The sequence below is a fragment of the Phoca vitulina genome, unplaced genomic scaffold, assembly GCF_004348235.1.
Source record: "Phoca vitulina isolate PV1807 unplaced genomic scaffold, GSC_HSeal_1.0 scaffold4, whole genome shotgun sequence".
In the NCBI taxonomy this organism is placed as follows: domain Eukaryota; kingdom Metazoa; phylum Chordata; class Mammalia; order Carnivora; family Phocidae; genus Phoca; species Phoca vitulina.
In genome coordinates, this window is record NW_022589707.1 from 41,387,701 (window position 1) to 41,528,147 (window position 140,447).

Here is a 140,447-nt window from a genome sequence, read left to right on the forward strand (position 1 = left end):
TCTAAACAATGAGGTGGTTAGCAACCGTGGCCGCTGAGGCTGTCTTATTCCCTGGGGCAGACATCCGGGAGGTCTCTGGTTTTCTACTAGGTGCAGTGTCTAGGTCTGTCCAGCAGCCTGGGGAAAACCTTTGTTCTGAAAAAGGCCAATTCCAAAAAGTCGCATATGATTTTTGAGGCTTCCAGAGAAGCGGTATTTGCTTATTTGGGATGCACTGCTATAAACCTAGCTGGGGTTTTGCAGTGATTTCTTAGATGTAAATATGAGATATTTTGCAAATATGTGAAAACTGTATTGGTATATACCTATACATTTTCAAAAGCTAGCATGGAGGATAAACTCTGATCACAGTCTCTCCATCAGGGTTGTCACAAAACAAGTTTTAAATACTCATTTCACTTAACGTTTCAGAGGCTAGATTCAAATTTCCTCTTTTCTTATGTTTAAGTTTTTATTCCAATATGTTTTCATTAGTTTCTTGAAATCACTATTTTCACAAATATATAGTGCATGGGTGAATGGGGGGAGGGAATCTCAGAGAAAATATGAGTTCCGTGTGTGTGTGTGTGTGTGTGTGTGTGTGTGTAAATCTTGCCTATCAAAAGTCACTAGTCTTTGTTGAGTGTGGGCTCCCAAACTCTGCCAAAATAAGGCAACCCCAGGAACCACACCGAGTGGGCACCCGCACCACGCTTTCTGCAGCCTGAGCCTTCCCTAAAATCCCAGAGCCACCTCTGGTTTCAAAGTCAGAGACAGTTTATTATGGACAAAATTAAGCATATTGTAATTTGGGGAATGTGTGAAAAGGCCCTAACACTCCCCCATGAGGAGAGAAGGGCCAGTTTAGTGGTTGGATTTAGAGAAAAATTTAAAGCGGGTTGTTTAGGGATAGATTGCACCTGATTAATTCAAAACAGACACAACAAATTTCCCTGGAAATGTTGACATTCTTAAAGATGAACGAGAAAGAACGTCATGGCTTACAAAAAAATTTTCTAACCATACAGTAAATGTGAGAATCAGAGAAGTCCAGAATTTTTGTTAAAGTGGATATGTGAAAGGAGCGTTTATTTTCCTTCTGTGGGGTCGCAGCCCAACTCCACAATCGGTCGGATAATTCTGAGCCTGGAAAACACTGAGAACGACTTCCAGATACAAACTGTTTACTGGCTATCCCCATCTCTGTACCTAGTATTTTTAAAAGGAAGTGGGGGTTTTGGGTAGTAACAGTTTGTTATTTCTCATCGTTTGCAAGGGCCTACTCAGAAGGAGGAATCCGCTATCGGGTGAAATGCACCGTGATCCTCGCCAAAGGGTTTATTCCACTTGCCTGGCCTTTACTTGGGCTCCACAGCCACGGGGAGGGTGAGCATTATTACCCAGGTAGAAATGGATGATATTTACTCCGAAATAAAACGTGGGCCTTGGGGGCTGCACATAACCTCTACACAGGCCTGGTTGAAGGAAGCATGCACCCAGAGCTTTAGGTCAAAGGCATCCTGAGGGGGACAGAGAAATTCAGCTGCTGGGAGGGAGGGCGAAAGGGAGAGAGGGAAAGACCGCAAAGGGGCTAGAGGGAAGACAATATCCAGGAGCCGACCCATGCTGCAACTGAATCGCTTTTCTTAATCTCTGGGGATGGGGGACCTTGAGAAGGCCCTGGCGATCGATAAACCGAATATTCTATTGAGGAAGTTAACACCTCGGTGTTATAGTCTGGGGAGTGCGGAGCCTTGGGGGGGGGGCGCGGTCCGGGTTGCTGGGAGCTCCAAGACCAGTTGAAAGGGCAGCAGCATCTAACTTGAGCTTCTGCTGCGTGGATATCTTCTTGTGCGAACCAGCGGCAGCAGGCCGGTCTGCGTCCCAGGCCCTGGGGCAGGCTGTCGGTTCGCTCGCAGCTCGGCCAGCCCCGGTGGGGGTGGGGTGGCAGTCTGGGACCAGAGAGGGACTCTTACCCGGGCTTACACACTCTTCATCATCGTCATCTTTTTTTTTTTTTAAAGCAAGAAACAGCACAAACTCAACATCCCATTTGGTTTATTGCAAGGGGGAGAAAAGAGGTTGGAGAAAAACATTCAGCTTTCCCAAAGGTCAGTGAAGACCCAAGTGCCAATGCCATGGTCTGCAAGGCTGCAGCGGGCTTTCCGCCTCCTCTAAGTCCGCCGCCAAGGGGGCCTTCTTAAAGCAGATGCAGTACCAAGCTGGCTTTTGTCACCTTGGTTGGCACCTGTGTGTTCTTGGATCCCATCCCGCCTAGAAGCCCATTTGGTCACCCTACAGGGCGCTGACCAGGCTGAGCCTGAGATGCCTACAGCCAGGCACCCGGCTTGTCTTACCAGTCAAACTGGCAGGGTTGCTGAATTCCTGAGAGTTCTGGAACATTCTGGAGGGCCCAAGGAGAAGGCTGTAAGGGGTCTGTGAACTCCTTGAAAATGATGGGTCAAATTGTGGGAATGCCCAGATGTGCATTTTTCACAGGATAAGAATCAGAGCTTGGCCTTAGCTTTTCCAAGGGGGCCTTAACTTTCAAAAAGAAAGATAGGCTTAGATCATTGACTTTCATTTTATTTTCTTAGCTTCTGCCATCTCAAGCATTCTCTCCTATAGCCACTGGCTCTTCCTTTCCCAGCCTACAGCCTTGGGAAAGCTGCTTTCTGCTTTTAGTGTGGAGAGGAACCAAATCCTGGCCCAAACGGCCTGCAGGGACTCATTCTCCTCAAGGACTCCTCTCCTGTTCTTGGGCCTTACTTCACACTCTACAGAGCTTTCTTGATTGGCATGCACAGTGCTTTGGGGCAAAGCCCCCTTCTCAGGCAGTCCTCAGTTCTGTGGCGTTTCCCAGTAGCACGCTGAGTGCAACAGTCCAAAAGCGTTCCACCCTCCTGGAGAGCTGGATAAGGACCAAGCCCATCCAGACAGGGGTCCTAGGTTGTCCTGCTCTGAAGCTTTTCCCTATTCAAGTTTGTTGGCCTCTGGGCCTAGCCAGGTTAGAATTTGTCTTGGCCTTGTTCGCGGGAAGGAGGTGGGGAGTGAAGGACAGTTCCTGATCTCTCCACACAGACTTGATTCGGCCGCTGCTGCTACTTAGGCCTCAGGATCTCGTTGGATTGGAGAGAATTGGTTCTCAGACTCTCTCCCCTTCTCCCCCCCGCCCCTTTCCTTTCTCTCCCTCAGCCCTTCTCTCCTTCTTGTCTCGCTCCATCTCCCTCCTCTGTACCCCAGACGCTCGGTCCGCGGAGCCAGTCACCGTGAGGCACAGGCCGGCCGGGTGGAAGTGGCTGGAGCGCAGCGCGAGCCGTGGTACGCAAGCTCTGCAGAGTGGGAAGCGGGGGTGCGGCGGCCCGCGGAGCAGCCACAACAGGCGCAGACCGCGACCGCTTGCATCTCAGAAGCCCGCGTCAGGGCTCTTCCGCCAGCCCTCCCGGGTACTCTCTCTGGGTCTTCTCGGGCTCGGCTTCCTTCTCCGACTAGGTGCACGATGGGAGGAACAAGGCCAAGTACCTGGCACATCACCCGGGATGCAAGGGTCTTTCCCCGCTGTACGCAGAGGCCTGAGCGCTCTGCTTCCTGGGATCCCGGCGTTCGGCAGCGCCAGTCAAGGCCTCTGCAGGGGCTGGAGCTGGTGCGGCGGGCAGGCCTGGGGCATCCTGGAGAGCTGTGGCCCACAGACCTGGGGCAAGGCAGCGAGCTCCCGGGCTCCACTGGATCCGGCCGGAAAAGGTATCATTTCCTGAGATACGTATGAGGCCCACACCGGGGCTAGCGCCCTGGGCCAGCAGTTTCCAGTTGACTAAGAAGCGCGTCCCTACGGCCAGGGACGAAGGAGGCCCTGGAGTCTACTGAGCAAAGGGCCTGGCCTCCGAACGCTGCTATAAATGGGCCACGAGCCCAGCCCGGCCTTGCCGGGAACGGATTTCCTCACTGCGGGTCTTGTTAAAATGCGCACACCGCAGGAGTGAGGGCTGCCCCAGCCGCGGGTTTAGAGGGGAGGGGGGAAGAGGGGAGGGGACGGAGAGGCAGGAGTGTGGTGACACTGGTTCCTGTCATAACCTCCGAGAGCGTGCGAATGCCAAGGCTAAAGGGAGAGCTTGAGGCGGAGGCGTCCATCGGCCGCCCCCTCCTCCAAGTTTCCCCCTCCAGGTCTGGTCTCCGGTCAAACCGAAGACCCTGAAGAGCAATGTTTCTTTCACTTCCCAGAAGCGGCATATGAGCTTGGAAGCTACCCGGGTGATGGGGCTGTGGGGTGCCTGGATCTGGCTGGGACCTCCAAATAGGGGTAGGGCAGTCTTTCAGCCAAGGTTACCAGTTGCTTTTACCACCCCTCCTCCCCCCAGCTTGTTTCAGCTCAGCAGGGTCCACCGACAGGAGCTGCAGAGAAAGCAAGCCAGGTGAGCACGCCAGAAGCAAAGATCCTAACTGGATCAACGACTGGCCGAGAGGAGTGTAGAGAGATGAGAAGCCATTTTGGGGAAAATCCTGTGTGGGGTGCAAGAAAGAAGTGGCAATAGCCAGCTGCCAGTGAGCGCTGGATCTCGGACACTCTAAGGGTCTTCTTGGTGGCTTTAGGGCCAGGTCTGCCACTTTGGGGAGACAGCTCCAGGTCCCGAGCTTAAAAGGAAGAGCCTGAGGCCCCGACAGGTCCCCTTAGTGGTTAGAGTGCCTGGAGGGCTAGTGGCTGATTCCGAAACAAGAATGGGGAGCACCCAAGGCGGGCCGGGGTGCGCACCATAAACACCCCACTTGTTAACTGCGCGGGGGGCCCAAGGGCCCTTCAAACAGACCCGACAGGAGGGCTCACGTCCGAGCGTGGGCGGGGCTAGCACAGGGGCCAGGCCCCCCACTAGCCACGTTGGGGCAGCCCCCACAGCTCCTGGCCTTTGGGCTGAGGTATCGGGTGTGCGTCTCCCGGCCCATCAATACAGATTACATATTTATATCAATCATGGGCTCAGAGGGCGCCCTCGGAGAGCGGCCCCGCGCCTACGAAACCAAACTGGGAGTGGTCGCGCGGAAACTCTGGCTCAGGATTGGCTGCGGGCACCCGCCGCGATGCGGGGGGATTGCTAATCGTATTCAGCATGTTTTGCACAAGAAATGTCAGCCAGAAAGGGCTATCTGCTCCCTTCGCCAAATTATCCCACAACAATGTCATGCTCGGAGAGCCCCGCCGCGAACTCTTTTTTGGTCGACTCGCTCATCAGCTCGGGCAGAGGCGAGGCTGGCGGTGGTGGCAGCGGCGCGGGGGGCGGCGGCGGCGGCGGCGGCTACTACGCCCACGGCGGGGTCTACCTGCCGCCGGCCGCCGACCTGCCCTACGGGCTGCAGAGCTGCGGGCTCTTCCCGGCTCTGGGAGGCAAGCGCAATGAGGCGGCGTCGCCGGGCGGCGGCGGCAGCAGCGGGGGCCTGGGTCCCGGGGCGCACGGCTACGCGCCCGCGCCTATAGACCTGTGGCTGGACGCGCCCCGGTCGTGTCGGATGGAGCAGCCCGAGGGGCCGCCGCCGCCGCCGCCCCAGCAGCAGCCACCGCCCCCGCAGCAACCACCCCAACCCCCGCCGCAGGCCACCTCGTGCTCTTTCGCGCAGAACATCAAAGAGGAGAGCTCCTACTGCCTGTACGACTCGGCGGACAAATGCCCCAAAGGCTCCACCGCCACAGCCGAGCTGGCCCCCTTCCCGCGGGGCCCGCCGCCCGACGGCTGCGCCCTGAGCACCTCCAGCGGGGTGCCAGTGCCCGGCTACTTCCGCCTCTCCCAGGCCTATGGCACGGCCAAGGGTTACGGCAGCAGCGGCGGCGCGCAACAGCTCGGCGCCGGCCCGTTCCCCGCTCAGCCCCCCGGGCGCGGCTTCGATCCGCCACCCGCGCTCGCCTCCGGCTCAGCGGATGCAGCCCGGAAAGAGCGAGCCCTCGATTCACCGCCGCCCCCTACGCTGACTTGCGGTGGCGGCGGCGGGGGCTCACAGGGCGATGAGGAGGCGCACGCGTCGTCCTCGGCCGCAGAGGAGCTCTCCCCAGCCCCTTCCGAGAGCAGCAAAGCCTCGCCCGAGAAGGACTCCCTGGGTAAGCCGGGCGCGCCGAAGGGCCGCAGTCAGGCGAGCAGACAGGCCGACCCAGAGAAGGGAAAGAGCAGAGAGCCAGGAGTGCGCGCAGCAGCCGGCCGGCCTTGGCCCAAGCTGCAGGCAGGCTGACCTTGTGAACTTGCTTTTTAATATTTGGGCGTGGGGACGCAGTAAAAATTCATGTCCGGCTTAGCGCCCCACACCAAGACGTCCGCCGCGCTGGCCTCAGCTCACCCCCCATTGGGGGCGAGGGCATGGACGAGCAGCCCCCCTCTTGTGCATGCCCTTCTCCGTGGCCCGGAGCACCCTAAGCCGTGGTCTGGGCCCAGCCTGCGAGGCGCGGCCCACGCGGGGGGAGGGGGAGGGAGGAAAGTGGCTCGCCCGCAGATAGCGCGGATGTTTGTAAGGCATCCAAAATAAGCAGCCGCCAGCACCAATAAATAAGCCCATTAACCGGCGAAGTTCGAGTTTACGATCCCCCATGCTTTTTTTCAAAGTTGCTGGAGGGGCGGGAATCCTCCTTGCGGGGAGAAGAAAAGGCAAATCCGGCCGGGTCGGCGGGGCCCTGAGCTTAGAGTCAGAAAGGGGCCATTTCGCTTCTCCTGGAACTCGGAATCGCCCAGACTGCCGGTCCCTGGCTCCTGGAAAGACGTGCGGGACGGCCCTTGACCCCGATTCAGTTTTTCGTGCCTTCCCCATGGCCCAACGATGTCCTTGTTCCTCTCCTCATTGGGCCTTAGGCAATCAGGGGACGGGAATGGGACAAAGCCACGCTGCTGGCCTCCCTTCCAAGTGAGCACCCATGCCTCCAGCCTGGGGGCTGCAGGAAATGTTTGTCTGCCTTGGGGCAAGAAGCAAAGAAAGGCGTTAAGTTCAAGATACACAGCCTGCCCTTCCAGGCCGTTCTGTCTGTGAGCGCCGGACAGCTTTGTGCTAAAACAGGTGTTTGGGGAAAAGTGGAGGAAAATGTAAATCGGGAAGGCAGGTGTAGATTGGAGGCCCTCTCCATTTTGCTCATGCCCTTTGGAGAAACTGCTCTTCCTGAGCAAGCTAAAGGGGGTGTGTGTGTGTAAAACTCTCTCTGTGTGACTTAGGGCATCCCTCTGATCGCAGAGAAGTCCCAAATTCACCCCTGCGCACAGCCTAGCGTGGCCCCTATTTAACCTTCCCTTCTTTATTCTCTTAAATGCTAGGCAATTCCAAAGGCGAAAACGCAGCCAACTGGCTCACGGCAAAGAGCGGCAGGAAGAAGCGCTGCCCCTACACCAAGCACCAGACGCTGGAGCTGGAGAAGGAGTTTCTGTTCAACATGTACCTTACTCGAGAGCGGCGCCTAGAGATCAGCCGCAGCGTCCACCTCACGGACAGACAAGTTAAAATCTGGTTTCAGAATCGCAGGATGAAACTGAAGAAAATGAACCGAGAAAACCGAATCCGGGAGCTCACAGCCAATTTTAATTTTTCCTGATGAAGCTCCAGGCAATGCCGTTTTTTCGCTGCCAGAGAGCCGTTCTCCTCCCTCTGTCTTCGGCCTCTGCCCAGGAACTCGCACCTGTGCCGGAGCCCCATTCCTCCCTCCCACACTCGCCATCTCGCTGGCCGTTACATCTGTGCAGGGCTGGTTTGTTCTGACTTTTTGTTTCTTTGTCTGTTTGCTTGGTGCTGGTTTACTTGTTTTCTGGGGGAAAAAGCCATATCGTGCTAAATTTCTATAGAGATAAATATTATCCTCAAGTGTTGAGTGGTGACTGGGCTGGTTTGCTGTCTCGGGGTTCCTCTGCTGGAAATGGCTCCTGTCCTCCCGGTGGAGCTGGTTTCCTGCGGGGGCGGGCAAACCTAGCCGGAAGGCCGAGGTCCCATTGTAGGCGCTGAGGTGTCTGGCCTGAGGTCAATGGTGCAAGGAGCCGCCACCGGGCTCGCCTGCCTGGAGTGCTGGGCTGTGTTTAATCAGGGGACACAGGCCCCTGGGTTTCTTTTTTCTTTCTTTCTTTCTTCCTTGGCAAAGAGAAGGGCTTGCAAGCATGGACATGCAGGCTGGCAAAAGGGCTTGGCTTTGGCTGATTAGAAAATTCAGAGTCAGAAAGATTAATCTTTCCTTCCTCTGTAAGATATCCCAGCTCTAAAAGGAAAAAAAAAAAAAAGAACGACAAGGAGAAGGAAACTTCTCTTCCAGTTTGTGTGAGGTCTTGCATTGTGGGACTAAATTATTTCACTTACCTCTGAATTTCCATATCCTTCTGGCTGTAGATAAATAATCTAATATAGTTTTGTTTATGCGTGCGGATTTAGTGGGGTTTTTTTGGTCATCAAATAATTGTTACCACTGGTAACGCGACAAGCACACCACAATTCTCCCTATCTTGTGGAGAGTTTTCTTTCTCATTTTCTTTTTTCTTCTTCCTCTTTTATTTTTTCTTTTCTAAAATTCACAGAATCCGAGGAGGGCTGGGCAAGCAGAATAGACTAGAGAAGGGAGACATTGTTTGGGTTTCCTTTATACTGTGAAGTTACATGCATAAAAGGGTCAAACCTGTAGGTGCAGAAAAAGAAAAATTATAAATACAAATCTGTATAAATGTTTATTATTATGAAAAATTGCCAATCTTGTTTTATGCAAATGCATTCTATCATTATTATAAATGTTAGTTCTAGCTCTATTTACTTCTAATCTTAAATCAGAATAAATTAATATTGTAATGCTGCTGTGCGTGGAAAAAAGACGATGTTTATGTTCTTATAGAAGAATAAAAGCTGTGGAATGAAGCTTTTTAATTTTACCTCTTTTTTTGACTTCTTATCTTCACCTTCCACTTTATCCCGTTCACCACTTTTACAACAGGAGGACTAGCCCGCGCCCCCTGCAATTACTTTAGGCATCTATTTAAATATTACCTAGACGGTCGTAATTTGTCTGGGCCCTATAGCCCTGGTGCCGTAAGGTTTGTCGGCTTTTGTTCAGTTTTATGACTTGCTAGTATATCTGGATTGTAGCTGTCCTGGACCAGTGGTTTCAGTTGAGAGGGGAGCTGCATAGACAGAGGAAGCTAAACAGGATTTCTTTCGGGAGCCCCAGGGAGGCTCGCAGACGCCGGTTGTTTTGTGGGTCCCCTGGTCTTAGATGACCCCCAGCCTAGGAATCCGGGGAGCAGGCTGGGCCCAGAGCGCGTCCCTAGCATCCGCGGCAGCAGCTAGGTAGCCTGCTGCGGGCTGCAAGCCCCCCTCCCCCAGCACGGCCTCCCCCACCTGGTCGCCCTCCGCGGGGCCACGCGTTTCCTGCTCGCGGGAGGTGGGGGGGGGGCGACCGCAGGGGGAGGGGGCGCGGGAGCGCGCGCCCCGGCTGGCTGGCTGGCTGGGAGGGAGAGAGGGGGAGAGCGAGCGCCGGAGGCCGAGACAAGACAGGGAGCTGGGCTCGGTGCCGTCCCCGGCGCTTTCGAGTCGCCCAGGGCTGCCGCCGCTTGGCGCCGGCTCGCTGAGAAGCAAGATTTGGGAAACCAGCACGCACACTGCTCGCTCTCCTTTCTTCTCGCTTTTCCTTCTCCTTCCATTTTCCTCTCTCTCCTTTACCTTCCTCCCCCCTCTCTCCCAGGTTTAGCTTACCGGGGCCGGTGGCTTCTCCCTCGGTGAGGCCTTAGCGGCAGCGCGGGACACACAGTGGCAGCGCGGGCGCAGGTTGGCAAGGGGCCGGGCCGGGCCGGGCGCGATCGCAGGGTTCTCGCTTGGCTGCGGCGGCGGCGGCGGCGGCGGCGGCGGCGGCGGCGGCGGCGGGCGAGGCAGCCCCGCGCGGGCAGCACCAGAACTGGTCGGTGATTTAGGTAGTTTCCTGTTGTTGGGATCCACCTTTCTCTCGACAGCACGACACTGCCTTCATTACTTCAGTTGAAATCGTCTCCAGGTACCTGTGCGCGCGGGGGCCGGGCCAGGCGGGGCATCCGGGCCCTGGTCGTGCCAGGCCTGCGGTGGCAACCTCGGCTTTTCCCACGCAGGAGCCTCGTCCCTGCCTCCTTCCCAGCGCTTTGCCAGGCTGTTGGCCTCAATCCCTATCCCCACCTGGCCCCGAGCAGGTATGGTCAGGTTAGCCGCTCCTTGGCGGACGCCGGGGGCGTGGTAGGAATTCTGGGCCCTGAGCCATTCAAGGTCAGGGGCGCACGCTTCCATCCTGGGCCTCCCCCAACTCCAGGCCATTCTCCCGCAAGGCTGGGACGCTACCAGCCCCAATCCAGGGTAGGAGACCAGGAAAGATCCCTCTGAGAGAGACTCAGGCCAAACTAGGAGGGACAGGGCAGAAAGGGGCTGGGATCCTGGCCTTGTCACTTACCCTTCTCTCTGTAAGCCGCCCTCTGCTCCCAGGAGTCGCCTTTGACTCTTTTCTTCCCTCCTTTCTTCCTCTTTTTTCTTCTTCTTTATCTTTCCCTTTACTTCTTCCTTCTTTCTTTCCTTCCCTTCATTTCTTTCATCTTCGGTCTCTCTGTGCCCAGTTTTCTATCTCCACTTCCTGTCCTCCCATCTCTTCCTCTGGGAGGGACCCAGGGCTAGCTTGGGGAGAGCCTGGGGCGGGGGTCTTATTTTTTGATGCGTGTTCAAGTTGTGGTCGGAATCTGCCAAGGAAGGGCTCGCGTGGGACAGCTGTCGAGGGCTGTGGATCTGGGCCTGGTGTGCCGCTGCACAGACAAGGCCTCGGTTATGATCACGACCGGATGGCGGCGGCCTTGCGTTCTTACTCCGCGGGTCGGCAACCACAGCCTAAGAGATCCGATTAGGCGGCATTCGCGGCGTTTCTGTGTGCCCACACCGAGGGCAAGGAGGCCTTCGCTGGCCTCACTGGGCACCTGAGGCTGGGACCTGGGCTGAGGCCCAGCCAGGCTCTGTGGAGCCTGGCCACGCAGGGAACCGCGCCTGGAAGCTTCCTCTGCTTTCCGGGGCCTGCCGGTCCCAACTCTGGCTTTAACCACCGTAAGGGAGCGCGGCTAGGGCAAAGATTGGTTGCTTGGTTGCCCGTAGCTTCTATCAGGTTCAGAGTCTCTTAGAAATGGCATCCTTGTACGGGAGGGTGCTGGAGAAAGGGACCCTTCCAGCTCCAGTCTGTTTCAAATAATAGGGGAAAGGAATCTTAAATTCCACAACCATTGTATTACAAACTTGAGCCCTTGTTGCAAGTTGTAGTCCACCATTGGAAGCCCTTCGAACGATTCTTGCTACCGAACTGAAAACAACTTTCATCCCCTCCCTGCCCCCAAACACACACACACACACACACACACACACACACACACACACACACACATGCAGGGGCCTTCAGACTCATGCACACCCAGCTGTGTTTCCCTTCCCAGCTCTGGCTGTGGGCCCTGGAACTGTTTCCATTGCTCTGTCTGCGGTCCTGTTATCTGAAAGGCCAGCACACCGCTCTCCTCTCAACTCCTCTATACCATTTTCCGGACCAGAGTATTGGATTTGTTTTGGAGGCCAAGGTTTTAGAACTCTCAGGCGAAAAGAGGCGGTTTGTAATTACATCCATTTATTTATTTATTTTTTAATATACACACGCAGTCCCTTTCATTTCCAAAATAAAAGCTGACTCAAGAGCCTGAATATTTTCTCCCCAAATCTCTGGGCAGAAGAGGGGTCATATTAGGTTTTTCTGATTTTTCTCCCCTTTTAGGCATCAGTAAGGCCTGCTTAACACTCCATGCCTGCTAATTATGTGGTAACTGTCCTATTTTGGGAGCTAAGGCTATTTAAACAGCCTTTTTATTTAAAAAAAAATACTAATAATAATTCAAGGCTTCTCTGGGCAAAAAATTCGAAAAGCAACTAGGCGAGACCAGCCTGTTGGCAGACAATTACAATTAGGAGCGAGGTTTCCTCCAGGGTTAATATTTCTTAATGAAAATCTCAGAGGCACCACGAACTGCCCAATATTTGGGACACACCGGGATGAGGTGGGGGTGGGGATAAGGTAGAGGAATTTACAGGAAAAGGACAATATTACGGGGGAGGAGGCTAAGGCGACCGGGACCAGCCACATCGGAGTTCGCTGTGTCGGCCACTTCCCTCTTCCGGCGAGAGCGGATAACGGGGCACCCGGTTGGTCTCCGCCACGCTTCGCAGCCTCGCTCTGGGGGAGAGCCCGGCATTTGAGGGTCCCCGTCCCGGATAGGGATGTATCAGGGTTTGGGGGAGGATTACTGGAACTGTTGGGGAGGATGGAGGCAGAAAAGGAGATGGAAGCGCCCTCGCCGCCTGCCCTCGCCGCCAGGGAAGTGGGCTAATGAGAAACACACTCTTGCAGGCACAGTGTTCACACGTGAATTTAATTACCCCGTTTTTAGGAGTCGCTGCTTTCCGTTCGGATTTGGGGTGGGTTTTTTCTTCCAACTGACAGAGGCCGCGAGGCCTCTTAATTTAACCCTGAAAGACTCTTAAGGGGTGAGAAATACCCTCCTCAATGTGGCCAAGCCAAGGAATGGGATTAAAGTCAATGCCCCGTGCCCCTCCCCGTTTTAATTTCTAGCCCTGGACTTGAGCTGCGGTCGCCTAGCTTTGGGCCTTGTAACCCTGTTGAGCCGTCCGGCCTGGTGAAAACCGAGGCGGGGCCCGGGGCGGGGGCCAGAAAGAAAGGAAGGAAGGAGCCCTGAAGAACTCATACAGGGCCCCGAGGCCAGCCGCTCCGGTGCGGGCCTCCCAGCTACCGGAGCCGCGCGGTCTCTTTGGCCGAACTGCGTCTCGCAAGCCGATCTCGCCTTCCACTGAGGCTGCCTCGTGTTTTTTTTTCGCAGCTCGGGTTTGGGGAGTGCGACAAAGCTTGCAGAGCTCAGCGTGAGGGCCTTTGAGGTCGGGGCACAGTGTTGGGTCGCCTGCTGCGTTCGCCTGGGTGTCGTGATTCCCGGCTGAGGACCCGTAGGGCGCGGGGGCCGCGTGTGCTCGGGGCCGGGACCGAACCCGCGGCACAACCTGGCCCTCAAACCCTTTGACTCAGGGACAGCCAGCCGCTCCTCGGTCGGACGCTCGCTGTTGGCAAAGCGGCGAAGCTGGGAGCTAGCTGCCCGGGTGCCCTGGGATCCAATGGGGCAGATTTCCGGGCCCCACAATAGGCGGTGCCCTCTCGGAGGCCTGTCCCTGCCCAGCGCGCTCGGGCAGGGGCGGTGGTGGCTCAGTTTGGGATGGATACTGTGTTGAATTTGACTTTTCGCGGCCGGCCCGGGGTAAACTCACATCTCCGGGGACTGCAGGAATTATTTACAGGGAGCTCGCCAACCAAACACAACAGTCTAATTTAACCTTTCCAAGTCCTCGTAAATTTTTACAGCTGGGAGCCATGGCGAAGCAACCGAATCTGCTGGTCGTTCCCAACTTCCCACCAGCCTGTGTGGCTTCTGAAACAATAACTCCTTATGAAATATCATAAATATAGATTTAAATACAGTAGAGCGAGAATGCGATTTGGCTGCTTTTTTATGGCTTCAATTATTGTCTAATTTTATGTGAGGGGCTCCACTGGCCGCACTTGCACGCGGGACCCGCGCCTTGCTGATGGCGTGATTAATTGTGATATAAAATAGTCCGCTTAAGAAGTGTGCGTCTGGTGGTGGCGGTGGGAGGGGAGGGAGTACAGAGGCAAGGCCAGATTTGATCTTTTAATCTTCGTTGGCCACAATTAAAACAAACCCGATCGTGGAGCGCCGCGATCCCTTTGCATAAAAACATATGGCTTTTGCTATAAAAATTATGACTGCAAAACACCGGGCCATTAATAGCGTGCGGAGTGATTTACGCGTTATTGTTCTGCCGGGCGGGCACGTGACGCGCGCGGCCAATGGGGGCGCGGGCGCTGGCAACTTATTAGGTGACTGTACTTCCCCCCCCCTGGTGCCACCAAGTTGTTACATGAAATCTGCAGTTTCATAATTTCCGCGGGTCGGGCCGACCGGCCAGGCACGGGACACAGCGATGGCCACCACCGGGGCCCTGGGCAACTACTACGTGGACTCGTTCCTGCTGGGCGCCGACGCTGCGGACGAGCTGGGCGCGGGCCGCTACGCGCCCGGGGCCCTGGGTCAGCCTCCCCGGCAGGCCACCGCGCTGGCGGAACACCCCGACTTCAGCCCGTGCAGCTTTCAGTCCAAGGCGGCGGTGTTCGGCGCCTCGTGGAACCCGGTGCACGCGGCGGGCGCCAATGCGGTGCCCGCCGCAGTGTATCACCACCATCACCACCACCCTTACGTGCACCCCCAGGCGCCCGTGGCGGCGGCGGCCCCGGACGGCAGGTACATGCGCTCCTGGCTGGAGCCCACGCCCGGCGCGCTCTCCTTCGCGGGCTTGCCCTCCAGCCGGCCTTACGGCATTAAACCTGAACCACTGTCCGCCAGAAGGGGTGACTGTCCCACGCTTGACACTCACACTTTGTCCCTGACTGACTATGCTTGTGGTTCTCCTCCAGTTGATAGAGAAAAACAGCCCAGTGAAGGCGCCTTCTCCGAAAACAATGCTGAGAATGAGAGCGGCGGAGACAAGCCCCCCATCGATCCCAGTAAGTGTCTCCTCCCTTCAGACCGGCCGCCGCCTCCACGCCGGCCACCAGGATCTGCCAGCCCTTCAGCTTTCTCTCGAGCCTGCCTTCGCCTGCGCTGGGAGCCTCTTGAGCAGGGGCCGGGAACCAGAAGTTGCCGTTTAGGATGCCTCAGATGGGGCCCCAATTCCAGAGAACAGTGACAAGCTGGCTGCCGCGTTCGGGGGGAGGGGAGGCGGCTGCTGCCGAGAGAGAGGGGGCGGGGCGGGCGCTGCCGGCCAAGCCAAGACCAGCAGCCCCTCTCCCTGGCTGCCCGGTTCCAGGACAGCACTTTGGGCCGTTCTTCGAAAGCAGCTCGGCAGAGAGAATCTTTTGTGCGGCTAGATTGTCCTGGAGCGGCGGCAGCAACTGTAGCCTAGACCCTGGAGAAGACAGCCGATCCCCTCCACTTCTTGCCTTCAGCCAGTGGCGGCGTAAATCCTGCCCAGGATGAGGCTGTAGGCAACCGGGCCACGGTGGTCCCCATGCCAGATTATTCAAATAAACTGGAGACGTGATCGACGCCCCGCGGTTGCTCAGGGGCGCCTTGCCGGCTGCCTGGCTCCCATGGCCTTCCAGGGAGGTCAAAGACGGAATGGGGAAAGTAGAAGGAAAGGTGGGGAAGGGTGGATAGAGAGAGAGAGAGGGAGAGGGTGTGTGTGTTAGTGAGAGGGAGAGAATATTAACGTTGCAGGAACACAGGGCAGCGTGCTTTCCCCCTGCCTGGCAAGAAGAGGATCTATTTCCAAATTTCACTCCTTGCACAGTGTGCAAAGGGCAGGACGAAGGAGAGGAAAAGGACAGGAGGACAGAGGGGGAGAAAGGAGGGTCTGGGAAGGGAGGGGGAAGCGGAGGTTTTCCTGCGTGCAATTGTAAGTGACTGTTCCTCTGTCTGTCTGCCGGGATGCCTTTGTGTACGGTTCGCAGCGCTTCCCCAACCAGTTCAGCAGCGCCCTGCACTTTGGCGGAAGACCCCAGGAGATTCCCTGGCCCCAGTGGAGGGGGGAGGTAGGTGCTTCTCCTCTTGCTAAATCCCCCGTCTGTCTCCCTCGCAGGCAACCCAGCTGCCAACTGGCTCCACGCACGCTCCACGAGGAAGAAGCGCTGCCCCTACACAAAACACCAAACGCTGGAACTGGAGAAGGAGTTTCTGTTCAACATGTACCTCACCAGGGACCGCAGGTACGAGGTGGCCCGGCTGCTCAACCTCACCGAGAGGCAGGTCAAGATCTGGTTCCAGAACCGCAGGATGAAAATGAAGAAAATCAACAAGGACCGAGCAAAAGACGAGTGATTCAGCTGGAGTTCATTTAGAAAAGAGAGAGCGAGCTAGAGAGAAAGAGAAAGGACTGCCTGATCCCTCTCCCACCCCTATTCCCACCCCAGCCTCCACCACCCCGCACAAAGCGGCTCTAAACTCCGGGCCTCATCTCCCGCCCCCCCCTCCCCGCAAGCCCTGCTCAGGCTGGCTCCCCCCCGGCCTGCCGCTTTGATGGAGGAGGTATTGTAAGCTTTCCATTTTCTATAAGATGAAAAAAAAAAAAAAGTGGGGGACATTTTCGCTGATGGCTGTGTGTGCTAGCTTGTATATATTTTTTAAAAAAAATCTACCTGTTCCTGACTTAAACAAACAAACAAAAAAAACTACCTTTTTATAATGCACAACTGTTGATGGCGGGCTGTATAGTTTTTAGTCTGTGTAGTTAATTTAATTTGCTCTTTGTGCGGCAGAGCGATCTGCCCAGATACTTGAACACTGTGTTTTATTGTGGTAATTATGTTTTGTGACTCAAACTTCTGTGCTGGGTGACGCACCCGTTGTGATTGTGAGAGCTTAGAATTCAATTTCAACTCAGGTTGTTGATGAGGGAGAAAAACGGTTGCATAGAGTATAGCTCTGTAGTAGAATCTGTCTTCTGTATGACTAGGCTGTTCGCCTTTGATTGTAAACTAGCTGTAAGGATTTCCCAGTGAAATAAAATTTTAAAAGAAAGTGTTCTCCTGGATGCATAGATTCATGGTTTTTTCCTCTTTTGAAATGCGGGCATTTTAGTCTCTACATGCTCTATAGACCTGTCTTGTTCATTGTGTATATAATCCACATATTAAAGAAAAAGTAATCAGACGAGCTTGAATATTGTTTTTGCACCGGATGAACATTGAGGAAATTCGGAGCTATACATATGTGCAGAAGGTTACTACCTATGGTTTACATTTAATTTTAATGGGGGGGGGGAATGAATGCTTATTGTAATGGAGTTAATTTTATTGATAATAAATTATACACTATGAAACCGCCATTGGGCTACTGTAGATTTGTATCCTTGATGAATCTGGGGTTTCCATCGGGCTGAACATACACTGTATATTTTGCAATAGTTACCTCAAGACCTACTGACCAAATTGTTGTGTTGAGATGATATTTAACTTTTTGCCAAATAAAATATATTGATTCTTTTCTATTTATTGCGGGTCAGCTCTTTGCACCTTTTTCTCTGGGCTAAGGGAGCGGGGGTAGAGTCTCTGGGTGGGGGCCGGGCCGGGGTGCAGGAGGACAGAATCTCAGTTTCACCTCTGGCCGCGGGCTTTTGGAGCGGGAACCTGCCGCACCCAGCTGCGCTCCCGCCGGCGGCGCAAGCACCGGAGGAAGGCTGCACAACGAGGGCCGGCGAGGCCTAGCTGCCGCCTCTGACCTGCCCCACTTGCGGGGAGGCCCAGAGGCCTCTGAGGAGCAGGGCTGGGGTCTCGGGTCTCGTTGGCCAGTAGCAGTGAAAGGCCATCCTTTCATCTTGGCGCCCCAAGAAATTTCCCTGACACGGGTGCACTGAGACTCCCGAGGCCTTCCCCTGGCACGGGGCGGGGAGTGTGAGGGCAGCACCGCGGGCTGAAGGGCCTGCCTCCTGAGGAGTCTTCAGGGAGGGAAACAGGAGCCCGGCTGCCCCGACGCGGCCTCCAGGACAGACATTTGCGGACTCTCAGGGGACGGAAGTCTTGCGCCCCCCGCCCCCGCCCCCGCACCTCAGCGTCCTGTCCGGCTGGCCCGGGGGATTCGGGGTTCTGTACGGCGCTCCCCTCCCGAGCGCAAGTCCTGGCAGAGGCAGGGCCTAGGCAGCCAGCGAGCTGGACGCGCCATAAAAGCAAATGAGGGCTGTTGCCGTTTATGGGGTGTAAAGGGCTGCGGGGGAACAGCCACAACATCGGAGGCCCAAGCGCCTTAGAGATGTGGCCAGAGGGTTCAGCATAATCTCCCCCCTTTTCTTTTCTCGCTCTCCCCGCCCTCCCCCCACTACCCCGAAACTGCTGGAAAGTTATCTGAGTTCCGACCCCTAAAGGGGGAACCTGGACGCCGGGGGGATGGGTCTTCCCCTCACACCCCCACCCCCACCCCGCCGCCAGGTTGGGACGCCCTCTGTTGTTGCAGACAGAAGGAACTTCAAAGAATGGGCAGTAAGGGTGTGCCATAAAGGCCGGGTCTGCGAACTGTCTGGAATTCGGCCCTTAATGAGTTTACAACTGTCCAGCCCCAATTAAGATTTTCCACCAAAGCCTTTTCATTTGTTCTGTCTGCACCGATAAAGCGGCTGCGGAAACAACTCTTTTATGGGCACTGCGCTCTCGGGAGCATAGATTCCGGGCTCCACGCACACACACCCCCCCCGCCAGGGACTGGGCCCTCGCCCAGCTTTGGGAGCGCGGCGCCCGGCTCGGCCGGGCGCGGCAGACGAAGTTCAGGCCGCGCTGCCGGGGCTGCAGTGCAGGGATTCTGCCAGCAGATGGCAGTATGGCTCCACGCAAGAGGCGTCCACGCCGCCATCTCCCGCCGCCGCAACCCTGGGAAGTTCCTAAGATGTCGACTTGACGCTAGCCTTTCTCGAATGGGAGCCCCAGATTTGAATGAACTGCGGTCGTATATTTTCTTTGCTGCTTACGCCCGCCCGGAAACCTCGCTGGGAAACAAGCAAGCTGTGGGACTCGCCCGACCTGCACCGCTCCCGCCCTCTTTCCTCTCCCCGATTCCGGAGGCCTAGCGCTGCGTGGCTGCAGCCGTCCGGCGGCTGCGGGGAGGCAGCTCCAGGCGCGGGGGTGGCTCTAGGGTCACCGTCCCCAGGCCGGGACAAGCCTTGGGGCAGCGCGACGCTCGGAGAACTCGGTTTGACCCAGCGGACAAACCAGGACTAAGGCCTACAGCCCCGGGACTTGGTGACCCCCCCAGAGGGTATGCAGAGGGCGCATACCTTGGCCAAGGCTCCTGCGGCAGCCGGGGAGGCTCCCTAACGCTGCGCCCCGGTAGGAGGCCCGGTGAGCCAGCACCCGCAGGAGAGCCGGGACCCCAGGACCCGGCCGCCTCGAATAAGTGGCAATAAAATTAGGCGGCTGAAGATCGGGGGAAAAGGCATTCTTGGTGACTTTCTAGTGTGGGTTTGGCGGCTGAATTGCCCGGGATGGGGAATCCCTGGGAGCTCACCAGGGACTGCTTTGATTGTTCTAAAATAAATGCGATGTTTAAAATAATTATAATAACATCCTAGCTCCAGGATAGGAGTTCACGTCGTGAAAGCTGCCCTTGCTTTCTCTCGCCACCGAATTTCCTTGGCAGTGGAGCTGCTCAGGCTGCTTTGGTTTCCCGTGTTCAGGCGAGGAGGAGGGAGGGGACCCCAATTTAGGCCCAGCCTATCCTGGACCCTGGACGGGGAACACGCCCCGGAACCTTCCAGGAGGCGGCCACGAGTGCGGGTGCGAGGATCAACCCCTGGTGCAGAATGGTTTCAGAGGGAAAACGCAAAGCAAACAGAACCCTTCGAAGCACCCCGGAGCCCTGTGAACACGCCACGCGGTGTATTTATTTGGGTTGTAATAGTGTCTGCCAAGCCCACAAAATGTTTACAACCTGCGTCTCCGCGCTGTACACGCTGTAAAACTGGGAACTGGATTTTTGGCTGACAGATCTCCTGAGTGTTTCTCTCTCTTCCTCTCTCTCTCTCTTCCTTCTCCCTCCCTTTCCTTCCCTCTCCTCCCTCTTTCTCCGTTTATATACACACGTTGGTATTGCAGACACACGAAATAACACAATATTTCACAACATCTGATTGTAAGAAGGGTTTTATAGCTTCCCCGAGAATCGCCCGTGGTCATGTATCCAAGCTGCAGATAGAAAGCTCAATTTATGTAACTACAAATAAATGGCGTGGGAGCAGATCGGTGGCGACCGCTTCTCTCCACCGATTACGGAGGCTCCAAGTAGGTGCCGGCCGGTTGGGATCTCAGAGGCTTCCTGGACTGACTGCCACGCCGGGCCTCCCTTGCCCTTGGCCGGCGATGGCTGGGAGACGGCTCTCCTGGCTCGGCTGCCTGGGAAGCGCTTCCCTGTTAGCTGCGCAGACAACCCCCCTACCCCGCGTCAGCCCCAGCTCCTTTACACTCGTCGGGCACGGATGTGTCCCCGCGCCGCGACCGGGGACTGCGGACTGCTCAGTGACTGAAGAACCCTGCGCAGCCCGTGTGAGGGGCGCGGGTGGAAACGTTTAAAGAAGCAAATCGCCAGCCGCCAGACTCGAGGCAGGCTCCCTTCGCTTGCCCAGAGCTGGGCTTATATTCTTAGCTGGGTTTAAATATTGAGCCCTATTTGGTAACAAGAAGCAAGGGAAACACATTCTGGTTGGTAGGTAGGAACCCAGCTCCAGGAGAGCGGTGAGAAAAATGTCTTTATGTAAAGACAGCTCGGCTGATTAGAAACCCGCCTGCACGTGCCTGCTCCAGGCTGATCGTCAACGAGTATTTCTGTGAATATTATCACATATAACCCAGTGCATTTGTGTCTTTTCAGCCAGATAAGTAGGAAACCAATGGCTCAAGAACACGCGATTAAGAAGGCCTTACTGAAAGCCTGGCTCTGTCTGGCCTTTTCGTTTTAAAACCCCGCCACCGAAGGCAGGAGGAAATAGAGAAGCCCAGAAACGAAAGAAAGGATTCGGCACCCGCGGGACTCGGCCCAGTTGGCTGACGTGGGCCCAGAAAGGCTGAGGCCTTGCCGGCAGTATCTGGATTCTCCTTGGCCCAAGCGGAGGGGCAGGGCGCCCTGCCAGGACCATGTGGACCTGCGCTGGACAAAACCCAAGCAGGGATGAGCCTGTGGCGTGGGCTCCCAGCCCTCATGGCTGGGATTGCGTTCCTTCCCGCGCTCCCCTGCTCCCTGAACTCTATCCCTACATGGTCTGGGTCGTCTCACTTCGGGGCAGGTTTTACTTTAAACGCCATCGCTGTTGGCCGCTCCAGCCGCCCGAGTCTAGACAGACGGCGGCGGCGGCGGCGGGGCCGGGTCTTTCTCTTTGCATCTTGCTCTGTGTCACCGGGGAACAATTTATTGGTCTAAAGCTGTCTAATTCCGCCTCTTTGATCTCCTAGCTTTCTTGCTTGCTTCGTCTTCCTTTAACATTTTTAGGTTTTTATTTCGGGCAAGAAAGCAATGCTATTTGGAGTATTTAGTTTTTCTTCCCTTCCCATGTTACAGCCTCCATTCCCCAACTAAGACATACTATCATCCTGATCCTCCATAAAGAGCATCCCCGGATATTGCCCCCCCCCCAGCCCCTGTGTCCCCAGGGGAAACCAGCAGGCGCCCACCTGCCCGGACAGCTCCCCCCTCTCCACCCACGCCCCTGGGCAGTCCACTAGGCAGGAACTGGGGCTCTGTTGCATCCGGGTCTGAACCCTCTTGCTGCCTTTTGTGCTCCTGGGACCCCCTGAGAGGGTGCAGTGAACGGGGGCGGCCTGGACTCTCTGAAAGTGATGGGAAGTGCTTTGTACACAAGGAACCAAACTCTATAATTTAGAGGAGAATTTCCGGGGCAATTCCATTGTGAGGTCGGGTTTATGGTGTGCAATCGAGCTAAGCAGTAAAAGGCATACTGACCTGGCGCCTGGGCTTCCAGCTCGGCCTGAGCAGTTTATGAGGCGTTTAGGGGAAGGGTTCGCCCCACCACACTCCACCAAGCGGTGGGCGGCAGGGGCTTGGGCTGGTCCAACCCTGCGCAGGGGTTGAAGGCTTGGAAAGGTAAGCTCCACGCGTTGGGGGCCTGGATGGGAAGGAGGGAGACTATAATGTGTTCTGCTCTCTGTGAGCCAGTCTTGGAAATGTGAAGCCGCCAGAACTGGGTGGTCTTTCTAGAGGGGTCCCCCTATTTGTTTGGGGGGTCTCCAAAAGAAATGGGGATCCATAGCGGGCTGAAGCCCCCAGGCACCTGGGCCCCTTTCTCTCCTCTCAAACTGGCTCTAAAGTATGTGTTGCTTGCTCCCGGGCACTCAAGTCCATGAGGAGCTGGCAGAGGCCCGTGGGTGGCCCCGGTGAAGGCTTCCAGAAAAGTCCCAGCGCTAGGGGTACCTGGAAAGGTGTGGGGTCTGAGGTTCCTCCAATCTTGGGGGAAAGAGACTTGGTTCCCCTTGAGCGAGGAGGAACCAGAGGCTGCAAGGAGGACAAAAGAGTGTCCAGCTATTTCGTAGGCTGCCAGAGGCCAGCCAGGTGCCCAGGAGTGAATGCACAGAGCCTGCCAGGACAGCGGTGTCCAGGAGGAGGGAGGGGAACCCCACATTAATAAATCTGTTAGCAAATGAGGCTCATTAATAGATAAATATTTCACTGCTTCCTTTAAGGCGGATAAACAGTGTGCCGCCGATTAAGGAAAGGAAGCTGGGAGACGTTGACTTTATTCGAACCACATGGTTCCAGTTTGCGGTGGCGTTCTCGCTGCAGCTGGAAGCGACGCTGCGCCGGCCCCATCTGGATCATAGTCTAAGTGGGCCTATCGCCCAGTGGACCTGGGTGGGGGGCGGGGGGAGAAGCGGGCAAAGAACCGATTTGCCGGGAGCTGAGACTTGCCCATGGGCTGCCGCGGGGCGGGCGGGTGCGCAGAGTGTAGAGACCCTCCCTAGGCTGGGTCAGTAGACAGAACAGGGGTCGGGAGGGCCTGCAGGCTTGGTCCAGAGTTCGGTAATAGGCTAAAGGAGGCTGTGCCCGGCCGACCCCGCGCAGCCTCTGCAGGCCAGGGGTCCACGCTGCGGTGGGCTGAGCCCTCGCGCGGAGCCTCGGGGTCCTTTTCCCGCGGGACGCGCCAGGCTGGCCGGGCGCAGGCAGATTCGTTGGCCACATATTTGAGCCTCTTCCCCTTCCATTCTAGGCTGCCGCGGGCCCCGCGGAGCAAGACCACCTGTGAGGGCTGCTGAGATTGGCGGAGGCGGTCATGTGGGCGGTCACGTGCTGCGGCGAGCTCCGTCCAAAAGAAAATGGGGTTTGGTGTAAATCTGGGGGTGTAATGTTATCATATATCACGCTACCTCGTAAAACCGACACTGAAAGCTGCCGGACAACAAATCACAGGTCAAAATTATGAGTTCTTCGTATTATGTGAATGCGCTTTTTAGCAAATATACGGCGGGGGCTTCTCTGTTCCAAAATGCCGAGCCGACTTCTTGCTCCTTTGCGCCCAACTCGCAGAGAAGCGGCTACGGGGCGGGCGCCGGCGCCTTCGCTTCCACCGTACCGGGCTTGTACAATGTCAACAGCCCCCTCTATCAGAGCCCCTTCGCGTCCGGGTACGGCCTGGGCGCCGACGCCTACGGCAACCTGCCCTGCGCCTCCTACGACCAAAACATCCCCGGGCTCTGCAGTGACCTCTCCAAAGGCGCTTGCGACAAGGCGGACGAAGGCGCGCTGCACGGCCCGGCCGAGGCCAATTTCCGCATCTACCCCTGGATGCGGTCTTCAGGTAGGCGAAGCAGCTAGGCTGGCCGGGTGGACGGGCGGGCGGACAGTCAGCGGGGAGCGCGGGGCTGGGGAGCGCGGAGAGAGGCGACTGTGAGCCGGCGGCCCGGTGACTCCTGGCGGCGCTGCCTTTCTGGTTTTAATTAGAGTCAAGGCGCCATAGCGTGGAGAGCCCGTAGCATTGTATGTAAATGAGGCTCATAAAACTTTTTATGACCCAATTAATGGGTTCGATCCTCGTAAATTTATTTAACTCCATTTGCCTGGGAATTTTAATATTTTGTTCGCTATTCTCTCTTTCTCTCTTCCTTTCTTTTCTCCATCCCTCCTCCTTTTCCTTTCGGCCCGGCTTTTCTTTTTCAAAAGCAGGAAGAGCCAAACCCTTCATCAGGGCCCCTCTTACGCCCCTGTGCCAGGGGCCAGTTAAAGGAGGGGTGGGAAACGAGAGCGGGGACAGGGGGTCGGAGTGCCCACGGAAGGTCCGGGGATGGGGGCGCGGTCTTCTAGGGAGGAAAGGCGCCCCTGGAGTGCGGACCGCCCGAGGGTCACCCACTTGCCTAGCAAGGGGCGGGGGAAGCGGCCCAGCTCGCCTTTGAATGGCAAAAGCGCAGCGTCTCCCACTTGCCCACACTCTATATTTACAATTTCCCTTTGTCAGGGGGAAGCAGGACATTGTGGAAGCCTAGCCGGCTGGAAAGGGCGGTTGTAAAGTTGGGATTCTGCGCCTTTCCTCCTCACAGAGCTGCCTGCCCGTCTGGCACCGCAGTTGGGGTCTTCCGCTAACACTCCCGCTCCTCCCCCAGCTCTGTTCGGGGGGCGCGGGCCTAGGGGGGACGGGCGCCCGGGTCAGCGCTGGGAGAAAGGTGCAGGCTCTGGGACGGCGGCCTGGCTAATGCACTGTCCCGTCTGTGTCTCTGTTGGTTTGTCTGTCCATGTGTCCATGTGTCCATGTGTCCGCGTGTCCGCGTGTCTGCTCCCAGGGCCCGACAGGAAGCGGGGCCGCCAGACCTACACGCGCTACCAGACGCTGGAGCTGGAGAAGGAGTTCCACTTCAACCGCTACCTGACGCGGCGCCGCCGCATCGAGATCGCCCACGCGCTCTGCCTCACCGAGCGCCAGATCAAGATCTGGTTCCAGAACCGCCGCATGAAGTGGAAGAAAGAGCATAAGGACGAGGGTCCGGCCGCAGCCCCCGAGGGCGCCGTGCCCGCCGCCGCCGCCGCCGCCGCCGCCGCTGCCGCCGACAAGGCCGACAAGGCCGATGATGAGGACGAAGACGAAGAAGATGACGACGAAGAGGAGGAGGAATGAGGGGCCAAGTCGGGGCCCTGGCTGCACCAGACAGTCGGGAAAAGCGTCTTTAGAGACTCATTGATTTTATTTACAAAAGTGGAAAAAATAAAAAGAAAACGTTAAAAAAAAAAAACAAAAAACAACCCAGTCCCCAACCTGCACCCACCTGCCCCATTACGCACTCCAGCTCCCATCTTTTCTGGACCGAGCAGCCGCCTAGACTGGGTCCCCTTGGGGATCTCTCTGCCCCCAAGGATCCCCAGCAGACACCCTCCCTAACCCCAGTCCGACCAGCTCTGCGCTGGCACGGCTAAAATACTACCTAGCACAGGCCTCGGCCAGAGGCACCCCAAACTACCTATGGGCCCAGCCCCGGTAGGCCTCCATTCCCAGGAAGCCCAGACGTGTCCCAACACTGGCAGACACCCAGCATCTCCTCCATACCGGCAAGGACCTGATTTTCTCAGTACTACCTACTCGTCCCAAACTACCTATTTTGTGCTCACTGGCTCGCCTGCTACCTAGTGCCGGCCCCTTCCCCCGTCAGGCCCCTCCTGCTTCTGCCTGGCAGCCTTTGGGGTCCCTGAGGCTGCATGGAGAAGGTGCTGGGGTCTGGGGACCAGGGTATTGGCTTCTATTTAAATTGAAAAATAATATATTTATTCCAAAGCATTCTAAGTGCTGCAACCTAGAATCCCTCCTTCTCTGGCCTGGGCACCCCAAGTTCAGGCCCATTACCCCTACTTCTGGAGGGGAGCATTCCCAAGCTAGCTGCAGATCTCTGGGTTAGCTTCTGCTTAGTAGGGCTGCAGAGATGCTCCCAGCCTCCCTGCACCTCCCCTGGCCCCTATGTCCTACTGTCCAGCCATGTTGAATATGTACACCCTGACTTTTCCTACAATAGCAAATATTGTATATTTGAACAAGACTTTTTTTTTTTTTTTGTCATTTATATAGTCTTGGAGCTCATTTGTAAGGCAATGTCTTGATTTGGGAAGGATGTGTTAATGGGGTGACTTTGTAGCATGGTGTGTTGTCTTGAGCTAACTTTATAGCTGGTGGGGAGGGCTGATGCCCTTCCCAATGCCCTTCATCTCTTGTGTTGTCCTGCGTCCCCCTTGTCCCTGTAGGCTCTAGCTTGGGGTTCCAGGAATGGGAAGGCACACTTCCTGTCTTGCCCAGCTAACCGTGTTTTATGTAACAGAAAAATAAAGATGCTTGGTGACAAAAAAATGTGGACTGCTTTATACAGGGGGGCCTGGGAAAGAGAGGGAAACCTGGCTGGGGTTAGCCTAGCCAGGGTTTGCTATGTCTGGATGCCCACAGGGGCTTTGGGGAAGCAAAAGTGGAAGGACAAATAAGGTCCAAGTGTTGAGTGTCCATGTATTGGTGTATGTGTGTGTCAAGTCCCTTTTTGTGTGGATTCTAAGGTGTGGATTTGTATAGGTATGTGTGTACCTCTTTTGTATGTGTATTTTATATATGTCTGTGTGTATTACTACCCAAGTCAGTGATTTTATGTAATTCTGTGTCCAAAATTGAGTGCATGTGTTTCTGGTGTAAATAGTTGCATGTATTTCTGTGTCCATAATTGAGTGTGTGCATTTCTGTGTGTCCATAATTATATATGTGCATTTCTCTGGAGATTTTCATCTTGGTTTTGTGTGTGTGCACAAACATCTTCCAGATCTCTTGAAAATGGAATCTTCAATGGATACATTATATTCTATGAATCTCCCTTAAAAAAAAACAACCCTCCACAAATTCCATGAGCGAATCCAAAATCCACCCTTTCCTGTACGGCTGTGGGGTGGGCTTGGAAAGGGGTATTACCCTGCCAATGATCCCGAATTTTCCATGAGTCCTGAACACGGCCCCATGCTAGGAGGTGGGATTCAGGACCTCTGACGCAGCCCCCCTCCCACCCTGCATTCAGGCAAAGCAAGGGGGCCCAGGCACAGCACTGCAAATGAGGGATATGGGAAGGGGCAGGGGACCCGCAGACCCGGGCTGCCGAGCCTTAGCGGGGGCGTCCGGGTGCGGGGAAGGTGGAGGGTCTGGGTAGGGGTGAGGGGCGATGGGGACAGCGCAGAATAGCCTGAGCTCGGCAGGCGAAGACCTCGACTCCAGTCTCCTGCCTAGGCTGGGCCCGCTTCTTGTTGCTCTTTTAATAAAACCCAGCCCAACTGGGTTTGTTAAACCTGCGGCCCCAAGTCGGGGCGGCCTCGGTGGTAAGATGGCGCCGGTGTAAGAGCTGCCTCCTCTTAGTGATGGGGAAAGGGTCATAAATCCGTTGTTGTTTATGAAAATTTACAACTTTGCAATACAACTTTATGAGTTGTTCGGCCCTTCCATTGGCCGCTGTCGGTCATGTGGATGGGAACCGTGAACATGAACTTTTTTATAATTTCCCTTGCGAGAATAGAGCCGCATTCTTTTGCTCCGCTCCGTCCTGCCTGCTTCGGAGCTCTGCCTTCCAGCCGGGCTTGGCTGCGCTTTGTCCGGCGATGGCGAGCGAGACGAGGCCCTGGCCCGGCCCGACCCGGCCGCTCCCGCTGGAGGTGGGGCGCGTCCAGTTCCCGGCGCCGCGGCGGCCGCTTTGCAACTCGCAACCTGGCTAATTTCCTGCGTCCTCTGGCACCAGGAAGGAGGGCGATTCGTCTCCCCGGCTGCCCAAGCGACAGCTGTCAGAGGGGCAGGAGCTTCTGGGAGCCGCCATCTGAAGGTGAGACATGTGGGGAGACAGGAGCAAAGGTGGTGAGATGGCAGCCGGCGCCAGCGGCGGTGGGAGAGGGCACCCAGGGCGGCTTTGAAGAGGGGCATACTCACCCTCGCCCACACTCACCGTTCACACTTGCCCCCATCCCACGCGCGTGCACACGCGCGCGCGCGCACACACACACACACACACTCCCTTTCTCTCTCCTCTCCCTGGCTCACCATGGCAGTAAATGCCAGCCTTCCTTCCGTGGCACAGCGTCCTGGCATGGGGCAGGAGCACTGTGGTCTTCTCTCTCCTCTTCCCCAGCGACCTTGCCGAGCCCCAAAAGAAGTGGCCCTGCACTCAGCGTTCCCAACCAGCCTCTCCGGTTTGGATTTTTTTTTTTTTTTTTTTTTCCATTCATGACCCAATTGGCTCGACTGAATTCCCCAACACCTGGAGACAGTTCCTGACCTGGGGAGGTGGGAAGAGGTGAGGGCAGAGTGAATTAATTGACATGCGTTTTATTAGTATCAACACAGCACCTTCTGTTCCGAGGGCATCGGTTTCTGGAGAGAAAGGTAGAATGAGGAAAAAACAAACAAAAACTTACTAATTCAGCCAGGTTCCTCTGCTGATTGCCTGCTTCCCTTCACGCGGTTTTCCGATGACAGAGGTGGTCTGAAGCGCGGGGAGGACTAGGTGCGTGGGTGGTACTCTGTGTTGGAGGAGAGGATGGGGTTAATTGACTGGGTGTTGCTTGGCGGGAAGTTTCGGTGCAGAGAATGTAGTGGTGTTATTGAGTGTGTCAGGGGCCGCAGCTAAGGTTGAAGGAAGGACGCAAACCGAGTCTGGGCGATAGGGGGACCCCCCCACCCACCTCGGCGCAGCCGGCTGGCGACCGCACGCCCCACTTTCCGCGAGCGGGGAGAGGACTGTGGAGCCGCCGGGGAGGAGGCACGGAGGGTGCCGGGGGCGTCGGCTTTATGTGGCGCGGTGGCACAGACTGGGTGCGCCTCGGCCAGATTTGCCCCAGGAGCTTCCTGGGACTGCGACCAGAAACGATCCTGAGGTTCTGGGCTCGAGTTCTTTTTGTTTGTTTTGTGGCTTTGGTTGTTGTTTTCCCACCTTAAGATAATACTTTGGAATGCATTCGAAAATTAAGAAGGGGCTGTGGATGTTTGGGACGGCCACGCGCGCTGTGGGTGCGCTCAGGGCGGATAAAGCGGCGCATTTGCGTCGTAGGGCCGCGGGCTGCCTGACTGCGGCTGCCGCGGGCAGATTATTTATTGCGACCGCGCCGGGCGCTCGCTGCTGCCACGCTGTGGCCGTCGCCGGGACCGACGCCAGCCGCAGCCCCGCGTCGTGCAGCCTGGCGCGACCGCTGCGCGGGCCCCTCAGAGATTCCCAAGCAGGCCGAGGAGAGCCGGGCAAGGGAGGACCCGAGGGGCGGCCTCCCAGGGCCTGTCGGGAGCCTCCCCTGCCTTGGCCACCCCTGACAAGAGCTGGACGCCCGACTAGACTCGGGTCCTCCCCCCACCCCCAGCGCCATGGAGACTGGTTGCACAGGCGGCCTGGCACGTCATGGCTGCTTCTGTCCAAACTGCGCGACCCAAGGCGCCCCCGGGGCGCACGCTGGTGCGGGGAAGGCGCCCGCTTCGGGATTTCGAAATCGGAGAGACCACTCCTGGTCCCGAGGCCTGCAGGCCTGGCTGGCCTTGAGGAGGATTGACTATGGCAAGAAAGGCGGGCTTTGGCGTCAGGCGAGGGCCTGTGACAGGCAGAGGCCGCACCTGTATGCTATGGCCTGGGCTACAGATCGAGGCGGCCCGGGTGGCCCTCAAGGTCCCCCCCCCCCCCCCCGGCAGGCCGCCCTTCAGGCTGGCGGAGGTCGAGGTGGCAGCCCAGGGAAAGGGCAGACTGTGGGGCCCTGCACGCCATCCAGTCCCCTTTGAAGAGCGGCTGAAAGGTAAGTGGACTTTCTCTGTGGCTTTGACCTAGAAGAGAGAGTCCTGGTAGCCATTCTCACTATCCCAGGAGAGGCTCCCTCCAGCGTCTGGGGCTCCTATTCTTGCCTGAGTGTGTGTGTGTCTCTCTCTCACTCTGTTTCTCTCTCTCTCTCCATATATATATAGGCACCTAATGCTGGTTGGAGAAATAAATTGGGCCATTGCCAACATAAGATGTACCAGACTTGGCTAACACGTAGAGATTTCAATTTATGTTTTTCTATCTCAGTGCCTGTAGAAGCTAGAAATACAATGTTTTTTGGCTCTTAGCTGAGAAATCAAATTCTGTCATTGTCTGGGGGTAATTATTAGATCAAGAATCCAAGTCAAAACATAACAAATAAAAACAATAGTAGTATAAACTGCCATCAGTCCCAATACTGTGTGAGACCTGGAGGTATGACACAGAAATTATAAATGTAAACATTTATCAACATCTCCCAACAGTTATTTTTGTCTTACACAATAATAATTTGTTTGAAATCACTGTCTTCTGATGGTCTTGTTTAAGAAACAATAACTCAAACATGATTTTCTTTGGACATAGCTTTTAAAAAATAGTTCCCTTTAGAATTTTTAACTTGAGTTTTCATTTTCAGCTATCATGTCCATTCTCTGAGGAAATTCGAGGGAAATGTTACATTCTATCCTCTCCTGCCAGGTCCTTCTTTATATATGCAAGGGAGAAACTTTCCCAGCTTGGATTGGTTGGGGCACAGGCAGAAAGCTTCTGGGTGCAGCCCCCATCGCGTGGGGAGAAGCCACTTTCAAGGGTGCTCGCTAGGTTCTGTGGAGGCTACCCGTAGCCCAGTCCTTTCCCAGTTTTCCCCCTTTGAGGGAAGTGAGGGCAGGGGGAAAAAAAAATCAAAAAGCAAGGAAGAGGTTAAGGAAGTCATTGGCAGATTCCTAGGAGGGCATAGCCACCCCCCCCAAGTCCTGAACCCCATGAGCCTGCATTCACCAGAGTTTTACAGATCTTGCAAACATCCTCTGGAAACTCAACCAAATTGTATAAATAGTCTTTCTTCAGCCTCCGCAGAACTGAGGATTTTAAAGCTAATTCAAGGGTTTTACAAGCCCAACAAATACAGTTGTAAAAATGCCATTGGGAAGATATCACATTTTACAAAATGAGATTGATCCATGTGCTGTAAAAGTCAGCTATCTCGAAGGCACACCTATCAAGCAAGGGAAAGCAACCCAGGACATGCTTTTCACGTCCTGTCTGGGGAAGGCCAGGCCTGGGACCAGGGTGAAAAGCAATGCAGACGTTTCCTAGAGCTGGTGAAGCAGCTATTGCCGGTTTTAGAGCAACTGCAGGTGGCAGGCCCCCAAAGTCCCAGGAAAGGCATGGAAGAGGGTACACCCCAGGAAAGTGCGGGCTGTGGGGTGCCCCGCAAACCAAGCACACCAATGATCTCACAGCCTTGGGACATCCCAGCTGCCCTCTCTCCCTGGCTTGGCAGGGACCTTGGGTCGCTGGGCCTCCGGAATGAGGACAGAGATTCCACATCTGGATCTGTCTCAGCTCTGAGCAGTCCGGGTGTCGGGAGGGCGAGTCCCAAGTGCTGGGCGAGGGGAGCAGGTCCCACGGCCGGCTTCGGAGCTCGGTCTCAAGGCCACTCCTCTGTAGGTCCCTTTCTTGTTGAAACCAGTGGTTTCTGGCCTCTCCGTTCCTGGGTTCAAAGGTGGGACGGGGACGCACAGCTTGTGGGGTGCTTAGAGGCCACGAAGTCGCTGGCCATTGGAGGGGGGAGTCCGTCGGGACTCAAAGGAGACGTGTTGTATGTGGGAGGATGGGGCCGGCGGGGGAAGACGTTTGGCCGCATCCTGGTCAGCTCGAGGTGAGCCTTCCGCGGCAGCGAGGCCCAGGCCCTGGCTGGAGGTGGGGAAGGAGAGCAGGAAGGGATGCACCGATTCCTAAGGTGCAGGAGTGAGGAGCAGGGCATGAAGGCCTGGGTTCTCGGACCCCCTTCTCCAGCTCTGGAACCCGCACCCACCGGTAGGGGAGTGCAGAGGGAGGGGCAAACTCAGGGCAGGCCGACGGGGAGAAAAGCCTTCGTTGTCACCGCCCCTCCGGGCGCGGGGCTGTCAGGTTTCCTGTTTGGAAAGAAAACCCAGCAAAATCCGACCAGGCAAAAAGGGGAGGAGGAAGGAGCGGGCCTGGCGGGCCCTTTGCGGCGGCCCGGACTCTAGTGCCCCTACCCCGGCCTGATTCGCACGCCCCTACCCGGGTCGTGCCCGCCGCTGGCGTTCGGGAGGAGAGCCGGGCCGGCTGGCTGTGCGCGCCCATTAATCTGCCGGGCGGGCGGCGGGCGGGCGGGCTGGGGGCTGTTTGTAACTTTGCTGCCTCGGTCGCCGCGGTCCCCGGGGAGCGGGCTCCGGCGCTCGCTCCCATTGGCCGCCGCCGCGTCAGCTGGTGCGATTTGCGGCTGTCGCTTTTGGCGTTCGGCCATCCAGAAACAAACCAGTTCGATGACTACTAATAGTTATAGCCAGATGTACTAATACACAACAAATCACAGTCCTGCAGAGGGGCGCGCAAATGAGTTCCTATTTTGTGAATCCCACTTTCCCCGGGAGCCTGCCCAGCGGCCAGGACTCCTTCTTGGGTCAGCTGCCCCTCTACCCGGCCGGCTATGACGCGCTGAGGCCCTTCCCGGCCTCGTACGGGGCGTCGAGCCTCCCGGACAAGACGTACACCTCACCTTGTTTCTACCAACAGTCCAACTCGGTCCTGGCCTGCAACCGGGCGTCCTACGAGTACGGGGCCTCGTGTTTCTATTCTGATAAGGACCTCAGTGGCGCCTCGCCCTCGGGCAGTGGCAAGCAGAGGGGCCCCGGGGACTACCTGCACTTTTCTCCCGAGCAGCAGTACAAACCCGACAGCAGCAGCGTGCCGGGCAAAGCCCTCCATGACGAAGGCACCGACCGGAAGTACACGAGCCCTGTTTACCCCTGGATGCAGCGGATGAACTCCTGCGCGGGTAAGGCATTTCCCTGCAGCCCCCCCAAGAGAGTAGGGGGAGAGGGGGAAAGGGGCAGGGAAAGGAGGAAGGAAGGAGGAGACAGAGAAAGTAGAAAGAGGAAATAGAAAGCAAGGAGGAGAGAATGAACAAAGTTTCTTTGGCTTTTTTAAGAGATTAAAAAACAAAAACAAAAACCAGCCCATTCCCAGTGAGGCAATCAAGCTGTGGCAGAGTGAAGGCACTAGTATCCATGTAAGGTGACACCTTAGGGGATCGAGAGGGGTCACTACCACTCTATGTGAGCCTCTGTGACAGGGGCAACCTGAACACACAGCTAGGCTGGATGGGAGGGAGTGCCTCCCCACACTTCCCCCTGGTAACACTCTGCTCAGATCCCCAAGCAGAGATGGCCTTCTGCAACCATCACTGGTAACTCCCCTTTACTCCCCAACCCCTCTCCTTTCTGCCTTTCAGAAACCTATATAGATAGAGGCTCTCATTTGGCCTCTCCTAGTGTCTCCCTAAAGCCTTGGAGGGCCACATCCCCAGCCTCAGGATTTTTTCTTTCTCCTCCCTTCCCTCCTCCCCCTTCCACTCAACTGCTCACTCTTAGCCAACTTCTGCCTCCTTTTGAGGCCCTGCCTGAGTCTCACACACCCAGCTTGGGGGGAGCCCCCCACTCATGGGCTCCTTTGGCACCAGAACAGATAGCCCATCACAGTCCTACATTTCCAGAGACCCCAGATGGCCCATAGCTCCATCCCTTTGCCTCTGGTTTCCAAAAATTCGACAGAGAATCCTTGGAGCAGGGCAGAACCTAATGCAGATTTTTAAACTGATAGTGTTTTGCTTTAAGATCCACTTGTTTTTTCAAGGGAGCTCTGCTTTTCTCAGAAGGACCATACAATTTTGGGGGGGGGAGTTTGCAAAGATTTGAGAGGGCTGACCATTTTTCATCTTTAAAAGAAAAAAGAAAACCATGTTGAGTCCTGTCATGTCTGGCCACAGTAACACCTTCACAGAGATCCGTGTGTGAATTCCGAGTGTCCAGCCTACTCACAGGCTTCCACACCCATCACTTCCAGACACACACCCTACACTCCCACAAAAACACGACTCAGGTACCCCGAATTAAGAATGCTCATTCTATTCTTTTGCTTGTAATGGTTTTCTTACAGAGCAGATTTTTCAAAAACAGTAACTTCTCACTCCAAGTTGTTTTAGGTGGAAAACATCTCGCTTGGTATGAAATAATCTTCTCCCATCCTGCCGGCTTTTGGCCTTAGACATAGCGAAAGAGGCTGGAGTGGAGGCGGGTGGTTTTCCAGTTTAGAGGCCAGGGGAGCCGGGCGCGGGTCTGACTGGTTCGGCTGCCGGGATCCTGGCTCACCGGCGCCCGGCCATTTCTACCCGCAGGTGCTGTGTATGGGAGTCACGGGCGCCGAGGCCGCCAGACCTACACGCGCTACCAGACGCTGGAGCTGGAGAAGGAGTTCCACTTCAACCGCTACCTGACGCGGCGCCGCCGCATCGAGATCGCCAACGCGCTCTGCCTCACCGAGCGCCAGATCAAGATCTGGTTCCAGAACCGCCGCATGAAGTGGAAAAAGGAAAATAAACTCATCAATTCCACACAGCCCAGCGGGGAGGAGGCTGAGGCAAAGGCGGGCGAGTAGACGCCTGGGCAGGGACCAGGCCAGCGCCGCAACCTCCCTCGGCTTTGCCCCCTTGCCTTCGCCTGCTCCCCAACTTTTCTCCCCCGCCTGCTCCCATCCGGGGGGCCTCTGCAGCTTCAGGGGAGCCGGGAGCTTTGCAAACGCCTGAGCATTTATTTCTTACCAAAAAAAAAAAAAAAAAAAAAAATCCTACACACAGCCAATCCCAGCGGTGGAGCGGGGCGCACTGCACATACAGTCCCGCTCTCCAAGGCTGCCCTAGCCGGCTCCGGATCCCAGGGCGCGCCCCGAATTCGTCCCCGGCTCTTGTGCTAGCGCCTTTGCGTGCGCCTGAGCTCGGGACGCGGGGGTGCTGGAGAGGAAAGAACCTGGGTCGAGCCCCTTTTGGTGTCTGGGCGTTTTCGCCCCTTTCCCTCGCCACCAAGTCCCGGACGTCACCACCAAATCGACTCAGGCCACTGGAAAGAGGGGGCCTAAAGGCTGGGGCCCCAGCACTGCGGTGACATCCCAGGCCGCTCCTAGACAGGAAGAAGCGTGAGGAACAAAGGGGGCCCTGAGACAGCCCAGTCTCTCGGCCCCGCACGCAACCGTCCGTGGAAGAGAAGCAGCCTGAGCCGAGCCGACCCAACCTGGGCGCGGGTGGAACTTCATAGCCCCCGGAGAGACTGGGCTCCCGAAGACTCCAGCTCCGGATCCCGGATCCCGGATCCCCGCCTCCGATAATGCCTGCGCTGCTACCAGAGTAGCTTTCAGGACCTAAGGAGGGGGCTCAGGGCCATGGGAACGGCAAGAGTCCTGGTTTCCAAATGTGCCAGGGGTGCCTGGAACGCTCAGCCTCCAGCGGGAAGTACCCCTCATGCCTTTCGGCTTTATTTGTGATTTACTTTCGTCTTTCAGGACCCAGGAAAATAACTACGAAGATACTAGGCACTGCCACGAAATGCTTCCATTAGCACCCTCATTTTGCTCCTGGAGGTCTAAGCAAGACCCTAATAATTCGGCCCAAGGATCCTCAGGCTCCAAGCAGCTTCTGTGGCTGCGGGGAGTCTGGGCCCACTCGCTGGGTTCACGGAGAACCCTTCGACTTGGGGCCCGGCTGCCTCGAGGAAAGGGACCTGGTGGTGAAGATTCTCCAGATTGGATACTTAAAGCAAATCAAATAGCGAACTAATGACACGAAAACCATATTTACACGAAAGAAAAATCGACTCCGGTTATAAAAGTGTATGGAATTTGACCTCGCCTCGGAGAAACACTACACAAAAGCTATCTTTAATAGACGCCTGTCATTTAAGAGCGGCAGGGACACTGTCCCTCATGCACTCACAGAAAAACAGAGCCGTAATTGTAGCTGCTGCTGCGGGCAGGATTTATTTCTCCAATTGGCTAAACGGCCTCCCCCCTTCCCCGAAGGTGATATCTGTATTTTCAAATTTCAGAGCTGCCGGCACGACGGGCAGAACCGACCCCAACCTCGACACAAAAATAAGAGGGGCTGCACAGCGGGGAAATAAAGTTGTTGTAAATAAAATCCAAGTCACCATCTCCCCCCAATCCTCTGCATCCTCGCCGGGCGCGCGATCGGCAGCTGACGGCCTCACAATTGGTACATCCTAATGGAACTGCGAGGGAAATGCAATAATTTTGCCATAATGGGCTGTAACCTCAATTCGACCCCGGCCCTTGCAGCCCTGGGTCGGAAGCGGAGCGATGCGCCCTGCCTCCAGCGGGTGGCGCTCGAGTCCGACTGAACGGCGGCGGCGGGTGGCGGGCACGCGCCTAGGGCGCGCGCGCCACCCCTCTCGCCTCCACCCAACTCCCCCATTAGTGCACGAGTTTACCTCTAGAGGTCATCAGGCAGGATTTACGACTGGACAACAAAAGCACGTGATTCGAAGTCGTACCCCATATTTGGGTGCCTACGTAGGAGGGAACCAAGTACATGTCCCAGTCATTTCCATAATTCATCATAAATTGTGCAAGGGTGCTATAGACGCACAAACGACCGCGAGCCACAAATCAAGCACACATATCAAAAAACAAATGAGCTCTTATTTTGTAAACTCATTTTGCGGTCGCTATCCAAATGGCCCGGACTACCAGTTGCATAATTATGGAGATCATAGTTCCGTGAGCGAGCAATTCAGGGACTCGGCGAGCATGCACTCCGGCAGGTACGGCTACGGCTACAATGGCATGGATCTCAGCGTCGGCCGCTCAGGCTCCGGCCACTTTGGCTCCGGGGAGCGCGCCCGCAGCTACGCGGCCGGCGCCAGCGCGGCGCCTGCCGAGCCCAGGTACAGCCAGCCGGCCACGTCCACGCACTCGCCTCCGCCCGACCCGCTGCCCTGCTCCGCCGTGGCCCCCTCGCCCGGCAGCGACAGCCACCACGGCGGGAAAAACTCCCTGGGCAACTCCAGCGGCGCCTCGGCCAACGCCGGCAGCACCCACATCAGCAGCAGAGAGGGGGTTGGCACGGCGTCCGGAGCCGAGGAGGACGCCCCCGCCAGCAGCGAGCAGGCGAGCGCGCAGAGCGAGCCGAGCTCGGCGCCGCCCGCCCAACCCCAGATCTACCCCTGGATGCGCAAGCTGCACATAAGTCATGGTAAAGCCAGCCTTTCTCTAAATCCACGCGGCTGCGGGGGGCACGGCTCTCGGTCCCCCTTCTCTTCTTTACCGCCCTCTCTCCCCATCTCTCTCCTGGTCTCGCCTCTCCCAGCCCTGTGGAGTCTCTCCCCGCCGTTCTCCTTCCCCTGCCTTCCTCCTTTCACCTTCTCGTGTCTGCAGTGCCCAACGCTCGCAAATGGGAGGAGGGGGGAGGAGAAGGGCCGCTGGCCAGGCAAGTTTAGATGTTGAAACCGGGGGAAAAGGAAAAATCCCATATCGAACCCCAGCGCCTCGGAACGCGCTCCCGGGTCAGGCCAGCCGAGCAGGGCGCAGAGAGGTAGAGGATGGCAGTAGGGGCCGTGAATCGGGCTTGTCAGGGCGGATAATTTATGAGGAGGGCTACGCTGGGGAAACAGCGTTACTAATTAGAGTCCCCGAAAAGGGGCTTGGGGGGGGAATAATCGAGGAGAGAGCCGGCGGGATTCTGAAGTTTGGGAGCAGAAGGGACAGCAGGAAAGGGAAGAAAAAGAAAGCAGGCGCCCCAAGCGTGCAGGCTGGAACAGAAGGCGGCTCGCGGGGCTGGAACTTTAAGGGAGGGTGACCTGGAGGCCACTTGGGCGCTCAGGAAAGGGCCTTGCTTCCGTGGGTTTCTGAGAGGTGGGCTGCCTGGGAGGGCTGTGCCCCGCCTCAGGACGCCAGGGGCAGGGCCAGAGGGCAGGAGAGGGATGAAGGAAAGCCGGGCGATCCTCCGGGACGCGCGGCTCCAGCCTCAGATGGGCCGATTGTTCCCAGAGTCCAAATTGTATTGTTTTCTCTCTAGAAAGGAAGAGGGAAGGAAATTCTGGAGGGGTGGGCGGGCGAGGAGAGAGGACTTGTTGAGCTTTTCTCCCCTGTTCCCTGCTCAGGACCCTAGCTCGACTTGGGTAACCAGGGACTGAGGAGTTGGTGGCTAAATCGCCGACTTTTCTGTTGCAGACAACATAGGCGGCCCGGAAGGCAAAAGGGCCCGGACGGCCTACACGCGCTACCAGACCCTGGAGCTGGAGAAGGAGTTCCACTTCAACCGCTACCTGACCCGCCGAAGAAGGATTGAAATAGCACATGCTCTTTGCCTCTCCGAGAGACAAATTAAAATCTGGTTCCAAAACCGGAGAATGAAGTGGAAAAAAGATAATAAGCTGAAAAGCATGAGCATGGCGGCGGCGGGAGGGGCCTTCCGCCCCTGAGTATTTGAGCGTTTAAAGTACTGAGCAGTATTAGCGGATCCCGCGTAGTGTCAGTACTAAGGTGACTTTCTGAAACTCCCTTGTGTTCCTTCTGTGAAGAAGCCCTGTTCTCGTTGCCCTAATTCATCTTTTAATCATGAGCCTGTTTATTGCCATTATAGCGCCTGTATAAGTAGATCTGCTTTCTGTTCATCTCTTTGTCCTGAATGGCTTTGTCTTGAAAAAAAAAAAAATAGATGTTTTAACTTATTTATATGAAGCAAGCTGTGTTACTTGAAGTAACTATAACAAAAAAGAGAAAAAAACACACAAAAATCTCCCCCTTCAACCTCGTTTAGTGCCAATGTTGTGTGTTGCACTCCAGTTGTTTAACTGTGCATGTGAGTGGAAGTGTTCCTGTCTCAATAGCTCCAAGCTGTTAAAGATATTTTTATTCAAACTACCTATATTCCTTGTGTAATTAATGCTGTTGTAGAGGTGACTTGATGAGACACAACTTAACTTGTTTGACGTGTAGTGACTAGTGGCTCTGTGACGAAAACTGTGACTCCGAGCGGTGTGTCCCTGCGTGCCTTTGTAGGACCCTTTGCACGAACTCTGGAAGTGGCTCTCATAAGCGCAGCTTCAGTGATGTATGTTTTTGTGAACAAAGTTACAAATATTGTCCGAGTCTGGCTGTTTAAGCAAACTGTGATCAGCTTTTTTTTTTTTTTTTTTTTTTTTTTTGTATTTGTTTTTAAGGAAAAAATACTGACTGGAAACAAAAAAATAAACTTTCTATTGTAAGTTCTCTTGGTCTGGTTTGTGCCAAAATAGCAAGCGGCTCTTTCTGCTCTTCTGTCTGTCCAGTGCTGGAAGGCAGTGAGTCTGAGGCTACCTGAGCAGCCTGCCTGTGCAAGGAGACCTCAGACCAACACCCTGACCCACGACCTCCCTAACTCTGACCCATCAGAGTTCAGGGCAGAAGGTGGAAAAGCTGTAGGTGGTTCCAAAGCCTGAGTCCAACCTGCCCATCTCTGAGGAAACCAAGATAACTTGCTGGGTACAAAAAAAAAAAAAGAGGAAGAGAGAGAAAGGAGCAAAAGCACAGGGCTTTGTTAGCAGCCCTCAGGGCCCACACAGATGCTGCCTCTTTCCTAAGGTCATCCTAGGCCTCCACTTGCTGAAGAGGCTGCTGCGCCAGGTTGTGGCTCCCAAACCCTCTTCCCCTAACCCACCCAGGCACCCCTTCCCATTCCTCACCCTGAGCCCAGTTGGCTTCTTTTGCTACAATTAATTTGCTACAAATGGAAGGTACTTACCCCATCCTAGCTCGATTGGGAAACTCCTCAGAGCAGCTAAAGCGCAACTAGAGATTTGCACATTTACCGACTGCTTACACTGATGCCGTCTTTCCTTTTAAAAGTTATAAAACAGTAAACTTTATAAGCCCCAGTTCCGGCTATATGACATTTGGGTGCCAAATGAATAGGGTTTTGTCTATGAATTAGATCGTAAAATCATCCATAGCACAGACAGATCGGCTCACTGGCTATAAAACGTCACGTGGGGCCATTAAAGTAAGTTTTATGGTTTTGGGGAGTTGACATCCAACATTATATACCACATAACATATAATCTCACTGACGCTGGACTCCATTTGACTCTTTTGCAGGCTACGTGTGCCGCCTGGTCATTCAAATTGTCAATTTTAGGTCCAGAAGTGTCCAAACCACAAGTTCTCAAAACTCTCTGAAAAATGGCTCCCTCCGAGTTAAGGTAAGCTCGCCTCCTGAGCGCTTTCAAGTTTATTTGTACTCTGAAAACTTTCTTCCTCCATCTCTCTCTCTCTCTCTCTCTCTCTCTCTCTGGTTCAATAACTCTGAGGTTGCCTCTGAATTCAAAAGGGCAGAGCCAACTTTTCCTCTGCCCACATTAGCAGCGCCAGGAGCCAGCTCTGCGGAGGCACCCCGGTGAAAAGCGCCTGTGGCCGCCGCGTCCCCAGGCCTAACTTTAATTGCTGCACAACCGCGAATGTTAATGACTTCCGCTGCTCTCGCCGGCGTGCAAAAGATGATTTTTGTGTTCGAATGGGCCTGTGTGCGGAGACTTGGCAAGGCCGCCCCCCATTCCGGGGCTGGCGGGGCTGGCTCGGCTGGCTCGTCGAGGGGTAGCGGAGCCCTAGGGTGGGGGCTGGGAGACTGTGGGGCGCCGGCCGCGGGCGCCGAGGGCCGCGCTGCGCTGAGGAGTGCTTGGAGTTTGAAAGAAAGGCCCAGGCAGGGCCGAGGCGGACTCTGGCGGGATTCCTTACGGGGCTGTGGCAATATGTCTTCGCGGGCCGGGGTCATTTGGCAGCACTGAATTGAGACGGCTGCCTTCGGGGCCGAGTTTCAGGCTGGCTCGTGAGAGAGCCGGAGGGTGGCAGAGGCCGGCGAGGCGCGGGCCGCACCTCCAGGCTGGGCCCCTGGGTTGCCAGGCCGAGCCCAGGACTGTGGGGACTGCGGGTCCCCACCTGGGGGGAGGGCTCACCATCCCCTCCCCCCGCACCCGGGACCAGGCCCTGAACCTTGTTTGCCTGCACGTTCTTTTTATTTCGGTGGGACTGTTCTCACCCGCCTGTGAGTCTGAAGCAATAAACTTTATGGCCGGATTTAACTTTAGTCTTTGAATCCCCAGGCTAAATGAAAGGAGTTAAAGCGCTTTCTTTTCTTCCGCCTTCCCTTTCTTCTCCCTCTCTTCTTTCCTTTTCCTCTCCTCCTTTGTAGAATTAAGACCTGCAGGCACAGGACGCTCAAAAGGTAACTTAGGGATCCCCTTAGGTAACACTAAAGATTAGAGACATTTACTCCCCCTCAACATACAGGCAAATTCTGTCTTCCAAACTGTGCCCTAAAGTTTGGGGGGAAGTCGAGGTGTCTTCAATGCCCAACTTAAAAGTCCCCAGAGCCATTAGGTTGTTTTTCCTGACACGTCATAAAGGATAGTTTAGGGAAGAAATTGGTCGTTTGTCAGTAGGAGATTTCCGCCTTTCTTTTGTTAGCTGCTCTTTCTGTTTGATCCCAGGAAATTTACATAATCTATGATTTCCAAAACAGTTCCCAATATTGCACCTACAGTGAAGTAAGGTGAAATAAATTTTTCCTGGGTACAATTCCAACTTGGCCTCAGCCACCACCCCCTCTGGCCCCAAACCCTCACATTCTTCAGTGGCAAAGTGACTGGGGATGCTGTGGCCTGTCCAGGGGTCTTTTTCTGGATGGGTACCCACAAGGGACCTAGCAGATTTCCCACCACTCCCTCTGAAGAATTAGACCAAATTCTCCAGCTCAGAAATGAAATAAAAAAAAATAGGACCTTCTGTCTCCAAATGCTTTTCTCCTTAGGAGCTAGATAGTATTCTGCAAGTGCTCATTGGTAAAGATATTTACTGAGTGCTTAAAGTGAAAAAAAAAAAAATTAAGGTATAGTTTTGGAATTTCAACAAACTTTATTGTGCAGAGGCCACTTAAACTCAGCATAGGTCCAACAGTTGTCCCCAAAGTCAGAGGTCCAAAAAACAAACCTGGGAAGTTTTTTGAAAAATCAAAACCCTCCCACAAGTCCCACTTCTCTGAAATAGTGGCAAGGCAAATCCCTGAAGTCATCCTGCGTGACCTATTAAAGTACTGATATTTCAGCACTCAGGAAGATGTGTCCGCATCTTAGTGGGAACCAGAATATAAACTCTATTTGGGTTCTCTTTTGTCATTTTGTGTGTCTGTGAGAATTCTGGAGTCTGTTTTGCTGCTCTGACTTTTGAGTTCTTTACTGGAAAATATTGGGTTAAGGTTTTATTTTAGTTACTCGTTTGGTGATCTTGCTTTAGTGATTTCTTGGTGACTAAAATTAGTAGCAGGGAAAAAAAGAGCGATAGGGCTTCTGGCAGGTTCACTTGAGTAACTTGCCCGGAGGAAGCGTCCACACCACGTCCGTGGCCACATCCCACCCTGGGTGTGGGAATGGGCAGAAAGGCTGTTGGACCGATATCCAGCATTACCCAATGTAGAGAATCTTTTCCATGAACTAAAAAAAAAAAAAAAAAAATACAGGCTATATATATTATCAGCTTGCTTATTTCTGTCTGTTGTAATCTTCATGAAAGTTCAGAGTTCCTAAGAGAGCAGGTTAACTCACAAGGAGTTAAATGACTTTTTAAAAATACAGCATCCAGTCAGACCTATGTGAGCGTTATTGGAGACATTTTTTTCTTCCTATTTTCATAGGAAGCATAGTAAAGAGGATGGCTGGTTATCTGCTCATTTTGTAGATAAGTTATTTCTTCTTGTGCATTCTTTGGTGGTGTTTTTGCAAAGGAACTTACTTAGAAAAAAATCTCTGTCATTAAGGGCTTTATGAAGACATCCAGCCTCAGCCGGTGGCAGGAGTGTCTGTCTGTGCTCCTCATGTTGTAAAAGGAGAAGGTGTCCAGTATGTGCAGGGCCTCGTTTGTTTCTACAAGCTGAAGAGACAATATTTCCTGAACTATAAATATAATAGGAAGCTTCTAGTCACAATTACTTAGGGGTTTGTTAGGGTTTCCATGGTCTAATTTCACAACATTATGCTGAGATTCCTTTTCTCCTGCTCTTTCCCCTGCTTCATTGTTGGCGGCTCTGGGAGAGCAGGACAGAATTCTCTACCAGAAATAGAGTCATGTTCGTTTGTTGAGATGTGAAGAGTATTATATCCAAGCAATTAGTGAGGGGAGAGCAAATTACATCCTGAAAGATGGGCTATTAAAGAGGAAAACAATCCTTTTAGCTTAAAAGATGCCCTTCGAAGCCTTTCCCCTGCCTTAGCTCGGGAGTCTGTCTGAGGTTTGCCCACCATGGAGAGTGCAGAATGTTGTGGGCTCCATCCCTTTGGCTTCTAAGGCAGAATTTCTTTCTAGTCAATGACAAAACTATAAACGGGGCTTCCAGACGAGGCTGAGGGGGTCAGCCGAGGTTCCCACCCACATAGGAGAGGGGAAGCACAGTCCTGGCCATTGTAAACCCCAGAACTGGAAGGTCTGCCTAGGTCTGTTTTGTTTGGTGGTTTTCACAAAGAAAGCTGTCCTTCTTCCACCAGGTCCCCTCCCCACAAACCGGTCTTTTCAATAATAATATTTGTTATGAAGGTTATTGGGTAATTATTGCGATTTTGTGAAGCAGCCCTTGCTGGAGGTGAAGTCTGTCATCGCCTAACAAATGACGCCCGTGCAGTTCACTGCCGGGTTAAGTAAATGCAGAGAAGATAAATCTGCACACCCTAGGAATCGCCAGCAGAGCACGCTTTAGTACAAGTTCACAGTCAACTCGCCTGCCTGGGCCAGCTCTCCCAACAATTAGGGCTGCATCTTTATTTTTAAATAAAGAAAAAAAAAATGTCTCCAACTCCCACTGCCTGCTTTCTCCCTGTCTTCTTTTTTCTGTCACTTTTTTTTTTTGAGATTCCACCCTTCCTATTCCAGATTTTCCCTGTAAATGTGATGATGAGTGATTTTAAAAATAATCTCCCTCCTATTTAAGTGCTGACAAAAAGAGGTAGGAGGCTGGTTTGACAGGAAATACCGTCACAAACACCCAAGAATATCCAATTCACCCTCTTAATCCAAAAGGCAGTGGCAGAAGCAGGGTGTCCCTGAGATCCTGGGGGGCCCCTTCCCCCTGAAAGAAGAGGCACAGCTTTGTGTATCTTTGTGGCTAGTGCGTTGCAACTGCGGGTCAGAAAGTTGAGGGTCAAAAGTTTATGTTGTACAGCACTCTTAGTCATCTGCCCAGACAGAGTTTGATGTCAATGTTAGAGCTGCGATCTTGACTATCAGCACAAAAGATAAAATGGCTCGGAGTGACGCGTGTATCATGGTATGGACTCCAGGTGAACCCTAGTGGTTGAATGACCTCAATTACGGAGGAAAGGATAGAAAATTCCTCTTTTCAAGAGTAATACATGCTGTATTTCATCTTGAATTATCGCTCCCATTCTGGGGGAATAGCAGCAGGTAAATAGGCATAGATTACTGAAACACCAACACCTTAGATGTTGGAGAACCAGGAGTCTGTGGGTTTGTCACAAAATTAAGAAGCTCAAAACTCATCAGTGGACCTTTAAGAAATAATGTAGCAAGTTTTCAAGGTTTCATCATATCTTCAGAGGCAAGAGAACCGGGCAGGACACTTCCTTTAGTTGAAAATTGTTATTTTGATTGGACAGTTTCTTTTTCTTTTTCACACATATAATGATCCCTCGAGTTTGTGAGAACAAGGGCAGGCACAGGCACTTCTCACAAAATGTATTCTTTGCAATTTTCAAACACAGAATGGTTTTTCTGCAACCTCCACCCACTAAATGCAAAGAGTTCTCAGAGCTGGGAAGGGAAGGAAGGAAGTGGAAATGCTCCCGCAAGGGCAGGATTCTTCCACACTCCACCAGGGACAAAATGCTTATTGGTACCATGAAAATGTTCCTGTTGTTGGAAAATTTTCATTATGTTTGTTGTTAACCCAAAACCGAATGTAAGAGAAATGCTACAATCTGTAAGTGGATAACTAAACTGAAAAGAATATGCCATTTGAACAGGAAAATGGAATCCACATATGCCAGACCATTTCGTTAAGACCACCGTGAGGAACTTCTCTTCTCCAGAAAATACTCTTTAAAAATACATTTGGAATAAAAGCTAAGGAGAGGGGAAGCAAGCTCAGGAGGAAGGGTGGGAGAGTAGACAAGAAAGGGAATAGTGTGTTGAGGAAGTCAACTGGAACCATGCCTCATGTGTGAGTTGCAACTGGAGAACTAAACAATATTTTATTTTTCATGCACCTATGTTAGCTGTAAATGTTGGTGCCATTAGAATCTGTTTTCTGTTTTCTATTGTCCTCTTCTATGTATTGATCTTCAAGTAATCAGAGTAGAAAAACAGAAGAGAAAAATGAATTTTTTTTCCTACGTTTTCCCTTTTAACTTTAGAGATGAGTTAATTCAACTACTCAGAAAGTGGACTCTTGCAGGGATATTTAAGATCATCCCAATATATTCTGGTTGATTGGATTTGCTGGTGCCAGGTACGTTTAGTGGTAAAGTAAATATTTCCTAAGCACCGCCTTCGTGGAAGTAATCAGATTGCTTCTACTGTGCAATGTGTAAAGTTTTCACTCTGGCCAAGAGCTTGAAGCCAAATGGGGGTGTGCCAGATGAAAATAGACGAAAGGAAACAACCGTGGTGATTGCTGTTATGGCAATGAACACTTCACCACATCTGGGCTAGTGAAATGAAGAAAACTGAAACCCCCTCTATTACTCACCAAGACAATTATGTGTCTCTTCAAGAAAACCTTGTTATCGTATTATTGGTTAAAAGCGTGCCACACCTTAGAAGCATATCAACTTCAATAAGCATAGACACCCCTGAGCCAGTTTTAAAGTTAAAAGAAAAAAAAAGTACCTGCAGAAGTTATTGCTTTTAGAGTACCTACTTTTTTATTTGGAGGATTTTTATCTTTAGGCCTCTCACACAATTCAGGTTAAAATTCATGTTTAATCCAGATACACGTTTCAATCCTTATGTGTGGGTTGTGTGCACTATTATAAACTACTACAAGGAAACTGCTCCTTGGCCGAATGGCTGAAACAGTATTGCTTCTCTAAAATCATATGCCTCGTGTAGGTATTGGGGAAGTCCTCAAATGCCACCATCAGGCATTTTGAAATTCAGCTATTCCCGTGTGCGCTCCAGAGACTTGCTTCAGACAGAGAACAGTCTGGAGAACTCTCTCGCTCTAAAGAACAAAGGACAAATACAGTCAATACATTCCATAACGTTTACATTTCCTTTGCTTTGCCCCTTGGTTTTCCCTGAGAAGGAGTGACCTGGGCAAAGCACCCTGCTCTCTAAAAGACACTGTATAGACCTTTTAGAAGTGCAAAGTCCAAGGCCGAGGTGAACTTCAGGTCAGCGCGTCTAACAAATATGAAAATGTCGGCTAGTGAAGGGCGCGCCTTGTGATTTAACAAAGACTGTCAATGTGTAAGATTAATAAGAAACAAAATGCGCACGGTGTCACTGTTCGGTCACTTTGAAACTTGGGACAGGGTTGCATTCAAGAGGGGAGGCTGTTCCAAATATATTCAAAATGATTCAAATCAGATTCAAACGAGGCTGCAAACACTGCCTCTCTCTCGCCCTCCCTCTCCCTTAGACTCCCTTCGCTCTCCTTTTCCATCTGGGATTCGAGGACATGATGAAAAGTTATTTCACTTAATGGGATTTTAAGAAAGCTTTTGTTGGGAATATATGTTATCTCTGCACGTGGAAATGAGCAAATGCGCTCACCAGTTTCCCAAGAAAAGGATAACGCTTTCACCCTGCTAGGGACTGGAGCCAGTTGGTGTGCGAAGATTAGCACGCTCCCTCTCTGCTCGATTTCAGGGCATCCCATCTTTTCTCGGGCGAGATGCTGCTGGTAAACTTAAGCTTATTTATTAATTGAGTTAGTCTCTTCCTGGCTTTACTTTGGTGTGTTGGATCTTATGTAAAGGCAAGAGGTTTTGGGGTTGTTTTTTTTTTAAGCATTTTTCAAAAGATTATTTGATTCAATGGAATGATGCTATGGCTTGCAAAGAGAGATTGTGGAAGGATCAGAAAAGGTACTGAGATTGTTTATTACAGCCATAAATCTTGCAGTAAAATGTCAAAATGTCGGTGTGTGAGATAACACTTGGTGGTCCTGGCTCCGTTTGTGTTTATGATAGGAACCACAAAGACAAGTTACAGGCCTTGGGGGATTCTGTGTAAGCCCATCTTCCTAAAGTAATAGAACCACATGAAACACAGGCACAGTTAACTCGTTTAGGTTAACCATATACAAAACAGTGCCTGTGCCTCGTTAATACTTTAAAATAGAAACTCGGTAGAAGGTTCTGAGGCTAAACAACATGAATTTTGTGTTTTAGTGTCTGTAAATAATATTAAACAGATGTAGTTAAGACCCCAGTACTTAAGGCTGACATGAGGAGGGCAAAATTTCCTTGTCATGTTTTTTTCTCCCCCTGAAGCTTAGAAAGCCACGTTTTGTAAATTACATTATGTATGTATATATTGTTCATATAAAATAGTATATAAAATATGTATATATTATTTTTTCTTGCTGTAGAGAAATACTGGTTTAGGTAGCTGTATCACAGGCTAGATTTCCCCCCAACTCTAGAGAGGATGTCTAAAGATTACACTCAGCGTTGATTTCTGTCTGTGGATCAGATTTCATTAAAAAAAAATTCAGGGTGCCCCGTGTCGATGGACGGCACTCTTCAGAGACACACTTCCAATGTGGAAAGCCTCTTTGTACTACTTCAGGGTGATTCCAGTTGGAAAGCTAACATGATCCCTTTTTTAACCTCTTTTCCTAAATTAGTTTAAAGATTAGTCCCATATAATAGGCTTTATGTGGCTAAGCATTAAATGACTATCCATCAAATGGATATATTCCAGCATTTAGTAACTCATATGAGTAAGCGATATAAATGAAGATAGAATTGACATTCCTTTTGAAGTGTCTCCAGGCTTAGGCTATAACTTTGCTTGTCTGCAGTCCAGACTCAGTTGTGAGAAGGCTGTTTATACTGCTCTTTGAAAATTCAACTAAGGTGCACCAGCTGAAAAATCCTTGCTTTGCATGCCAATATGAAAGTATTTTTAGCATGGTGACTATGCTAGTTTGCTCTGCTTTCATCTAGGCTGAAAAGTATAGAGGATCCAGGTGTGTCTGTTACTCAGAAAATGAAAGGGAAAGTACACACTACTATGAGTAAAGCATCAGTATTTACTTCAAAGATCAACATTAGGTGGAATTAATATGTAATTTATTTGTTAATAATGGCGTAATTAGTTTACCCATCAAATTTCAATTACCAAATGGCAGGCAACAGTCCTCTCTCCCCACTTTCCAGAGCTGCTGATATCGTTAATATGCTAATTTTCAGCAATTCAGAAATTATAGACTATCCTGTAAATATAACTTTAGCCTCAAATACAGCCTGAGAAAGCAGCATCCAAAGGACAAAATATAGAATTGTTAGCGCGAAAAGACCCGTCAGAGATCAGACTGGGCACAGTGCCTATTCCGTCCTTAGCTTGTTTTTGTTTGGGGATTGTTTTGAAATAGGAAGTTGTTGGTTTCAAAGCTCGATTTTGTGGAGGCGTCGCTGCTACCTATTCCCACCCTTGGGCTACCTTTTCTCTCACAGTCGCACCTAGTAAATGCAAGCGTGTTTAACTCTCACATCGACACCTCCATCAAACGAGATGCTATTAGAAAGGTTTTGATTTTTCTTAGGAAATAATCGAATAGATTCTGTCTCTAAAAGGAAGAAAAAATGAAAAGTGCCCATCCGGTTATATTGGAATGGCCTTGCTTTACATCCTCGGGCCGATTTCTCTCAGCTATTCACCCACCCACCCTTTGCGGCTCCTGCCGGGCTTCTCAAAGCAGGGTGTATCTGGCGCACGATGTGGGGAAGAGGGTCAGCTGGTGAAAAAAATGGGTCTGTTGGCCTTATTCGTTTTATTCCGGGGCCAGGATTAAAACTAGGATACCTCCAAGGTCTCGACGCCATTCCCTTCCCCCGCCGGCCTCGAACCCTGGAAAACGCCAGGCCAGGCTAGGCTGGGCCCGAGGTCAGCGCTGGGCCGCTGTCACGCGGCTGCCCCGAGGCCTACGCCAGGAGTATGGCACGAAAAGGGCCCGGCCTGGGCGTCCAAGAGGACCAGAAGCACTGGCGGGCCCCGATTCCCAGCAGGACTCAAAGTTGGGGGGTTGGGGGGACCAAAGCTCCAGCTCCCTCCCTCCGCCGGGGGCCGGACAGCGGCATCCATCACCCACCCGCGCGCTTCCTGATCCGGGTCCGCGCGCGCGGCGCGCCCATTGGCAGGGGCTGGTCACGTGGTGGGTACTGGGCGGGGGCGCGCGCGGGACCGAGACGAGCGCGCGCGCGAGCGGGCGGGTGGGGAGGAGCGGCGCGAACTTTGGTGGCGTTGGCGGCGGCGGGAGGGGGAGGGGTGGGCGCTTGACAGCGGGGGAGGGGAAGGGAGCAGAGGAAAGGGGGGATGGGAAGCGAGGCAGGAGGGGGAGGGGCCTCGGCGAGCCCAGAAAAACGACAACGCGAGAAAAATTAGTATTTTTGCACTTCACAAATTAATGACCATGAGCTCGTTTTTGATAAACTCCAACTACATCGAGCCCAAGTTCCCTCCCTTTGAGGAGTACGCGCAGCACAGCGGCCCGGGCGGCGGAGACGGCGGCCCAGGCGGGGGCCCCAGCTACCAGCAGCCTCCAGCGCCCGCGGCCCAGCACCTGCCGGCGCAGCAGCCCCAGCTCCCCCACGCGGGCAACAGCCGCGAGCCCCCCGCCTCCTACTACGCGCCACGGGCTGCCCGCGAGCCCTCCTACCCTGCGGCCGCGCTCTACCCCGCGCACAGTGCCGCCGACGCCGCCTACCCCTATGGCTACCGCGGTGGCGCCAGCCCGGGGCGGCAGCCACAGCCCGAGCAGCCCCCGGCGCGAGCCAAGGGTCCCGTGCACGGCCTGCACGCGAGCCACGTCCTGCCGCCCGGGCGGCAGCCCCCGCCGCCGCCTCCCCCGCAGCATCGCGCGGCGCCCCCGGCACCCCCGCGGCGTTGCGAGGCGGCTCCAGCCACCCCGGGCGTCCCGGCAGGGGGCAGCGCCCCCGCGTGCCCGCTGCTCCTGGCCGACAAGAGCCCGCCGGGTCTGAAGGGCAAAGAGCCTGTGGTGTACCCCTGGATGAAGAAGATCCATGTCAGCGCCGGTACGTGGCGCCGCTGGGGAGGCGCGGGAGGGTGGGCTGGGGCCGGGCCGGGGTTCGGGGGTCGGGGCGAGGGTCAGAAGAAGAGGCTGAGGGGAAGGGGGCCTCTGGAGGGGAGCCCCCATCTGGCCCGAGCTACAGTGGGATGTGGGTGTGTGCGCGCCAGCCAGCCGCCTGATCCTAACGTGAGAACCCTTTTGTACCCGGGGTCCCTTTATCGAGAGATTTACGAGACGCCAAACTGTTAGGGCAGTAATTATAGCCCCCATAAATTTAATTGCCCTGGCAGAGGCTTCAGGCCATGTGTCTTTGAAGCTTTTCTTCAGCCCCAATGCCCAGCACCATTCTTTATGGCTCTCGGGTGTTTCCCGTTGTCAATAGCCTGTGAAACATTTTCTTTGCCGTTTTATGTATCTTGCGTGAACTTGGTGTCAGGTTATTATATAATGATGATGTCCAATTGCTCTTCCCCACCCCACCTTCTCTCTCCTCCTCCTTTCCCTCTCTTCCACTCCCTCCTCCTTGGCCTTCTCCTTCGGGGTTATGGGCGTTCAGTCAACCCCAGTTATAACGGAGGGGAGCCCAAGCGCTCTCGAACCGCATACACCCGACAGCAGGTCTTGGAGCTGGAGAAGGAGTTCCACTTTAACCGCTACCTGACCCGGCGGCGCCGCATCGAGATCGCCCACACGCTCTGCTTGTCCGAGCGCCAGGTCAAGATCTGGTTTCAGAACCGGAGGATGAAGTGGAAGAAAGATCACAAATTGCCCAACACTAAGATGCGATCCTCCAACTCGGCCTCGGCCTCAGCAGGCCCGCCAGGGAAAGCACAAACTCAGAGCCCGCACCTGCATCCCCACCCCCACCAGGGTGCCTCCACACCCATTCCCTCCTCCATATAATCTTCTAGAGATCTAGACCAGTTTCATTCCCCCACCTGCTTTCCCCCCTTCTTCTGCCCTTTTCCCCATGCTCCTACCTGTCTGGACCATAACAGACCCCAAAACAAAACCCAACTTGGTGAAAAGGATAATAAAAAAGAAGACATTATCCCGGTAAGAGTGTGTGCTGGTTGCCACCAAAGAGAGGACAATAGCCAGGATGCTGGCTGATGGAACAACCCGCTGGCCTGAATAAGGCTGCCAGGTTTGGGTACCTGAGAAGGACCACTTGGCAACAAATACTTTTGAGATGGCTAAAGTCAGCTGGACAGCCCATGCTGACTGGGGACATATACATGTATATTTGTTGCAAGCAGAAGAAAACAGACCCTTTTCCCACCTTCCCTACCTCCCCCTTCCACATTAAGGCAGCTCATACAAGCTTGTATTGAACTGAATAAATGAGTAGACATTGTGGACCTCACAAGATTATTTAATTCTCAAAATGTATAGACCTTGATGGTAGATGTGACACATGTTAGTTTCCTTTCCTTGCATTTATTTAAAATATTGTTGTAGAGTTGTTGTCTTATTCTGAGGCAAAATCTCGGGGGAGAGGGGAGTGCATTTAGACCCATGTGCAACTGTACAAATTGTGGTGTGGCTATATAAAAAAGCCATGTGCTAAGAATAAATTCTGTTTAAAAAACCATTAAAGTTCTAAGACACATTTGTGTGTTTCCTACTTTTAATTTAAAAAAACCCCAAAATTCTCTGGATTGAGATGTTTAACCTTGCATGTAAAAATCCTATAGATGGCTTGAGTTATGTTCACTTGGATTCTCACTGCTCACGTAATTTGTGTGAGTGTGTTCAACTTGAGCTGAACTTTTGTCAAGTTTGACCCACTGTGGGAAAAGTTCCAAAGAGCAGGGAGGCTCTTGAGCTCTGAGAGGGCTCCTCTTCTTCCCAAACTTGGCCAGGCTTTCAGGCTTCAAGTCTCTGTAAGGCATAGAAACGTGTCCTTCCCTGCAATGAAAGGTGAAACCACGCAATGCTGAGGGCCCAGGGGTTTCTGCAGCTGTTCTACACGCTGAACTCTGAGCACACTTGGAAAGAAGTGGTCCCTTTGGTATTTATTGCACCTTCACACTTAATCTGCCTGTTTCCCTGGAGATAAAAAAAATAGTTTGTGCAGAGAGTTGAGATTGCTTTTTGTTTCTTGGCTATTTTTAAGGTTCTCTTCACTAACTACAGCTTGGGGATTTTTGTTTCTCTTTCTCTCTTTCTTTCTTTCTCTCTTTCTTTCTTTCAGAAGCAAGAGCTTTCAAAATAAACTGAATTTTCCCGGTAGACCCTCCAAAGTTTCTCTGAGGAAAGAAAAAGCATAATGACACTCCCAAAATGTACCCCAAGCAAGGTAGACCTGGGAGTATTCAGTGCTGGAAAAAAGCCAAATTCTGAGCTAGGGTCACTTTCCTCAAATGCTCCTGGATCTTTCTGCCCAACCTAAAGAGCTAGATTCAAAGGTTGAAAATCAAAGCCCACATCTCAATCTCTGTAACTCTAGTATTTATTTACTAATTTACAAAACAGTAAAGAGGATTTAGACTTGGTTGTCACTGAAGGGAGGATTCTGCAACACGATGCAGAAAACCAACACACAGCAGCCCCAGAATATAACTGTCACCTGGCCATGAATGGGTGCAGTATTTAATTCATGTTATAATTTTAGCAGAGATGGGAGGGGGCGCTCACCTACCTTTGCTATACCAGAGGAAATTTAAACACATTTTCCCATCAGGGGCAAACCCTTAGCCAGCGGCCAGTGCTGTTCCTCCTTTTGCCGCTGTTGCCCTATGTGTGATACTGGCAAGGGTGATCAGTTCCCTACCTATGAACAAGCCACATCTAGGAGGAGAGTGGTGGACACCAGTCTCTGAGGGGTTTCCACCTCTCCCCAAGAAAATTCAGGGGCAAACAAATACACGCCTTCCCAAGTCAGGCCAAAACTGGCATAAAGTGCATTTTATCCGGTGTGAACGGGTGCCAGGGATTTCTGGAAGCACTGCAACTGTGCTGAAACTTATTAACCCTCCCCCTACAACACGCACTTGTAAAACGAAATTAAATCACGCTGAAAATAGCAATTTTCCCAGGAATCATTAATCACCTCATACAATAAATACTTCTTTGTAATTCAACAGCAATTCTGAAAGGCATTCTCTGGGAAAAGTCTGTGGAGAAGCGAGGGATCTTCTTGCAAATAATATGGTCTCGGGCAAAGATGCAGCATCTTGGCTGTCTGCTCAAAAAATGCCTAGACTCTTGGTGGAAATTGAGTGTCGAGCTGCAAAACCTCAAATGGCAGATTATCATCATGTAAGGTAAATTCTTGTATTTCTCCTCTGTAGGGAAGGAGGGTATAGGGGCATTCATTAGCTTCCTACTGGAGGCAGTTATATGGGGATGAAAGGGATAACTTTCTTTCACTTACTCTTATAGTCTATCCAGGAAAGGAAGAGAAAGGATCGAAAGATTGTTTTTCTAATTTACCAGGAGAAAATGGCATTTTTGTCCAAACTGTCTTGATTATGAAGGTATCGGTAAGTTTTGCAAAGCCAAAATTATCCAAAATGACCCAAACAATTGTATCATTTCTTTACAGTGTTTTGCCTGTTTTAGATTTGCTCTTTAAGGGAGCTTGTTATAACAGCTTAGAAAATCCCACTTTGGGCTTTAAAATCATGCATTGTCTTCCCTTTGCTAGGGCAACCATAAGAGTTCACCCAGAGGACAAATTTTCTATCTCATTAATTGTTTTTTTTTTTTTTTTTAAAGCGAACCCTAGTGGCCCCTCAAACCCTTGACCTTTAAAGACAGTATTTTGTGTAAGCTCTATAATTCTCCTACCAAAATGACCCTTACACATGCTCTCCTCTTCTTTTTCTCTTTCTCCCTCCTTCCCTCTAACACATACTCCCTTGCTTTAGTCACAGAGCCAAGCTGTGCATGACTCTGGAGATAAAAGTTTTTCAACATCTGAAATCAACCTAAATCGGATGGGAGACACTTTAATGGTCACAGTTTGAATTAAGTACTTAACACTCTCCCCCCTGAAGAAAAATGGCACTTTGCAGGCTCTCTTTCCTAGTTTTGCTGAAATCTACGATATACCCGGTGTTTTATTACAGCGGGAATTCAACTGTGACAGGCATAGTAGAGTACTTAATACCCAGGATGGAGCTCATGGGAAGATTACCTAGATATATAGGGAGTGGGCCCTCTGCACAGCATCTCTAACTCTATACTCAGCTATACCCGGGTGCCCACATTCCCCCCATCTCTCAGCTTCCTCCCCATGGGGTGGGGATCACCATCTCCACTCTGTCTCCTTGCTCTCCTAAGCATCCAAACTGTGCTGCTCTTCTCACCACTGCCTTCTCTCCAGCAGTTTCAACATAGAAACTGATCAAGGACTCTTTAGAATGAAAGGAAAGAAAGACCCCAAAGAATCAACGAAGCAAACAGAAACCTGAGGCTTCCCATCTGAATGGATGGGACTTCTGTGCAAGCCGTGGGGCTGTTGGTCTGCATCCCTAGCCTGGGTCGTGTATTGAAGAACATAGGCTCACCCTTCCCAAGGGCTGTTCCTGTTGCTCCTTCTCTATATTGTACACCATGGGCCCAAGAATAACTCTGCTTCCTCTCTCAAAAGGCTATGGGCTGGGAAAAATAGGAGGAAGAAAGGATGTGGGTTCTAACTTCTTGATAGCATCAGGGAGGCTGCTGGGGCTGTTATGAAACATTCTAGCCTGAACCTTCTGTCTTGGAATTCTGGCTCTCTTCTTCTCAAGGCCCCAAACTGATGGAGTAACTCCCCCCACCCACTCAGGCCAGCTCCCCTCTCTCTGGACTTGATTTCTGGGGCTAAAAGAGTTCCCTGTTTGAAAGAATGTCTGAAAGATTTGGAGGCCATTTTGGTTCAGTCTTCTCAGTTTACCCATGAGGAAACTAACTAAGGCAGCTCAAAGTCCCCCCCCCATGTTCATGTTGATGAATGTGTAGGTTGGATAGAGCCTTTGGTCTCACCTTGGAGAGGGGTAAGTGCACAGCCATCTTTCCTCTGCGGAAGCCTATTCTGCCTGGAATGGACGTGGGCATCTGGGCTTACGCTTGACATGGATGGCCACAGGTGTGCCGTGGACAGGGAAGAAGGCTGGGTTCTTGCCTGATGCACCGGCAAAGCGCCCCAGGAGATTATGTAACCAAAGCGCCTTAGCCAAGACGCTGAGACAAGTGGGCTCTCCTCTGGGCTCAGGAGGGAATAGACGCCATGGTGCCTGGGAGAGGGGTGGGCACCCCACTGTCCACAATGCTTACAGTTCCAGAATGACTACTTCTACTCTGCTGGCCCTGGGATTTTCATGGCAGTCGCTGGCCTCGGAGTTGAGCAAGGAGCAAGGGGTCTGCTTCCGGAGGCCTGGGAACTAAAAGAGCCAAACAAGGACGGTGGTTGCTGCGGATAAAGGTGTTAGCGCCAGTTCGAGGGAGATATTGAAATTGTAATCTTTTGAGGTCACGTGACTCATTAAATAATTAATGCGGATCGTCAGGAATGGATCGGAGTCGTCAGGGCCTCACTAGGAATGACTCTCTCAGAAGTGAGACCCCCAACTTCCTATTTGATTTTTAAAAAACACACTCCCTCAGATTTATCTCCAAAGGCTTTTAACTCCTTCAAGGGGGCTGAAGAGAGCCCTTCGGCGGGGAGGACCAGAGCTGGCGGGCCCACGCTGGGTCTTGGGGCTTCTTCTTCAGGGTTTCTGCAAGTCCGGGGAGCGCGCCGTGTCCGGGGAAACGTGAGTTTGGGCTGGGTTTTCTACGGTCACATCCTGGCTTTAGTGATGAAGTGGGACGGATGCGCAGACAGTTGGTAATGTTCTGATTCACACTGGGAAAGGCTGCAGAGATACCACAGGACCGGCGCGCGGCTTTGTTCAATTTTCCCGGTTTTCATAAATCACCCGCGCCGGGCGAGCGAGGGAGCAAGCGAGCGCCAAAAACGCCGAGAGAGAGGCCACGCGGCGGCGGCGGTGGCCATTGCAGAGGGAGAGACCTGGGCAGCATCTCTTTGTGACTCATTAGTCTGAACGATTTATGGGGAACAGCAGCCATGAATATTTGACTTGGGGATAAGGAAATAGCAACAACAATAATAACCATAATAATTACAATACTCCTAAGCGTCGTTGGGGGCGGAGGAGGGGGTGGCGGATGGTGGCATAGCGGATCTTTCTGGAGCGAAGTTGAATAGCACCGAGAAGGGTAGCTAAGCCCCACCTTGCTCAGAGTTACTCCAGGAGCTCCAAGGCCGGGGGCACTCCCTTTGGGGATAAAGAGGGCGAGTTTGAACAAGAGAAAGGGGACTCTGAACATGGACTCTGAGTCCCAAGTGCCTGATGGAGGGGTGGGGGCTGCAGGTCGAGGTGGTGGCAGAGGGCAACTAGTTGCTGGTTTGTGGCCACTTGTTCAATGTGCTGGGGGGCCCTGAAGCCTGAGGGTCAGGGGGCTTGTCAGCTATTTGGTAGCCTCTCAGGCTCTCAGCGGGATTGCATGGGCTGGAGACAGACTTGGAGGGCTGGTTTGGGGCAGGCTGGCGTGTGGGGAGGCTACCCAGGCGTGGGTGAAAGGGTAGTGGGGGATAGGGTTGTGGGAGCAACCCGCCCAACAGAGTCCCAGCCAGCGGAGAACTTCTCCAAGCCCGAGTTCAGCACGGAGGATGATACTTTCCTCCCTTCCCCAACGTCTTCTCTCCATCCCCGGAAAGTTGACTGACCATTTGCTAGAGAGCAAGAGGGGGTTGCAAATATCTTGAGGGATGAGTTGGCAGCGGAAATAGGGCATCGGTTGGCTTGTCGCTGCTGCGTAAGGCCAGGCTGGATAGGGCCCCCAGACCGGGTATTGTCCGATGTCTGCATCCTTGCCATTTCCCCCCTATTTCCAACAGCCATGGTTGGCCTGTTCTGAGGGACCGGGCGCTGCGGTAGTCCCGCCGAACCACTGCGACCGAGAAGTGGCGCACCCAGGGCTTGAATGAACCAGAAGACAAAACCTCTCAAGACTGCCCCCCCCCCCCCCCCGGCCCAAGGACTGAGCCGGGGTCTAATTTCGCGCCACACAGAAATGAACACTATTAGTGAGGTTTCAAGAGAGTCGGTGATTGAATGCTCCCAGACAGGGCTTCCCTTTGTTAGCGAAAGAAAATAAAGCGTGCATTCACATTCCCCAAGTTGAGGTGCGTGAGGAGCTCTCGGAGCAGAGCTGGCCCCAATGGCAAAGCGTCTCCCACCTTCCCATCTTCCTCCGCCTGTCCGTTTTCTCCCCCCGACCCCCTTCCCTCACCGCACCCCCCCGTAAAAAGAAAGAGGAGAATGTGGGTGCAGAGATGGAGTATGTATTTACTTTACAAAAATAAATCACCATGTTCGGGCCATTCTTAGACTGGACCCTTACAAGCAACGAGTGCGCCTCATGGACGAGTGCCCTGGCGACTCCTCCGCGGCCGCGTCACCCCGGGGGCCACCCCGGCGCCCGCGCCGGCCGCACTTCCAACTCCGGCTCTCCAACTCCCTTCCTTCGCAGCCACCGTTTACCCTCTGCTGTTTATTTGTCCGCAGAGCGCCAGGACACCGGAAAAGGCGATTCCCTGAGTGCCAGGGGTCGGAGACAATCACCGGATCAGTCTTCAAGATCTTTCGAGGTAAGCGCGGCGCTGACTCCTCACTCCGCCGGGCTTTGCACGGGCCTTTGGAGGGAGTTTACTCCTCCAGGGAGCTGCAGCCCTCTGAAAGAGGTTCTGGTCAATATTTAACTTCGAAGGCATTTTGGAGCTGGGTTCCCGTCAGCTGCACTCCCCGCGAATGCGGGGCTTCAGGCAGACAAAGAGTCGGCCCCGAAAGCTGCCCGGAAAGCCGCCTGGCGTTGTGCAGGAGGGGCGGTTGCCCAACCAAAGATGTGTGTGCGTGGGGGTGGGGGATGTCAACGGGGTGTGTTTCTTTCTTCGGGTAAGCTCCAAACAGACCACTACACCGAGCAGCGGGGCGGAAGCAAGTAGAGGCCACGGGCGCGGCGGCCGCTGCGTGGGCCGCTCGCCTTGTCGACTGTTTGCAGCGCCTGCGGAGACTTGTGAGTTCGGGAATGGTCGTCAGGCACGGATCTGCGTGGAGGAAACTTGTCTCGCCGCCTTGCAGTTTCTCCTATGCTTCTGCCTTTCCTTGGCAAGAGGGAAGTTACTGCCTTTCAAATGTGTAGACCGTCGCAGGCAACGGGTCTTCCCCGTTCCTTGAGCCGGGCTGATCCTCCGTTCTTCCAACAGGAAAAGCACGGGTCTTCCAGGTCTCTGCGTTTTCTTTTCCTACGGGAAACAAGAGAAAACTCTTTAAAATTCTTTTCAAGTTCTGGCTTAATTTGTTCTCTTAGTTTGGGGATGCAGGGAGGTAATTACTGTGGTTTATTACCTTGTAAAAGATCCATAAATTTCGTGCCTATTTGGGGGAGGGGCTGCTGGAATAGCTTTCGGAAGCTTGGTAGGAAGGAATGGGTTTGCTTTGTTCTTTCAGGAGTTATTTATTTTAAAAAAGTTTTCTGAGGTTTTGTTTTGTATTCCCTAGGCCTCTGTCTTCCCCCAAATTTGCTCCCCAAATAGATATCAGGTTGTTAATTAATTGCAGCATGCTATTCAGCAACATTCTAAGGCTTATATGGTGTTCTGGACACAATTATTATTTTATCAGATGGAAAGTAAACAGGGTAATAGTAAAGCTAGGTTACTTTCTCAGCGACTGTATGACCATTTATATCAAGTATAGGTGGAGTATTTCAGGAATTTGCAACTCAGGGTGTAGGTAGGATTTGCATCTCTGTGCACAACAGAACCATTGCATGTATACATAGTTGCAGGAGTTTTAGACCATGTGTATAAAATGATACACACATCCATATGTATCCAGAGAATTTGGAGCCCATTTGTACTGCAGCTGCACCCACCCGAAATATCTCATGTTAAATAATGATCTATAATCTCCATCAAAAAAAAAAAAAAAAAAAAAGAGGTGGGCTAAGTGGGTCTTACCTGATGCTAAGTAGCAAAACCACTACAGTTAACTAAAGGGAGAAAAATGTTAAGTGTATTTTTGACAGAGAAATCAGATTGCAGTGTTTGAATACAGATATATCTAATCTGCCAACAGCCTTGCAAATATTGACTAAAGCTCTGTATCCTTGCTCACCTGCTTCTTCCAAGACAACTTTCCACCTATTTTGCCTCTGGTGAAGTGGATCCAGGGCATGTGTACCCAGCACTGGTCAGGTTGGGGCCTGGAGGAGTAAGTGGAAAGGGATTGGTTCCCCAGCCTGGGCCTACATACTTGAGCATCTAAATTCTTGTTCTCTGGAAGGGAACTTTAAAAGGCCCATAGCCTTACTCAAGGAAAGTGGATTTCAGAGTGGTGAGGGAGGACTCTCAGCTGCTGGTTCCCTGGTGGCCTGCCCAGACCAAGGTCTCTCTTAGGGAAGCCGTTTTCACCTCAGAAGTTAAATTTCCTTTGACTTCCTCAGATTTTTTCCCTTCACATCCCACCAAATCACCCCACTCCAACCCAAGTCGTTAATGTTAATTGTTAAACAGCGGTTGGAGCATTAACTGAGCTGTTAATAGCGGCATGGAAGCTCCTGGCTAGAGCTGAGATGCTGCCATTGGGCCTTGCTGGCGTTAAGGCATTTCTCTGAAGCAGTACCAAATACTTCTCCCATTGATTTATGGCCTCAGAGTTTCGATTTGCTCCAGACTATTCTGAGAGTTCTGAAGGGGGCCCCTTCTCATCTTTGAGTCGAAGTCTCTGCAGAAACTTTGGTTGGAGGAGAGGGTAGTTTGCCAGCAATTTGGCAATACTTCCAGGTCCTTTTCTGGGCTATCAGGAGAGTTCAGTGTGAAATAGTTGGCACTGGTGGGGTGGGAGGCTGTGTGTAAGGGGAGCAGAGGACAATGTATTAGTGGTCTGAATCCTTGGGGGACTGGAGACTTTTTGGGTACCAGCTTTTGGTCCTATCTCCCACCCCCATACCTAAGAGAAGCAGGTTTTCACTTTGGGTTCTCACTTTCCAGCTTGTGGCTTAGGTCAGAGTTGGGACAGTTCACAGAGAGGTTCTCTCCCAGCTCTACCACAGACAGAACTTTGTTGGAATACTGCCACCAGGATAGGCCAGGGCTCACTTCCAAGGGATTAGGTCTCCTCCTCTTTTATTGCCCTTCTGATTTGGACACCCCCTTGACCAGGCCCCCTTACTGAGGGCCTTACATTCTCACCAGGTCCCTGCAGGGGAGGAGGGGAGGGGCGGAATCATGCTCAGCCTCCTGCAGCTGCTATAAGTGAGTCCTCACACTTAGAGAGGCCTAGCCAGCTAGCTGAAGATCCACTCTAAAGAAAGGAAAGAATAAGGCATGAGGATCTCACCACTTCCAAGAGCACTCCCAAAGTTTGGAAACTAAGACCTGAAAAGAGGAACTTTTTAGGCAGCCAGCCCGTGAGAGGGTGAAGTGTTAAAATCAGTGGACAATGTCACCAAGCAGATCTCAGGAGTAGAACATGGGGCTTATTTGTTTCAGCCAGGTTCATCAAGAGCAGAGTTGGTCCAGTTCATTTTCTGCTGGCGGACAGACTTGTCTTAGGGGTGGGTGGACAGACCCATGTGCAAGGAAGGTCCCAGGTTATCTTGTAGGTTAATTCAAGTGATGCCAGTAAAGGTTGGTTGTATATATATATGTATTTCTTTTTTCTCTTGCAGAGTCAAGTAGATCATTTCACCTTATATTTTCCATTGTTAGAAGCCTGCAATTTCATGTATCACTCCCGCTATGCACTGAGGAAATGCACCAGTGTAGGTTTAGCCAGGGCACTGGGTCCCTCCATATTTTGCAAAACCCTGACCCACCACTCTAGAGCTAAGCATCTCTTTCCTAGAGGGCTCCCATTGGACAAAATCAACTGGACTTGGGGAGGTGCTTTAGCCTTTTGTCAGGTAATTTGGGGCCTTTTAGGTTTCTCCATTGGTGTGGTGTATGGTGTGGGTGTTAGCAAACTCCATACAATGGCAGGCCATGAGGGAGTCCACCAACTAAGCCAGTCATTACTGGGTTTTCTTCTGGAAACAAGGCCTGGGCTTTGCCTTTTGATGCACTGGCTAGTGGGCCAGAGGAGACTAGAGTACTTGGGTGTGCAGGCTTCAGCTTGTCTGTGAGTGGAAGACTATAGAAAGTTACATGAACTGTAAGAATGGGGATAGCATTGCCGTTCCCTTCTGTTTGGATCATTTGTAAAGAAATGTAAGTGGAAATAAGTGGCCTAGTGTGGCACATGTTGAGGGGGGATGCCCCCATTGTCCTACTGCCCTAGATGGAAACTCTTCCCCACTGCTGACCAAGGTTCCCCACTTCCCCTCCCCCAAAGCTGAATGTTCTGCTTGGAAACCTAGTCCCTTCAGTGATTCCCTATTTCAAATAAAAGGATTTAAGTTGACGTATGACCACGTGAGCACATAATACAGCGCATTATTGTGGCATTTGGAGCGGAGACCCGGGCGGGCTTCGCCTGTGATTACGTTTTCTAGATTCTCTACAGAGCGAGAGCTTTTTTCCCCCACCCCCACGCACCCACCTCCTCCTTCTCCTTCCCCTTCTCCGGAGAGCGCTTTCCTACCGGGTTGCAGTTTTCAGCGCTCATGGAGCGGTTCTGGGCGAGCTAGCCGATGGGACTCGAGGCCACACCAGGAGGATGGAATTTATTTTAAGGTATTTCCGCTGATTGTTCATATCTAGAGTGAGTTATGGCTGTGAGAGACAAAGGTCAGGCGAGGAGACCCTGGTTCACCGACAGGACCCTCAGCCCCTCTTCCTTTGTTTCTCTCGTAGAACCGAAACCGTTTGAAAGATCCCCAGTAGCGCCTCAGATGGAGTTGAATTCCCTGGAAAGTGTTGGGGGGTATAAAGGGAAGGGCACTTGGGGGCTACTAGGTAAGCCCGGTGGCCTCCAGCGCTCAGGCGGCTTTGTCCACTGCAGCGGGTTTGAGTCCCAGGAGCTGAGCCCCAGGCGGAGGGAGGGTCCCGAAGTGCTGGCTCAGGCCGAGGTGGCCCGCGCGGCGCTCGCTCGGCAAGACTGCCTGGAGGGGGTGGGGGCTGGCTGGGTGGGAAGGGGAATCGCTCCGGGTTGGTCGCGTTTGCGGGCGGCCGGGGATGGAGAGGTAGGGCTGACCTGGGCAGCCGGAGCAGCTGGGAGAGGGAAATCAATGAATGTGCAGATGCGCTGCCATTTTATTGATGATGCTTCGGGCCACTTTGTTCAGTGCTGGGTTGTAGGACGCGCTTTCCCACACTCGGGACCAAAGGTGCCAGACCCGGAGGACACGCCATTGTTTCCTCAGCACCCTCTCTACCCGGGTAGGGGTGATGAAGGACAGCTCAGACTTAGGAGACGCTTAGGGTGGGGGTAAGCGTGCCGGACGCCCAGAAGCTCTGTTAGTCTAAATTTCAGAGAGAAGGAGGGAGCCAGACCTGGGTTTGGGCTTCATATTGTGCATGGCCTGGACACCCCATTGTAACACACCCAGCGGGCTTGCAGAGTTTTAAGGACTGGCTAGTGCACCCTCGGCTAGAGAGAATTCCAGAGGCAGAGTCCGCAGAAAGCAGAGGCAGACATATCTCAGGCTTCAGACCTCAGAAACAGTGCTGTAGCCAGGATAGAGGCAGATGAGAGTTAAACTGTGCTTCCAGATCACTGGGAAAGCCCGCGGTAATTGCCCTTTGGAGACCCAGCGCTCCTGGGAAGGATGAAAACTCCCTGAAAAGGTGAAGGAAACTTCGCTTTCCTCTGCTCTTGGAGATCTTGGAGTGGAGGAAAGGGGTGCCTACAAGGAGTCAGGAATCAGATTTGCCCGTGACTTTAAAAAAAAAAAAAAACTTATTTCTTTCCGTACTTGGAAAAAAAAAATCAAATCAAGCTTCTCCTACTTGAGTGGGATTTACATCCCCAGAACGGAAGGGCTGCTTCTACCCTCCCCCGCTGCCGGCCTCCGCGCTAACCGTGTTTAACTGAGGCCGTTTCAAGTGCTCTAAAACACCCCTTGGAAATAAAATGTAAGCTTTAATTGCTGTTCAATTACTTGTCAGCATTTCATATGATTTATGACCCAGTTCTGGCGCATTTTTGACCCAGTTAAAGACTCATAAATAATATAGTTTCGTTAGAAAGAATGAGAGAGGGAATAGAGGTTTGTTAAAAGCATCTTTTTATTGTCACTTCAGTGCCAGCAAGCAGAATAAATATCTAGGGATGGACTCTCAAACTGGTTCTGTATAAAAGTGTGCACAGTGAGAAGAAACCAATAGTCCAGTTTATAGAGCGCCAGTTGGTTTTTCCTTCATGGAAAGAGCTGAAGGCGTTCCGTTATAGCTGAACTATAGCTATAGCTATTTAAAAAAGGCCTTTACCCTCAAAATGCCAGCCTCACCCTCACAGGCAAGTGTATGTCCTCATTAATTTTCTTCCCCATTCCCGGATTCCGATGCCTCTTTTTGCCTCACCTTTCTCCCTGGCTGCACAGACAGCCTCAGATCGACCCCAGGCCCTCCCAGGCATGTTCTCAAGGAAGCCCCTGTGGAGGGTAGAGAGGAACAAACACACCTTCGCTCTTCCAGATATTTTCGTAGTGCCGAAAAAATGTTTCCTTCTAGTCCCCATGCGTAAGACATCAGGCAGCACAGGGACTGGAGGGGGCTGGTTTGGAGGAGCCAAGGGGTCCTCTCCACAAAGAAAACCTCAGTGGTTTTGGCCGAGCAGGGTGAATGGCTGCGGGATCTGCCTAGAAAGGGCACCACAGAGGCAGCAGTGGGTAATTTCTGGCAGTGGAAATCGACAGGCGGTATTTTTCTCTTAGAAAACAAGAACAAATAAAAAACCTTCAGCAATCATAAATTACTATTTTTAATCACCTCGCCTGCCATGCTCCAAAAGTCAGTCCTCTGGATTTCAGCAGAGAGGCCCAAACCCCGGAGGTCTACATGCCAGGGCGGCAGACCCTAGACTTGAGGTCAGAGCCCCGTTTCTGCTTGCTGCAGCCAGCCACCCAGAAGCCACCTAATCTGGGACCGGCAGGGACCCTGTCCGGACCTCCGGCCCCAGCTTTCCCTTGGCTCCCGGGGCTCCTCGGGTCCAGTCCCAGCATTTTGCCCGGCACGGTCTTGGCGCCGTTGAAAAGGTATGCGCCCCGGATGCCCCAGCCCTCACCTCGGCGCCCTCGGCCCTCTTGGCCCAGGAGGTCCCCTCCCCTGGCAGGTTCTCACGGAAAGCTGGCCTTCCCTGCAGCTGGCTTAGCTGAGAAGGCGGTGAGAGTCGTGTCAGCAGTTTGGAGGAGAAAGTGCGGGTTGATTATTGACCCACGCCTTCTTTCTTCAAATGCCACATCCGACCCGGCCGGTCTGAAGAGAAAATGCAGCCGAGCGGATTTTTGCGGCGGCTCTCACCTCCTACGCCGCCCGGCTCCCCCTTTCAAGTTGCGCTGCCACGATATGCCATAAGGAGCAAGTGTTTGCTGTTTTGTGCTCTGTTTACAGCTTTGGGGCGCCGAGTCATAAATCTTGCCCAGCCATAAATGACAAAAACCATTGGTATGCATGAGGCCATCCTGGCCAGGAGTGCTTTTTGATTTCTCCCTTTTCCCTTGGCTTTGTTTTTGCTTTAAGGTGACACTTTGGCTCCCTGACAGTTTAAACATACTACTTATATTTTTAACACCTTCCTTTGAGAAGGACTGGCCGTTGACACCTTGGAATTGCACGAAAGCTCCGTTTCTCTCTTTGCCACACACATACCCTTGCAGAATTCACTTCTGAATCTGGAGAGTTGAGGGAGGCATTAGAAGGGAGGAAGACCACCCTCCTTCAAGTTGTGGCAATACTACCGGGCACACTCGGGCCTTTCCTCTGCTTAGCGTCCCTGCATACCACTAATTAGCGGGGAAAACATAGACATCGTTGGCATTGGGGTCAGAGTTTTATCTGTGTTCTCTGTGAGTGAGCTGCCTGTCTGTACTGGGAAGTGGGCACCGGAAAGCTGGAGACCCAGGTTTCTAGGCACTCTAGTGTGTACCTGAGCCCAGAGCATCCCATTTCACTGCCTGGACTTTGTCCATTTCGCCCAGGCTCCTTCCCTCCTGGCTGCCAGGATTTTAAGGGTTTCTGCCTAAAAATATAACCAAAGACAGCCCAGTTGGATCTTGGGGAGGTCTCTTGAGAAAGGAAGCCCTACCTCTGCCCCCCAAAGATTGGCTTTGAGGTTCTCAGATTGGGGGTGACAGATGTGGTAAAGTGCCCAAAGTCTGGGCAACTCTCCTCCTGGTTCTCTTTCCCCTTGCATCCCAACTGGAAGTGTCCAGGGCAGGGGTTACATGGTTTCTCAAATGGATTCCTAAGAAATAGAGCCCGGCTAGAGAGCCCCTTTGTGAGAGCCGTTTGTCCTCATTAACATAATTTTCCTGGACTTTAGTGACGCCGAGAAGCGAGGAGAGGGAGGGCGGTGGGGGTTGGGGGGAGGCTGCCCTCCTCCCGCCGCCGCCGCCGCCGAGTTCCCCCTCTCGCTCCTGTCCCTCCCCTCGCCTCAGCCCCATCCCCCACGCCGCCCCGCGCTTCCCCAGCCGCCTCGGCCTCCCCTCCCGCCCGCCCCCAGCACCCCCCACCGCACCCCCCGACCAGACGCTGCTCCGCGTGTAATATTCATAAGAAACATACCCAAGTCGGTGCCACTAGCCCAGGCAGAGCCCTGCGCCGCGCTAGCGCTTATCTCCGGGCCGCGGCTGCTGCCCTCGGGAAGGGCAGGGGGCGGGGGTGTGGGGGAGGGGTGGGTGGGTGGGGTGGGTGGGAGGGGGGGGTCCAAGCCGCCCCAGTCCGCCCTGGGCGAGCCGTGCCGGAGCAGCGAAGCCACCACGCTCTGTGCCGCGGCGTCCGGGCCTTGGGGTCTCCCTCCCGCCCGCCGTCTCGGCTGATGCTGAGGGTCGGTGCCCATCCCGCGCCTAGGGGAGCCGGCCGGGCGGCCGAGCCGGGCCGGGGGCCGGAGCCCGAGCCCGAGCGCGAGCCTGCGCTCGCGGCGCTCGTCAGAAGTTAAGGTAAGCAGGGCCACAACCGGCCGCTCTCAGCGCTGAATGGCGGAGTTTACGTCTCGGTGATTTATGGCTGCAGACTTAAATCTCGGTTCAAGAAGAGTTCACAAGCCGGAGCTTCCTTCCCGGCAGTGACTGATACCCTTACACTTCGAGTTCAGGCCGCTTTCCCATCCCCGCCCCCACCTCTTCCCTCTACCCCTAGCCCAGCCCCAACTTTTCTGGGTTGGGGAGGGTAGGAGGGGTGGGCAAGGGGACACGGGGGCTCTTACCCGATATTCCCGCTTAAACTCGGGGTGAGGGCAGGCTGAGGAAGGGGCGGGAGTGGGAAGAGGGAGCGGTGTCTGAAGGAAGGAGGTTGAATTTGGGCAGATCTTCCAGAAAGACAATAGGGCTTGTTTTCTGCACTCAATTTAGCCTCCTCAACTCTCTTTCAGCTCTTGCACCTGGGGGTTATTGTCCAGAAACATCTTTTCGGAGGAATCTCCTCCCAACCCCAAGCCCTTGCTTGGCTTGGCGGGGCGAGGGGGGGGGGTGCAAAGCAAGTTTCCAGACTGGCAGATCTCCAACTTCTTTACTAGGTTGCAAACTTTGGGGGCTGGGGTGGGGGCGGGAGGGGGGAAATGTGTGGGCCTCACTGTGGTTGTCTGCTGACCTCAAACAATAGGAAGGACTTTGGTGGGATCTCCGAGGTGAATTCATATTTTAAGTTTATGGGGGCTGTTGTATGCTCTTTGGTTTTTCATGGTATTTTTGTTATTTGCAAGACAATGCACAACTTGATGAAAAGACTTAAGTAGCAGGCCAATATAGCTTGTGATAATGGATTAGCAAGTCGCTTGAAATGTTGCACGTTCAAAATCACCTTAATTTTGTTGTATCTAATACCTTGCTGTTCAAGTGTCTGGAGTAATTTTCTTAACCTGACATTTTACACAAGCCTAGTATCTTAAAAATTTATAATGGCAGACATTAACACTGCCAAATGTAATAGGACCTATTTTCAGTGAAAGAACAGGAAACTGAGACATTCAATTGCTATTCAGTTTTAAATTTTATTTTATTCTTCGTTTATTTTCGATCATGGTATCTGTAGCTTCCTATCTATTTCCAAAATAGAAACAATACTCCAGGGCTCAAGATCACACATAGTAACTTCGGGTAAGGGAAGCTGTAATTTTTAATTGAGGTTCTGGAAAATTAATTGTGCTTGTTTTCCAGATGTTGGTGAGATTGTTGGTTTAATAATGAAATCCAAAGAAGCCCATTATTAAAAAAATTATAATCATCATTGGTGGATGGTGTTTTCTAGTTAACAAAGTGTCTGCTATTCCTAGAGAACTTGAATGACTCCAGGACTCAAATATACATAGTTGGGGCATGAACTAAACCATTTTCTTCATGAATTTGTCATTGTATTTTTTTCTTAAATAGACTGTCATCCTGTGTGTGTGTGTGTATGAACTCACATGGAACTTTTCTCAGCTGAGAACAAGAGATTGACCATGCAAAGGTTGAAAACAAAACTAAAACATAGATTTGACTTCTGCAAACTGCTTTCTAAGTAATAAATTTTAAAAAGGGGTTGAGAAGGCTTTCATTGCTTTTAAGATTTCCAGGGTTGACCTTTACTTGGTGTTTCTGAAGCAGGTAAATAGGCCAAGTAACAAATATCAACAACAACAGCACACAAAGATCAGGGAACTCTGAACTCTGGCAGGATTTTATGGCTTGTGCTTCCATCCCTCGTCCGGAGCCAAATGACCCCCATACATCAAATTACATAGCAGTTTCTAAGACAGAACCTATTATCGTTAAGTTGGAAGGAGAGTTCAAGCCGTGGTCATGGAGATGAACGCTGGTTTTTCAGGTTCCTGGTGGGTTGTTTTTTTTCTCTAATCCATCATGTTTTAACAGGTAGAATTTGATAGTTGCCCTGAATAACAGCACCTCGGAAAGTCCAAGGCAGGAGGGTCTGGGGACCTTTTGTAACAAGGGAAAAGAGGTGGGAGTGGCTTGCTGGGTCATGCCTGAGAAATAAGGAGAGGAAAGGAGTAAAGAACTGTCCAGGATTTGAGTTTGACTTGCTGGAGCGAAGTGTTGTTGGTCCCTTCCCACACAGGATGTTTCTTCTTAAGTTTTTTCTCTCCCCTTCTTGGCCACAAGGGGCTCATTTGGAAGAGGTAGGTCACATCCCAGCACAAGGGTAGATTAACTGCCTAACAAGCTCAGCTTCTCAAATCCATCCGGGGTAGAGTAGGGCAATTGCCTGAAAATTTTTTGTGCATACCTCTGTTGGGTGCTGGAAGATCCAAGACGGGGCTGGATGGGAAGTCACCCCGCGTCAGGGCTCTTTTGCCAAATATCAGTCCTAAAGGGAGGATTGGAGAACAAATTGGCAACCTGCGCTCCCCTTTGCCCCCTTGCCCCTTCCCCAAGATTCTCAGAGGCAGGGAGTCGCGGGTCTCGCTGGACGAGGCCAAAGAACGGAGATGAAGGGACACCCCCAGTTTCTCCTTCCCTGGAAACGAAGGATCCCAGCCCTATTTCTTTCTAGCCCATCAGCCTTTCTTCTTTTGGACTCCAGCTTTGGAGACCCGGCTTCCAGCCCTCGCTTACTCTTCTCCTCTCTCCCCGGAAAAACCCCCAACTCCAGACGCAAGTTAAGCAAATATTTGTAGCTGCCAGTAAATTCCAGCGGCTTTTTATAGCGCGGCTCTCTGCGCCCGGGGCCAAGTCGTGCTGCTAAATATTGCTGACCACTTTTTCTTTTATGGCTTTCATGTCACTTAGCTATTGAGAGTAAGATGGATTTGCGCGGAGCCCTCACCGCGCTGCGATTCTCGCCCCCCAGGTCTGCGCGGGGCGGCCATTGGCGGCGGAGCGTCACGTGACCGCGGGGGCGTGCCAATGTGCGCCCTCACGGGTGTCAAGCCCCTGTCAGAGTGTGCGATCAAGATTGTGAAACAACGCGATGCAAAAAGCGACCTACTACGACAGCTCCGCGATCTACGGTGGCTACCCCTACCAGGCAGCCAACGGGTTCGCTTATAATGCCAGTCAGCAGCCGTACCCGGCCTCCGCCGCACTGGGCGCTGATGGCGAGTACCACCGACCCGCCTGTTCACTCCAGTCGCCTGCCAGCGCCGGGGGCCACCCCAAGGCGCACGAGCTGAGCGAGGCGTGTCTGCGCACCCTAAGCGGCCCGCCCAGCCAACCTCCAGGCCTGGGCGAGCCACCCCTGGCCCCGCCGCCCCAGGCCGCGCCTCCAGCTCCACAGCAGCCTCAACCCCCGCCGCAGCCCCCAGCACCCGCTCCTGCCGCACCCCCTCCCCCCTCTTCAGTTTCCCCACCTCAGAATGCCAGCAGCAACCCCACCCCCGCCAGCGCAGCCAAGAGCCCCCTACTCAACTCACCCACCGTGGCCAAACAAATCTTCCCCTGGATGAAAGAGTCTCGGCAAAACACAAAGCAGAAAACCAGCGGCTCCAGCTCAGGTAAAGCAGTGCCTTCTGGAGGAGGGTCCTCTGGCCTGGCTCCCCCCCACCCCCACCCCCAAGCCATCTCCAGCCACAGCCAGCACGGTCTGGCACACTGGAACATTTTCAAGAATTCACTGAGCCCCCCCTTCAACTAGGGGGGTGACAGGACTCTGTGTGACCAGGAAACCCCAGAGAGAGACCTGATGGGAGTCTCTCTTGACTTCTCCAGGAGCAAGTGGGGCCTAGTGAGTTTGGAATCCCTTCTTATTCCACTCTTGGAGTTAGGACCTTTGGGGACAACAAACCTGAACTCAACTCTTTCTTTTTAGCACAACTCATTTATAATGAAACCATGACATCCACTCCACACTGAAATGTGGCAGAATAAAAGTAGGCCTAGTCACCATCCAAGTGAGAATCAACGCTTTGCTTATAAGCAGAGCCTATTTTTAATTTTTGCTCCAGTAGATGGAGTGGCTGCTTTACCTCTGGGAAGGCCCTACTCAGACTTAGTACAGTGAAGGCAGCCAGAGATCTCCTGGGGGAGGGGATTTGGACTTGTCATGCTAATAGGAACCACATGGGTCTCCAGGAACTAGACTGGAGCACAGGCCCTGGGTCTTGGGCTTCCCAGCATCTTGGTTACCTTTTCTCCTGCCTTCTCCAGTTGCCAGTACTCTGCTCTGAGCCTAAGCATCTGGGATCCTCCAGAGTCAAGATTTGGGAGGGGGGGAGGATAGGAGGGCGCAAGATTAGTGGATGAAAATGGGGAGGCTGCTTGATTAAATGAAGAACCCTAATTAATAGGACCCAGCATCAGGGGCCTGGGTCACCCCACCAGAAATTGGTACTTTCAATGGGATCTCTTCCTTTGGGCACAGAAGGCCTTCCAGATTGGGGCTTCCACTCTACCCTTCTCCACTGGGTAGACTAAATAAGTGGCCAGTTGAGGCAACTGTCCAAACGTTCAGTCAGTGAAAGAGGGAAAGGTTTATTGAGTGTATATTAGGTGCCCCACATTCCAGTTACTGTGAAGGGAATGAAGATGGGCGACCTGCCCACAGGGAGCTTATAGTCTGATAGGCCTGAAGGATCAGTAAATGATTCAGAAAGTGAATAGTTCCAGGACAGAAATACAGACCAGGAAGGCAAACTGGGGGTTCTGCTTTTCTGTCCTTACCTCTCCCCCCTTGGGGAAGCTTATGACTTGCAACTTGACTGAATGGAGGGGCTAGCTACCCAGCTACTGGCACTATTTCCCCACCAGGAGAGAGGGCAGCACCTAGTTCCTCATCCTCTTTTCTGGGCCCTGACAGAGGGATCTTGGGGCCTGGAGCAAGGAGGGGCCTGGCGGGGTCAGGGGTTAGGCGGGGCTTGGGGCAGCCCCTGATGGCTCCCTTCCTCTCTCCTTTGCTCTCTCCTCTGTCCTCGCAGGGGAGAGCTGCGCTGGCGACAAGAGCCCGCCTGGGCAGGCGTCGTCCAAACGGGCGCGCACCGCCTACACGAGCGCGCAGCTGGTGGAGCTGGAGAAGGAGTTCCACTTCAACCGCTACCTGTGCCGGCCGCGCCGGGTGGAGATGGCCAACCTGCTGAACCTCACCGAGCGCCAGATCAAGATCTGGTTCCAGAATCGCCGCATGAAGTACAAGAAGGATCAGAAGGGCAAGGGCATGCTGACGTCATCAGGGGGCCAGTCCCCAAGTCGCAGCCCCGTGCCCCCCGGCGCGGGCGGCTATCTGAACTCTATGCATTCGCTGGTCAACAGCGTCCCATATGAGCCCCAGTCGCCCCCGCCTTTCTCCAAGCCTCCACAGGGCGCCTATGGGCTGCCCCCCGCCTCCTACCCCGCACCCCTGCCAAGCTGCGCGCCCCCACCGCCCCCACCGAAGCGCTACACCGCGGCGGGGGCGGGGGGTACACCCGACTATGACCCGCACGCGCATGGCCTGCAGGGCAACGGCAGCTATGGGACCCCACACTTACAGGGAAGCCCCGTCTTCGTGGGGGGCAGCTATGTGGAGCCCATGAGCAACTCTGGGCCTGCCCTCTTTGGCCTAACTCACCTCCCCCACGCCGCCTCGGCAGCCATGGACTACGGGGGTGCTGGGCCGCTGGGCAGCGGCCACCATCACGGGCCCGGGCCAGGGGAGCCGCACCCCACCTACACGGACCTTACCGCCCACCATCCTTCTCAGGGAAGAATTCAGGAAGCCCCCAAGCTCACCCACCTGTGATGGTGGGCTCGGGGCTGCGCGCCAGGAGAGTCCCCCCGCCCCCACCTTTCTTCTACCGTTTATTTTTTGTTTTGTTTTGTTTTAAGGTTCTTCCTGCCCTCCCTTTTTTCTCCCCCGCCTCCTCTACCTTCCCCCCACTCCGTTTTGTTTTCTTTGGTAACGCGTTTTTATAGTTTATGTGACGTAGCAATCTTGGTTGCTGGAATGGCCGTCAGTATCGGTAGCGATGTTTATCTCCTCCCACCCCTCGCTCGGCCGCTGGCCCTGCATCCTTTACCTTCTCTACTCTTTGATCAGAAACAGGGTATATGAACAAATTTTCTAGCCGAGTTCTTCAATGTGAATTTGTTCGTACATTATGGCTCCCGAGGGGAAGCAATTACTTTTTTTTTATTTTTAGGTTTTTTTTTTTTTTTAAATTGCACTTCTTGTAAAGAGCGAGAAAAAAATCAAAGGCGCTTTGAAACAGGGGCTCCCTGTGCAAGGATGACTAAGTGTACGTCTTTCCGTGTGTGTATGCTGGTGAACAGTCAGATTTATTTATATTTTTTTTGCAAGCATTGAATAATCTAAGTTTTAAATATTATTTATCCCCATCCGTTCGTATTTATATTAAAGAAATTCTGTACCCTGATTGTTCAGAAGGTTTCTTGGGCCTTTTGTTCAATAGTGTATTGGCGTACATAGAAAAATTTTTATTTGAAAGGGAAATATAATTCCTTTATAAAAACGGTAATGATGCAATAATACCAGAGAGGATCCAGCTTTTGAAAACAGTGATTTAGGTTTGTAACATCCGGCGAAACTGAAAAAAAAAAATCTGTAAACGTGAAAAATGCTAGATTTGTTTTGAGAGTTCTACATTCCTTGCTGCTCACATTCTGAGAAACTAAACAAAAAAATAAATAAATAAAGTTTTTATTCTGAATAATATCCGTGTTCAGAAGGGGTTCTTTGGCCGAAGATGGGGGTCTGCGTGGAATTCAGGCAGAGGCGAACTGGCTGAGCAGGCCACGGCAAGCCTTCCAGCTCCGGAGTGGGGCCTGGCCAGGCGGCTCGCCTGGGAGCACGGCGGATTCTTGGGAAGGCTGCAGGAGCTCTTGGAGGCGAGCAGCTCTGGAAACGCCGAGCGCCAGCCCGCTGGGCTGCCTGATTCCCAGCTGCCAAGGAGGGGCCTGCGCGGGCGCAGGGGCTGCGGACTGCTGAGTGCGGGAGAAACAAAAGGCAGCCAGCCCGAAGCGCGGCGGGGACTCACAGGTGCCCGAGAGGCCCCGCTGGGGAGTAAGGCAGGGCTGTCTTCTCCAAGATCTTCCTCCAGGTCAAAGCGGACCAGCCAGTGCTTTAACCTTGGGAATCATCAGCCGCGCGGAGGATGCCGAGCATTTCCGGACTCTCTTGGATGCTCTTCGGTCCCTGATCTCTCCAGGAGGAGAGAAGGACTCCTAAAATCGCCCCTGGGAGCTAGGCAGCTCGAAGGAGACACAGCTTCACCCAGGTCTCCAGCAAAAGAAAGGCTGAACTCCCAGGAGCCTCCCCGCGCCCTTCCCTGGACTGCTAGAGTCCCAGCTTCGTCTTCATCCCGGAATTTAGGATTTGGCATCCCCTGGATTTATTTCCTCTCCTTCATCCCTCCTCACTCTCCTTTTATGGCCCCAGGGGGAGGAGGAGAGAGAAAGGAGATTGGTATCTTTCTAATAAAAATGCAATTTTATAAGTACTTCTTTCATTTGATGCTGCAGGAGCTAAACATTACATTTCTACTCCTGGATTTAAGATAGGGCTGCCTACTGACTGGCTGGCAGATGCAAAAGCAGGCACAGGAAAGGGAAATATTTTTATTTTCAAATTAAAGAATTGCTTGGAGAAGGAACCAAATTCAGAAAGTGAAAACCTCAGAACTGTATCCCCATCAACATCCCCTTTCTAAATTGGAAGTGAGAAACCACCTGCGTCTCGGGATCAGAAGCATCTGATGTGAGAAATAAATCCTTCTTCTCCCTGGGTTGTATCTTTCAGAGACGGAGGTGAAAAATGTCGCCATTTTGTTTGCGATCCCAAATATCCATCATCATGGCCTCTATCTTTCCCCTGAGAAGCTCCCTCAGATGATCTTTAGAAATAGGCACTGGAGCCATTTTGGGGTATCTCCTGGGTTCACAGGAGCTGCTTTTAGGGAACCTTCTCACATTTTAAGAAAAAGAAAAAGGCTTGGAAGATGCAAAGCCAGGCAGCTATAGAGATCTGGGTGTTTATCTCACAGCCAGAGATGCTTCTCCCACATCTGTTCTGGGGCTCTTGATACACACATATATATATTTTTATTTTAAAAGAGTTTGGGCTATGGAAGGAGTAGATTTGCTCCCCACCCCACTCCAACCTCCCTGCCGAAATATGGCGCACTTCAGAAATGCGGAGTCTGGAAAACCAGTCTTTGTGAGGACTGGAGCTTCCGCTCTTTGGTTGTTCAGATCTGAACTGAACAGGCTAAACAACCACAGAAGTGTTCTTATGAGTAATAATTTTACAGAAGTATATAAAATTACCTTGTAAAATAAGGGAGACTGGAGAGAGAGTGCAAGAGAGAGAGCGAGAGCGAGCGAGTGAGCGCTATCCATTCACAGATGAAAATCTTTCAGAGATACCACTATTTGAACCCATTTCTAAAATCTGCTGTTTAGCTGAGAGGGGACTGGTTTGGAGGCATCCTCCTTCCCTCAGGGCACAGATTTTTAAATGAGATTCCAATACGATTCCCCATATCTTGGCAGTCAAACATTCATTTTAGGTTTCAAAGAGAAAATATTGGTCTCACCTCTAGCTTCAAAGATATTAAAAATTAGTCCTTATTAAAATATTCCTGAGTTAAAGTAATAGATTTGGGGAAGATTTCAATGTTGAATGGCCAAAGAAAAGGGTTTGCTTCCAGATGGTATTTGAATTAAGGCCGCTGAGGCGAGCAGAAAGCTCTCACCCACGCAGCCCCTGACAAAGCCTCAGCGATATGGGGGCAGCGCTTCTCCCTCACCATAACTCCCCCTCCCCTTAACCCCTCAGTATTATTTCTGGTAAAAGCAAATGCCAAAAGTCACTATCCCAGAATGTGCAAAAGCACCTTTCCTAAAAGCAGCCTTATAACTCTTCCTGCTGCCAAAACGATATCTTTAAAAAGACTAGTTTTCCTTGTTTACTTGCGTTTCCTGCTCTCCTCTTTGCTCGGCCACATTTGATCTTGGAAAGAGCTCGAAGCTGAAATGTGTTCTTAAGGGCCAGAAGCTGTCAAGGCTTTTGGTGAGCAAGATTGATCGCACCCAGACTTCCTTCAGAGCTTTGTTTGGAATAAAAGCAAGAAAACTGAAAAACCTCACATTTTCCAAAATAGCATCTCTATCTGTAAGGCGATGCTCTGGGCTAGTCAATGATGGAGGCCACTTTATATCTAATTTCCACCCAAGCCCCCTTTGATACCGGCCTCAGAAATGGAGTCCTAGCCTTGTGCCGTGGTCAGCCTTTCTTGTTTTCTACGTAGATTTTTCTCCCCCACCAACCTCTCTCTCCCTGGCCATCAGAATGATTTATTTTCCTGCCACGGATGCCTGCCGGCCTGGGGGAGTCTGATCACTTGGTCCATTTCAAAGGAAGCAAAAGCGAATCATCATCCTCAGGGTTTGAGGGAAAAGAGATACCTTCAGATTTCTCTCTCAGCCTCCTCCCCTCTTTCTGGCTTGGTGGAATTTTTAAAAGTTATTGTTTGGTACCTAAAGGTGTTATCTTTTGAACCCTCCAGCACAGTCCAAGATGCCCTCAGTCTCAAGTCTCCGAATTGGAAAAAAAGAGCGAGAAAAGAGAACCTTTACAATTCCTCCTGAGGTTGCCCTCTCTCACCTGCGGTGCTTGTTTCCCACAGCAGAACCTGAGTGCAAACATCCCTGGTGGCCAAGGAGCAGAAAGGTGCGGGAGACAATTGGGGCTGCCAGGGAGCACGCGTTTCCTCTGAACCCACAAGCCCCCAGTCGGAGCGACAAGGACCAGGAGAAAAAGGAGAGGAAAAGAGACAGAAAAAAAAAAAAAAGAAAGGAACAAGCACCTTCTCCCTCCCTGCTGCTAACTTCCAACAGACTTCCTGGAAATCAGAAATACTCACCGCACCCGAGCCCTAAGGGTATGAAACCCAGAATGCCAGGAGCCGCAGGAGCCTGCTCGGGGTGGCATTGCTTTGGCTGGCCGCCGCCCTGGCTACAGGGATTTGGACACATGGACCTGGGGTTGTTGTCTTGCTTGGCACATGCATCTATCTTTCTCCAGCCACTCTTGAAAAGTTGATGGCACAGGAAGGTTGGGAAGCTTCGAGAGCCGCCTCCCGTCTTCCGCTTCCCTCTGGAGCCAGATGCATAGCTGCCTTGGAAAAGCCGGCTAACAATGGGCCGGGGTCCGGGTCCGAGGGGCGCGCACTCCGAGCTGGGCTTTGGGAGGGGGGCGAGGGCATGCAGGAGGGGTTTGGCGAAGGAGAGGAGGATAGAAGTGAGAGGGAAGGGGAGAGGGGAGAAGAGGGAAAAAGAGGAAAAGAGGGAAAGACAGAGAGGAAGGAAAACAGGGATCACTTCTGAGATCCAGGAACTGGTTTTAGAAAAGGCGGAGGAGGAAAGGGGAAATACAAGAGGGGAGACCCCAAAATGAATCCTTTCTTTTCTGTGTATCCTCTCTCTCCTTCTCCTTCTCTCTCTTTCTCCCTCTCTCTCTCTTTCTCTCTCTCTCTCCCCCTCTCCCTCCCTCCCTCCTTCCCTCTCTCTTTCTTCTCCCTGTCTCACCTCCCCTCTCCCTCTGCTCCTTCCTCCAGCCTTAGCAGAACTTATGTGGCTGGGATGCGGGGCTCTCGGGTGTCAAAACTTTGAAGATTAATGGATTACTTTGTTAATGACTGCAGGCGTCAGACTGAGGTGCTTAAATGATTTGTGAGGTGCGAGGCGTCTTCCCGACAGTCCCAAACAATGCGCGGAGTGTGCGGGGGAGGCAGAGGGCAGCCGCCGGCGGGCCCGGCAGCAGGGCTCACACTCGCACACACTCGCACTCCACACACTCCCGGGCGCACACACAGCAGATCTATGCTGATCAGGAGGCAGGCAGGCACCCTCGCCCCCACGCACTCCCGGGCATCCCCACCCACACCCACATATATGTATTTTTGCCATGAAAAAAGTGTAAATAAAGCCTCGCTGGCCCCCAATGAGGCGTTCCTTCCCGACTTTTTTGGATCAATCAAACAGACAGTGGCTTCTTTTGATTAAAGCCCAAATTGTCATTGGGCAGAAGCAATCATGTGACAGCCAATTCGGTCCAATTTCAACCTTGTCTCCATGAATTCAATAGTTTAATAGTAGCGCGGTCCCCATACGGCTGTAATCAGTGAATTAGAAAAAAAACACCCCAGCAGCGATCTTCTATGATAGATTTTTTTTTCCTCTGCTCTCGCCTTTTTCCTGGGCCTTGCCCCCCCAAAGCCCCTCCAGAAGAGGGAACTTTTTCTCCGAGGGGGCTCCAAGGAGAAGGCCATGAATTACGAATTTGAGCGAGAGATTGGTTTTATCAATAGCCAGCCGTCGCTCGCTGAGTGCCTGACATCTTTTCCCCCTGTCGCTGATACATTTCAAAGTTCATCAATCAAGACCTCGACGCTTTCACACTCGACACTGATTCCTCCTCCTTTTGAGCAGACCATTCCCAGCCTGAACCCGGGCAGTCACCCTCGCCACGGCGCTGGCGGCCGCCCCAAGCCGAGCCCCGCGGGCAGCCGCGGCAGCCCAGTGCCCGCCGGCGCCCTGCAGCCGCCCGAGTACCCCTGGATGAAGGAGAAGAAGGCGGCCAAGAAAACCGCGCTGCCGCCTGCCTCTGCCGCCGCCGCCGCCGCCGCCGCCACCGGCCCTGCCTGCCTCGGCCACAAAGGTCAGTCCAAAGACTTGGCCCCAGGTCCCGGGACCCTTTTCCCCCTTCTGGGCTGCCCGGGGAGCGGCTATGGGGGGAGGGGAGCGTGGGCTGGGAGAGAAGGGGGAGAGAGGGAGAGATGCTTGGCTGCCTTCCCTTCCCCTGTGGGCTCAGGAGTGGGTCTGCTGGAGAGAAAAGGGATCCTGCGCTGCACAATGAGACACATATATATTTTTAAGAAGGGGGGGGAAACTTTCCCTAACTTGTGTAATGTGGGATGATTTATTTGAGTTGGAACTGACCTCCTCTTGTCTAGTTGTCCTAGAGTTTGGCTTTTTGACAGTAATGAAGAGTGATAGATCGCTCTTGCTCAGCTAAGCAGCTGATGCATTAATTATAAATTGTGGTGTGGCTAATATAAAGTTTGCTCCCGGATGAAGAGGTTGGGGGGAGCCACAGGCAGCAATTTGATGGAGGTGGAAGAGATGGGGTCTCCCCGGGCTGGGCTCCCAGGAAAGGCACAATAGCTCTACTGCATCCAGGGGCGGCCATTTTGTTGCAGTTGATCTTTTCTGCTATATTTATTCTCCAGTGGAATAACCCCGCTCGGACCCCTCCACCTCCAACTGTGCGTGTGTCTCTTGTTGGTTTCCCTTTCCGCAGAATCCCTGGAAATCGCCGATGGCAGCGGCGGGGGCTCGCGGCGCCTGAGAACTGCTTACACCAACACGCAGCTTTTAGAGCTGGAAAAAGAATTTCATTTCAACAAGTACCTTTGCAGACCCCGAAGGGTGGAAATTGCAGCGCTGCTGGATTTGACTGAGAGACAAGTGAAAGTGTGGTTTCAGAACCGGAGGATGAAGCACAAGAGGCAAACCCAGTGCAAGGAGAACCAAAACAGCGAAGGGAAATTTAAAAGCCTCGAAGACTCTGAGAAAGTGGAGGAGGACGAGGAAGAGAAGTCGCTCTTCGAGCAAGCCCTCAGCGTCTCCGGGGCCCTTCTGGAGAGGGAAGGTTACACTTTTCAGCAAAATGCCCTCTCTCAGCAGCAGGCTCCCAATGGACACAATGGCGACTCCCAAAGTTTCCCAGTTTCGCCTTTAACCAGCAATGAGAAAAATCTGAAACATTTTCAGCACCAGTCACCCACTGTTTCTAACTGCTTGCCAACAATGGGCCAGAACTGTGGCTCTGGCCTAAACAATGACAGTCCCGAGGCCCTCGAGGTCCCCTCTTTGCAGGACTTTAACGTCTTTTGCACAGATTCCTGCCTGCAGCTTTCAGACGCAGTCTCGCCCAGTTTGCCAGGGTCCCTCGACAGCCCCGTAGATATTTCAGCTGACAGCTTTGACTTTTTTACAGACACACTCACCACAATCGACTTGCAGCATCTGAATTACTAAAAACATTAAAGCAAAACAAAGCATCACAAAACAAAAACCCCTTTGACCAGGTGGTTTGGCCTTCTTTTATTCCGAGAGTTGATTTTTCTTTTCTTTTCTTCTTGACCTACCCTGTCTCTCCTCTAAATGTGGAAGATTTTCTGTTTAGTGGTTCTCCTGATCCAGTTTCAGAGCCATCTTTTCCAGATTATTTTGGAGTTTTAGTTGTTCTGAATCGAATCCAACGACCCTCTATGTGATTTCCTGAAAGCAATATAGGAGGCCTGCAAGAAAGTGATCATATAATTGTATCTTCACTTTCTTTTTATTTTTGTATTACATTAGGATGCATTGTCATGAGTATTTTTGGTAGAATAAATTCTCCTTTGCTATAAGTAGCTTTCTTATTTTTTTTCTCCCCCCTCTTTCTCAAGGCTCATAACGGTTTCTTTTCCCTCTTTTAGTCTAATTTGGTAAATAAAATTCTGGTCACAATTCATCTTCTTTTTCAATTTTAATATATTTATTAAGGGGGCATGTTCAAAGTCTTCAAATAGACAACAACAAAAAAGAAAGCCAGAAAATGGTTAGGACTTCTGAGAAGTGTTCTTTTTTTTTTTTTTTCTTTCTTTCTTTCCTTTTAAAGGGAATGGATTTGGTTTTTCAGTGTAGAGGTTCAAGCCATAGATTTAAATTGGTAATAGAAACAGGATTGGGCAGCCTCAGAGTTGGGCCAAGCCCAAGCTTTTGAAAGTGGAGAAATAAAGTGCCTACAGAAACCCCCAACTCCAGGAAGGAGGAACATGGAGTTTCTTTAACAAGCTACCAGTCTTCGGGTCAATAACTAAGTTATCAACAATTCATTTATTTATACACATTTGTTTCAAACATCTACATTCCAACCCCTCCCCCACAATCCCGGAAACATTTTCAGTGTGGTCGATTAGTCTCCCAGCTGTTGATGGGTCGAGGCAAACAGACCTAAAAGGTAGAGAAAAACAAAAACAAAACAAAACAATGGTTACTAGCTGGAAAATGCACTTCAGAAAGGGTTCTTTCCAATCCTCTGGTTCAGTCATTCTAGGATTCTTTTTTCAGGGTCAGAAAAATCAATATTTCATTCTTAAATCTGTTTACATGGCAAATAATGGATCATTAAAGCTGTGAAGTCAGGTTACCAAGTTGAGACTTAAATTGGAGAGTTTGTGCGCCCTAGGTTATAAATTAACCCAGTTTCTAGAGAGAGAAAGAGAAAAAGCACTTTAAATGCAATACCAATAAAATGTGATCCAGGGCACGTTACTGGGTTGTTCTGGTTTTTTTCCCCCCTTCTTCCATCTCCCCATGCTGATATTTCCCTTACTGAGCTCTGCTACTTACTTACCGTGAGAAAACGCAGCGTGTAAGCAACATGTGTGGGGGGCGGGTTGATTTAGGAACCCGGCTCTTAAAAGCTAAGGCTTGGAAGTTACAATGAAATCGCGATCTTTCTCCATGGGTTTGCACCCTACCTTCCTCCACCCTTTTGCCCCCGAAATCCTGGCAGCGGCGGAGGCGTGTGAGGACCCCGGCGGGTCTCCAGCCCCAGGCGCAGAGCTGAGCAGGGCGGCCCGGCCGCAGCCAGGGCTGAGCCGCTGCTGTTTGCGATTTGTCCTACGCTCATAAATCAAACGCTTTCTATGAATGAGAATGTCATCAAAGAGATCAATTGCAGGAACACATGCACAAATAAAAATCCTCTTACGTATTTGCCGGGGATCCCCGTCCGAAAGCATTAAGTTAGAAGGCGTTTAGTCATAATTCATTTTTATTGCTCTTTTAAAACAACAGCTTGGCTGAGCCGCGGATGCCATGAACAGCTCCGGGCCTCCGCGGCGTTTTGTCTCCTCCTTGCTCCTTCCCTTTCTAGTAGAAGAGCCCTGAAAGAGGCGTTTTGAGCCCAGCAAGTCGCTTGCAGGCCATCATTTAACTAGTGACCAAGCTCTCCTTTCGCCCACTCTCCCAGGGCATTTAAAGAGACTTTAGCTCGAGCCCTGGGGCGCTGGCCTACACGCTCAGAAAACCAGGGTCTTCTACACAACGGAACGAGCCCCAGGATTTCGTGGGGGTGGGGAAAGAACGGAGCTACGGAAGCCTTACGGGCTCGAGGCCAGAGGAGACTGCCTTTGTAAGCAACACCGGGAGAGCAGCGCTCTGGGCGGCCAGCCGGGGCGGAGCAGGCTCGGCTGCGAGCTTCCGGCCTGCCGGGAGCCGGGAGCGGTGCGCGGAGGTGGGTCGGTCGCCGGCCCGAGTGCTTGCGGGCTTAAGTGCAAGTGCATCCATGTGGTCCCAAGAAAAACACCCCCACCCGTGCTGGCTCTGGAATGAGGCCCGGAGGGAGGAAGACAAGTGGAAGGAGTGGAGCGCGGAGGCCGAGAACTAGCGGAGGAAGGAGAGCGGTTGCGGCCCGCGGCGGCTTTGTGGCTCAAGCCCTGCGGCCAAGGGGCTTGCGCAAACCCGGGCTGAAGAAACCAACAAAGGGACAGGAATGAGACCAGGGGAAAGCAGACCGTCCGCAATGCCAGCCCGGACCTTCTCACGTCCTGCCTCCTCCCCGACAGGAGCCCCTTCTCTCCCCATCGTTGGAAGCCTGGAGCTCCTAAGGAAGCCGCCTCCAGGAGGGCCGCCTTTCCTTTTCCCTTCTCGAAGATGAACGTCCCCAGGTGCTGAAATTGGGGCAGGAGTGACTTTTCCTGTCTGTGCTCTCTCTTAACCGCGGTTGGGGATGGGTCAAAGGTCACAGAAAAATACCATTTCAAAAGAAAATGTTTGGGGGAAAATGTTTCTTTGCTACTGAGGGAATCCGTAGTCAACTGTCTGCAAGAGTTGCCCCTCATGGGGGGGGGGGGGGGGGGCGGGTGGGGGGGGGAGGGAAACTTCTATATGTGGAGAACAGAATGCAGAAACCTGAAAGGTTGACTAACACATTTGAAATGTGCCTGCCTCAAGCAAAACTTCCTTCTTCTAACTGGGGAGGGAAAGCTAGGGGGAGTGGGAACCCCATCCTCAGATAAATTTTATCTGTCCGATTCCGGTGTGGTAAACAGGGTCAGGGAAAAATCTATACTGCACTGGCTGCAAAAGCTTCTTAGATGATCTCTGGATTTCTTTTACCTAAGAATGCATCAATTCTCGGTCTCAGTTTGGCATTTTTCTCTCTACAAGCCAAGGGTTGACACGAAACCTAATAGTAAACAGCAATTAACGACCCCGTCAGCATCAGGGTAGGATGAGGGTGATGGAGAACAGGACCCCTGGCCTGGGATGACGCTCAGATTTGCACGTGTCTCTCTAGGGAAAGACTTGAAGGTTCACACAAGGAACTACACAGTCAGTTACAAAGGGGAGGAGGTGTTGTTGGGGAAGAAGAAAATATCCCGTCCACCATCAGCCATCTGTCCACCGCCCCTCCCACCTGCCAGCCCCTACCCACTTCAGACGTGCAGTAGAATGGCGGGGGGGGGGGGGCTAGTAGATAAAGGAAGCCTACCACTCCTAACATCCCCCTCCAGAAAACGAGCACCATTGCGGGGGGAGTCCAGCGTATTTTGCTGGCGCTGTGGTCTCGCCCTTTGAGGCCCCTGCCGGAGCGCGCAGACTCCTGGGTCCCGGGGAGCCGGCAGATGGCCTGCAGCGCACCGCCCGGCCCCCACGCTGGCCACGTCCGCTAGCGTCATCTTTCTCCCCCGCCTCCTACCCTTCAAAATCCAGCGGCCGAGCTGCTCCGGATCCCGTAGGGCTCCCGGAGCAAAGCTGAGTGGGGAGGAGAAAGGGGCGGAGAGCGAGGAGAGAGGGAGGGCGAAGAGCCCGGCCACCCCTGGCCTTTTCCGGCAAGCTTAACTACTACCAATCACCCGCACCCGGGCGTCGAATTACAGAAGCTCCTCATTGCCTTGCTAATAATCAGTTGGGGTGGAGGGAGTAGGGTTCGGAGACCCTCCTTGGAGAAGGGAAGTTTTTTTTTTTCCTTGCTCTTGTCCCCTCCACGCCCACCCGGAGTCCTCCAGGCCAATCCTCTGCGCACTTCCCTCTCCCTTCGGAGCTTGGAGAGCTGGTGGCCTGGCCTCGTCCTACGCCACTATCCCCTGCGCTCCTCACTGCCCCGACCCCACCGCAGGGACTGTGTAGTAAAAGCGCCCGGGGAGCTACCCTTCCTACTCCGCGCACTACGGGCTCGGCCCCTGATCTAGTGGCAGGCCGGGGAGCTCTGGCCCACTGATTCCCGACCCAAGAGAGACGGAGCCCTCTTCCCTTCTCACCTCTTGCCAGTTCATCTTTCTGTGCACGGTGGGGAAGGGGCGGAGACGGGGATGCCTCCCAGCCCCCACCTCCCGGAGGGGGGGAGAGCGGAGTCGGCGCGCGCAGAAGGTGGCTTCTGCTCCCCTTCGGCCCAGCGCTCCGAATCTGCCCTTGCAGCCGCCGCAGCTGCTGCCGCCGCCTGGGCTGCCTGGGGGGGCGACTGCGCGTCACCTAGACTGAGGAGCGCCGGGGATTTAAATGCCACTGAAACGGTGATCCATCACCGCGGGAGCCAGCAAACTTTCGCAGGAGGCTCCGCCATTGGCCGACATAGTCACGTGCCCCTCCCCCGGCGCCCTCCGCCCTCGCGCCCCCCCTCTTGCGCACTGTACATTCATATCATTTTTCTTCTCCGGCCCCATGGAGGAAGTGAGAAAGTTGGCACGGTCACCCAGGGCTTCGCAGGACCCGGTCCCTCAGTGACAGATGGACAATGCAAGAATGAACTCCTTCCTGGAATACCCCATCCTCAGCGGTGGCGACTCAGGGACCTGCTCAGCGCGAGCCTACCCTTCCGACCATGGAATTACAACTTTCCAGTCGTGCGCGGTCAGTGCTAACAGCTGTGGCGGCGACGACCGCTTCCTAGTGGGCAGGGGGGTGCAGATCAGCCCACCCCACCACCACCACCATCACCACCCCCAACCGGCCACGTACCAGACTCCCGGGAACCTGGGGGTGTCCTACTCCCATTCGAGTTGTGGTCCAAGCTATGGCGCGCAGAACTTCGGCGCGCCTTACAGCCCTTACGCGTTAAATCAGGAAGCAGAAGTAAGTGGTGGGTACCCCTCGTGCGCTCCCGCAGTTTACTCTGGAAATCTCTCATCTCCCATGGTCCAGCATCACCACCACCACCAGGGTTATGCTGGGGGCGCGGTGGGCTCGCCTCAGTACATTCACCACTCATATGGACAAGAGCACCAGAGCCTGGCCCTGGCCACGTATAATAACTCCTTGTCCCCTCTCCACGCCAGCCACCAAGAAGCCTGTCGCTCCCCTACATCAGAGACGTCTTCTCCAGCGCAGACCTTTGACTGGATGAAAGTCAAAAGAAACCCTCCCAAAACAGGTCAGTCTTGCCATTCCTTGGATGTTCCTTGATGGTTCTGGAAGGAGCTTGTTTGCTTAGTTGCCAAGGAAAATTAATACTTTTTTTTTTTTTAAAGTTCTTGCTTCCCACCGGTGTTGTTGAGTGTGGAGAGATTGTCCAGGTGTGTCGGGCAAAGGAGCATATGGGACTGTTGTGTTTTCCAAAGGGCTGAGTTTTAGAGGTTCTGGAATAGGAAGTGGGTAGGGTTGTGTGTGTGTGTGTGTGTGTGTGTGTGTGTGTGGTGGGGTGGTTCTGTTAATATCTCCAGGCTCCATTAATCACCGGTCTGACCATTCTAATGGTTGACTTCAGATTAACACTTTACACCTCATCAGTCACCTTTCCCAGCCTAGTTTCTGTTGAGAAATTCTTGATCTCCCCTCCCCTCTACCTGAATGTTGCTCTGAAGCGTGTAGGGGCTCTCATATGGATTGTAAAATTTTTTATCTTTCTCTCTCATCGCTCCCCACCATGCCCCCAGGGAAAGTTGGAGAGTATGGCTACGTGGGTCAACCCAATGCAGTGCGCACCAACTTCACCACGAAGCAGCTCACTGAGCTGGAAAAGGAGTTCCACTTCAATAAGTACCTGACGCGCGCCCGCAGGGTGGAGATTGCCGCATCCCTGCAGCTCAATGAGACCCAGGTGAAGATCTGGTTCCAGAACCGCCGGATGAAGCAGAAGAAACGAGAGAAGGAGGGCCTCTTGCCCATCTCTCCTGCCACCCCGCCAGGAAGTGAGGAGAAGGCCGAGGAATCTTCAGAGAAGTCCAGCTCTTCGCCCTGCATTCCTTCCCCGGGGTCTTCTACCTCAGACACTCTGGCTACCTCCCACTGAGGCCCACCCAGCCCCAAGACTCCGCAGCCCAGGCTACTCTGAGGGCTGGGGACTTCCTACCCAAAGCACATTCTTAGCTTATCTTCCTTTCCATTTACAGTCTCTCTCTTCCTTTCTGATCCTATCTGGGGAGCTCCTGGCCAGGATGAGGTGTTTCCAGAGAATTCTAGATTAGAGGCTTGACTGGTGTGTGTGTGCTAACTCCTTGATGCAGATTAGGTGCCATAACCAATTTTTTGATGGCCACCAACACCCCTCCCTACTTTTAGGAGATTTCCACAGAATCTGTTCCTTTCAGATGTCCTTTGGAATATAGTCTCCTTTGCCAGCAGAAACATGTCAGAGGGAGGCCTATCCTTTACCTATCTGTGTATTTACAGTTCTCCCCTACTTTGCCCTTAAAGTGGGATAGAGAGAAAGGAGAGTCCAGGAGCTCATAAAGAAGAGATGCACTATGAGCGTGTTTACACAATTAAATCATCCCTTAATTTAATTCAATTTCATGTGTGTGTTTGCTGGTTGTAAATACTTTGTCCTGAGAGATTTATCTTTATACAGATTTTCTAGAAATGTTTAGATTAAGTGACTAAAACAGGGTGGGTAACTCAAACTGGTACAATTTTATATGTGATTATGGGTTAAAGAATAAAATTGCTCACTTAAACTCAGTCAGATGCCTCAGAGGGTAGCCTGCATTTGTTCTTTCAATGAGTTAAGAAGGCCTGCAGAACACAAGGTTCAAAACCTTGCTTCCTGTGCTAAGTCTCTCCCCATCCCCACCCGTTTACTGTTTCACTGGCCACACTGTATTTGAAATTTGTGCTGGATTATTCAGAACCTAAAGGTATTATTCAAACCAGCTTCTTCCTTCCACAGTTATCTTAGCTGGATATGATGTATTTTCAGCTCAATTGTTAATGTGATGGATGGCACAATGAATGTATATTTTGTGTGATTCGTGAATAGTCTTTTGCATGTCGCACAATGTTTTGATGTCCCTGAAGTACCACACTGAGTTATATCAGTTATTCTTTGTGAGCCTATGATATTCCCCCTTTCCTGTACAATCATGAACAGCTCTGAGATCCTGGAGTAATGTGATCCAGAGCAGAGTTTACGGGTCTTAAGATGTCTGTAATAAATATATTCAAGTTTCACATAAGCTTAAGCATCCCTGTATTTGGCTTGGCTACAATTTGTTGGCTTATTTCACGTGGGGAGGGGGGAAGGGTGATGTGTACTTTCAGAGGTGGGCCTTTTCTTGGAAAAAGTAAATGCTTTCCATTATGTAGCTGAAACTTCCCCTATGAGTGTCATAGCACTTAGCTGCTGCCTATTTAATAGGTTGATTTTCTTTAAAATAACAATAGCTCCTTTATTATAATCCAAGTTCATAATGGAAAAAAATGAATGGTGAAGAAATTTATGAAGCAGATCTATTTTTGAAACAAACATGGATACTTCCTGGGTCAAGTGCTAACCTTTTCACCTCCAACTGAATGTTGACGTATATATAAACAGAACCCCCTTCAAAAGCCCAAACTCTTCAGTCCGTCTTTCCTCACATCAGTGAACCAAGAGCTAAGAGATTCACATTTAATGAGCTCCAGTATAAAGCTGTTTGAGGACAAGACCTCCACCTCACCCTTCTTCTTTTTTGGCTTGTCAAGCAGTGTTCCAGTATAGTCCACCCTTTAAACTGAGTATGGTCTATTTTCAGTAAACCCGCTGTATCTCTCCTCCCATCCCTCCTGTCAGTGTCCGTCCCTTCCTGCCACTCTCTACACGTTCTCCTGCCCACCCCCTCTGGGTTACACATCTCATTCCCATCAGATTCAGCTTTGATTTCATAGCCAGCATGGCTGTCATGGGTCTGCTCTAATCCATGACCCAGTTCTAATCCCCTAACCCAGAAAAAAAGTTTTTATTTTCTTCTCTGGGCTCAACAGATTCTTCCAGGTGACCTTTTGAAAGCTGCCCTGAAGTCTTTCGATATTCAAGTTGCTTCCAACCGAGGCAAGTGTCTGCTCTCGAACAGAGGAAGCCAGCAAATCAAAGTGTTCAAAATGGCTCTCCCCCCAGACCTCTTACCACTTTTCCTTTACCTTCGCACATTTTCAGAGGCTTTAATTTAGCCCCAAGGGTAGAGGAGAAATACAGCATCACAAATAGAGGCATATGACTTCCTTCCTCTCCAAAGGGTGTTTTACAAAGGATGGGCTGGCAGTGGGAGGAGAAATCCTACAAAAACTTGGAATTTGCAGGCCTCCTAGAGCACCCAGGAGATTTCCTGTACTTCCCTGTCAAAGGGGGCAAGCCTGGACTTTGCAGGCACAGTTGCTGCGGCCATATCAAGGGCACCCGCTGCCCTCCCCTTGGCTCTGGGATCCTGGGCTCCGGGATTGCCTCTAAAAGACTCAAGTGGATGGAGGAGAACTTCAAAGTCGGCCAACTCTTTCTTTCATTTCCCACCCTGACCTTATACAGTATCTTTTGTTTATTAGTGTAAGGCCACACAGCAAAACAGATGGCTGGTTTCCAAATTCTTTAATGTGTTAAAGTGTCATTTGCATACCACTGCCGTAATTTCAATATCTAAAAGCAGGGCCGGACCCGCTGGAATCCTGGAGATTCCAGTCTTCAAGGTGCTGGTTTTAATGTAGCTGAGAGAGAGGAGAACAATTAATTATGGCTAAACATCCAAAGCCTTCTCTAGGTCGTGGAATAAATCAGTTAACAAGCAATGCATTTAGGAAACATTAATATACCTTTCAACAAGGAAAACATTTGTATCTTTTTAGTTGCCCCAATCGATTAAATCAGAGGCACTTACCACATCCTATTTCTAGGTCTCTCTTTTTCCGTTTTGGTCCCTGAGGAGCATGGTTAGCTCCCTGAAAATGACAGCAATGGTGACTGAAACAACAAAAGATGGAAAACAGAAAATAGCATTTTATTGATAAATTTCAAAAGGACAAGAGCCTCAATTAGGGACTTGGGATAATTATAATACAAAATTCCAGTTTTCAAACACTTTCTCCTCACTTCCTTCACACTCATTCAAAGTACTCCTGAAATTCAGGGTGTCCCCAACCTAAGGATGAGTTGAGATCTTGCTCTGAAGTCTGCTCTTGGCTTCACCTTTGAAAGTTTACTTTTGGAGGCTATTCAGATGCCATGGTGTTTTCCTCTGGGGCAATCAGATTCAAACCGATCAATATTTACTCAGTCTGAAAGGGTTGTTGAAAAGGCTGCTAACAACAAACTGCTTAGCTGCTCACCCCTGTTTAATCTCAGGTTCACTGAAAGTTCAAGAAGAGATGAATGCAGTGATGGGTCACTTTAGAATGAGTCCCAGCGGTTTATCTGAGCTCTCTGCTAAAGGCAACAATTATAGTTCCATCCCTCTTTGGGAAAGGGGCAACTTTCCTATTATTCTTTTGCTAAACAGTGTTTACCAGAAACTTAAAACACTTTCCTCTCCCTTCCTGGCTTTTTTTTTTTTTTTTTGGAGGTGGAGAGAGGAGCTTCCAGCTGCCCTTCCCCAGCCTCTCTCCTTCTCTAGCTTTCTGCCAATCCACTAGGTTTCATTTGACTTAAAATAAATTACATTGAATATTTTTAAAATGTTAAATTAGCCTGACAAGAGATCCGATTTATTTCAGATGCCAAGAGCTATGAAATGAGGCTCTTCGGGCTGTTAGAGCTTATCTTCCTTGCGAAAGTACAGGGCAAGATTGAATTGAAATCCATTTGCGTTTGAGTAATACCGACAATCAGAGCCCCAATATCCATCTGAGATGACTTTTTAGACAGGAGGTGAGAGGAGGAAGGGGTAATTCGCTCGTGCAAAAGCAAGTACCTCAGGTAGAAAGTCAACTTTAAAATTTTATACTCTCCTAGTGCATAGACTATTGAGATGAGAAAGGAAGACCCAAGGAAGCCAGTTGGGAATGATGGGAGAAGATGCTGGCCACTGAAGCTAATTGCTACAGCTCTTCAGAGGTCAAAGTTCATGTAATCACTGCATAAATGCATACTAAATAGGGATTTATTAAGCTTTTCTGATGGCTGAGCACGTCTGCGGAAAAAAAAAAAAAAACAACGGTCACTGCTGTTTGTGCTTCTTCCCGAAGAATAATCATTCTAGCAGTAGAAGCTCTTGGAGTCTGGGTCTTTAATTTACTGTTTTGAATGACAGGATACCCTTCTGTTTTTAAAATTTTGAAATCAATGCATGGACAACATCTTAATTTTGGATGGGATTGTAAAATAACTCTCTCACTCTTAGAAATGCTATGATTTTTTTCAATACACATAAGAATACAAGTTAGTTCGTCCTTATCAGAGAAGCTACTCATTAGATGGCTAACTTTGGTGACCTTCTGCTCCAGATAAGCCTACTTTTGCCTGCATTTCTGATAGCACACAAAAGTTCTGTCTTAGGACTTCTTGTGCCTAGATGATCAAAACTGAAAGGGACCCATGTACCCAACCCCTCATTTTATGAATCAGAAAGATAAGGCGCCCAGAGGTAGACTGATTTGACTATTATTACCCTTACTTCCTAAATAAAAATCAGGGTAGTTTATATTCTGAGGCCAGTGTACTTCTTGATTCAAAATTCCTGATTTGATTTTGCCCCTTCCCATTTATTCTATGTGATTTGTTTCAGGCTAGATATAGTTCACAGTTTTCCACTTCTGGTTTACTAGCCATCCACTAAGTCCTTGATTTGGAAGCCATCAAGATTACTTGAATCTTTGAAATAACCTTCCAGTTGAATGTTTCTGCCATCTTGCTTGAAGGTTAAAATATTGGGCTGCTTGCTGTTAAAGACAAACGTTCTTAAAATATAAAAATACAACAGGTAAAATTCAACACACATATTTTATTTGTTGTTGTTGTTTTTGAACCTAGACTAGGGAAGAATAAATGAAAGAGGAGTTGCCTGCGCCCAAGTTCAAGCTCCATTAAATTGTCAGTAGCAGCTAGAAAGGGCTTAGAGAGCAGCTAAAAAGGGCTTAGAGATGCAAGAAACATACCAGGAGGTGTCTTAATCCTAAATCTTTTTCTGTGTTTGTTTCTGTTTGGTTTATGACATAGTATAGCCTCCGGAACTGTTCTGGTCCATATTTCTCAGTTTTCTTCACGACTCACTCCTGTACCAAATACACATACAATATAACAAAATTTCCTTGCAACACAACTTTCCACATTTTCCTTCCTTGGTGGGGTCCTACTGATCTCAGCAGAACCTGCTGCCCAAAGGGACACCTATGGCTGTCAGTGGAATCCCCAGCGTTTTAGAGCCTTCAAATGCAGCTAAACTTCGATTGCAGAACAGCAAAGCAAATATCAATCAAGCAATTCTGGTAGAGCCTAGCCTATGAACCTCCCCCCACCCAATCTCAAACCCCAATTACGCCCTGTAAAATAGTCTGGAAAGACTGCATTTTGGGTTTATTGGAAACAAATGAAAAGACCGGCGTTTCTTTTTCTCAACATTTCCAGACACAACAAAAATATGTGTCTCCATTTTTTTAAACAGCCCATTAAATTTTTTTTCCTATCAAAAAATGTGGTGGAAAACGTCCAGTCACAAGCCTAATCTATAGAAATCATATTGTTTTTGCGTTTTCATTTCAGGCTTGGGCGTTCAGGGGAAAAATACGCGACGGCTTGCCACAGAAAAAAAAGCAAAAATTTATTGATTTTTTTTCTTTTTTTCTTTTTAAACTGGGATACTTTTTAGCCGCCCTGGACATTTAAGCCTGCTTCCTTTTGAAAGAAAAATCGCCGCAGAACCACAGCGAGAATGCAGAAAGCCACGATTTAGACGAGCAGGGACCCTCCTCCCTCCCCGCCAAATATCGGCGATACGGTTCCGGGAATCTGCCCATTCTGAGGAACAAATGACGTCCTCTCCTCAGGACGCGCCGGGGCAGCTGCCGGAGGCTCGGCTCCCGCGATCGCTCGCGGGGCAGCGCTGCGTCGTCCCGGGCGCCCACGGGGCCTCCTGCCGCGGGGAGAGGCCGCCGGCTCCTCGGCGCCCCGCAGCGCTGGAGCGGGGCCCCGCCACCAAGGAGAAGACGGCTTTTGCCTTCCTTAGCTTCCCGCCTCCTGTCTCCGAATTCTTCGGCAAACGCCGCCGCTCCCTTCCCGTCCCGCGCGGGCCCCACGCAGAGCCGGGCGGAAGCAGCATCCGGGCCCTTCGCGGGTGTGCGGGCGGCGCGGCGCGGCCGGCCGGCCTGGGGCCTGCGCGCTTCCCGGCCGCGGCTGGGGGCGGGCTGGCTGTGAACCGAGCGTGGGTCGGGGCACCTCCCGGGAGGCTGCGAAGAGCCCCGCTTTGTCTCAGGGGGCCCCTAGGCCTCCCGTTCCGTCGTTCTTTCCCCGCCAGCATCGCCTTGCTTCCAGGTGCTCCGGGACGCGGCCGGAGCTGAGAGGTGCGGCCTCAGATGCCCCAGGCGGCGGCCTGACTCCTCCTGGTGGGGGGCTCCGGGCTTCCATTCCCAGAGCCCGGGATGAGGGACAGAACATCTCTTCCCCAGGAGGAGAAACCCAGGTCGGAAGCCTGGTCCCCCTAGTTCATCTTTTTAAGATGTGAAACGGGGAGGGAGATTTTACATCCTGCTGGCTTCCTCCTCCCAGCTATTTCCAAAATATATTTGAGTAACATACTCATTCTCCTTCTAGTTCAAGTTAGATGTTTTGAAGGGTCGAGGTGGGGATTGCAGGGGTGATGAGAAGTTTCTAAACACTGGATGTTCCCAGAGCGACTAGTGCTTCTCTAGTCAAGGGAACTCCTTGCTTCTCAAATGTCCTCTCCTCCTTTCAGTTGCAGAGGCAAACGGGCGCCTTGCTGCCTCAAGTCTCACTTCTTTCTAGAAAGTTTCCTGCCCTGCTTCCCACTCTTTGAGCTGAGCCCCTCGTCAAAACACCTTTTACACAGCAAGCTTTGTTCCACAGCACCTAACTGGGATTGTGAACTAGACTATCCATTTGTGTTGGTCTTGGCTCCCCAAATGGATCTTAAGCTTCCTGAGGGCAGGGCCCTCGACGACTTCCGGCAACCTGAAGAGACGGTCCCTTTAGAAAGAGCGCTGGACAGGAATTCAGGACACCTGTGTTCAGTCTTTCCTCATTCACAGTATGGGTTTGGGCAGAACTCTTAACCTTTCTATACTTTCATATCCTTAAGTTATAAAATAAGGTGATTGTTTTTATTGGCTTTTAAGTAATTCTCTAAAATTTATGTGGTTTTTCAGTATCCTGAAAATCTGGTATTTATTTAGGATTACTCTGAGCCAAACCCTATGTCAAATACTATACATACATTAACTCATTTAATTCTTAGCCCCAAGAAAGAGATATTTTTATTATTTTGATTTTACAGCTAAGGAAATGGAGGGGTCCAAGATGTTGAGTAACTTGTCCACTGAATCCAGAGCCCAGACTCTTATCCACTGAACTGTAGTGCTTCTCCACGGGGCCAACCACATACATCCTTTACAGAGAGTTATCAGGCTATCTTTGTTTGACCCAGGCACTATAGTGGGTAATTGCTCATTGGTAAAGAATTAGAGAGCTGGAGAAACTGATTTTAATATCAGACATGTATGCAAACTGTAGCTACACATTCTTGGGAAGATAAGCAAATGACAAATACTTGAATGAAAACAAAGCTAAAGAGAGAGATCAAATTTCACAATAAAGTCAATGAGAAGACTAATTTAACAGTAAGAGACTTTTTTTCATATCTGACACTAACTGATTAAGAGAACAATTTGCAGGGAGAAGAAAGATACCTTTTATATTCACAAGTTATGTCTGTGACATGCCTAACATGTGGACGAAAATGGAAATATTCAATATGAAATACAGATGTTTTGTCTCTATGAAAGCTAGCATCCACAGGATTGGAAACATTTGAATACACAATATTCCATCTCTCAGTTTTCATTTGGTCATTTTATATACTGCAAATCCAGTCACAATTCACATTTAAAGAAAAAGAGAAAAATTTACCTTCACTCAGAGTTTACAACTTAGCACCTCCTGGGGCACCCGGCTGGCTCAGTTAGAGGAGCATGGGACTCTTGATCTCGGGGTGGTGAGTTCAAGCCCCACGTTGGGTGTAGAGATTATTTAAGTAAATAAAACTTAAAAACAACAACTTAGCATTTCTTGACTGAGAATAACCAGAGGAATCAGGTTCAACAACTTGAAGGAATATATTATGAGGCCTAAAGAGAGCCAGTTTTTAAAAGCCAATTATTCCTAGTACTCTATTACAGGAAGTGAGATTGAGTTGTATGGAGAAGAACATACTTTTCTCCTTCCTACTTTACTAACTTTCATAAGTGAACAAGGACTTGCCATTATTACAAACATTATAATGTTACTAATATTATTTAGTTATAGAATCACAGATCATCTAATCTGGTCTTTCTATTATAGGTGAAGAAACTGAGGCCCAGAGAGGTGCTAGCAGCAATAGTGGTAAGAAAAAATATTTGCTTATATCTTTAATATGCACTTAAGTGGATATTAAAAATGGCAGGCAAAATTAATCTCAGGATAGATATATTAATAACATCAATAATTAATTACTATATTAAGTATAGTAATTACAGTAATTAATTACACTAATAATTAAATACTGAAGATCTAAATGTTACTAAGAATAGGCAGATTTGAACAACTAGATATATGGCCAGAGGGTTTCTTCCTTCCTACTTACCTACATGAATCCTACAGAAAGGGTGGTTGTGCACATCCCTCTTATCCCATGGTTAAAGAGAAACGGGATGATCCATTTTATTTCTTCCATTTCAGAAATTCTTTGTATGGTTTGACAGATGAGGCAGAGACAAAATCAAGAAGAAAACCAAGCTTCTTAATTGTCCTGACCAAGCCACTCAGATAGCATGTTAGCTCCCTGGTTCCTGCCTGATTCAGGCACCTTGGAACTTGAGGGCATCCTGGCTACACTGATATGTTCCCTATGGACCCTAAGGACTTAATTTGCAATTCATTATGTATATAAAAAATAATACCTCTACTAGAGAGATCCAGACTTTACCAAGTTGTGACAACTTATTTTTTATGTTAACATTTATTGATAGCTTTCTTTGTACCAGATGTTGAGCTAGGAGTCTTAGTGAATGATCTCAGTTTTTCTTCACGGTAGCCTTATGATGTGGGTTTTATTATCCCTATTTACAGATGGAGAAACTGAGGCTTAGGGAAGTTCTGTAAGTTTCTCACCATTACATAATGAGTAGTTAATAAAGTTAAATTTGCAGCCTCTTACAGTTAATCCTCACATGTTGGAACTTCATATCTTAAGAATGTGAGATAAAATTTTTTCCATTTCAAGCTAAAAAATAAAATGGGAGAGTGATGTAATTCAGACTAACCTTAAATTTAACTTCAGCTTTAAAATGTTTGTATTTTAGGTGTTAGGGAATTTCTCACTGTGAGTCAGAGAAGGCCACATCATTGCTTTCTTGGAAGAGGCATCTGTTTTAGCACAGCCCTAGTGAAGGTGCTAGAGACGGCAGTATCGGGTCTAGTGCTTTGGCAGTGTAGTTGGCACCATCAGGGTTCGGGGCAGAGGCAGCTGTCTCGCCAGACATACTAAGCTTTCCATTGCTCTCGCCTGACTTTCAGTCTTCCTAGCAATTTTCTGAGCCACCTGTATGTTCCTTTTCCAGTTAAATCACCAATAGTCCATTTCTGTTGCTTACAACTAAGAATCCTGATTCATGTACCATGTGGTATGCCAAATGACGGTGCTTTGAAATCTCTTTTCTTAAAAGACTTTATTTTTAAGTAGTCTCCACTTCCAGTGTGGGGCTCGAACCCACAGCCCTGAGATCAAGAGTCACATACTCTACTGACTGAGGCAGCCAGGTGCCCCAAGGTGCTTTGAAATTTTTTAAGGCCAGTGGGCTGTGGCAGGGAATTGTAGGAGGGAAGCTGGACTCTGTAATGTGGAAAGTATCTATATGTATAAGATGAGCCAGATAGCAGCTTCTTCAAATTCTATTTTCTCTTCTTCCCCAACTCTGGGCTCTTTTTTTTTTTTTTTTTTTTTTTTTTAAGTTTCACTTATTTAAGTAATCTCTACACCCAATGTGGGGCTCGAACTCCTGACCCCAAGATCAGAAGTCACATACTCCTCTGACTAAGCCAGCCAGGCACCCCTGGGCTCTTTTAATGCACATCCTTTTTGCTTTGTTAAACCCAAACAAATATATTGGGGTGCCTGGGTGGATCAGTCGATTAAGTGCCCAACTCTTGATTTTGGCTCAGGTCATGATCTCAGGGTTGTGAGATGGGGCCCCACATCTGGCTCCTGACTCAGTGCTCCACAGGGAGTCTGCTTGAGAGTCTCTGCCCCTCCCCCCTTAAAATAAATAAATAAATCTTTAAAAAATAAAAACCCTGAACAAATGTATTTAAAAAGCCAAAGATGGCCCTGTGCTCAATAAGAAAATGCAAATTATCTAATTGAGTTGTAGAACACAGCTTATTTTCTGTTTTATTTCACAGCTTTCCTATCTTATCATCTTGAGTAGTTATTCTTCTGAAGCTGACGCTTTATGTACAACAGGGGCTGACACTTGTTGATAACTTACATAGTGCGAGGCACTATGCTAAGCACTTTTGTGGATTAGCTGCTTTCAATCCTCTACACTATGAGGTGTAGGTAGGTACTATTAGAAGAGGAAACTAAGAGGAGAGGTCACTCAGAAAATGGCAAGGCTCACTCTTAAACCTAGCAGTCTGGCTTCTGAGCACTCATTCTTCAAAACATTGTATATACTTTTCCCCCAAAGTCATTTGACTGATCCAACTTTTCTTTTTCTTACCTTCCCTCTTTCTCATTCTCTCTCTCCCTAGTTTTTTCTTTCTTAATTGAGGATGACTTGAAAGCATCCAGTCCAGTCCTTAATTGAGCTCTGTAACTGGGTGAGGGGACTGATTCCATATCTATCAGCTGCAGATGCCCTTGAGAGGCAACTATAGGTTTACTCTTCTGGCCCTACGAATTCCTTCTGGTTTCACCTTTTCCTGACCTCCACTATCCCTCTTCCCCCTCCCCTCCACATGGAACTTCTGCCTCATGACTTTGCTCCTTCGTTAGTTAAGACATTTATTCAGGGATGATGTAAAATTTTAGAGAGAGAAGGTACCACCCCTTTTCAAGGAGTTTATAAAGCATTATGAAGCATATAACCTATTACCTAATTTATGTTATATTACATTATGTATTAATATTTTTATTATAATTTAGTTAGGCATTTGAGCTTTTAGGATTTTATTATGAAAGTCCTATAGAATGGGGGCACCTGGATGGCTCAGTTGGAAGAGCATGGGACTCTGGATCTCAGGGTCGTGAGTTTGAGCCCCACATTGGGTGTAGAGATTACTTAAAATAAATAAATAATTTTTTTAAAAAGTCCTACAGAACAATTGAAGGTGACACTTCTTTCCCTCCAAAATGTGTAACTTGAGAATAAGTCTTTAGTTCTGGTTGGGGCAGTGATGAATGTGTGATTTGGGTCGAATGCTAAGGTTTTATGATGACATTTGCTGGAGAAGACAAGGTGTCTGGTAAATCTTAACATAAACTATGTGCCCCCAGTTTGACTGTGAGAGGAAAGGGAATGGAAAGAGAAGAGAATAAGAATTATAGGAACTTAGGGCTTTTCAAGTATTTGTGAGTCAAAAAGGCTGAAAAAGGAGGATAAGATAGAGGGAAATGACCCTGGGGAGATCGTATGCTCAGGACAAAAGGAATCTAATTTTGGGTAAATTCTGCAGATGGAGTCTAAGGATGCTACCAAGTCAGACAGAGTTCTTATGGTTTCAAGGTGATCAGTTTTTCTAGATCCAGTGTTGGAATATGTGAGAGGTGAAGAAATTAAAAAAACAAAACAAAACAGACAGACAAACAAAAAACCCCAACTATGGTTTAGTTTTAGAAAGGAAAACAGAGTTAGGAACTACTGTAAAAGCAAAGATAACTTACCCATAATTTAATATGTCTGTGCAATTATACATGTACATGCATATATATCTCTTTAGGAAGAGCCTTTCCTCCTGATGCCACACTGCTCAGCTTGTTCACCTGCCTTCTTGAAATCCCTCCAAAGAACCATACTCTTTCTTCCCCAGGGAGTTTGAGACCTGGGATGAATCCCCCCTCTCCATTTTTTCTAAGACCTTGAGGCCTTAGCTAAATGATGCTTCCTCAGAGAGGCCTTAACTTCGTACCCTCTTTGTTTCCTTTACACATGTACCACAGTTTGCAAATGTAGTTTTATATTTTTTGTCTCTCCTTTCAACCTATATCCTGAGAGCTTTTCTGTCTATTCAATACTCCGCCCCTCCATACAGTTCCTGTTAGTAACTGCTAAATAGACATTGAATCAATGTTTATATTAATGAGGGTCTGGCTAGGCTGGTATAACAAAGAAATCTAAAAATACAGTGGCTTAGGGGCACCTATTTGGCTCAGTCACTTAAGCATCCAACTCTTGATTTCGGTTCAGGTCATGATCTCAGGGTCGTGAGATCCACCTGGGGCTCCACGCTGGGCACGGAACCTGCTTAAGATTCTCTCTCCCTCTCCCACCTGCCCCTGCTCACTCTCTCTCTAAAAAAAAAATAATAAAATATATACAATAACTTAAATATGGCTGAAGGTTAAATCTCTTGTATGTAAAATTTCAGAGGAAGGTGAGAGCCCAGACTGGTGGGGTGCCTTAGCACCACAAGGTCATTCCCAGTCTGAGTTTCTTCTACTGCGCTGCTCTAGTATTCCTTAGGTCTTGTCCGCATGGTCAAATCTGGGCCACCTCCACATTCTCATTCTGTTTGTAGGAAGAGTATAGAATGAAAGTGGAGGGCAAGCAATTTCCTATAAAGCAAGTGACTTGTAAGTAGCACACCTCACTTCCATTCACATTTTGTTGTGATAAACTTAGTCAGATGGACACACCTACTTGTAAATAATACCAGCAAATGCAGTCTCTGGGCGGGTAGCCATGAGCTGTCTAAAACGGAAGAAGGAGAGAATGAGAATTGGGGATTAACTAACCATCTGCCCTATTGTTGGGTCAATGCTTGTTGAAAGAATGAATATTCATTCTTATATTATCAGAGGTTGGAAAAATATAGGGGTTTGAGGGCTCTGTTTTAGAACTTCAAAAAATAGGGATGTGATAAAAAAATATTAGACACTGACTAAGATAGCATCAAATATGCTCAATGACACAACCTGTTCACCTGCAAATTTGGGGGCAAGGAAGGGTTAAGGATCAAGAAATTGAGCAAAGCATGTGCAGGGCAGCTCTGGGTATTGTGAGTACATACCTGGCTTTGTTAGAATTTGGATATAAAATCTCTGCCTTCAGCAAGCTTCCAGAAACAAGCCCTTAGCTAATAAGACTAGCTTCCCTCCAATCCTCCCCTGGCAGGGAAGAAGCTATTTTGAGGCAAAGACATTACTTGACTACTTACCGTTTCTCTTTGTTATCCTAAATTTGACACTAACAAAGGCTTTAAAATTTTAGGCCAAAAACAGCGAAACCAAATAGTAACTATTTTAAAGGATGTGGATAAAATTTATTTTCCACTGGTATATCCTGATACAAAAATACCATTTTAATGAGTGTAGGCTGAGTATGGAATTGTATGACAATGCTTTGCACCTGCCCTCCGCTCTGAGGAGCTGAGGGCATCTTGGCAAGGCTTATCATCAGCTGGCCTGACCACATCAGGGCAGATGAGAGCTGGTGGCCCAGCTGCTGCCACAGCCCGAGTTGTCGTCATGTCTGTGGTTGCAGGAGACACTGGGCTTGGCATTAGTCCCTCCTTCCTTAAATTCCCTCAGCACGAAAAAGCTAACCATTCCCCTCCCATCTCCCCTTATATTTGGCCAAAAGATGAGGAAACCCATTTTGCCCCTCTCTCTGCCCTTTGCCCTGTCAAACTCCGTGAGCTGAGCTCATGGGTCTGTCCTCTGTGAAACCTGCTACAAGGAAAGGGAATTCCTGCTCTGCTGTCCTCCCTTAGCATTTTCTACTTGTCAGAGCACTTAGCACTTTTGGAGCTGAAATTCTTCTGTTGGTGCCTCTTCTTTGTAAATTTTTCCAGGATAGACACCACATCTTAATCATTGATTCTCTCTGCCTTGTATGATACCTGGCACGTGGTAGGCAGTTGATAAATGTTTGTTGAATGCATGAGTGAGTGAGTGAGTGAGGGGACAATGCTTTGGGTTCTTTTAGCTTCTCAGCTGTTCTAATATGCTCACGATTCCCAAGGCTTAGGAACATAAAGTGTGATTCCAAGTACTTCCAAAATGTTGTGGGTTTTTTGTTTTTTGTTTTACTTGCTTACTGATGTTAAATCGAAGTTCAAAATTCTTTAATGGAGAATTGATCTTTCATTATGGAATGAGGTGTAAAATGGTTTAAATGTAAATGTTGTTTGAATTATCATACTGACTAAAGCTCAATGAAACTAAAGGGTAACCCAGCAGTCAATCAGAAAGTGTAAATAACTGATACTTAGAGTCTTTTTTGTTTTGACAGGGGGGTGGAGGTCAGAAAAAAGTTGGCGCTTGGGTCTTAGTGGGGGTGGAAGAGGATGGGAGGTCAAAGGGTCATGTAGGTAGAAACAGAATAGAAAGGGGAACTAGGGGCCATTGATTTAGCACTTCCTTGATGTCTCCATTTTAGGGAGAGGTATGGTACAATGTGCTCATGTTTGCAGTTTTGTGAGAACGGTGTTGGGAACTTTATGGCGCACAAACACCGCTGTATAGGATTTGTTATGATTTGGTGTTTATGCATGTGTGCACTTAAAAAAAGTTGACTTTGTTGCAGAGGATCTACATTTTCAGAAGAGTTAATTAAGAGTTATATAACCCAGGCTGTACCCTAAAATATCTCTGCTGGTAGTAGAACAGTTTGGGTACATTGCATGACTGACTAGTTGATATCAGAGATGGGCCTGGACAGGAAAGGTTAGAAGTTATGCCAAGATTTGATTTTGAGTTGGAGCCTGGAACAGGGCAGACTGCCCTAATCTATGTTTCATGTTATCAGAGGATCTCTGATACCTCAGATTTTACAGATAGAGCTGCTTAAATAGCTCAAGGCACTTTTCAAACTTCCAGTTAGTTCTCTCAGTACCTTTGGAAGCAGAGAGCAAATATGTGCAAACAGAGGTCCAGTGCTACACAATTGGTTTAAAATTTGCTGTTGATGCAATGCCAAATTATCAGTTTGACTTTTTAAAAAAAATCTTCCTTGAACTGGAATTGAGCTAGAGTGCTAGAGTATTAGTTTGTGAGTCAGATGCCCTAGGTTTGTTTCTGGCTCCACTTTGAGTAGCTATGTAACGTATCACAGATCACTTCTCCTCTCTGGGTGGAGATGAGACTCTATATACCTTAGGGTTCATTCCAGACCTAAGGCATTCTGTGTTAGTACTTCATTGCAAAAAATTAGAGCATTTGGCACAGCAAACCAGTAGCACAGTTTGGACTGGAACACATGTCTTAAAACCCATTTAACCTCCACTTTTGTTTTACTTTTTAAACTTTTTAAATTGAAATATAGCATATACATGGTAAGTGCATAAAGTGCACTAATCTTAAGTAAACAGATTGCTGAGTATTTTTAAAGTAGGTATCAAGTTGTAATTTAGCTATCACAGGATTCAGCCTTTTTAAATATATAGTTCAACGAGTTTTGGTAACTGTAATATACAGTATCATGTAACACCACCAAAATCGAGCTATAGATGATTTCTATCATCCCAAAAAATTCTGTTGTGGCCCTTTATAGTCAATCCCCTCCTACCCCAAGCTCCTGGCAACCACTGATCTGTTTTCTATCCCTATAGTTTTGCCTTTTCCAAAGTGTCATGTAAATGAAATTGTACCATATGTAGACTTTTAAGTCTGACTTTTTTCCCATAATCTTTTAAAGATTCATCACATACCCATATAATTGCTACCTAGATCAAGATATAGTGCTTTTCTGGCACCCAAAATGTTCTCTCATGTCCTTTTCCAGTCAATAAACTCCTGCCACTCTTCAGACCTCTACCATTTTATTAGTCTTATCTATTTTGTGTTTCAGATAAATAGAATCATACAGTAGGTACTATATGGCTTTTTCCTCTTCATGTAATATCTGTAAGATTCCTTCATGTAATAGCTAGTAATAATAGTTTGTTCTTTTAAAAAAATCATTGTGTGGCATTCCATTGTATGAATATACACATTTCATTTATCCATTCTACTGATAGAATTTGGGTTGTTTCTAATATTTGACTATTTTGAGTGAAGCTGTCATGAACATTCTTACTGATGTCTTTTGACAACATTCTTTTGAAAATATGCATTCATATCTCTTGGATATATTCCTAAGAGTGGAATTGCTGGATTATAGACAAGGCATATGTTTAATACATGCCGCTCAATGGTTTTTTGAAGTTTTTGTACCAATTTATCCTCTCACTGTATGAGAGTTCTAGTTACCCCACAGCCTTGTCAATACTTGGTATTACCAGTCATGTTTTAACCTCTCTGGACAGTTGTAGAGTTACCACTATTTTTTTTCCCCACTTTTTTTTATTGTGGTAAAATACACATACATGAAATTTATTATCATAACAGTTTATAAGTGTACAGTTCAGTGGTATTAAATACATTCATAACATTGTGCAACCATCACCACCATCCATCTCTAGAATTCTTCATTTTGTAAAACTGAAACTCTATACCTATTAAACAATAAGTCCCCTTTCCCCTCTTTCTTCCAGCCTCTGGCAACCACCATTCTACTTTCTGTCTCTATGAATTTGACTATCCTAAGTACCTCATATAAGTAGAATCATACAGTAGTTGTCTTTTTGTGATTGGCTTATTTCACTTAGTTAGCATAATGCCCTCAAGGTTTATCCATGTTGTAACAAGGTTGCAGAATTTCCTTCCTTTTTAAGGCTAAAAAATATTCACATCTTGCTTATCCGCTCATTCAATAGCAGACACTTGGGTTCCTTCCATGTTTTAACTATTATCAATAATGTTGCTACGAACATGGGTGTACAACTATCTCTTTGAGACCCTACTTTCACTTCTTTTGGGTAAATACTCAGAAGTGGATTTGCTGGATCATATGGTAATTCTATTTTTAATTTTTTGAGGAACCACCATACTGTTTTTCACAATGGCTGTACCATTTTATATTCCTACCAATAGCATACAAAGGTTCCAATTTCTCCATATCCTGCCAACATTTGTTATTTTCTGGGTTTTTTTGATAGTAGTCACCCTAATGGGTATGCAGTGATATCCCATTGTAGTTTTGATTTGCATTTCCCTGATGCTTCGTGATATTGAGCATCTTTTCATGTGCTTATTGGCCATTTGTATATCTTTTTTGGAGAAATGTCTATTCAAGTCCTTTGCCTATTTTTAAACTGGGCTATTTTGTTGTTGTTGTTGTTGTTGAGTGTTAAGAGTTCTCTCTATATTCTGGATATTAATAAACACTACTTTATTTATTTATTTATTTATTTATTTTAACGATTTTATTTATTTATTTGACAGAGAGAGACACAGTGAGAGAGGGAACACAAGCAGGGGGAGTGGGAGAGGGAGAAGTAGGCTTCCTGCTGAGCAGGGAGCCTGATGCGGGGCTCAATCCCAGGACCCTGGGATCATGACTTGAGCCAAAGGCAGATGCTTACCCTACTGAGCCACCCAGGTGCCCCTAAACACTACTTTTATTTTATTTTATTTTATTTTTTTAAATTATAGATCAGTTTTTATTTATTTGTTTGAGAGAGAGAGAGAGAGAATGAGAGAGAGAGAGAGCATGAGGGGGGGAGGGTCAGAGGGAGAAGCAGACTCCCCGCTGAGCAGGGAGCCTGATGCAGAACTCAATCCCGGGACTCCAGGATCATGACCTGAGCCGAAGGCAGTTGCTTAACCAACTGAGCCACCCAGGCGCCAACAATTTTACAACACATGTAAAATTGCATGTGCAACACCAAAACCAATAGTGCAATTCAGAGTTGTGGAAAATCAGGAGTGATTAGTGACAAGACAACCACCAGGGGCAAATAGTGGTAGAGCCACCTTTTGTTACCGAAAAGACCCAAGTGAAAAAAAAAATGTATCATATCTATCTCACTAAGAAATAGTGGTGGTGGTGGTGGGGAGCCTTTCCTCCCTGATTCAGTTACCTCACCTCCCCTTTAATATTTATTTAATTCCAGTTTCCCTGGAAGGAAATATCTAGGGGGTTGGTTGGTAAGGAACCCCTACTTTGGCCTTATCAAAAGAAATAGGTGAGTTTATCCCTCTTCGTTTGAGATGGACTTTGGAAGCCAGTATCAAACCTCCAATGAAATCTGGGTAATAAATATTCAAGAACCGCAAGGTAGTTAGTTGCAGAGAATCCATGAATGGGGTGTGGGTCTGTGTGTGTGTCTAGAGCAAAAATAGGCTTCATATTTGCAAAGATAGTAGTTTCCAAGAAACACAGTGAGGCTAAAGCATTCATTTAGGATTCAGCTGTTATTCTTTATGTTGATAGCACTGGGCAGGTTTGAGTTGGTGGGCTATGGGTGGGCCTTGCAATGTGCTTGTTCATCTGATAACATGCCTGTGAAAATACAGCTAAAACTGTCAGATTTTTTTGTACTCTATACCTAATGTAGACTGTATAATGGAGTTTTATGTGTATCTAAGAATCACTATGCATTCTAGAATATTTCTGGCCACTCTACAAATACATGAATCAGATTAAAGAATAGTCAGTCAGACTTGAATTAAATATATATTCCCATAATGGTGATTATCTTTTTTTCTTGGCTTGACATTATTATAGCAAGCTAAAATAATAGGAGATAAGTAGCTATTATAAATGAACCATTAAAAGCAACAGTGAGCCAAAGTTATCATTGATCTCTCCCTGTCTCTTACTTTATAAAAACTAATGTAGTGAATTGCCTTGGAGTTACCTACTTTAATAATAAATCTGTTGTGTCAGGGCAGTGACCTGATGTTTTCTTTTACTCATAATTTATAGTCTATTGATTTAATCCTCTGAATATCTCACCCTATTTGTATAGCATAAAACCATTTCTTAATTGAAAGACAAAGGAAGCTTGGATGAAACCACATGGCAGAATATTTTTATTTAAGATTTCTACTTGATCAATAGCCAAATAAATATGAACTTATTTTCAGTGACAGTTTCAAGTTTAAAAGATGAAAAAAGGAGATGCTTTGATTCATCATCTATGTGGGTAATCGATTTATAGATGTATTTAGAAATTTAGATTTTTTTTCCAGGGGCAGGAGAAGGAGGCTTCTGGAAACATTTTAAGGAGATACTAACTTCTTTTTTTAGTGAGTCATAAACAAGAATGTAGAAAATGAACTCAAGTAGCAGACAGTTTAATGTGACTACATAAAACATTGATGTTGTGTTGCTAAAGCTCTTCCCTCAACTTGTAGAAGAGAAAGCCAGCACTTTATGGTCGTCCAGCCAATAACTGGCTCCTTTCCATTTCACTCCACACACCGGGATGCCGGCTGCCACACCACCACTCTCTCACTTGAATGGAACTAGCTGCCGACTTCCTCTTACTGACAGTTTTAGATTTCTGGCAATGAGTATTACCATAACCCTGCCATACCCCCTGTCCAGCTGCACAGATCTTGAGCTTAGTGTCCTGTTCCTGAGCTTTTTTTCACTTGTCTCAAGCAAAAGTGTAATGAGTACCATTAAATATCACTGAGAAAAGGTGAAGAAATAGCAAATGTAATAGAGATGAAACACAGGATTAATTTGGCAGAAGGTTTTCTCTATTTTTGTCCACTTGCCTACTTATATATTTGCTTATTTTTCTTTAGATGTCATAGATCTTACCCAGGTAAGCTAAAAAAAAATGACCATGCATCATTGTCATGTCACCAGCATAACTCAGCTTAGAAGAAAGCAATTTGAGGATGGCTATCCTATTACCATGCTTTATTTTTTCTTCACCTAATGCAGGTAGCTATAGAGAATATGGAAGAGTACCTTAACACTCACCCCTTAAAGAGAAAGCAGTGATTTTTTATGGTGCTTGTAATTCATGCCATCAATTTTATCTGTGGTAGGTCCATGTCAAAATCAGAGTAATTAAATGGAATGGCAGTCCTGTTAAATGTGTTCATGCCATTGCATTGGCAATAAAGCATGTGCAAATTTACAATTAAGGCTTGTCTTTCTCCTTAGCCATAGAGAATTGTGACAAACATTAAGTTGCACAGGCATAGGGATCCAAAAGGGTATTCATCAGAATAAAAACACCAGGTGGATAGTCTCAGGATTATAATATCTTCTTATGCAATTACTCTTTTTCACTGCATATTTTTTGACTGAATAATAATTACTTTTGCACTGAGAAAAGGCAGGATCAGCTAGTTTCAACTTGTTTTATTACAACCCCCCTTTTCAAAATTTGCAAGGCAGCATACAGCCATAACTGTTTATTCAGATAAAAGTATATTTGTTCCAGTTCTTAGCTTTCAAAGGGTGACAGACTGTTTCAAATACAGCACACTGAGCTTTTAATACAGTCAGTTTGGTGCTACACAACACACCATTAAGATGCTTATGGATGGTGTGGTTAATTTCCTAACCTATCACTAGGAATTATCAATATAACAGAGATAAAGGAGTTTCGAAACCCAGCCCAAGTAGTGAATTGACAGCCATCTTTAACCACCATGACCTAAGAATGACCCTGAGCTCTGCTGGCTGCAGGAGTTCGATATGTTGCAGAGCGCAGGAATCAGATATCTAACAGGCCTAGAGGCCCTCACTGTGTGGCAACTGCAGAATCACTTGCAAGGTCTGATATACGGATAGGTGACAAGCAGTGATGCCAACTCCATGCTCTTTCAACAAAATAGACAGAATTATGCATGTTTAATGTTCATTACAGCTGCTCCCTCCTTTGTAGACTTGTTAAGATTCATAAAAGAACCATTATCAAGTTTTTATATTATTTAAAATATTCTAATTTGACCATGCAGGTCTACACATATTGGTACTATGTGTATACACATTTTGCACATACACTCATCAAGAATTAATTTTATAGCAATGGAACAATATATTCTAAAGTGCTTAAAATAGCCCATGGCGTTTTATGATAAAATGTACCCTTTGTTTTGTTTTTGGTAGCTCTTTATCCCTAAGTCTTGCTTACATTTTAAATTTCTTGCTTAAATCTTTATAACTTGGTCGGTAATGATAGTTTTGGGGGAATCACACATACAGAGCTGCAGAATATGGACTTAGGCTCATTGCCATGCTCCCTTGTTACAGATATGCTATGTGAAACAGTTATTGTAATAAAGCCCAGTTGTTAATAAGGGGATAGACATTTGGAGGAGCTAAGGAATAGGAATGCAGGCTACCTCACCAGCTTTCGGTGACTACAGTGGAGAGTTTCTCTTTCGTAACACTTCTTTTCCTAGGATTCTCATGAATGAAAAGTGGATACACTCAGCTTTTAAAAAAGACGTAAATTAAATTATTTGTGTTATTAGCATATGCAGAATGACTAAAATGTTTACCTATCAATCAGGGAAAATGCAGCTGGGATGATATCTGTACAATTTCCTCCACCTGTAAAATGCATTTAAAAAATTATTTGCAAACAATAAATAAACGTAATAATCTTCTGTTTCTCTGAACCCTCTCCGATTTTCAGTTTTTCAAAGACCACTGCAGCTTGCAAGTAAATCCTGCATTTGGAATTTGCCAGAATCACTTTGGAAGTTCCCGGGGCAGCACCACAGGAACTGCACTCACAGGTCTTTGTGGGGTCTGTGACCCTGAGGCAGTGCCAAACACAAGAGCAGAGCTGGAGCTCCCACCCTGACCTCCATTGCCTGGGAGTGGGGTGGGAGTGGGGAGCCCTCCGCCTCCTAATTGCAGTGCTGAAAAATAGTAGAAGTTTTGAATCAAATCTTCACAAATACCAAATTTTAGCCGAATCACCACCTCCCCTCCAGGGTCATTACAAGATGCCAAATTCAACTGCTGCATTTACTCTCAGGCCCATGCTTTTCCCAGGATGGCATTTCATGGTTATTATTCCTTGCTGTGTTTTTAATGAGAGAAACAGGTAGTGATGTGCATACTCTAATTGGTAATGCTTTCTAATAATATTGTAATCTGGGTTTATATAATAGTTCTGTGAAAAGTGTGGAGGGATCTGTGGCTCAGGGAAGAGTATTACTTCCCTGGTTCTGTGACAAATGAGGATTTTAATCTGATTCATAACCTTTTACAAACAGCTCCATCTTGACCAGAGCACTGTATTTGGTGACCTATGCAATTTATTAATGTTTCACATTGGGCCTAAGTGCCTACAATGGAGAAATGACAACAAGTGAGTACTGGTGACCTCATTAACTTGGCTAATACCGTTAAACGGATGGCTTGGCATTATGGAAGTTTGCCCCGTGGAAACCCTTCTACCTGAGGACAAAGATAGTCAGACGCCATCTTGCTATTGGCTGCTGCAGAGATTTATATGTTTCAGCCGCTCTGCTCATTTGCATACACCCCAATGCTGTTTATTTTCTAAGGACTATCTTTTGTGCCCAGATGACATCTCTCTGTAAGTGGGATTCATCTTTGGCTTGACTTGTTTTTTTTTTTTTTAAAGATTTTATTTATTTGAGAGAGAGAGAGACAGCGAGAGAGTGAAAGAGAACATGAGTAGGGAGGAGAAGGAAAAGCAGGCTCCCTGCTGAGCAAGGAGCCCAATGCGGGGCTTGGTCCCAGGATCCTGGGATCATGACCTAGGCCGAAGGCAGCGGCTTAACCGACTGAGCCACCCAGGCGCCCCTGGCTTGACTTGTTTATCATCCCAAATTTTTAATGCTTTAGGAAGTAGAATGTTTCATGGTTCAGTTTCAGGAAGCAGAGACCATCCTAGCTCTTTTAAGAAGAGATTTAAATATAGAGAATTTTGTCCTTATACAATCGGAGTTGTGAACTCAGTGCTGGGTCTACAGAAGTGACTCCCAGAACTGTACTGCTGAACTAGCCTGAAATTTTAGTTGCTACTTGATCAGGAAGGTGGGAAATTAGGAGGCTGTCATGGAACAGCAGAATTCAAAAGCTCACCTCAATAGCCTCACAAAACTGGTGACTGGACGCCAGAACCTAACTGCAGAAAAATCTACTCTCTCATTTCCCAGCCCTACTTGCCAGCAGCAAGAGAAAGAACAACAGGGCGATTCCTCCCACCTCCTTTGCACCTTCCAGATCTCCCGTGACTGCATCTACTTGGTGGGTCCTAATTCCAGAATTCTTGCTGCAAGGGAATGTAGGGAACTATGGGGTTTTTTTTTGTTTGTTTGTTTTTAGCTTTCTAGTCTCTGCAGTACTGGAAGGCACACTCGGGAAGTTGCAGTGGAGGCTGATTGCTGATTTACCATTTCCATCTCGTAGCCTAAACAAGCAAAAACGTGTCACAGCATAGGAAATCCTTGGGTTCTCTTTCTCTTCCGGATGCCCTTTGGTTTTCATTTAGACAAGTGAATTATTTCCACAAAAGTAATAAAAATAATGATGATTCCACATTATTTTTTTATGGTTTGTCTGAAATAGCTTGGCAACTTCATAGCCCTTTCCCAGGTTTTGATTGAAGATGTACTAACCTGGGTCTCAGAGATTCCCCGTCTTCTTCTATCTTGTGTTCCAACCAGTTGCTCCTGATCTCTCCTTTGGCTCCCGCTTGTTTTTGTCTCACTCTGTGCCCATTCCCCTCACATTATTGCTTTGGTGGGATGGGGTTTTTTGGCCTCAGCTTTCTTTCTGGAAGCTGTTGTTGGGATCTTCCTTGTTCTAGGCTCAGGGGCCAGAGGAAGCCTTAAGCAAATGCCCATCTCTTACCCCAGCTTGGGTGTGTCATTTGGACCCCCAATCATCCAGGAGGGAGTTAGGCCAGTAACAGTTATGTACTGAAATGCTCTTATATTTTTTTGTTATAAAAATCTCAAACAGAGCCAAATATGTCACTGAGTAAATAGAAACATTTAGGGACTGTATTTATTTCCTATTGCTGAGCTACCCTGACCTTGCTGGAATTGGCACCTAGCACAGTCACAGAGTAGGTATGCAATATTGGTTGAATTAATCATGGAATTTGATGGCCACGGTGCCACATTTTTAGAACTCATTTGTATATTTTGGTAAGTAAGAATTATGCCTTAAGTTCACGCATCTTCCTTTGGAGTGTAGACTTTACAAAGTGCTATGCTGTCAAGCCATCTGGTTATACAGTGTGGCTTAATTACAAAAGGGGGCAATTACACTATGTGTTAGTTAGAGCTCTTCAGGTAACTTCTTGACTCACAATGAAAGGCCAGGGGCATCTGGTCAGAGCTCACAAGATGTCATTAGAACCTGTCTTCCTTCCTTTCTTTTTTTTTTTTTTTTTAATTTTAAAGAATTTTTTAGAAAGATTTTCATTTATTTGAGAGAGCGAGCACATGCACTAGCAGGGGCAGCGACAGACAAAGGGAGAGGGAGAAGCAGGCTCCCCGCTGGACATGGAACCAGTTGTGGAACTCGATCCCAGGACCCTGGGACCATGATCTGAGCCAAAGGCAGGCGCTTGACCGACTGAGCCACCCAGGCACCTCGAACCTGTCTTCCTTTCACCTTCAGTGGATATATGGCTACTTCCTGCTGTATTCAATTCATTGTCAAGCTATAGAAGATGGCTTCAAGCAACGACAAGAACACATCAACCCAATTACAAAAGCAGTGGCAAAAAGAGTTCACTTTCCCAAAGCACAGAGAGAAGTCTAAGACCTTAACCTCCTTAGCCAGGATTGGCCTGATTTAGGTCATATGCCTATTTAGGAACCAATCAGTGGCTGGGGGAATGGGGTGCTCTGATTGATTTAGTCTTGGGCTTAAACTCTATCCTCAAATCCAGAGATAGAATCTGCTTCTTCAGAATGGGGCTGGCGTGCATCCCTACATGGGAATTCAGGAGTTGTTATCCCCGGAAGCAGAGTAGATGTCAGAGAGCAGAAAGCAACCCGTGTCCACCCCAAGCAGAAAGCAAGCTACCTGTATCAAGAAGACACTGTGTCCCCAGGAGCTCAAGAGAGATGGAATCAAGAGCCATCCTGAAATTTCTGGCTTTTTGTCAGTTTTCTGGGCCACAGGTCCATTTGATAATCTGAAAGCATTTTTTTCCCCATAGAACATATGAAATAAAAACTGAGAGCCAGCTTTAAGGATGTGAGTCTAGAGTTGAACTGAGATGGATGGACCATGATGGAATGCACCCTGCAGTTCTCAAGAATGATTCAGGACTCTGGGCACTATTGTCTGGATTTCTGTTTTTAATTTGAAATTGTTTTTGCAATAATGTAACACTTAAAAAGAAAAAAAAAAACCCTCAAGCATACACAAATGTAGACAGATGGTATAATGACCCCCCCATTTACTCACTACCAAAATTAAATTGCTAGATAGATTTTTGTCATTTTCTTCATCTATCATCTTCTGCCTCCTTTGCCGAAATATTCTAAGGCATATCTCAAATATCATGCCATGTTACCCCTACATTTCTCAGTATGAAATGTTTTTTTAAAAAATAGCCTTTATTTACTACAACTGGGAATGAGTCAGTCAGAAACCCAAATATTCTGGGGCATTGGGAGCTTAAACTCCTTTCTCCTATTAAACTCCTTTCTCCTAAAACATAGATGTCAAATTCACCTGTGACTCAGTACGAGGCCTACTAAGTATTCACCATACTGAAAAGATTGCATCATTCCAGACAATATGAAAGGAATTAAAAAGATAGGTGTGTTCTATGCCTACATGGACAGAACTTTGGCTGGTTTCCTACTGTAGCAGTTCAGACATTTGTAAGGTACCATGGCTGCCAGGTAGGTGGATCTGATCATCTTTAACAGTTGTCCTTTTATTAGGGACTTAAGGTTTTCTTCTTTGAGATTTCAACATGATTGTTTTCTTTTCTGGAAATTGGTCTCTTTAGAAAACTACTATAAAATGAGTGTGAAGCTCAAAGTTTATTTTAATGTTATTAATACTATCTTGGGTTTCAATATAGACACCCCAATCTGGCTAGCTTGAGACACTTTTTTTTTTTAAAGATTTTACTTATTCATTTGAAAGAGAGAGAGAGAGTGAGTGAGAGGGAGAGGGAAAGAGAATCTGAAGCAGACTCCACACTGAGTGCAGAGCCCAACATGGGGCTTGATCCACAACCCCGAGACCATGACCTGAACTGAAACCAAGAGTTCGGTGCTTAAATGACTGAGCTGCTTGGGCGCCCCTTGAGACTTTTTTTTTTTTTTAAGATTTTATTTATTTATTGGACAGAGAGAGAGAGAGAGAGAGCGTGAACATATAAGCAGGGGGAGTGGCAGGCAGAGGGAGAGGGAGAAGCAGCCTCCCTGCTGAGCAGAGTCCGACATTGGGCTTGATCCCAGGACCCTGGGATCATGACCTGGGCTGAAGGCAGATGCTTAACCGACTGAGCCACCCAGGTGCCCTGAGACATTGTCTTATATAAAGTTTGATATGCAGGGATAATCGAGTTCTAAAAGAAACTTGTGGTTAGAATTTTTTTTTTTTAAAGATTTTATTTATTTATTTGACAGAGAGACACAACGAGAGAGGGAACACAAGCAGGGGGAGTGGGAGAGGGAGAAGCAGGCCTCCCGCTGAGCAGGGAGCCCGATGCGGGGCTCGATCCCAGGACCCTGAGATCATGACCTGAGCCGAAGGCAGATGCTTAATGACTGAGCCACCCAGGCGCCCTAGAATTTTTACATTAAAAAATTTGATTGGGATTGTTGTCAGGGAGATTATGAATCAAAGTTTAGATATGTGGTTTAGCAGTATCTCTTTAAGTAAAATATCTGGTATGTTTTTACAAAGTTTCCTGTGAACTTTGTTCCTGAACCTATAATCCAGAAGATCTCCTGAGCCTTTGATCTCTGGCAGCATTGCCATTCCTATTGGTCTAGGTGAAACAAGGCAGGGGTGGAAAGAGCATCTGGAAATAGCTGTTGATTTATTTATTTGACACATATTTATGGAGTTTCTGTTATGTGCTGGGCACTGTGCGAGGTACTATGGATAAATTAAAGAAGAAATGACAAGGACCTTGGTTACAAGGTGTTTATAGTCTACTGGAGGTAAGACCTTCACACAAAGTAGAACATAAAGTATCATAAAATGAATATGGGAATTCTAAAGAGGAAAAGAGTTGTTCCTTTTAAATTCTGGGATCTGAGACAGCTGCATGGAGGGATGGCAGATGAAATGAGCTGGAGAGTATATTTTGAATTTGGACATGCAGACATGGTCAGGAAAGAAATTAATGGCTCCACAGACTATTCCAAATCATTGTGTCTTGTACAGAAGAGCCTTAGAGACTGCTGCCATCGTCCTTCAGGTGTGCAAACAAACGGTATCGCTGTTTGTCACTGTGTGTCTCATGTATTGCTTACGTATTGTGTACAAGATATTTATTACTAATTGTAAAAGGGACACTTGTCAAATATTCCAGTGCTATACCTTATCAGTATTCTGTGAATCTGTTGTAGCTTTGCTTCTGTAACCCCTCTAGGATTTGGGGATGAATAGGGAGCAAGCTGTTGCTTCCATCAGTCTTTAATGTGAAATAACTTTAATTCATAAACCTTGAACCCCATCCCCATATGTAAAATCACAAAAAGTATAAATAAAAGGGGATAAAATGTAATAAATAGCAATGATTACGTTCTGTTTTACCTCCTTAAGTCTCTCTTGAATCTGTTTTTCCTCATGTTCACTATCCAATTCGTAGGTTGATAGTTCTCACTTAGGACTCCCTGCCTTTACCTCTGTGCTCTTCCATTCCAGTCTCCATCCTGCAGAGTGAAATTTCCACAGCTCCCATATGAGAATATTTCTTCTTGCTTAGGAACCCTTCAATGACACTGCATTGCTCCTAGGGTGAAATTTGAATTTCATTGCATCAACCAAGGCCCTCCATAATCATTTGATCAGGATTGAGGTGTGTGATCCAAGAGCATCTAAATGTAATATAAGCAACCAAAAAAAAAAAAAAAAGTTGAATGTTATGTTACAGGTAGTAAAATAGATATCACATTTACTCTTGAATATATCTCGTTTGATATTTTTCTTATCCTGTGTCTTACATGAGCCATTTAACTGAACCTTACTTTATGGAATAGATAGAATCTTTTCTCTATAAAATTTATTTCTGAATTTTCAGTGTTTTCCACACTAAATTTCTTTACAGAATTAGAAATTGATCCTTCCATAAGGTCTATTGACCTTAAAATAAAAAAAAATTAAACTTTCAAACATCTTATGTTGAAAGGAAATGAAATTAACTTAGTTTTAATATATAAGTTTATATATATTTAATATATAATAAACATGTTATATATTATATATAAATTATAAATATATGGTTATATATCATATGTAATATATATTTAATACATAAATTTACAGCAGTTAGGGTTTTTTCTAGTCTTAAGACAATGAAATAAAGGTCATTCTAGAAAGATGCCAGTGACTTGATTGAATATAATGCAATGGAATGAATAATCATAGTTTATCAATCCCAAATCTCAATAAGCTACATCAAGGTGGTGTGTGATTTTCACATTCTGTTTCTTGGTACCTTTAAAAATTGCTGACATTAGGAAACACAGGCTGATCTGGACAAAAGAAGGAGTAAGTTACAGAAAAAAAGCCAGTGCAATGATTTAAAATCAACAATGGGGCTGCCTGGGTGACTCAGTCGGTTAAGCACCTGTCTTTGGCTCAGGTCATGATCCCAGGGTCCTGGGATCAAGCCCCGCATCGGGCTCCCTGCTCAGTGGGGAGTCTGCTTCTCCCTCTCCCTCTGCCCCTTGCTGTCTCTCGAATCTCTCTCTCTCTAATCAAGAAAATCTTAAAAAAAACCCAAACCAACAATGACTTTAAAAATGGGACAGTGTAGGGGCGCCTAGGTGGCTCAGTTGGTTGAGCGTCTGACTTTTGGTTTCAGTTCAGGTTGTGATCTTGAGGTCGTGAATTCGAGCCCCACATCAGGCTCCGTGCTCTCTTGGAGTGGAGTCTGCTTGGGATTCTCTTTCCTTCTTCTTTTGTCCCTCCCCATCACTCTCTCTCTCTCTAAAAAATAAATAAACAAATCTTTAAAAAAAAATGGGACAGTGCTTTTATTGATACTCAAAGGGAAATTAACTGATAAGAAAGTGACATCAAAAAGATGTTACTAGGGGCGCCTGGGTGGCTCAGATGATTAAGTGTCTGCCTTTGGCTCAGGTAATGATCCCAGGGTCCTGGGATCGAGCCCCACGGTGGGCTCCCTGCTCAGTGGGAAGCCTGCTTCTCCCTCTCCTTCTGCCTCTCCCCCTGCTCATGCTCTCTCTCTCTCTCTGTATCTCTGTGTCTCGAATGAATAAATAAAATCTTAAAAAAAAAAAAAAATGTTACTAAAACATAGGCCAAGGGGTCTTGACCTGTTGAACAGTTTGCTAGGGTGATGCTTTCATTCATTCATTCATTCATTCATCCATTCATTCAAATGCTTACTCTATATTCATTCAAAAATATGAGGCACACTAAGTAAGCCCTGGCAATGTAATGGCAAAGAAGTCAAAGTTCTGACTCCCTTAGAATTTTCAATATAGTGTGAAGGTATGGGGAATAGTTGGGTGGAAACAGACAATAAATAAGTACATAATAAATAAGAGAGTTAACTTTTGGGGCACGTGGGTGGCTCAGTTGGTTGAGCTTCTGACTCTTGATTTCAGCTCAGTTTATGATCTCAGGGTCGTGGGCTCTGCACTCAACACAGAGTCTGCTTGTCCCTCCCCCTCTGCTTCTCCCTCTGCTCACACTCTCTATCAAGTAAATAAATAAATAAAATCTTAAAAAAATAAAAATAAATCTAAAAAAATTAACTTTTGATAGAGGTAAATTCCATGAAGGAAATAAGACAATGGGAGTTGATAGAAATTACAGAGGAAGTGGTCATTTTATCTGGGCTGGTCAGGAAAGAATTTCTAAGAACAAAGAACAGAGGGTCACCTGGGTGGCGCAGTCAGTTAAGCGTCTGCCTTCAGCTCAGGTCATGATCCTGGAGTCCTGGGATCGAGCCCTGAGTAGGGCTCCCTGCTCGGCAGGGAGCCTGCTTCTCCCTCTCTCTCTGCCCTTACCACCCCCACCCCCATGCTCTCGCATTCTCTCTCTCAAATAAATAATAAATTAAGAAAAAAGAACACAGAGAATAGATTTCTATGATGAGAAAGAGACAGAGAAATAAAGGACTGGTTCTAGTGGAGGGCACAGTAAATGTAAAGGCCTGTAGGTAGTAATAAATTTGGCATGTTTGCCAGAAACTCAGGAGCAAGAGGAGATGTTGAGGTGGACAGGCAGGGAAAAGATCATACCAGGCCATTGAAGCCATGGTAAGGAGTTTGGATTTTAATTTTATTTATTTATTTTTTAAAGATTTTTATTTATTTATTTGACAGAGAGAGAGACAGTGAGAGAGGGAACACAGGCAGGGGGAGTGGGAGAGGGAGAAGCAGGCTTCCTGCCGAGCAGGGAGCCTGATGCGGGGCTCGATTCCAGTACCCCGGGATCATGACCTGAGCCGAAGGCAGACCTTAACGACTGAGCCACCCAGGCGCCCTGGATTTTAATTTTAAATAAAATTATTGAAAACCTGGTTTGCCAAATGCTGTCTTCAAGGAGTTCACAGTCTAGTAGAGGAGATAGACATATAAAAAAATAGTGACAAGTCAACAAGAAATAGTTGATTTCCATCTCCTATCAGTGGTTCTCAGATCTGGTTGCAAAGTGGAGAAAGTTAAGAACTACATATGCCTGGGTACCATCCCCCAAATTTCTGATTTTAATTGAACCGGGCTGAGATTGGGCCTCCATATGTTTATAAAGCTGATTAAGAAGGTGATTCTAATGCCATCAAGGTTCTGAACTACCAGAGAGAACAAAGGCTTAGTTCCAGAGGACAGATGTTGGTAGTTCCCAGGCAGGTTCACTCAAGAAACCACAAGTACAACACTGGAAAGTTTCCTTGAAGATCAAGGCTGGAATCAAATAGCTTATATCATGTCCAGAAGTTCATACTGCAAAGAGATGTGTTCAAGGGATAATCACAAAGCCCAGCGCAGGTAGCTTGATGAGTCTTATAGAAAGAAAAAAAATTAAAAGAGCAGCTTTTCAGTAGAAAAATGATACAAGAAGAAAATCAGAGGTAACAGACATATTTTAGAAGAGAAATAAAAATGAAGCTATGAATTTGACACTCATATTACTGAGTCCTGATAGTTAGCCAGTATTTGATGTCCTAAACTGTGTGAGACATCTGCCCTACAGCAAGGGAGGAACAAAGGGAGCTATAAAAATGCTGGGCTTTTAAAAATGCTTGGCAGATGCTGTCTTCTGCAATCCAGTGATTCATTCCATGATTTGTAGAACTGTTCTTGGTACACACACAATATATAACAGGGTTTATTGGTCTTTACTTTTTCTCTTATTGTATACTCTGAGAAAGCCAAGGTAGTGACAAGTTATATTCGGGGGAGTGTCACGATCCAGAATTAAAACCGGTGTACTACTGACTCTGTTTACAAATATATTAAATAAATAATAATACATCTTAGTGACTTGGAAAAATTAGAGGCAACACTTCAAAACTTACTTTTTCCTTAAGTTTTGTGAAAATAGAGTTGAACAGGATGTGCATAAATGTGTTGTTGATTCTGGTATCTCAGTTTAGTGCATGTACACTGACCTTATAGTTGCTGAGTTGTATGGATGTGTGTGTGTGTGTGTGTGTGTTTGGAAATAGTTTGGACCATTTTAACTTATATCCTGCTCATTCTATTTGTACTTATAGTTTCTGTATTAAATTACTCTATGTAATAGTTTCTCCTTTTTGTATATTTTGAATTTTTTACATTTTACTAAATTACTTCTGTTAAAATCTATCAAGGAGATGTCAACAAATAATGAGCCTCTAATCTGTCACCATTAAACTGCTCGAATCCTACCATTCTAGTACTTAGAGACCATTCAATTGCCTATAGAATTAAACATATACTTTTTTCTAGATGACCTCTAGGACAATGATTTCTAGACTTTTGGATCTCATGTACTTGTAAAATTTTAAAATGAAGTAGGGAAATTCATATGTGGTTGCAAATGTTTTATTTTCCCAAGTAAGGCCATTAAGGAAAGTAAATACTGTTTAATAGAATTATCAGTTCATTAAAAAATGTTAAATCCAAAAAAGTAAGAAATGACTGCTATGATATTCTTTCTAATTCTAAAGTTCAATTTTAAATGCTGATTGTTTAGAGGTGATAATTACCTCTCCACATTCCTTTATAATAATCACCACCATACTTAGCACAGTGCTAAATATGTAAGTGGTGCTCAGGAAATATATATTTTTTCCAGGAAATATTTTATTTTTTGAAAGATTTTATTTTTAAGTAATCTCAACACCTAATGTGGGGCTCAGACTTACAACCCCAAGATCAAGAGTCACAGGATCCATCGACTAAGCCAGCCAAGCAACCCCATGAAATATTTTAAAATTGATATTCTGGTTGTTTTATTCATTTAATTTTTAAATTTTTTAAAAAGATTTTATTTTTAGGTAATCTCTACATCCAGTGTAGGGCTTGAACTCAAGATCAAGTTCAAGAGTCTCATGCTCTACCAATTGAGCCAGCCAGGTGCCCCATTCTGGTTGTTTTAGACTCACAGCAGTAGCTGCTCAGTAAAGGTTTGTTGAAGGAATGAGTGAATAAATGAATGAATGCTTTTTGTTAGTATATCCAGAGTTCAGACAGTGATTCTTGTCATTTTGAGCAGGTAGGTGTATGATCACCAAGCCTGATGCATGGATTCTTCTCTATATCTGTCAATGTGCAACTATAAATAAAACAGCCATACTCAATGGAAATATACATTTTGATTACAAGTGGTTAGATTTCTGCTACTGATTAATTAGTTCATTTTATGTAGGTAATTTTAATAAGTACTTAACATATTTCCAATTTAGCTTTATTCTTTTTCAAAAAGATTTATTTATTTATTTTAGAGAGAGAATGGGGAGAAGGGCCGAGGGAGAGAATCTCAAGCAGACTCCACTGAGCGCAGAGCCTGACCCAAGACTCGATCTCAGGACCCATGAAATCATGATGTGAGACGAAACCAAGAGTTGGGTACTCAACTGACTGAGCTACCCTAATTTTTATTCTTGAATGTGAACTGATCAATAACTTTGTAAGCGGTTTTGATATCTTTATTTGTTCCATTCTAGCCCTTACGTACAATAATCTTTTCTTTAACTACCTAACATATTGACATTGAAAAGTTGATGTGAAAGTTCAGGTAACTTCTTAGGGAAATGATACATGTGTTTAAATGTTTTTCAATCCTGCTTTGATGGGCAGCTTACATGCTTCTGTTGACTGCTAAATTGGATACAAGTGACTTGGCTCATTACTCTTTCATTGAAAATTACAGCAGTTAGGATCAAGAAACCACAAATGGATCTAGGTCCCACCACAAAATTAAAAAAAATGTAAAAGTAGTATTAACTCACTGAAAATATTCAAATGATACAGAAGTATTTAAAGTAAAAAAAGTCCCCTCCGGACCATCCCCTTTCCGTATTTCTAGGAAGACTCTTGTTAACAATGTGGTATTTTATTCTGATACACACCCACATACATACAAATTTTTACATAATTATATATTTTTAAAAATTATGGTAAAAAACATAACATAAAACTTACCATTTTACCATTTTAACTACTTTTAAGTGTACAGTTTAGTAGTATTAAGTATATTCACATTGTTATGCAGCACATCCCCAGACCTTTTCATCTTGCAAAACAGAAACTCTATATACCCATTAAACAACTCATTTGTCCCTCCCCTTTGCCCCTAGTAACTACCATTCTATTTTCTCTTTCTATGAATTTGACTACTTCATACACTTAAAAAAAATAGAATCAATCTACATCTACTTTTTAAGTAACGTGCTTTTTTTTTAAAGATTTTATTTATTTATTTGACAAAGAGATAGCGCAAGTAGGCAGAGTGGCAGGCAGAGGGAGAGGGAGAAGCAGGCTCTCCGCTGAGCAGGGAGCCTGATGCGGGGCTCAATCCCAGGACCCCAGGATCATGACCTGAGCCAAAAGCAGCCGTTTAACCTACTGAGCCACCCAGGCGCCCCAGTAACGTGCTTTTAAAAATTTTACCATGTATGAAGAATTTTATTCTATGTCCCCATTTTTTAAAAAAGTAAAATTTGTTTCCTTTCAGTTCCTAACCCATTAATTTATTATGATTATAAAAATACCACATTCTCGGGGAGCCTGTGTGGCTCAGTTGGTTGAGCATCTGACTTCAGCTCAGGTCATGATCTCAAGGTCCTAGGACTGAGCCCCACTTCGGGCTCTGTGATCAGTGGGGAGTCTGCTTGTCCCTTTCCCTCTGCCCCTCCCCCTGCTTGTGCTCCTCTCTCTCTCTCAAATAAATAAATAAAATCTTAAAAAATATTTGTATACATAATTTTTAATAGCTGTAAAATATTCCATTCTTTCTATTACCATGATTTGCTTTAAGCATTCCCTTTGTTGGGCTTTTAGATTGTTTCCAGAATTTTGCTATTATAAACAATTCTGGCACATCTTTGGGGATAGTCAACATTTTGCATTACTTCCTGAGGATGGACTCCTAGAAGTATTAGTACTGGGTCAAAGGGTAAGATGATTTATAAGGCTTTTGATTCATATAACCAAACTGATTTCCAGAAAGGACCAATTTATTTCCCAAAATGAAGTGAACATAAATGTTGATTTCATTGCACTCTGACCAGTATTGGGAATGAAAATAAATTACAGTACTTTCCTATTTGTTTTTGGAGATGGTATTTCATCATTTCCAATATTTTAAAATATAGAGGTTATTCTCTTCTCCTTACTTGTTCTTTTTATATTGGCACATTTTATGTTTTATCAAATTCCCTGCATAGAATCTAGTATATATGGGAAGAAAGCTAAAAATTTAGGATCTATGATTTTTGAATGTAAATAATTTGTCAAAACTTGAAGTAAGTAGCTGACTAATAGTGCTATATTAGGAGTAATAATGTTTGTAGCTGGAATAGAGTCCTCATGTATCAGATTGCAAACATTGTTAAATTATACTAATACCTCTTTACCACTATCTCTATAGAAAAGAAATCTGAAATGGCACTACCAGGAAAATTCTGCATAAATTCCTACAATAAAGAAGCTAGCAAAAGCAAGTTTTATTGTGAAGTAAAGAACAAGAGTTTTATTTAAATGAGTGAAACATTTCCATTTAATTTTCATGTCTTTAAATAATAGATTTCCCACTGTTAATAGCAGTAATCCCCATGGAGAGTAACGTTCTTGTTAAAGTCATAATAGATCTCTGTTCACTCATTTAACAGCTTGAAGGTATACTTTTTAGACAGTAGAATGGTAATTAATCTTTGATGCAATATTTCTTCAATGACTTGTGAAAAAGCAGGAGTTTTGTTAGAGTATCGTTACAACTGGTGAACTTGTGGAATTACTACTATACATTTTAAAGGAAGTTTAAAAATTTTTATTTATTTATTTTTTATTTATTTTTTAAAGATTTTATTTATTCTTGACAGAGAACAAGCAGGGGAAGCAGCAGGCAGAGGGAGAGGGAGAGGGAGAAGCGGGCTCCCTGGGATCATGATCTGAGCCGAATGCAGATGCTCAATCGTCTGAGCCACCCAGGTGCCCCTAAAATTTTTTTTAGAAAATATTTTATTTATTTATTTGACAGAGAGAGACACAGTGAGAGAGGGAACACAAGCAGGGGGAGTGGGAGAGGGAGAAGCAGGCTTCCCGCTGAGCAGGGAGCCCGATGCGGGGCTCGATCCCAGGACCCTGAGATCATGACCTGAGCCGAAGGCAGACGCTTAACAACTGAGCCACCCAGGCTCCCCAGGAACTTTAAAATTTTTAATTAGAGATTACCATTTACAAATTGACAGTCATGTTTACAAATTAACAATTTTTTTCTTTACAATTATAAATCCTAATTTGTGGCTACAGAAAGAATTACATGCCTTTACATGTCCACACTATATTTCTCATTGAAAATGTAGGTCAAAATGTTATTTGATATTTAGCAAAGCATTTTAATATACTAATAGTCTAATTTATATTCCATGACCAATAATCTTAGTTATAATCCAAGAATATATTTCTATTAAATTAAAATTTCACGTATTATATTAGAAAAGTAGGCTAGTTGAGGGGCGCCTGGGTGGCTCAGTCATTAAGCGTCTGCCTTCGGCTCAGGTCATGATCCCAGGGTCCTGGGATCGAGCCCCGCATCGGGCTCCCTGCTCGGCGGGAAGCCTGCTTCTCCCTCTCCCATTCCCCCGCTTGTGTTCCCTCTCTCGCTGTGTCTCTCTCTGTCAAATAAATAAATAAAATCTTAAAAAAAAAAAAAAAGAAAAGTAGACTAGTTGAATTGGGTCTTTATATTAGTTTACATTCATTTTCCATTTTCACTAAGTCTCTTAATATATTTTATAGATATTTTCCTAATTCAACAGTTATCATTACTCGTTTTGAAAGAGAAACCAAGATGATAGATGTTAAGTGGCTTTCCAGGGTCATAGAGCTAAGAGGAAGATATTAAGATTGCTGACTCAGTCCTTATCCATTAGACCAAACTGTTAGTATATAATGATGTATAACAGTTGTTAACCTTTTGGGGCCTCTGGAAAACACACATGTGCATATGAAAGGGGGCGTGTTCTAAATCAATGCACAGCTAAACCAAGATTTGATTAAGGAAGAACTCATTAAAAAGGAAGCATTGATAACTATAGTAGTTTTCATTGACTTATCTCAGCATACTTGGAAAGTATTATGATAAATACTGTAATTTCCTTTTCTTATCAAAATGCAAGAATGGATATATTTTTAAAAAGAAAACAACTCCATAATTACGTTACTCTGACATTACATTACTCTCACTTGTATATAAAGTGCATTGCTGTTTGTGGATTGTTCTTCAGGCTTTGCTCACATCCATGATTTTTTTAAACATAATTTCGATAATATACATACAAGTTATTATTTTTATAATTTTATATTACATTGAAGTTTAGGTAATTTCCTAAGGACCCATATGAATTGAAAATTCATAAACTCACAAACAAGTTAAGCATTCTAATAATCTGTTGCATACTGAAACTATTTTGCAATATAGACTATTTTGTGAAACATGTTTGACTTCATACTGATAACCTGCTGGAATCATGTAATTAATTCTTTAGGTATAGTTGTGAAAGGAGAACAGCAATACAGAAATTCTTAATGATATATATGTGTATTTTTAAGAGAAGTAGAGAGGGAGGAAGGAAGGACAGAGGGCAGGGGAGAGAAAGAATCTTAAGCAGGCTCCATGCCCAGCACGGAGCCTGACATGGGACTTGATCTCACAACCCTGAGATTATGACCTGAGTTGAAATTGGACAGTTAACCAACTGAGCCACCCAGGTGCCCCTCAATGATGTTTCAGAATAGAGTCAGGCATGAACCAGCCACCTGGGGCAGAAATGGCAGGGTGAGAGGGAATACGACTGATCAAACTGAAGTTTTTGAAATGGTCATTATTGTGAGACTCTGGGTGGGTCTAGAGAGGAAGTCCAGGCTGGTGGGCACTGCATGGCAAATGAAGTTGAAGACACGCCAGTAAACATATGTACCTTGAAAATCCCATGTGGGGATATTGTTCTTCAACAGCCATGCAAAGCTCAGGTACAGAGAATCTAGGAGCTTGTGGTATTTGAAAATTGCCGTGGTCAGTTTGGTATGACAAAACCCTTGCCTCAGCATTTAGGATCTGCTGCAAGATCCTCTTCCCTGAGAGGGGCCTGACAAGAGCCTGGCAGTGTTACAACCCCCAGGAACTGCTATACCAACTCAGATTCAGAGAATGAGACCATCAAAGATTCACTTACCACAAATGGAGATCTGGATAGACATTGATCTATGGAATAAGACCAAAGTGCACTTGACAAAAGTGGGCCAGTTGGGCCCATCAGAAGGGGTAAATTGAACTTGGTTCTATACTATTGAGTTAAAACTTGTTAAATCATTATTGTCTAAGGTTAGGTTGATCGTAGAGACAAGGGTCAGAATTGAGTGCAAGGATGGGAGAGTAGGGGAAGGGGATGAGGACGAGAGTGGAATGAAGTCAGTTTAAGCTATCTGGAACGGGGAGAGAGGATGGGGAACCTGTCAGGGGTGGATTGAGTGGATGCAGCTGAAGCACACTGGATGTTTTCAATATTCTTTTTTTTTTTTTTTTTTTAAAGATTTTTTATTTATTTGTGAGAGAGAGAATGAGAGACAGAGAGCATGAGAGGGAGGAGGGTCAGAGGGAGAAGCAGACTCCCTGCTGAGCAGGGAACCCGATGTGGGACTCGATCCCGGGACTCCAGGATCATGACCTGAGCCGAAGGCAGTCGCCTAACCAACTGAGCCACCCAGGCGCCCTGTTTTCAATATTCTTTACAACTCAAAATGGGAAGTCAGAAACTTATTTCTTAGTTTTGGAGATACTTGGGGTAAAAATTACCTGGGATTTTTCCATAAAGATGCACAAGTATTTAGGCAAAATAATATAGTTATTATACCAGCTATGTGAAAGATGCAGTTGCCATTTTTAATAGCTTGTCTCTACACCCAATGTGGGGCTCAAACTCACCACCCTGAGACCAAGAGTCACACCTTCTTCCGACTGAGCCAGCCGGCCACCCCTTTTAATGGTTTGTCTTAATGATCAAATCAGCTTTTAATTTTTCCTGAGATAATCTCTTTCTTTCTAGATAAGTACCTGAAGTTGCTTTTATTTAGTGAGTATTATAATGATGTCCATGATTTGACTTTCCCCTTTTCGTCTTCCATTCTTTTTTTTTTAACTGAGATATATAATTGATGTATAACATTACATTAGTTTCAGGTGTACAATGTAATGATTTGATATTTGTATATATTGTGAGATGATCACCACAATAACTCCAGTTTAACTTCCATCCAAAAGAATAGTTAAAAATTTTTTTTGGTTGTGATGAGAACTTTTAAGATTTGCTCTCTCAGCAAGTTTCAAATATACATACAGTATTATTAATTATAGTCACCATGCTGTACATTACATCCCCAGGACTTATTTTATAGCTGGAAGTTTGTACTTTTTGACCCCCTTCGCCCATTTCCCCTATCTCCCACCCCCCACCTCTGGCAACCACCAGTTTGTTTTCAGTATATATGAATTTATTTTTTTGTAAGTGAGATAATAGGGTATTTGTCTTTCTCTGTTTGCCTTATTTTGTTTAGCATAATGCCCTTAAGGTCCATCCATGTTGTCACAAATGGCAAGATTTTCTTCTTTATGGCTGAGTAATATTCCATTATGTAGACATATATCAATATATATAGATTTATATATCTTTTTTTTAAACTCTCATCTTTTTTTAATGTTATTTAAAATCAATTAATTAACATCTAGTGTATTATTAGTTTCAGAGGTAGTTTAGTGATTCATCAGTTACATATAACACCCAGTGCTCATCACATCAAGTGCCCTCCTTAATGCCCATCACCCCAGTTACCCCATCCCCGCCCCCTCCTCTCCTCCAGCAACCCTCAGTTTTTTCCCTATGGTTAAGAGTCTCTTATGGTTTGTCTCCTTCTCTGATTTTGTCTTATTTTATTTTTCCCTCCCTTCCCTTAGGTTCATCTGTTTTTGTATCACATCTTGTTTATCCATATGTCTATCAGTGGACACTTGGGCTGCTTCCATAATTTGGCTATTGTAAATAATGCTGCTATAAACATAGGGGTACATGTATCCTTTTGAATTTGTGTTTTTGTATGTTTTGGGTAAATATCCAGTGGCACAATTACTAGATTGTAGGGTGTTCTATTTTTAATTTTTTGAGGAACCTCCATACTGTTTTCCACAATGGCTGCACCAATTTGCATTCCCACCAACAGTGCACGAGGGTTCCTTTTTCTCCACATCCTCGCCAGCACTTGTTTGTGTTTTTGCTTTTAGCCATCCTGACAGGTGTGAGGTGATATCTCATTGTAGTTTTGGTTTGCATTTCCCTGATGATGAGTGATGTTGAGTGTTTTTAATTTTTTGAGGAAGCATCATACTTTTTTCTATATTGATGGCATCAATTCACATCCCCACAAATAGTGCACAGGGGTTCCCTTTTCCCTCCACATCCTCACCAACTCTTGTTATTTCTTATCTTTTCTATTAACTAGCCGTTCTAACAAGCGTGAGGTGATATTTCATTGTGGTTTTGATTTACATTTCCCTGATGATTAATGATGCTGAGCACCTTTCCGTGTACCTACTGGCCATTAGTGTGTCTTCTTTGGAAAAATGTCTATTCAGATCCTCTGTCCATTTTTAATTGGATTGTTTGTTTTACTGTTATGGGGGCCATTTTTTCAAGAATGTTGGTATAGCAAACAGCCTCAGAGGAGAGTATCTCTCTCTGGAGCAGAAAGAAAAGATTGAGGCTTTCTAAACTTAGAGTTCCTCTTCTTTACCACAACCCACTCTGTGTGCAGGTGTCTCCTGGCCCTTCTTGTGTCACCCTGTGGGAATTGGGACTTGAAGAACTGGCACAAGAAAACGATCCTCTTGCTACTGCTATTCTGTGGGTAATAAACTGTCCTTTGTCTCTAATCCAGGAGTCTTGTGTCTTCTGCTAACATCCAAGAAATTGTGGCATGCTGATTTGTTTGTTTGCAAACAGGGTAAGTCTCAAACCCTTCATATTTATTGCCATCTGATAACAATTATAAATAACTATACAAACGTGTCACTACTAAAAAAAAAAACCAAAACAACAAAAAACCGAACATGTCACTACTATTACTACTACTACTACTACTACTACGACTACTATTATGAATTCAGTTGAAATTTAATTTGTGCATTTGAGAATTTTTCTCCCAAAGAATATTCTAAGATTAAAATCAGCAAAAGCAAAAGTAGGCATCACTGGATCTGGTCTCATTGATTTCAAGATAGACTGTTTTAATCAATCAGATTAAATATGTAATTACTATAATTAATAATTAAATGATTAAAAGTAAATTATAATTTTATCTCAATGCACCATTTAATTGTTTAGTTCTATTGTAGACTGATTTCTTAAAACTATGTAGCCTATTTGGAACTCAAAATGTGTGCGCATAGAATTCTTTTTTCTAGCATAATGATCCACACTTTCAGGGAATATATAAGTTTTTTTTCTGGTGTGATGATGAGGTTGGATTTATTATTATTTTTATAATAGCTTTATTGAGATTTAATTCACATACCATGCAATTCACCCATTTAAAATATAAAGTTCAGTGGTGTTTAGTCTAAGAAACATGTAACTTGGTGTAACAAGAAGCATGTAATAAGATGTGCCAAATTCCAAGTTTCCCTTTCTTCTACCCTAACTTAGCCCATGTGCTTTTTTTTTTTTTTTTAACCTCTTGAACTTTCCTTAACCTTTTTTAAGTATTTCAGGAGTGAGACACCCTTACAAGCCATAGAATTTTAAGGTGGCAGATAATTGCAAAGAGATATACAATGCACCCTAATGATAACATTTAGCACTTAGGCAGTGCTTTAAGAACATTAACCAATTGATTTGCACAGTAACCCCTGTGAAGCAGTTAAGTAGCATTTTCTCTACTTTCACAGTGAGAAAATGTACAGACAGAAACTAGTTGACTTTCCTGAGCTATTAAAGCTAGTGGGATCTTAATACAAATTAAAACTCTCTTGTATTCAAACTTCTGAAACTGGCTCCATTCATGATAGTTTATTTGAGGGTCCTTGGAAAAGGTATATTTTTTAGGCTGTGTGTCTCACGTATATTCATATTATATATTTGTTTTGCAAAGCATATTATTGACATTCCCTTATCTAAAAGATAGAAGTCCTTTTATTGACCAAATGCTTTGAGTTAAATGATCTTTCATAGCAATCACAAGATTATTGTCCTAAGAAGTAGACCTGTGTGACAAACTATTTTAGTTATAATAAAATGAGATGGGGTCAAATATTAGTTTGTATTAGTTTAAGGATCAATAGTTAATGCTACTATCTTACTCTTTTCTTTTCTTTTTTTTAAGTAGGCTCCACATGGAGTCTAACGCAGGGCTTGCCCTCATGATCAAGAGTCGGACGCTTAACCAACTGAGCCACCTAGGCAACCCTATTTTACTTACAGCTAAGTTTTTTTTTTTTTAAAGATTTTATTTGTTTGACAGAGAGAGAGATAGCGAGAGCAGGAACACAAGCAGGGGGAGTGGGAGAGGGAGAAGCAGGCTTCCCGCTGAGCAGGGAGCCCGATGTGGGACTCGATCCCAGGACCCTGGGATCATGACCTGAGCCGAAGGCAGACGCTTGATGACTGAGCCACCCAGGCGCCCTATAGCTAAATTTAATATGCTGAAATATTGGAACTTTCCATATCAAAATGATGCAAAGCTCATTTACTATCAGTTTCATTTCTAAATAAATAATTTCTGAATTGTCTATTGTGGAGTGGTGATGAATTGTGTTAAACTTTCTCTCTCTCTCTCTTTCTGATTCTCCTTGCATCCATGAGAGAGATGCTTATTGGAATAAGATATGAAATTGTGACTAGAACAAGGCCAAAAGACTTTTTTAAGGAGTGAGCCCTTGGCCTCAAGTCCTTATACAAATAAACTGAGCTAATTAGTTGCAGTGCTATTGCAGTATGGTACAACTTGGCAATTGCTTCTCAGTAAGGCAATTATGTTATTGTGTCACTGGTTTAACAAACTTTTATTGAGCATTTATTATATGTAGGCAACGTTCTAGATTCTGAAAATAAGAGGTACAAGAAACATATTTCTTGTTCTTGAAAGAACTAGATGATTATCTATAGCTAGCGAGTAATTTCAAAATTCCTTAGTTGTGTGTAAGACTTCATATACGAACCATATTTTTGTGTAAAAGGTTTCAGTGCATATCCATGGACAAAATAGCCAGTGTTCTCTAGGAATGAACGACCTTGTCAGCTTGTCACTGTTTCTCCTGTTAGTGCACTGGAACATGTATGTGCCAAAGACGTGGTGTGTTTTCACAGAAAGGAACTGGTCTAGCTTCATGGCATTTTGTTTCCTCTCAAAATAGCATCACTAGCAGCTCTTATCCTTGACCTGATTTGGGCACTTGATAAGGCATTTGGATCAGTTAGATGTGAGTGGACAAATTCAGTGAAAAAGCATAATGGGGCACCTGGGTGGCTCACTTGGGTGAGTGTCTGGCTTTGGCTCAGGTCATGATCCCAGGGTGCTGGGATTGAGCCCTGCGTCGGGCTTCCTGCTCAGTGCGGAGCCTCTTTCTCCATCTGCCGCTCCCCCTGCTTGTGCACTCTCTCTCTCAATCTCACATAAATAAATAAAATCTTAAAAAAAAAAAAAGAAAAAAGAAAAAAGCATATTAGTAAGATTAACTTGACAAGTAAGAACAATGACAATGGTCAATAAAACAGGTCTTATTCAAGTGCTCTAAATGGAAGATTTAGGCTTGGAATAAATTCAAGGGTTTGACTTCTTTTTTTCCTCAGTAAAAACTGCTCTCTATGTAAGTTAAATCAGTATACATGTTACTATAAAGAGAATGGGAATTACAACCTTCCCTAAGAGATGCGCTTTAAAAAATACATGAAAAATACCTGAAAATGAGAAACAAATATTTTGAATTTTATATTCAAGGTAACATAAATCACTTACATTCAAAATGTGACTTTATGGATTTCTGACCAAAAGAAAAGAAACACTTTTTTTTTTTTTTTTTTTTCCTTAAAAACTTTTTTTTCCTAGTAGGAAACATTCAGTAGCCTGGACTACAGTTGAAAAATTTGTTAACCTTAGCATCTGATGGTGACCTAGAAAAGGGCAAATACATGGGCAAAGATGATTCTTTCAACCAAAGGAATTTTATTTAAGAACGATAAGGTTCAGAAGTGAAAGTAAAAGGTAGCTCCGGATTCTGAAATAGGCTAAAGATAACATCAGCATTATGACTCACTTAGAGAGCTAGAAGACAGGTCCTCACAGTGGTTGACAACATATCTGAATAACAAAAGGGGAAGGAGTGACTTTTTGTATTCACTGGTTAAAATTATTGGCATTATTTTAAGTACAGGCGAACAAATCTGGTTATTTTTTTTCTTGGTTGTCTAACAAACTGTTTAAAATACAACATAGCCGGGGGCGCCTGGGTGGCTCAGTCGTTAAGCGTCTGCCTTCGGCTCAGGTCATGATCTCAGGGTCCTGGGATCGAGCCCCACATCGGGCTCCCCGCCCGGCGGGAGACCTGCTTCTCCCTCTCCCACTCCCCCGCTTGTGTTCCCTCTCTCGCTGTGTCTCTCTCTGTCAAATAAATAAATAAAAATAAAAAATAAATTTAAAAAAATAAATAAATAAAATACAACATAGCCTAATTTAATTTGTTTGTTTATATTAAAAAAATGACCAATTTCAGCGCCTATATACAATAATGAAGTAATATAATCTAAGGATGTAATATTCATAGCTTTTATGTAGCTATTTTATGCAATTTATGTAGCTTTTTAACTACTGTTCAAAGTTCATTTTTCTTTTTATTTTCAAGGTAATATGTACTTATTATACAATATTTGGAAAATACAAAATAAGAAGTAAAAATACTCAGTAAACATTTACTCTCAAATAGCCATAATTAGTATTTTGGTATACTTCCTTCTAATCAATTTTTTTGTGAGTAGATGTTTCCTCTTTACAAACTTGTCAAATTAGATGTATAATTTTGGTATTCATTTTTTAAAACAGTTTATGCATTTTATTATTTTTTAAGATTTTATTTTATTTACTTGAGAGAGAGAGAGAGAGTGCACGCACATGAGTGCGGGGAGGGGTAGAAGGGGAGGGAGGGAGGGAGAGAATCCCAAGCAGACTCCGTCCTGTGCTCGAGCCCCACTCAGGGCTTGATCCCAGGACCCTGAGATCATGACCTGAGCCGAAACTAAGAGTTGAACACTCAACCAACTGAGCCACCGAGACTCCTCCTTATATATATATTTTAAAGTAACCTCTATACCCAACATGGGCCTCAAACTCACTACCTCAAGATCAAGAGGCACACGCTCTACTGACTGAGCCAGCCAAGTGCCCCTCATGTTTTTCTTTTAATATTATATCTTAAACATTTCTCGTGTTGTTGGCTTTTACAGCATCTTTTAAAATAATTTTCATGATTTAAAAATGGTATATAATGTTTTATTGAGTTAATGTGCAGTAATTTACTCAGCCATTTTATTTTGTTGGGTGTTAAAATTATTTCACGTTTTTTGCCATTGTAAATAATATTTGAACAGTGTTTTAAAAATTATTCTATGTTGGGGCGCCTGGGTGGCTCAGTTGGTTAAGCATCTGCCTTCGGCTCAGTCCTGATCCCAGGGCCTGGGATAGAGCCTCACATCAGACTAAGCGGGGAACCTGCTCAGCGGGGAGCCTGCTTCTCCCCCACGGTGGGGGGTCACTCTCGCGCTCTCAAATAAATAAATAAAATCTTAAAAAAAATTTAAAATTATTCTATGTTCACAGTTTTTCCTTGAGATTGATAACTAGAAGTATAATTAGTGAGAAGGAAAAAAAATGAAAAAATTTAAGGCTCTTGATTAATACTGTCAAATTGCTTCCCAAAGAATATGTAGCACTTAAAAAAATGTTTTCACATTTATTATCTAACTTGATGGCGTAGCAAACTACAGTTATGCAGGACAGGTATTGTTATGCCCATTTGCTAGATGAGAAAATTGAGGTATATAAAGTGTGAATGTCTCACCCAAATTCATTTACGTGATCATTAATTGAGTTTGAACTAGGTGATATGGGAAAAACAAAATGAAGAAAGTCAAAATTGAGCTGAAGAGATAGATGTAGACACCAATAACTATAAAACAAAGTGACATGGGAGCAGCCGCAGAAGATGCTAGAAGGGCAATGAATGAGTGCCCAGAGTTTGGCCTTGCACTTGGCTGTGAAAGGCTGGAAAGAATGTTCATGAGGCATGGTGTGGCAATAGAGGGGGAGATGGAAAGATGAGGCAGGGTATTCCAGACAGGGCAAGCCAAATGGATGAGGAGAGACTGCAAGAGGTGATATTTAAAGAATAATTTTTAGCAAAATAAACAATGATTTTTGTGTTTTAAATATACTTATTCTCTTCTTAGGCTCTATTAAAAGGATTTTGCTAAAAATATTGTTTCACTTATCCTATTGTTGGCTTTTAGTAAAGCATAAAGTATTAATATGTGATGATACTTTATTTTTAAAAATTATTTCTTTATTACATTAAGATACCTAGGAATAAACCTAACCAAAGAGGTAAAGGATCTGTACTTTGAAAACTATAGAACACTTATGAAAGAAATTGAGAAGACACAAAGAAATGGAAAAACATTCCATGCTCATGTATTAAAAGAACAAATATTAAAATATTATTAAATGTCTACACTACCCAGAGCAATCTACACATTCAATGCAATCCTTATCAAAATACCATCAACAGAGCTGGAAAAAATAATCCTAAAATTTTTATGCAACCATAAAAGACCCTGAATAGCCAGAGGAAAGATGAAAAGGAAAACCAAAGCTGGTGGCATCACAATTTCGGATTTCAAGCCAAATTACAAAGCTGGTAATCATCAAGACAGTATGGTACTGGCACAAAAACAGACATATAGATCAATGGAACAGAATAAAGAACTCAGAAGTGGACCCTCAACTCTATGGTCAACTAATCTTCGACAAAGCAGGAAAGAATATCCAATGGAAAAAAAGACAGTCTCTTCAACAAATGAAGTTGGGAAAATTGGACAGCCATGTGTAGAAGAATGAAACTGGACCATTCTCTTACACCATACACAAAGATGAATTCAAAATTGATGAAAGACCTAAATGTGAGATAGGAATCCATCAAAATCTTAGAGGAGAACACAGGCAGCTACCTCTTTGACCTCGGCCACAGCAACTTCTTGCTAGACATGTCTCCAAAGGCAAGGGAAACAAAAGCAAAAATGAACTATTGGGACTTCATCAAGATAAAAAGCTTTTGCACAACAAAGGAAACAGTAGACAAAACCAAAAGACAACCTACAGTATGGGAGAAGATATTTGCAAATGTCTTATCAGATAAAGGGCTAGTATCCAAGATCTATAAAGAACTTATCAAACTCAACACCCAAAAAACAAATAATCCAGTCAAGAAATGGGCAGAACAGACATTTCTCCAAAGAAGACATACAAATGTCCAACAGACACATGAAAAAATGCTCAAAATCTCTCAGCATCAGGGAAATACAAATTAAAACCACAATGAGATACCACCTCACACCTGTCAGAATGGCTAAAATTAACAAGTCAGGAAACAACAAATGTTGACGAGGATGCAGAGAGAGGGGAACCCTCTTACACCGCTGGTGGAAATCCAAGCTGGTGCAGCCACTCTGGAAAACAGTATGGAATTTCCTCAAAAAGTTGAAAATAGAGCTACCCTATGACCCAGCAATTGCCCTACTAGATATTTACCCAAAGTATACAAACGTAGTGATCCGAAGGAGCACCTGCACTCCAATGTTTATAGCAGCAATGTCCACAATAGCCAAACAATGGAAAGAACCCAAATGTCCATCAACAGATGAGTGGATAAAGAGGATGTGGTATATATATATATATATACACACACACACACACACACACACACACACACACACACACAATGGAATATTACTTGGCCATCAAAAAAATGAAATCTTACCATTTGCAATGATGTGGATGGAACTAGAGGGTATTATGCTAAGTGCAATAAGTCAATCAGAGAAAGACAATTATCATATGATTTCACTCATAAGTGGAATTTAATAAACAAAACAGATGATCGTAAGGGAAGGGAGGGAAGAATAAAATAAGATGAAGTTAGAGAGGGAGAAAAACCATAAGAGATTCTTAACTATAGGAAACGAACTGAGGTTTGCTGGAGGAGATGTAGGTGGGGGGATGGGGTAGCTGGGTGATGAGCATTAAGGAGGGCACGTGATGTGATGAGCACTGGGTGTTATATGTAACTGATGAATAACTGAACTCTACCTTGGAAAGTAATGATACACTATATGTTAATTAATTGAATTTAAATAAAATAAAATTAAAAAAATTATTTATTTATTATTGAAGTATAATTGGCATACAATGCTATTTTAGTTTCAGGTGTGCAGCATATCGATTTGACAATTCTGTACAATACTCAGTACTCCCCACAATAAGTACAGTCACCATCTCACGCTATGCAACACCATTATAGTATTATTGACATATTCTCTATGCTGCACCCTTCATCTCTGTGACATTTATTTCATAACTGGAAGTTTGTATCTCTTAATCTCCTTCTCATCCTCCCACTAACCTCCCCCGGACAACCATCAGTTTGTTCTCTGTATTTAAGGGTCTGTTTTTTGTTTGTTTGTTTGTTCATTTGTTCTGTCTCTTATATAGTATTTGTCTTTCTCTGTCTGACTGATTTCAGTTAGCATAATACCCTCTGGGTCCATCCACGTTATCACAAATGGCCAGATCTTGTCTTTTTTGTGGTTGAATAATATTCCATCGTGTATATATACCACATCTTCTTTATCCATTCATCCATTGATGGACATTGTTGCTTCCCTATCTTGGCTCCTTTTCCCCCCTTTTTTTTTGAGAGAGAGTGAGAGAGAGAGAGAGAGCTGGGGGAGGGGCAGAGGGAGAGGGAGAGAATGAATTTTAAGTAGGCTCCATGCTCAGCACAGAGCCTGACACGGGGCTTTACCCCATGACCCAGAGATCATGACCCAAGCTGAAATCAAGAGTTGGCTGCCCCACCGCCTGAGCCACCCAGGTGCCCCTATCTTGGCTCTTATAAACAGGGCTGCAGTAAGCATAGGGGTGCATGTATCTTTTCAAATTAATGTTTTTGTTTTCTTCGGGTAAAGACCCAGTAGTAGAATTACTGGATCATCTGGATATATCATTTGCAAATACCTTCTCCCATTCACTAGGTTGCCTTTTTTTTTGTTGATGGTTTCCTTTGCAGTGCAAAAGCTTTTTATTTTGGTGTAGTCCCAGTAGTTTATTTTTGTTTTTGTTTTCCTTGCCGGAGGAGACATATCTATAAATACATTGCTAAGGCCAATGTCCAAGAGATTGCTGCGTATGTTTTCCTTTAGGAGTTTTATGGTTTCATGGATTAAAGATACATTTAGGTCTTTAATCTATTTTGAGTTTATTGTTGTATATGGTGTAAGAAAGTGCTCCTGTTTCATTCTTTGCATGTAGCTGTCCAGTTTTTCCAGCACTGTTTATTGAAAAGACTATCTTTTCTCCATTGTATATTTTTGCCTCCTTTGTCATAGAATAATTGATCATATAGGCACGGGCTCCCATTTCTGGGAGATGATATTTTTCTTTAAAAATAAACATCCCAGGATTGTTTTTAATCATCTTTATTAATTGACACCTAAGCATGGTGCTAAAATACTGGGCTATTTTGGCTAGTGGATGGCCAACTCATATGTTTTGAGCCACTTAAAGACTTTTCTTGAGGCAACTGAAAGGCAGACAGTCACTAGTACAGTGTGTGCTCGCAGTAGCTTGTGGCCTAACGAGCACCGTCAGGCGGCAGGGCCTTTCAGCGGTTCGTTTTGCTGAAGGCAGATAATTTATGCTGTATCCCACAGCACAGATCAAGTACATAAAACCAGAGAGGAATGTTAATGGAAAATGTTATAAATTCTTAAAGTGACAGAGTTTTAAATATTTGACTGATATATTCGGGTTGCAATATTATCAGATAAAGTGAAAATTTGAATGAAAGAACTTTTTAAGAGTGAATGAATACAGTGTATTTGATTTAAAACATAAGGCAAAAAAAAAAAACAAACATAAGGCAGTGTCTGCCACATAGTAGGCATTCAGAAATGTTTGTTGACGTAATAAATGAATGGGTGTATTTATGTTTTTTGATGTGCTTAATATACATTTTTATTTTTATTTATTTTTTAAAATTCCAGTTATTTAACATACAGTGTTATATTAGTTTCAGGTGTACAATATAGTGATTCAGCACTTCCACATATCACTCTGTGCTCATCACAACAGCTTAATATACATTTTACAATTTTGATACTACTGAATTTTACTGAACTGGCAAACTTTTAAAATATGCAGAATGAGTTATTATTAAGGCTGATACACCTAAAAGCAAATGTGTTGTTTTATTTTTGCTAGAATTTTTGAGACACTTGCCTTATTGCTTTTATGACTATGACTTAATTATAAAATACAATACAATACCTAAATACGGGCAGAATATTAATCATAGCTCTCAGAGACAATTCAAATTTTTCAATTAACTCAGATAAATTTTCTGCTTAGTTTAGTTAAACCACAGTACTGAGAACTAGATCATGTGGTAGACCAGTCTAAAAGTATTCTGATGCCCTGAGTAAATTACTTCCTAGGAAAGACTAATACATTGTCTTAAAAGAGAAAGTTATTTCTGATGAGCGCAAGAACTGATTCAACAGACAGTATATTTTGGGGCGCCTGGACAGCTCAGTTAAGTGTTAAGTGTCTGACTCTTGATCTCAGATCAGGTCTTGAACTCCAGGTCGTGAGTTCAAGTTCCATGTTGGTCTCCACGTTGGTCATGGAGCCTACTTAAGAAAAACAAACAAAACAAAAAAACAATGGAGATATCCAACAGACAGTATATTTTGCTTTCTCTACTCAGAGTGTAATTAACAAACAACTCTCTGTTTCTTTTTTTACAGTGAAGAAAACAATAATAGCTATCAATTATTAAGCACTTCTCATGGGCCAGGGATTGTACCAAGAGCTGTAATAAGACATGTGTGGTCTCATTTTATCCTCACTCCAACATTATGAGGTAGACACTATTATTATCACCCTCATTTTACAAATGTGGAACAGAGACATAAAGTTTACGTGACTTGTGCAAGGTCACAGAGCTAGGGAGAGGTGGAGCTGGGATCCAAATCCAGCTCTGATTCCAGGTATTTAGTAACTGGGGTTTGCTGCCTTTCCATACACGTGTTGAACCTGTTATCTACAATAACTCACGAAACAGGGACACTTGAAACTTTCTTCTGTTGCCAGTGAGTATTTAAGTTCTGTTCCTTTTTTTTTTTAAAGATTTTATTTATTCATTTGAGACAGAGATACAGAGAGAGAGCGAGAGCATGAGCAGGGGAGAGGCAGAGGGAGAGGGAGAAGCAGGCTCCCCGCCGAGCCAGGAGCCAGACGTGGGGCTCGATCCCAGGACCCTGGGATCATGACCTGAGCCGAAGGCAGACCCTTAACCATCTGAGCCACCCAGGCGCCCCGTAAGTTCTGTTCTTATGTTTGATGATACAGGAAAGTTTTCACTTTCTTTCACCCTGACTTCCTATTCTCTAAGCCTTTGGAATGGAGGTAAGCTAATAAACTTGCCTTTTGGAACAATGCCATAATAGCCAACATTTACTGGCTGCTTACTGTGTGCCAGGCACCTTCTTCTTTTTTTTAAGTTTTTATTTATTTGTCAGAGAGAGAGAGGGCGTGAGCACAAGCAGGGGGAGTGGCAGGCAGAGGGAGAAGAAGGCTCCCTGCTGAGCAAGGAGCCCAATGAGGGACTCCATCCCAGGACCCTGGGATCATGACCTGAGCCGAAGGCAGAAGCTTAACCAACTGAGCCACCAAGGCATCCCTCTTTTTTTATTTTTTAAGATTTTATTTATTTTATTTTTTAAAAAAGATTTTATTTATTTATTTGACACAGAGAGAGCGCACAAGCAGGGGGAGTGGGAGAGGGAGAAGCAGACTCCCCGCTGAGCAAGAGGCCTGATGCAGGACTTGATCTCAGGACCCTGGGATCACGACCTGAGCCGAAGGCAGATGCTAAACCAACTGACAAGGCACTTTTTTTTTTTTTTTTAAGATTTCATTTATTTATTTGAGAGAGAGAATGAAAGAGAGAGAGCACAAGAGGGGGGAGGGTCAGAGGGAGAAGCAGACTCCCTGCTGAGCAGGGAGCCCGATGCGGGACTCGATCCTGGGACTCCAGGATCATGACCTGAGCCGAAGGCAGTCGCTTAACCAACTGAGCCACCCAGGCGCCCCGACAAGGCACTTTTTAATCGCTGTATAAACATTATCTTATTTAATCATTGCCATATCCTAAGGAAGGTACTATTATTAGCCTCCATTTTATAGATCAGGAAACTGAAGCTTAATAAAGTTAAGCACATTACCGAAGGTGAGCAACTCACAATCACACAGGTTAAGTCCAGAAGCAGAGGAGTTGGGATTTGAACCCAGGTAGTTTGACCAACAATCAGCTTACTTAACTGCCTCACTCCACTGCTTTCCTAAATCACAAGCAGTGGGCCTGTCTCAGAGCAGGTTCAGACACCACTTCCCCTCCCCTGGGAAGAATGCCTCATGCTGACATTCCCCATCCAAGTGAGAAGTCTGCAGGAGGCAGGGGCCCATAGAACATAGCTCTGAGCTCTATCAGGCCTCCACATGTTGGAATGTTCTATATGGATTTTTGTTTTCTCATGGCTAGAACATTGACATCCTTCACAATTCCCCTGAGGGAGGACAAACTTTTTTCTGACATGTGAGCCTCTCTCTCATTGCAGATGGAGGGTGTGGATTGCATCTGTCTTGGGCAGCTTCTTTCTTCTCTCTCTCTCACTTACCAGCTGAAATGCCCCAAGCACTTGCCTGCTTCTTTCGTTTTCCCACTATTTCCCACAGTTTTTTTTTTTTTTTCCCAAAGGTAAAACATAGATCTTTCTGTTTCATGTTACAGCAGCTGTCTGATTTGCCCCCCTTCACCTCCTACCACCAATTGGAGCAAATGGAAAGGAACACATTTGCTAAAATGGGACTGACCCAGGCGGCCCACCCCTGTTGGCTCAGTGGGTACCCTCTGCAGGGGAGACAGTGTGAGTTTTTGTAATCTTGCTACTCTCCCTGGGAGGTCTTTTAAGGGCTGGGGACCTAGGGATGTTTTTCTATCAGGCCTTCTTTTTTTTTTTTTTTCCCCCTACCTAGGTTTGATCTTGCATTCCATTGCTAAATAAGGTAACAACACTAACTAATACCTGCTATGGAACTTTACAGTTCACAGACTTCTTTTTTATTCAGTCTCTCATTTAACCTTTACAACCACCTGGTGGCAAGTATTATTCATACACTGAGGGATGAGAAAACTGGCTTCGAGAGACAGGATCACGAAGCTCAAGATCTTTTGCCAGGGAATCTCTGGTCCTTTCTACTATATGATGTCACAGTAGCTTTTTTTTGGGGGGGGGGTCACAGTAACTTTTAAGTAGCAAGATCATCGAGTTGAGCGAAATCCTGAGAGATGCTTCGTACCATGGAAAGTCTTTGTAGTGGAAAGCATTTTGGAATGTGGAGGTCAGCATAGTGCCCAGGCCTTAGCAGGTGTCCTATAAATTGTTGCCCTAAAACTAGTCAGACATTGTCACTAACTTGCAGTATGCAGTTTAGCCTCAGGCCACCCTTTTAACCTCCTTTGCCCTTCATTCTTTATCTGCCCTGATGGTCTCAGAGGGTTGTTGCAGGCATCAAATGAGATGAATATACAGCTTTACAGAGTGATATGGAAATACAAGGAATTAACTTTATGCCATTATTTTAAATCTGAATTTCTTTGGCAAACTCCATACTTTCTGTTTCCTTTATGAATATCTTTCTTTGGGATGATCTTGTCTCAGAAGCTTTGTGGGAGTATTTTAGTGACTAATTGCATACTTCTTTTTAAAAAGAAAGGAAGAAGGAAAGGAGAGAGAGAGAGAGAAAAAAAAAGAACAGGGCTTAATGGGAAGGGTTTAAGTATTAGCCCAGGGAGGCAGCACTTTTAAAGAAAGATAAACAGCGAGACAGTTGAAGAGCTGGTAAAATAGCAAATATTACGCAGTTCTTAATGTGAGCCGGGGCATGTTTTTCATGCTTCTTGGGTATTAATTAATCCTCATGGTGACCTTGTGAGCACTGTCCAGATGATGAAATAAGGACTTAAATAATGTGCACAGACCGTAGAGCCACTAAATGGTAGAGCAGACCTTGGGGCTGGTCAGTTGCTGCAGGGCTCAGGCCCTCACACTTCACCTTCTGCCTTTGGAATCAGAGGTGTGAAGACAGCACATGGGATGTCTTTTGTAAATGGAGGCAAGTGCATTCAATCCTGCTATAATTCCTCTTCAAAATACTTTTTGCTCACTTTTAAAACACAGATGCAAATTGGTAAAGGTATAGGATTTGTAAATAATAATTTGGAGGTCTTTTAGCCTGTTCTTCAACCAGAATCAGTTGTAGCTTCTTTCACTGATACTTTTCTAAATTTTATTTCTCTATTTCCTGATAACTTATTCTCTCTACCAGAGTGGAGACTTTCTTAGTATTGCCTCTCTTTTTCTTTCTTTCTTTTAGCTTCCTTGCACTGAATAAAGCTATTTCTTTTTAAAAATTTAAATAGGCACTATAATCATATAGTTCATAACTAAATGAAAAAACATAAGAAGGTATATAATGAAAATTGTCCTTTCTGCTCTCCTGTCCCCATCATGCCTACTTCCCACACACTTCAACTCCAGTAAGCAGTGTTAAGTTTTCAGTGTATCTTTTCAGAGTTCCTTTATAAATGCAGAAGCAATTTTGAAAGTTTTTCAACTTCTTTAATGCAAAAGGTAATACTATTCTTATCTTCCTTTTTTTACTTAATATATCTTAGAAATCTCTCCATATTGGTACTTAGAGAACATCCTCATTTCCTTCCTTCCTTCTTTTCTTTTTTTTTAACAATACATAGTAATTCATCTTATGGAGTACCATAATGTATTTGATGGACTTTTGAGTTGTCTTTTCAAAGCTGGCATTTTAAATGCCTTAGTAAGGGAATGTAGGGGGCACAGGTAAAATGAGGACAGGAAAATCTAGAAAATCTCCAGATAAGAAGTTGTGACCTGGCTCTGCACTGTGCTGATGCACATCTGGA

At 47.4% G+C, this 140,447-nt stretch overlaps 9 protein-coding genes across 9 annotated transcripts; all 9 read left to right on the top strand.

Annotated features, from left to right (window-relative positions):
* The first annotated feature begins 5,094 nt into the window (after positions 1-5,094).
* HOXA10 (homeobox A10) lies at positions 5,095-7,525 on the top strand. The gene is made up of 2 exons (XM_032401205.1): positions 5,095-6,058; positions 7,251-7,525. Exons 1-2 carry the CDS (start codon positions 5,095-5,097, stop codon positions 7,523-7,525), a joined length of 1,239 nt encoding a protein of 412 aa, XP_032257096.1.
* A 6,479-nt stretch (positions 7,526-14,004) lies between these two features.
* On the top strand, positions 14,005-15,896 carry HOXA9 (homeobox A9). The gene is made up of 2 exons (XM_032401206.1): positions 14,005-14,584; positions 15,658-15,896. The coding sequence occupies exons 1-2, from the start codon at positions 14,005-14,007 to the stop codon at positions 15,894-15,896; spliced, it is 819 nt and encodes a 272-aa protein (XP_032257097.1).
* A 6,917-nt stretch (positions 15,897-22,813) lies between these two features.
* HOXA7 (homeobox A7) lies at positions 22,814-24,669 on the top strand. Its single transcript, XM_032401208.1, has 2 exons — positions 22,814-23,361; positions 24,338-24,669. The coding sequence occupies exons 1-2, from the start codon at positions 22,983-22,985 to the stop codon at positions 24,667-24,669; spliced, it is 711 nt and encodes a 236-aa protein (XP_032257099.1). The 5' UTR covers positions 22,814-22,982.
* Positions 24,670-31,906: 7,237 nt separating this feature from the next.
* HOXA6 (homeobox A6) lies at positions 31,907-34,006 on the top strand. Its single transcript, XM_032401209.1, has 2 exons — positions 31,907-32,348; positions 33,747-34,006. Exons 1-2 carry the CDS (start codon positions 31,907-31,909, stop codon positions 34,004-34,006), a joined length of 702 nt encoding a protein of 233 aa, XP_032257100.1.
* A 1,774-nt stretch (positions 34,007-35,780) lies between these two features.
* On the top strand, positions 35,781-38,052 carry HOXA5 (homeobox A5). Its single transcript, XM_032401210.1, has 2 exons — positions 35,781-36,611; positions 37,589-38,052. The coding sequence occupies exons 1-2, from the start codon at positions 36,050-36,052 to the stop codon at positions 37,837-37,839; spliced, it is 813 nt and encodes a 270-aa protein (XP_032257101.1). The 5' UTR covers positions 35,781-36,049; the 3' UTR covers positions 37,840-38,052.
* A 10,979-nt stretch (positions 38,053-49,031) lies between these two features.
* HOXA4 (homeobox A4) lies at positions 49,032-51,240 on the top strand. The gene is made up of 2 exons (XM_032401211.1): positions 49,032-49,659; positions 50,212-51,240. Exons 1-2 carry the CDS (start codon positions 49,032-49,034, stop codon positions 50,556-50,558), a joined length of 975 nt encoding a protein of 324 aa, XP_032257102.1. The 3' UTR covers positions 50,559-51,240.
* A 17,478-nt stretch (positions 51,241-68,718) lies between these two features.
* On the top strand, positions 68,719-72,391 carry HOXA3 (homeobox A3). Its single transcript, XM_032401212.1, has 2 exons — positions 68,719-69,241; positions 70,661-72,391. Exons 1-2 carry the CDS (start codon positions 68,719-68,721, stop codon positions 71,458-71,460), a joined length of 1,323 nt encoding a protein of 440 aa, XP_032257103.1. The 3' UTR covers positions 71,461-72,391.
* Positions 72,392-77,006: 4,615 nt separating this feature from the next.
* HOXA2 (homeobox A2) lies at positions 77,007-79,178 on the top strand. The gene is made up of 2 exons (XM_032401213.1): positions 77,007-77,397; positions 78,040-79,178. Exons 1-2 carry the CDS (start codon positions 77,007-77,009, stop codon positions 78,777-78,779), a joined length of 1,131 nt encoding a protein of 376 aa, XP_032257104.1. The 3' UTR covers positions 78,780-79,178.
* Positions 79,179-82,760: 3,582 nt separating this feature from the next.
* HOXA1 (homeobox A1) lies at positions 82,761-85,141 on the top strand. The gene is made up of 2 exons (XM_032401214.1): positions 82,761-84,165; positions 84,668-85,141. The coding sequence occupies exons 1-2, from the start codon at positions 83,523-83,525 to the stop codon at positions 85,021-85,023; spliced, it is 999 nt and encodes a 332-aa protein (XP_032257105.1). The 5' UTR covers positions 82,761-83,522; the 3' UTR covers positions 85,024-85,141.
* The last annotated feature ends 55,306 nt before the right edge of the window (positions 85,142-140,447 follow it).

Coding starts and splice junctions, on each gene's coding strand:
- HOXA6 (XM_032401209.1), top strand. CDS start 31,907: ATGAGTTCCTATTTTGTGAATCCCACTTTCCCCGGGAGCCTGCCCAGC. Junction 32,349..33,746: donor GCGGATGAACTCCTGCGCGG/GTAAGGCATTTC, acceptor TTCTACCCGCAG/GTGCTGTGTATGGGAGTCAC.
- HOXA5 (XM_032401210.1), top strand. CDS start 36,050: ATGAGCTCTTATTTTGTAAACTCATTTTGCGGTCGCTATCCAAATGGC. Junction 36,612..37,588: donor CAAGCTGCACATAAGTCATG/GTAAAGCCAGCC, acceptor TTTCTGTTGCAG/ACAACATAGGCGGCCCGGAA.
- HOXA10 (XM_032401205.1), top strand. CDS start 5,095: ATGTCAGCCAGAAAGGGCTATCTGCTCCCTTCGCCAAATTATCCCACA. Junction 6,059..7,250: donor GCCCGAGAAGGACTCCCTGG/GTAAGCCGGGCG, acceptor CTTAAATGCTAG/GCAATTCCAAAGGCGAAAAC.
- HOXA2 (XM_032401213.1), top strand. CDS start 77,007: ATGAATTACGAATTTGAGCGAGAGATTGGTTTTATCAATAGCCAGCCG. Junction 77,398..78,039: donor TGCCTGCCTCGGCCACAAAG/GTCAGTCCAAAG, acceptor CCCTTTCCGCAG/AATCCCTGGAAATCGCCGAT.
- HOXA4 (XM_032401211.1), top strand. CDS start 49,032: ATGACCATGAGCTCGTTTTTGATAAACTCCAACTACATCGAGCCCAAG. Junction 49,660..50,211: donor GAAGATCCATGTCAGCGCCG/GTACGTGGCGCC, acceptor ATGGGCGTTCAG/TCAACCCCAGTTATAACGGA.
- HOXA3 (XM_032401212.1), top strand. CDS start 68,719: ATGCAAAAAGCGACCTACTACGACAGCTCCGCGATCTACGGTGGCTAC. Junction 69,242..70,660: donor AACCAGCGGCTCCAGCTCAG/GTAAAGCAGTGC, acceptor CTGTCCTCGCAG/GGGAGAGCTGCGCTGGCGAC.
- HOXA9 (XM_032401206.1), top strand. CDS start 14,005: ATGGCCACCACCGGGGCCCTGGGCAACTACTACGTGGACTCGTTCCTG. Junction 14,585..15,657: donor CAAGCCCCCCATCGATCCCA/GTAAGTGTCTCC, acceptor TCTCCCTCGCAG/GCAACCCAGCTGCCAACTGG.
- HOXA1 (XM_032401214.1), top strand. CDS start 83,523: ATGGACAATGCAAGAATGAACTCCTTCCTGGAATACCCCATCCTCAGC. Junction 84,166..84,667: donor AAGAAACCCTCCCAAAACAG/GTCAGTCTTGCC, acceptor CCATGCCCCCAG/GGAAAGTTGGAGAGTATGGC.
- HOXA7 (XM_032401208.1), top strand. CDS start 22,983: ATGAGTTCTTCGTATTATGTGAATGCGCTTTTTAGCAAATATACGGCG. Junction 23,362..24,337: donor CCCCTGGATGCGGTCTTCAG/GTAGGCGAAGCA, acceptor GTCTGCTCCCAG/GGCCCGACAGGAAGCGGGGC.